The sequence below is a fragment of the Streptopelia decaocto genome, assembly GCF_964273445.1.
Source record: "Streptopelia decaocto genome assembly, chromosome: 9".
NCBI lineage: Eukaryota > Metazoa > Chordata > Aves > Columbiformes > Columbidae > Streptopelia > Streptopelia decaocto.
Window position 1 is genome coordinate 14,404,046 of NC_138664.1, and position 113,819 is coordinate 14,517,864.

A 113,819-nucleotide genomic window follows, 5' to 3' on the forward strand; every position below is an offset into this window, starting at 1 on the left:
GGTTCTCTTTTTTACAGTACAGAACAGAGAAATAAGAGGGCACGGTAACACGGTGCCTCTGCGTGTGCAAGGCGAGCTGCTTCATCCTGGCCTCTGTGGGGTGAAAGAGAAAGAGTGTTCTTCATAGCAGGGCACCAATGAATGTATGAATGCTGGTCAAGTAGTATCAATATCCATTGCTCTGTCTGAAGGCCACAGAACTGAAAATCTTTTTGCTTTTTTTCACATCCTTTTCCCAGAGAAATGCACTATTATTTCCAAACTCTCCCTTTACTATATCTGTATCTACATTTATTGATACATATATTTTCATTGGCTGGGGCTCCACAGAATGCTTATTTACTATGGACTGAACTTCACTGGTTTCATTAGATGATAACACTCCTTGTTTTCAAGTGGTTTCCAGAACAACCTTCCTTCATTTTGCTTTCAGAAAAGCATTCTGTTGCTTGTGTCTATGTGACTGCTTGGAGGGGTGAGACAGGCTGCAAGGAGTTCAGAGAGATGGAGAATAAGGAAAGTCCTAATTGTCCACTCACAGACTCATGACAGAGTGTTGTGCATGCCACTAATTAAATAGAAATGAAACTCTGCCTAACATATTCCTGATATCCCAGACTTTCAGGAACAGTACTCCTTTCTGAGAATGCAATTTCACTCCTATTATTAAGTTTTATTCTCTTTTATCCCATCTGTTTTAGTCAAGTTACTTTGTCTATTGTGGTTGCCTGTAGAGTGTTGATTAAACCAGCAGTATTATTCTGTGACACTGAGGTATAACAATTGCTTGCCATACAATGAAGTAACTTGGCCTTATTAACTGAGTAGTTACTCTGTCTAAATAGGCAGAGTTTCAAAAGAGGAATGCTGTTCCCAGCTATGAAAGTAACCCTGGAATAAAGGGATTGCTTGAGGGAGAGTTGTGTACTACCTGGCCATATGAATTTTCCTGGCCGTCAACATTTAGTCTGTCTTTTTCTCCTGTTTTTTTGAAATTAAAGGCAAGTAGAAAAATCACTCCATAAAAGATCTGAGTGTTAATTTAATCATCTCTGTGACTCATCTACTAGAGAAAAAATAGGCGTAATGATTTTGTAAAACATTATCCCAAACTCAAGCTGTGATGCAGCAGTTTGCAAGGGTGCCCCACTGGTTCTGATGATTTCAGACCTTCCCCAATAGCTAAACTTTATGACCGTGAGGGTGAGGATGAACTTTGGCTATGACCTAGATCTGCAATTCACAAGTGTTTTTCATACAGCTGCAATAATATTGCAGAAAATGTAATTGGCCTTTTACTTCATTCACTTTTGCAAATGAAAATAAAGCTACTGTGAGAGCAAATCTTTTGCTAACAAAATATTTTTTTAAATATTTTTATAGCTCTGTCAACAATAAAGGAGTCTCACAGTCTAAAGTCTTTCTCTAAACCTTTTTAATGGAAAAAAACTTCATAGAAAATATCCTTTTACTTTTTAATAACATATAACTATATACATGATTAAAAACTGTAACAAAAAGCTGCAGGGACTGGAAAAATGTTTTGTTGGATCCATGCAAATGGTACATTTAAAAAAGGATTTCACAAATCCATGTACATCAAATGGAGCTGCAGTGACAGGGTTGAAAAAAAATGGCAACTCTATATTATTTACCTGAACGTACTCGGAATAAAGCACAGACATACGAAATACACAAAAAGAATACAAAAGGGTACACGGTGTAAATGCTGTTAGCACAGAAAGTTTCTTTTTTAAGTAAATAGGAGAAAAGAAGTAAAATCTCCTTTTTCATATTTTATATTGCAGTTTAAAAGATAACTAATCTCTTATTTGCTGTATTTAATTTTTCTTCATTGACATACACTACAGTAGAAGTACCTGGCATTTGCATTTAACAACTCAGGAATATTTTGATTCATCTCTGTGTCTGTGAATGTACTGTCATTTCTGAATAACATGATGTATACATATTGCTTTAAAAACACATACACAGTTGGACATGAGTTAGATATACAAAATATTGAGGGCCACCACACTACGAAGTGCTGGATACTCTTGTCCTGATCCAGCAACTTCACACACAACTTCAAATCTAAGAGGAATTCCTCGGAGAGCAAAGGAAGTTAAGAATGTGTAGAAATGATTTGCTGATCAGGTCTGGAGTTTTCAATGGTTCACAGCATGGACTCTGCAGCTCGGAACGCTGTTACACCTGAGGCCATAACTCTGTCCTGACAGCCCAGATAATGTAGCTACATGGTGTAGATGATTTACTGTAGTTTTAAAATAAATTTTCTTAATTCTAAGTTAAAACATAAAGTGAAACCTCTTTAAAAAAAGTCTGGGGAATCGGTGAGCTCTGCAGCTGGAAAGAAGAAAGAAATGGTGTTTAGTTTGCTAGTTACACATTGGAAGAGATTCTGTAGGCAGCAGGTAATAATGTGACAGGTTTTAAACACCTCGCTTCTAAAAGAACTTGCTCATATTTTTGTCCTGGGCCAAAAAAAGAACAGACATAGTTGGAAAGTCAGTGCCAGCCACTAAGCTCACCTGGGGCTCACAAGCACGGTAAGGATGGCAAGCCAGCATTTAGTAAGAAAATTAACTCAAGCTTACTTCTTGTCAAGTGGGCTTTTGCGGGGTTCTTCCTGCTGTAATGAATACATAATAATTGCCAGTGTAATCACAGGCAGTTTAATAGCATACAAATAAGTGAGGTCTGCATGTGCATATACTGGTTTAAAAAAAGAAAGAAGGTGAAAACAACAACAGTAACAACAACGACAAAACTAGACAAGCAGTGAAAGCTGATATATTCTGTGAAGTCTTGGAATCTGTTCCTGTTCTCCTTAACACCCTCCCACCCTGTCTGACCATGCTCTTTTGGCAGGCAGGTAAAACCCTTCACGTTCCTGGAAGTGAGGGAGGATTTTTGCTTATAGCGAGACATAAACTAATTATGAAAAGAAGCTTTGAAAACCAAATTACCTTGCTCAAAAAAGCCAAATCTCACTGATAAGTATTTGGATTTCATTGCCAATATAGTGGTTTAATTCCCTCCCCAGTTTGACCTCTTTAGGCAAGCATGCTAATTGGAAAGTTGCCAGTATACCAGCTTTGGGCTTGTTACAGTTCAGAGTCTTTTATTTTTTAAGAACATCAATGATAGTTTTTTATGTTGTCCATTGCTAGCATTTTGGGTAAAATCTGGCTTGTAAAGCCCTAATTGAAACTAGAATGTAAGTACAAGCAGGTCTGTTTGAGAATGCAACCTGAAAGCATTAAGACTTTGTTTGTTTAAAGAAGAGAGAAATGTGTGTGTGCATGCATTTGCATTTAACAGTTTTATAGCTAGAACCGTTATTAAATTATGCCCAATACCAATTTTATCTCTTGTTATGATTTGTTTCATAAGATGTAACAATTCTCAGGAGAGTTTTATGAAAACATGCAGAGTTGGTTTGCATTACGCTCGAAGTTATGTGCCCCGTATATATGTTGCAACTGAATTTCTTAAATATATATTGTGTAACACTTTGATTCCTGAGTGCTGATCTCCATAAGGATTAGAGAGGGTGGCATCATGTGCTCTTCTGCACAACGTGGTCCTTCATCATTTTAGGAGTTCTTCTGAGGGATCTTTATTGTCACAGTTTTAACTTCAGAGTATTCTCTCAATCCACATTCACCCCTAAAAAAACAAATTGCAGCATCAGCTTACACCAAACATGAATCCTTTATTGAGCAAAAACCTGCAAAGTGATTCCTTGTTAAAATGAAGCTCTTACAGACATTTGCTAAATTATCTCCACGCCTGAAACACACACAATACTGCTCCCTTACTTATGTTAAAATCTAAAAAGCACTGACTTGCATATCATGTCAGCATGTTTACTATTTGACAGTGCCTTCCCTCTGGATCCCCTGTGCAGAATCTCATGCCAACTGCACCATGAAGAATATTTCAGGGGAATTCCTCAGAACCTCCTTCTAATAAGTGTTGTTTTCAGAATGGAGTGAGGGGCCACTGTTCAAAGCCATTAAACCCCTCTGCATGCCTCTGATGTTGCATAGTCTACTTTGTATTTACCACTAAACTGTAAATTTTACACAAAATATAACGCTGATGGAGGAACTCCTGTAACTTTCCATGGAAAGTCAATTCATTTGGGCAGAAATATCAGTATTTAGCAGGCCAGTTCACTCCACGTGCAGTTTTGAAAACTTGGTGAGCCTTACATGTGATATAGTGGTTGATATTTAACTCAGGCTGATCATTCAGTGGGCATTTTAAGATTTACTAGACTCTAAGTACATGCAAGGAAATACATTAATAAAGATTTTTTTGACATGTGAAAGGTTCCTGTTGGTTTGGACCACACCACCACCCGAGAGACCAAAAACTGTAGCTATTTATCAGCCTGAGCTGAGCCCCAGAACCATTCCCTTACAGCTCAGGGGAAGGTGCCACCGGGAGCTGAATGGAGCCCAGTAACTAACGCTGGTGAGTTGCTCTGGGTGGACGAAGTTCCTGCTTGATTCCACAGGGCTGCGCTGGGCTCCAGGCACCTCTTGGACACATTTTTGCAAATCAATAGATCACCTAGACAACAGAGTATCCAGTGCCTTTATGTATGTTCTAGATGCCAGTTGGTTTCTTATCTTGGTCTGGCAAACAAAATTAGATTTATTTATTGTCTGTTTCTTCAGCTGAAGGCTTCAGGGCCTTACGTGTTTTGTATTCTGGTCAAAAGTTTGGAAGTGGACAACTGTGATGAATTCTAAGGCAAATATTTTTCAAAAGTTGAAAAGTTGTTATTGTGGAATAGGAAGATGGATTCTTCCAGACATGTAGAGCAGAAGAGCCACTGAATGTTCAGTTAAAGGGCTCACTTGTCCCCACAGCTTAATACAGGGCCGTAAGGAACAATAACATCCTGTTCTATGGCCACTTTGGGTCCTCTTGGATTGCAGTCTGGTATCAGGGTGAAGGCAAGGGTTGTGTCTGTTAAAAGGAAAGGGCCCATGGGTCAAGTTTGCATGATGCTGTCTCTTGGGTTGTGTAGGTGTGAGGGAAGGGGAGCAAATTGTTCTTCAAAAAGAAATATTACGTACTCTCTTCCCTCAATCCAAGAGAAAAAATAAAAGAACTATAACTCTAAGCCATTCTCCTGCTTGCTTTTCTTTTGGGGAATGCAACTATGCACTGCTGTATCTCAGAGCTATCCAGACCATAACCATGCCTATGACATTAAAGGATAGCTCTGAAGTAGAATGGCACCTCCTTCTCTTGAAGACATTTGGACAGAGACCAGAATTTTTTGGGATTCTATCTAATATAAAACACCACATGTGGCTATCTGGGATGAGTCACCTGATTTTTAGTTACAGGAGTTATATTTTATACCACTCCGGTAGTGATAAAAAGCTTTAGAGAAGTGTAAATGTAACAAAAAAATTTCCCTCTTTTAGACTCTTTAAAGAATACAAGATTATTATAAGTAGCTTTAATGTAAACAGAAATCAGTTGTATTGTGCACATGAGTTCTGGTTCTCTACTGGTATGCACATACCCTGCTACATTTTGTGGGAGTCTAAAAAGAGTATAGCAGATCTCAACTTTCTATGCTCATTTTTTTCCCCATGTGTGATAAAAATCTGTGCATTTAAATGCAGGAACAAAACAAGTCCCAGATAATAGAGTGCTAGCACAAACGGTACAATTATGATCTAGCTGTAACATAGTATTAGCTTAGCAATGACACGCATATGTATGGACACTTTCCCTTCTTTATTTTTTGGTACTTTAATTGCCTGACTCAATATTATTTGTGCTATAAAATGCCCTAAAAACAGGGATCTAAGAAAGCACAACATTTTAATAAAAAGTATGCAGATATTAGTGGAAGCAGGGAGGAGGTGAATTAGGAAGTGATATCTGGTAAAAGAGGTTCTGAAAGGAGTAGAATAATGACTCAGAAGTAGGTTTTCAGGCATCTTTGTGAGACAGAGATGATTGCCATTCCAAACATGTATTGTTTGTGGTTAATATTTTCAAAGCCGTAGATGGGAATCAAGTGTACAACTACCATAGACTTTTCCATGGGAGCTGGGGTGCTGCCTGGTTTCCCCCCCTTTCCAAAACTCTATGATATCAATATGTGAATATTTTGCTTGCTCAGCTAACTTGCCTCAAGTCAGTGGGGTCACTCTTGGGTGTCAAGTTACTCATATGCTCTATCGAGCTTAGTAGTTTAAGAATATTTTCACAATGATAAGAGTTAGATGAGCTGACATATTTATGCCAGTGTGAGATCACCTCATAACTCATGAATGTGGAGAATAGTATGAATGTGTTATTCAAAGTACTCCCTAATGAGGGAAAATATTTCAGACTACACAGAGCTGATTTTATAGATCAAGTTGTATACTTCCACATATTTAAAGTTTTAAAGAGTTTGACCTTACTTTAGTTTTACTGCTGGGTTTGCCATTAGCCATAAGCTATTTTGAAAGCTTAGGTGACACATATCTGGAATACATGCCTCCTGCACAGAAATTAATTGAATCCTGTGTACGCGTAACCAATCTGGGGCTGATGCAATTGCTAAACTTCCCTGTGATTGTAATGAGAATTAAAAACTGGTACAACTTTAAATTAGGTACGTGGGACAGTATTTGAGTGTAGAGCTCCATTTCAAAATATTTGGCACTTGGTTCTAAATGGAATAAGAAAAGTCGGAAAGCTTTGTAATGGAAGGTGATTTTTGAAAGGGATGTAAGCACATTTGTCTGTCCTTCTCTAGGCCTGATTTCATTTAACATTGTTCATAAATCTGGAAAAGATAACATTTTAATAAAATTCAGATGCACCTATATTCATAAATGTAGGAAAAAGTCAAGAAAAGAAAAAAGAGCAAGAGAGGCAAAATATATGGCAAAACAACTCTGAAACAAGTACACCAAACCAGTCAACAAGCACACAGCAGTACCAAAAAGAGAATCTCTCTGTAAAAGTGCTGGTTAATATGGCAAAGAAAAACTGACAGAAAACATAGGTTTCAAGTTCAGAAAAAGACTCTGAAATTTTCAGTTCCTTTCATAATAAGTAGTTCCAGTAACTTGTATTTCTATGACAAAAAAAAAAAAAAAAATTAAAATGGTCTTACATGTAAATCAATTGCATTTAGAACCGGTTGTCAGTCATCTTATATTACACCCTGATCCTCAGATGGGAATATTTTCTAATCTTAATTTGCATGGAAGGATTCACTAATGTTTATTAAGTTCTAGAACTGAAAAGAGTTTAGAAGACAGCAGTGGAATACTTACATCTCTCTCCCATTGCCAGACATTTTGAATCCTCCAAAAGGACTTTGGGCATTTAAGGCGTTGTAGCAATTTATCCTGTAACAGGAAGAGGCATTAAATCCAACTGCACTGTCAGAGAGACCTTTGGAGAACTCAGGGAGAAGCTGACACTTGTGGAGCTAAGGACACTGTATAACTCTGAGTAATAACAAACTTGTCTCATGTTGAAAGGAAATGAGGGATTTATGCCACAAAAACAACATTCTGCTCCTTACTCATCAGGAGAATGGGATTTGGCCTGTGAGGGCTGGAGGAGGGCACCGAACACTTGTACACAGTTTCGGTAATGAACTGTTAATCTGCTGACAAACCTCAGTGCCAGTTCATAACACAAGAGCTATTAGATGTGAATTTGTCCTTTTTCTCCCTGATTTCTCTTGGATCTTTAGTTTACAGAGGCTTGATATACCAAATTGCAAGCTATTAAACTCTAAAAGTGGCATTACCCAAGGACTAAAGAGGTGTCCCCTCAGTTCCTTAATGTTGTAGGAAGTACATGATTCTTTGTGTGTTTAGCAGAAACCTCCCAGGATTCGCCTGTCCCACAGAAAGGATGGCTCGTACCCTGCTTGCTTTGTTGGCAGCGCTGCCCAAAGCGCTCGCCACTTTTCAACAGTTCACCCGCAGTGAGCAGTGACACCACTGCCCTGCAGCTGTTCCCTATCATGGTTAGCGATTCACCACTAGGATGGCCTAGATAAACACTTTTCAGACAAAGGGTGCAAAACTGAGATGCCATAATGATAGTGAGTCAAACTCTTTATCTCCAAGAGCCGGAGTGCGATAACTTCTGCCTTACCAGACTGTCCCAGCCTGCATTGCTGAAGAGACTGTCAGGGCCTTATTTATGTCATTTGTAAAGACAGCAGCTACCAGCCCAAAATCAGAATTGTTGGCTCTCTCTATAACTTCATCCATGGTTTTAAATCTCAGTATTTCTTGAACAGGCCCAAAAATCTGCAAGAAAGATCAATCATTAATTAATAAACCAACGCGCTCAGAGGCATTTTATTCCTGTTCTATTCTGCTTTTTTGTCTTCTCCTGTTGTACTCTTCACAAATTACTACAGCGAAGTTTAATAGCGATACTAGCTGTCTGGAAAACTGCATGAATCTCCCAAAGCATTTGACTCAGTGGAATTCATCCATTCTTCCCTTATCTCTTCTTTGAGGTCTGAGACTTTAAAGTCAATGGTAAAAATTGAACTTCTTTACCCAGCTGATGTTGCTGTGTGCATAACGAGTTCTGAAAAGATTTTCTTTCTTTTTTTTTTTTTTTTTTTTTTTTTTGAGATAGTGGTATTTTTAACTCTAAAGCTGTTGTCCCAGGAAGTAAACAAAAGAAAAATAATCATGTCTAGGACATTCTAAAATGATCTTGCCCGTGTGTGTGTGTGGATACCTCCTCCTTGGCAATCCGCATGTCATCTGTTACATTGGAAAACACGGTGGGTTCAATGAAGAAGCCCTTTCTTCCTAGCCCTTTACCCCCACATTCAAGTTTTGCTCCTTCAGTAATGCCGCTTTGAATCAGTTCCAAGATCTTGTTGTATTGTTTTTTATCAATCTGAAAGAGAGAAGCAGTCATTTGACTTGCAGATCACGCACTTGACAATCAAATCAAAATTGTTTTTTTAGGCAGGTTGTGTCCCCGTGAGCAGACCCATGCTGATGTTCATTGCTCTTTGGGCTGGAGATGCCAAAGATCTACAAACAGCTGCTGACTGTAACCTATGGCTCAGTCATGTGTCACCTTATGTATGTGGCTAGGCTATCTGGTTTATAAGTACAAAGTAAATAATTATTCTTTGTCCCAGGTTAAATTCCTGAAAATGGTATAAGCCCAGCTGGTTTTAGTGGCAGGAACATTTTCTGAACACCTATTTCTAATCCTGCCTCTTTTGCTTATAATTCCTATTTCTCTAGTGGTCTACAAGCACAGTTATCATTGTAGACAATTCTTGAAAGTGCCTACAGAGACTTTTGAGAGCTTCTCACAGTTTAGAGCTGTATCTTGGGGGCTGAAGATCAGAATCTTGCTGTTAAAGCTGGGAGGCAAACTTAGTTAAGATGAGAGTTCTTACTTAACAAGAAACACCTCTGAGCTGCACAGATTATCTCCTCCTTTAGAATTTTAATCTTGAAAGCATTTATCATGTCAGCTGCCCTGGACTGTGAGTGAGTACGCACTGACCCCTGTCCTAATAGAAGTCAAACACTTCCAGCCACTTTCTGGGCTGCAGAGCCAAAGCACTGTTCCTGTACCTGTGGACCTTGTTCCGTAGTTGGGTCAAAAGGACTCCCCACTACTCTCCTCTTTGCACGTTCTACGCTTCTTCTAACAAACTCTTCATAGATTGATTCTTCCACATAAATCCGTGAGCCTGCAGTGCAGCATTGACCTTGATTGAAGAAGACCCCTTGGTGAGCTTGTTCCACAGCATAGTCCACTAAAAAACCAAAACAGCAAATGTTGCTCTGAAACATCACAGACACATCTGCTATTGCACCAGTGTCATGTATTCCATAGTGCCATATTTCTAAAACTTAAAAGCAGAAGTAGGATTTGGTTTAACAAACAACAATAGAACAGCAACCAAATCAAAACATACTGTTGTTGTGTTAGGTCATAAAAGAAGATTATTTGTTTCATTTTGTGTCATAATTCCTGTGAAAATACAGAGTTTTAAAACATGTCTAAAGTTCATTTTTTTTTCCCCATTTATTCCGCCCTGAATGCAACTATACTGGAGAGATATTAGGAGTGTTAACAACTGTTTCAGAAACACTAGATTGCAAGGGACCACTTGGGACTTCAGGCATCGTCTCTGTAATGAAGGGTCCATACGTAATACATTCCACATGCCCTCTCATGACACAAGCCACAAAATATTTCTTAATATCCCACTGCAAATATTAAATCAAGACAGTGCTTTAGCAGTCTATAGGAGTAGGGGATGCAAGAACAACTTCACCAATGTCTTATATGCCAGCAACATGTAATTTATCAGCTAAAACTGTTAAGAGACCCTAGTAAATGGATTGTGCCCCACATTATAGAAATCTGTCTGACTGGGATCAGTAGAGGAGGAGAAAATTTGTCTGCGATACCAAGTTTGCACTTGATTTAATACTGCATATGTGAGAGCTCCAGCCAACCAAGGACTTGAAAAAATTTGACTTGGATAATGTCAAGACCCATCTTTCCCAAAAAGCCAGATTATTCTTCTGCAAGAGAGAAAATGTCTTTTTGGCCTATACAGATGACCAACCGGCTATGGCTTTAAAAATAAAGGCCAATTATAGAACAAGCAACCATTGATTTCTACTGTTAACTTCCTTGGAGGTATAACTAACACATCCTCTATCTAGGCAAGAGAGGGGGTCCTGTCATATTTAGACATTCAGAGCTAAATGCTCCCATTAGGCGTAATAGCTGACTAGACAAGAATATTGAATTAACCATTAAAAAGTAACGCTTTTTACCAGTTGTAGCAGTTTGGAACATTGCTTGAAGTATAATATTTTATAGAATAAACAAAGCAACAGTGCTTTATTTTAAGCACATCCTAGACAACTCCCATCTAACAGAAAGGTCTTATTCTGCCCTCAGTGTGGTCTTGAAAAAAAATTACATAGGGTGTTCCCTGGACCACATTCAAATTTTCCCAAGCAGCTCTGTGGAGACTGAACACACTAGTGGATAGAACTGATTAACTGATGTTTGTTCCTCTATTGTTAACAGAGTTTTTCACCATGTGGGCTCTAAACATTCTTCTCTGGTTTTCGGTGCACTGAACTTTCAACAGCTTTGTCATGCTTTCTACTAACTTTTGGCATATGGTGTTCCTCAAGCAGAACAAACAGCTCCTTTGGAATGGTGAGCGAATTGTCTGCTGTTCTTCAATAATCAGGACTTTGAAGTCAGAATCTTAGGTCAAGTGCTGGTAGTTGTAATTATGGGAAGACCAGAGAGCTTTAGTATGATGTACTGTGGAACAGACAGTCCTGAAGAAGACTCTGCTCGCCTCTATGCCCTATTATTCCCTCATTGCCTGCAGCTTCTCCTCAGTCCTCAACTGTATTTGGCACATACAGCAAGTCACAGATCACGTACAGCTCTGCATAGCATCTGGGAGCCTTTGTCCCCTGTCCCCTGTGCAAGGCCGTAACACAGACCTGCCCCAGCATGACTCTACTAGAAGTGTTCAGGTGATCCAGCTTGAATTAGTAGGTTAGGGACATTTGAGATGTGTTGATTTCAAGTGGGAGATGGAGATGAGTAACTGGGGTAGAAAGCTGTAACATCTGCATCTGACTCTAGCTGGGAGGAGCCTTTTTAGCTTACCAGGATGACTGTGGCTGTAATTTAGACCTCAACTTTGTAACATTTCTATGTAGAAAAGCTCCCAAAAGTTCCCAAGCTTTCCATGGTCTTTCAGATATTAGTAACTTTTGAAAATGAATACATGACTGTGAGCAACTCCTGCAATTCATGCTATTCAGAATCATTCTTCTATTCACTTTCCCCTTTTAAATTTAAAGACCAAATCCTTATCTGTCTATTTATTTGGGTTACGAAGTTCTCAGAAAATGCATTGGGTACAGTGTGCCTATGCTTCAGCCTGAAACAATAGCTCAAAGCAAGGTGTGAACTGTCCCATTCATCTTAATCAGGTGTGAACTTCAAAACCTCCTGCTGACAATTTAGATATCAACATTTTTAACTATTTCATTGCTGATAGTTCAGCAGAAACTTCCAGTTTGTGTTTTTATCCTATCCTAAACCGCTGTCCTGTACCTTCTCAGGTGCCAAAAATCTCAGCTGCACAACATCATCCAGCTGCCAAAATCTTCAGCTCTCTGCTGACAGTGGCAATGAGGATATTTCAATACACAGTTCTTAAGTTGTGGAAATTTAAAAAATGGATTTTATAGCTACTGTCAGAACACCTTAACAAAGGAATACTGCACTGACTAGATTAGCAACTCAAGTATAAATTAAAGCCCACCCTTCTTATAATTGCTGTGAAGCAAAAAAACTCACAGAATTTCCAAATTTAAAGCACTAAACTACCTTGCTGCAATTTAGGATGACAAATGTGTATGGGCCCATGACTGTAAATAACACTGTTTCCATATGCTTGGTTATAACTTTTTTCAGTTTTCCTGCTGTCTGTGAATCTCTGGGTTCAAACATTGTCTTTTTCTAAAAAAATATCACAGTTTAGCCTGCTTCTGTAAGATTAAAATGCGCAATTAGATACAGCTATACTGGCCCATTTCACTTTATATGAAAGATATGCCCTAAAATTAAAAAAAAAAAAAATACACCACACAAACATGTTTTTAAGAAAAATATGGAAGTGCTGACTTACAATCGGCATCTGCGAAAATAATGTTTGGGCTTTTCCCACCCAGCTCCAGTGTAACTCTCTTCAAATTACTCCTTCCAGCTGCTTCTTGGATCAGCTTCCCAACCTGAAAGGAAATGGAGACACATTTTACAGGGATTGTAGTCATACAGTTCACTTTAACAGCCAATGTTGGCTATCACTGGAACAGAGCTTTAAGTAATCCAGCAGGTTCTTCAATCCAGACAGATTCTTGTCAGCAGTGGACAGCTTTCCAGGGTTTTTTCTAGAAACTGACAGTGTTTTGTACCCTTCACCTGATGGTCTCTGTGAAAATGGCTTGGGGCTTGGGAGGGCTGAGTTCAATATCTGAAATCTGATGAAATCTTATCTGATGTAAGTGGAATTACTTCCAGCCAAACTAGTGGCATGTTCACAAGGTTTTAGATACTATTAAGAGGTTTAGTTATTTACTTTTTAGTGAAAAAAAAAAATAAAAAAATCCGATATCTGAGTATGTATTAAGCATGTATTAAACTTCCTACTGTTCATTAGTAATAACTGCTGTCATATAATCCAGGTGTTAGTAATCCTAGATGGTCAGTGCTTTTAGAATTTATTTAATTCTTACTACTTGTAGTTACTGAACTGCTAGGCAACCTGTTTGTAGGAGGGCATTTGCTCTCCTCAAAATACAGGTTTTAGTTCCCAAAGGATTAAGTAATTTGACCATGAAATCGTGATCCAGAATATGTCAAATTCTGATGAAATCATCAGCCTTTTCTGCAGGATTAACAGCACATAGCAGAATACCAAGTAGGGCACGAAGTTACAAAAGCACCATCCCAGACCTGACCCTCAGCTGCACCACTGATAATATGGGTTGAGGAGGTCAAAAGCACCTCCAAAATGTCTTTGTAGATAGTGGGGTCAGCCCTGTGGCTGGAGCAGCCGTAAATTGCAGATCCCACCAAGGAGCATGAGGGTAGATGAAATGGAGCAGCAATCTGACAGCTACGTATTGGACATGTTTCCACATTGGTACAGTTGGAGAGGCAGCTGTGCCTCCCTGGCTCGATGAATCCAAAATAGATCAGATTTTATACTGTTGCAGTGTAACTACACCCATTTAGCAGTTTAGGAAGTAATCACAAGTAGATATTGGCCCCTACATGGTAGAACACAGGATTAAAAGTATCTGTTGAAGATTGAGAAGCTTGAAAACCTTGATAAGTGCTTTCTTTTAACTGGGACATGTTTTAAGGTCACACAGAAAGTCAGATGTGAAGTGAGATGGCAGTGAGTCCAAAGCTGGACTCCTTTTGCCGTGTCATACTCTGCTCTCTCTGGCTGTTTTCTGTTTGCCGGGTCAGGTGAGTGAGATTCCCTGCAGTAAGGGGTTAATGGATGAGAAACTGAACCTCTTAGAGAACTGGAGGCAGTCTGCTGGAGAAAGTTAAGTCAGCACTGGAGTAATCAGAAAGCAAACGAAACAGAAACCAACCAGGGCCCCCACAGGAAAAAAAAAAGCCAAAAACCCCACAGGATAATGAAGGAATTGTCAACCACTTCATGTACCTTTGTGATTAACTGTTTATCTGGTGCTACCACAGTCGAGTGTGATAGAGGTTATTTACTTCAAAAAGAAAAGAAAAAAGAAAAAAAATAGCTTCTTTACCCCTTTATTGGTGAAATGGAGTGTTGACATTATCACAAAATTCCTTGCATATCCTCTTAATTGGAGCTGATTTTATTGCTATGTTTGACTGACAGCCAGAAGTGAACATGAAAAAAGAAGGACCCTTTCTGCCCTCCACCCCCACCACATACATCGCGCACGTCATCTGGAAATTCCAGCCTCTCCAACTGTGCTGAAAATGTACACGGGAAAGCAGTGAGAGTGCTGTGTTTATAGCCAGTGCCAGCCAATGCCATTCACACCCCCACTGCCTTGAACCTCCCTCTCGCAAGGAACAGCCACCACCTATTTCCCCTCAAAAATTTGCAGAGAGCAGAAAAGACCAAGGAAACGAGAGCAACGTGTCCAGCCCTCCATCTCTTCACCTTCCATTCTGCCACTTTAATGGCAAAACTCTGTTGTCCATGTAGGTAAAGGATTTGAAAGGATTCTATGCAGACAGTGATTGGCACATATGCAAGTCCAAATATTATGTACATGGCAAATATTAAAGTCCAAATGGGTTGGAGACAATGATGTTCTTTTGGAAAAATATGGTCGACAGTATTGTTAATACAGTGAGGTTGTTGTCAGGTTTCCAAGTTTACACTTGACAGCTTCCCTGTGAGCATAGACATCAGGATGGTGGGGCTCATGCTGCTCAGCATTTCTGTGCTCCTGTTGTGCCCTATGCACTTACAGGTTGAGAAAAATCTTAGGGAAGGCACAAGCACTGTGATTATTTAGTGACAAAGGCAGCCTTTTGTGACTGACCCTTTATGGAGAAAGACAGCATGAAAGGGATAAGTGATAGTGTTGCAATCTGTATGGTCTTTCAGGACATGCTTCCTGCGGTGTCTCTCAGCTCTCTGTGTGAGCTCCCACCAGGCAGCACAGCTTTGCAGGGAACACTGGCAGAGAGGACTCCCCCACAGATAATGGAGCTGTGCGATTATTCAGCAGGAATGTTGGCAGAGAAAGCCCTGACTCCCCATCATTGTTTTGAATAGGCTTCAAGATTGATATCAGGAGTATCCCTGGATAGCTTGTGAAGTACCTTAACCTTGTAAGCTGCATGGAGGGTGAGGCAGATGTAATTTGGCCCATCTCAAAGAAAACAATTTGTTATTCAGAACAACAACAACAAAGATTAAAGCAGCATTTTGTGGAACCCCTGTGCAAGAAAGCTATTTGAAGAATCCTTCTAGAAGGGTCTGTTTCTGGACTGTGAACTGCACAACATTAGGCATTGAGAGTGTAGCATGATATAAAACACTTGTTTGTTGCTTATTTATGCCTTCCGTATTTAGAAGTTTAATGTCTCTTTCAAGAGGAGGCTAATGCAGTCACATTTAAATACTTTGTACAGAAATTCAAAAAAGTCTCTTGCCTAGTTTTGTGTTTTCAGACAGAAATCTGCTTCTCAATGGTACAGGTGGGTTTGCCTGTTATTGTTAAAGCACTGGAAGTCTCAGGAGTCAAAAGCAAACCGCCAAGGTTTGCAATACTTCCTCTACAGCTCCATCAGAATGTCTGGCTTCCCTCTGCTTGAACCTTCCTTTGGGTGCAGATACACGTTAAGTCATTAGGGAACACGTAAATGGGAACAGCAGTCCAGCTGAACAGCAGGTGATTTTCTTGCCTGCTGCCACAGACAAGACTCTGAGGGCAGGACTGCACAGGGAGCTGTGCAGATTGAATGGTTCCATGAACAGGGCAAAAATTGACAGATACACATCTTCAGTGACATAGGCGTTTTAAGTAACTGGGCTACCCATCTTTGCTGTTATACCTCTCTTGGGATATTGAGAGAATATCTGAAGAACAGTAAGTGTTTTAAGTTACAAGAGATTAATTAAATTTGGGGGAATGATATGATCAGACAGAAAATGTCCGTATTTTCTGGAATTGCAGTTTTTCTTTCCCCAGCTGCTGTGGCACTGGATGTCAGTGTTGGGCTAAACCTGCAAACCCACAGTACTGCTTACTTAGTCTCTCTGATTTTTAGGGTTTATTTTTTTAAATTCCAGATTGTATGCAAAATCTTTCTGAGAAGCACTTTAGGACTGCATAGCATGTTCAGGGTGTGTCTCCAGCAAAGACAAGCGAATTTTTAAATATTGACATGAAGAACAGCATGTGTGTAGCATGGTAAGTTAACAGACTCCTCGGAACAGGTCAAGTCACCTTTAGGATTCTTGCTGCTAATGTCGAAAAATGCCAGGGTGTAATTCTTCACGATATCTAAAACCAGCAAGAGATTGTGTGATCCAGGAGAGCTGACACAACTCACTGCTCGTGCAGTAGGTAGACATCCTGTCTACATCATGCATTGTGACATTCATCTCACTTCGGAAATGAAAGGAGAATCCTGCTGAGTAAATTAGAATCAGTGGTAATACAGCTGTTAGCTACAAACATTTGTTTGGCATGAATCAATCTTGACTCTCCTGTAGTTTGCTTTGATGCTCTCTCTAGTATCTTGTTGACTAATGATGAGATCATGGTTTGTTAATCTAAGTGCATAAAGAAAACATTCTGCCAAGCAAAATGCAGACTCTTTTGCTGGGGTTTATTGCAGTTGTTTATAGACCTTTTGTTTACACAGGCATCCAGACCAATTTGTTGGATATTTATTTGGGTTACTCTGCAGAACTCTATGAACACAGACCTGAATCCTATCTCTAATCTGTCTGCATTTTAATGGGCAATAGTTTGAACAAAGTGGAAACCAGCCACTTAGGATACATTTCTTGTTGGCTAGGGCTTCAAATGTTTTGTGTGCTATCTATAATTCTCATCTTGAAAGTGTTTAACAACTGAAGAGAGTTGTAAGCCACTCTGATTTGGAGGTAACACATTTGGTTTTGAACAGAAGTTATCAGAACTCATTAAAATTTTGCAACAAGCAAAATACAATTTTTAATCCAGCCAGTGTGTTAAATGCACGTGTTTGTAAATGCTTAACTTCCTGCTTTCCATAATAATCTCTGACCTTAAGCTCAGAACATGCTGCACCCAACTATGCCACATGCATCGGGAACGTATGGGTACCCCAGTTCTGTTCAGGTGGAGCACTCATACACAGACATGGCTGGCCAGCTCACAGCTGTCCAAATGGCTGTATTTGCAAAGCCTGTAACTGAATTCGCAGATTTGAGTGGAAATAAAGGCAAATGAAGAAGAAAGCAGTTTCTGATGGCTGCTTTTCTCTGCTCTTTGAAGGCCTCTCACCTTCGTTACTTAGCAGACATTCTTTCAGGAAATAAGGTAATATGAAGAACCTCTCTGTATTTCTGATGTGTGTAAAAATTGTCCTCTCATCAGCACTTGTTCTGGAAATAAATAAGGTTTGCCGTTCATTTAACTGGGGAAGAGAACAGACTTCTATAACCCCTCCTGTACTTCTGAGCTCTGCAGCCCAACAGCAGACACATGGCTAAGCCAGGCATCCTGAGCTTGAATCTGTTCTTATGCTCTGAAAAGATAAATGACTGAGTTTTATTTTAATTACATTGCTGCCAGTAATTTTTTGAAGGAACTCAGACAGGAGTACTTTGAACAGTGAAGAAGCTGCAGCAGAGAGGGCAGAGTAAAAGGAAAAGGTGTGTATACTGAAGAGCTGGGCTAGTGTGGGAGGAAGCCGAGCTTTAGAGAACCACTCCCAGGGTCCTGATGAGTGAGAGTTTCACAGCTAGGGACCAGAAAGACCAAGGAGAAATATAGCAAGACATAATGTGATATTTAAATTGATTATGGGCTTTGAAGGGAAAGTAGGAAAGGGACAGGAGCAAGTGTTGATGTGATCAGATTGGCTGGAAGAAAGATTTGGTTTGGCAGTTTAAGTTTTATGTGAGGGAAGGGAAGGGAAAAAGAAAGGTCAGTGAAGCCAGAAACACTTTTGTTACAATGCCCGTGCCAGACTTTTGAGATCCATGCACCAGGGGACGGGGAGAGGGGTGAGCCATGGGCGGCTGTGCCATAAGAAGCAGGCGGGCTGAGGGCAGCTCTCTTCTGTAAGCACTTGGTACTGGTTGTGTTGCAAGACAAGGTGGTAGCCTGGTTGAAGCTTTGGTGTGGCTGTGTCAGGCTTTATTGAGTTATGGTCATGAACGTGGCCTTTTGGCTCATATTTCTATGGATTGGGTTCTATAAATTTTGGAAAACATTAACATCACATTTTTTGTAGGAAGAGCAGCCTGGTTTCTGCCTTTAAAAAGGCTCTGCAGGAAATAGATAATAGTAGATTGAGTTTTGTGATTTTTACAGGCAAATGAGGAGTTTTCATTAGCCATAAGTATATACTTCAAAGTTAAAGAATTCCTATTTTTTTCCAAAAGAACCTCATGGTGAAAACTTGGGAAAAACCTGTGCTTTGGACACCTAAACTTGAAGATCTTTGCTTTTGTACTGATAGGTTTTATCATTAACTTGCTCAGGTTGAAAGTATTAACTGCCTTAACTAGCACCTGGATGAAATGGGGGAATGCAAGTTAGTATTGTGGCATTTACATATCTGATGGCTATTGGACATGCTGCAGACAAGACCAAAGAGACAAAATATGTCCATTATTATTTCATTAGAAATTGAAATGTTTTGGAAAAGTCAAAGACTCTATAGCACAGCTCATATCAGCGTTGTGTTTAAAATGTTACAATGTTGACTTGCTGTTACAAAAAATCAGTGTTACAGGAAATCAGAAACAATATGGAATAGTTTACACTAATTCTGCATTAAAACGTTCCATCTGTTCTTGCTTTAGGTTCTTAGAGAATTGCTTTTTCATCTCTGTAATGCTTTTCACTTCCTATTAGTAAGGCTTTTAAAGGTAGGCACTGAGTTTGTACAAAACCCACAGCTTTGGAGTTTAAACGCCTATTAAAACTAAAGCTGTCTGGAACTACAATAAAAATTTATTTTGGCTACAAAAGACAACTTTGAAACCTAACCCATCTGTATTTTTCCTCCTCCAAACAGTGCAACATCCTGTATAATAGAATATTTATCTTAAACAGAGACCACATATCTTTATGAAAACAATTGTTTCAACTTAATTTATGGGGGGTAATCAGTTCATATTAGAGTTTTCAGTATTCCAGGATGCTAAAATAAATTGGTTACAGGAGATGTAATTACTAGAATAATTCCACAGAATAATCTGAAAACTGATGTTACCATTGACTTAGAATGTAACCTGTGTGTATTATAATCTAAAATTGCCATAAAAAATTCATGCACAAGCATAAAGTAATTGCAAAACAACCGTGTGTATACAAATCAATGTGACTGCAGCTACATTTTACTGGGAATTTGGGCTCATGTATGGTGACTTCCAAACTTGATTACAGGATAATTCCACAGAATAATTTATCTGAAATAATCAAGCTGGTCTCTGCAATCCCTCGGCCCACCAGGGAGACACCCACCCCACACCTATCTAGTAGGGCTGCTTGGTCAGTGGCTTGATCCACTCAGACAAACCCAAACTGACGCCCTGTGAACAGCTGTGTCCCTGGGATGCCCAGAGCCTCCCACTGCCACGAGTGGGAGTCACAGATATCAGAGACAGACTGGATCCCTGGGGTTTAGCTCCCTCCATACAATAGTTTGTCAGATTTTGAATTGAAAAGGGCCCGGTTTAGCACTCTCTAAATATAACCAGCCCTGAAACTCCCACTGAGATTCCTTTCTGTCTGCCTTCAGACAATGAGATAAGGCCCCTTCTCCTGTGACTTCAGTCTGGAGTACCTCTATCATCCCCACCCCAACCCTGATAACAGCCGGCTTTGCACATATTTGAGAGCAAGACAGGATCTGAGTTTTGATGGATTTGTTACTCTTTCTCTAGATTACAGCCTTCAGCTTCAGACTAAACCTCCTCTGTAACATCTGCATTGTAGACTCATAGCAAGACATTTTGGCATTCAGGAGACAACTGACTCCCTTCATCTTCTGGACAGCTTCTTTCCCTCATTTTGGGAACAGACACCTTTTGTCCCTGCACTCTTTCCTTTTTAGACCTCCTCCTCTTCCTCAATGTACTTGAATGCAGCACCAAAGTTGAAGTATATTTGCCCCCTTCATCTCCCCTTTTCCCCAAGTGCGCCAAGATACACAAATTACGGATGCTAAAGCAGCATTTATGTGTGCTGTGATATACATGGGATGTTCTGCCTACTTGCATGTGATTCACATCCCCATAAGCCCACAGGAAATCCCAGCAATATTTTTCCAGGCATATCTCCTGTGCTGAGGTGCCGAGCACAGCAGGGGCCAGAGGAAAGGAGCCCTTTCTGCTTTGGAAGTACTGTGCTACATAAGCTTAGCTGGCAAGGACAGACCACTGTTATTTAGATGTAGCTCTTTTACTTGGTGACAAATGTAGCACGAGGACTTAATATTGTCACCCTAAGTGAGGGGTGTCAAATGCATTTTCATCAGGGGCCACATCAGCCCCACAGCCCTGCCCTAAGTATTTAGTCACATTTTACAGCAACATATCTGTGAATCCTCTTACCTCAGTGGATCCAGTAAAAGCAATTTTATCAATGCCAACATGAGATGCTATGGCTGCACCAACAATTGGACCAAATCCTGGCAAAATATTGACAACGCCTGGTGGAAAGCCAGCCTGTCAAAATAGAAATGAATGAAAGGCAGCACGATTTATGAAAACTGACAGAGCATGTTAAAGCAGGCATGTGCTGGTAGATCCTTCTCCACAAGGAGAGACAGTCATTATTTCTGTCAATTATTCTTACCTCCTTGATGAGGGCTCCCATATAGAGAGCGCTGAGTGGTGTTTGTTCTGCTGGTTTAATAACTACTGTATTGCCACAGCACAAAGCTGGAGCAATCTTCCACGCAAACATCAGCAGGGGGAAGTTCCACTGTAGGAAAAAATAAAAGTTGATAGATGGAAAAACATTGCAGTGGTGGTTTGTTTTCAAGATACCAAGCTGCTACTTCAATTATTTGTCAGGCTGATCCTCAGCATAAGTCTTTGCTAGCACAAAGCAAGGGTTTTTCTTTAATTACTGCAATTAAGAAGGCAACAACAGTGACCTTTTCGTTTTCTCTCCTGTTCAAAGAAATACAGCCCCCACCTGCAGTCTTCCTAAAAGTATCTTCTGTTATCTGTTCATTTTCTTTAGTCACTGTTTTCTTATTTCGGTTACTGTTTTGCAATTGGCGCTTTTAATTTCCCCATGACAAATAGTTCTTCGAAAGCACTGTTTGTTTATGCTGAAGCATTTTTGGATGTAAATTTCCTAACTCGAATACATATTAACATACAAAATTTATACTCAAAATTATATAATCCTTAATTGACTGGATTACAATAAAAACCCCATAAATGTCAATGCTCAATCAAAGCATTTAATTTTCATGAAAACATCTTACTGGGCGATTTATCTGGAAGATGATAAAAAAAAGAGTAAAAAACAAGTTGAGAAACACTTTGCTGATATATACTTTTGTATCATCATTAATTTAAACTTCATTTGACTGGAGCTGATGATGTAGTGAATTATATTAATTTGGTGCACAAACAAGTTGTGGATAAGAGTAACCAGCCTTTCTGCATGAAGGCCTGATCCTAACAGGTTAAGTGGATAGTCCTGCTGATTTCAGTGGACATGACAGAGCAATAAAATCACTGCGTTTGCTCAGTCTCTCTTATACATGTATATAATAATCTTCTTTGGAAAGAAACTAGAAAATATCACTCACAATGAGTCAGCCACTGGCCAGAACATGTTATTGCCTGACGCATATCAGCTGCCACTCTCACCGACATCCCTCTAGCCCCTGGCTAGCTTGAAAAAATACACAACTGTCTTTCCTTCACCGAACACCCGATTTTTTACTTGCTCCGTTGTTTATAAACTCTGGAGACAAAGTGATGTTTTAATTCCATCTCCAGTATACCTGGGAGGGGAGCTATAGGGCCAACAGTGTGCTGACAGCCTGCACTTCTAATGGTATTGCAAGGAGAGCTCTGACAAGTTTTATAGGGTAGTATATAGCCCTGTTTATGCTACAAAGCTACCAAGGAGTGTATGTTTTGATGGAAGCTGGGATGTGAAAGAGGATGAGGAGTTTAGTGTAAGGCTTGCTGTTTAATTTTATTTTTGTAATAACATATTTGCTAGTGTAAGTGTATGCTAAGTGCATGCAGCAGCCCAGCGGCTGTACTCTGACTGGTAGCTGTGGAGGAAATACGTAACAGATGAGCAGTAGGGTTACAATAGATGAGTGTGACAACCATGTTGATGTTCTGGAGGAAAACTTGGGGAAAAAATGAACAGGTATGGTAGATGATGTGGTACCCTGAACAAAGATTTTTACAAATCTAAATGAAATAAATCCTGCTTTTGGCATGATCTTCAGCCCATGGCCAAGTTTCTCCAACATATCTGCCAGTTAAGCTCAATGAGACAAGCCTAGGGGGTGTCTAGCAGCTTTGGGGTTAGATGTTGGGGGTGTCATTTTGCAAATGCTTTTCCATGTGCTTGGCTGAAGAGTGGGGACAGAGCCATGAAATCATTCCTTCCTAAGCACCGCCTGCGGGTCAAGCTATGAGAGCACACAGGTGTTTGCAGGGCAGGTGTAGCCACACGCTCTCTGAGCCATTTGCACATTTCTCTGAGTTTCTATGGAGTGCCAAGCACAATAGTCACCCCTTAACAAAGATATGAAATAACAGCAAATATAAATAGGGAAAAAGGGCTTAACATGGTTAATCTTTTCTGGCTGCTCCTCTTTTAATGGAATTGCTGCATTTTACTGTTTGCTGGCTTTGTGGTTAATGTGAACAAAATAAAAAAACAACATCAACAAAAATTTCAGAGAATGTCCTGATTAGTTCCCCAGTGCTTTGTTGAGGAGAAAAGTTTCCAGACAACATTGTAATAGCTATATGTGAGCCTCCCATTGAAACTTCTGTCAAAGCCAGTTAACTGGTTCTTCTGAGAAAGTTAGCTTCTCAGTGTAATTCCCATGCAGTGTTCAGCAAGAGTATATTAAGGATGTGTATTGGGGTGTAAGGGGAGTATTATATTTGATGAAATGCTGTGTTTCTATCTTATAACAAATAAAATAAACATTTCATGTCTTTTATTAGCTACACAATGTTAATTGTAATGATAAGTCTCCTGGAGTTTCCTTTCTCCTCCAGCCTTGTAAAAGAAATAGCAGCAAAGAGTGGAATTAAAATGCATCACATTCTCCCAGGAACTGAGGAGCCTGTTAAATCACAGTAAAAACTAAATAAATAAAAAGACTACCACAGCAAAGCATCAATTTTCCATAAGTTGTGTGAACATCCATAACCACTGACAGCATATTAACACTGTGTTTTGCTTTGCTTGTTTTAATCATGAGAATTCTATGACTTGAGAACTTAACTCCTTATAACAGAGCCTAAACCCTATTAGCATGTTCAAATAAGCATTTGCAGGGAGGCTGTTAAAGATATGTCAACAATATGAGCTCAGCTTTTTTCATAATGGAAAACACACATAGCTGAGGACCATGTTTTATGTGCCTTTAAAGAGAGCTGGTTCAAATGAAAATAAATAGAAAGCGCTAGTAGAGATACTCACAGGGATGATCTGTCCACACACTCCGATGGGTTCGTGTCTTGTAAACGTAAAATAATCTCCATCTGAAACAGATGAGCATGGTTACTCTCAAGTGCAGTTTTACTTGGCAGAACAAAAAAAAAAAAAATAGAGGGAGCGAGGGAGAAAGCTCTAAGGATCAGCCTTTGATGGCAGTAAAAGAAATAAAGAAGTAAGTAATGGAAATGTTTTTTCATGAGCCAGCATGGGAAACCCAGGTTCAGGAGCAACCTCATTGTTCTTTCTGTAGAACAAAGGAAGCGGGCGTTCCATAAGAAAGCAACCTGCTTTGCTTCTTGGGAAAGAGAACAAGCTGTACCACACAAAAAAGGGCAGCAGCAAGGAAGCCACTTACTGGCCTCTGCTCAGGATGAGAGAAATGAAGGAAGAGTCTCCAAAGCAATTTCCTGAAAGGCATGACGGGAACACAGCAATGTAAAGGTATATACACAAGCAGATGAGGGATCATAGAGTAACGTACATCTCACTTATTCTCCATTCAAAGTAATGAAATGATACACCACAATCTGTAGATGTGGAATGGAGAGAGGAAGCCTGTGACTGATGTGTAATTGAGCATAATATCTGCAGGAGACAACACTGAGGAGAAAACAGTGGTCATTGTACAGCCATGCTCTGATAGCTGACTTGTAGGACAAGACCTGTGTCAGAAATGGTGCCAAGCTACACAGGTAGTCAATTTAAGGTGACAGAATAAGAAAAGTTGGATGCAGCTAGAAAACACAACAAGACAGAATAAGAAAAGTTTTCACAAATCTTTTGGGCAAGGTAGAGATGAAGAAATAAATGGAGGGACCAAGTTGTAAACTTTGAAATATTGTTCTTTTGTCTCACTGGACTTTTGAAAGAAATAAGAATATGGAATAAGAAAGATTGTAACAACAAAAATGCAGGAAAAGCAGACTGCATGTTTGCAAATGGCACGTGTGGATGGTATGAGGCTAAAAGGAATTACTTAATTAACTCTGATCCTCTGATCTGGCAATTATTTTTAAGGTTAAAAAAAAAGCTAAAAACTTGAGGAGTGAGAGGTATCATTAGTTAAAGTGAGTGTTGTGCTAGATGTGCAGTCCTTAACTAAAGCACTGTTGAGCTCAGGGCAGCCTGAGTCAGGTCACAAAATAAACACATCTGTGATTTGGGGTCAGGCCTGTGGTCTGGGGAACCTTTCAGGTGGCCTGGCCTGCTCAGAGCGGCAGGTCTGTGCTGCCACAGGCTGATGTTCGTGCTCTTTCACAAACCTGCATGGTTGTTGCTGCTTCAGCACTTGCCTGTGGTCTGGGAGTAAGTGCTGAGGTTACACATACTGTGATATGATGGAGGTTTCTTCACAACTGATAAAGAGCAGGAAAATTACCTGCTCTGTGTGGGGGCCAGTTAAGGTATTGTCTGACCATCAGCTTTGTTAGTGTGCTTGGCCTGCATCTGTGCAAAGTTTGTACCTACATTGTAGCTGTATAAACTAGCCCACGCTCAAACCACCTCTGAATTTAGATCAAATATTTTTTGGTGAGGCTACAGCTGAAAGAAGGGCTACACTAAAGGCATGAGCCGAACGTGCCCCTTGGTCATCTAGCAGTATCTGGTAGTGCTCGGCCATCTAGAAAAACTTGAGTCTCTTTACTTAGAAAAATCATTTCAAGTAAGTATGTGAGGATGATGAGAAGGTCACCCAGGCTCAATCACAGGAGATGATTTACCAGGACAGGAAGTGGTCAGACAGAGGCAGGGAGCAGGAGGAGTTAAAAATGCTTTTGCTCCCATGGTCGCTGTCTGATGCAGGGTAGGTGCTTTCCTGGGGCCTCACCCCATTCAGGCTGGAGCTGCAGCCAGCCCTGTTCAGTAGTGGGGAAAGACCGAAATTTGACAACAGAGTGTACATTTTGGAAACCTGCTGCAATGTCCTGTACTAGATATCTGTTAACAATAAAGTGGTTAATCCATAAAGCTCCTTGGGTTTAAATAAAGACCTCAACTTGTATTCGATTAGAAATAACTTATTTTCATGCCTGCTTATTTCTGTACATCTGCTTTACAGGATTTGCTCAGTAGAAACCTGAGCCAGAGTAGCTAATACAGAATAATTAGAAGAAAGGTAACAATAGTCTGCAACCAAGACAAGGAGCAGAACAGAGGAAATAAAAGAGGGAGGAGGAGAGAGAAAAGAGATTCATATGAGGAAAAGGAGGACGAAAATAGCTGATGAGTTGGTTTGCTTTGCATTGACAAAATGTCATTGCACCATTTTGATCTCTAGATGCTTCACAACTTCCCAGTGAAGATGGAGAATATTTGTTTCACAAATTGAGATGATCAGTTTGATTTTCCAGGTTGTCTTCTACAGATGCTAGAAGTGGTTCACAGGCCACAGAAAGAGTCATCAGACCAGACAGAAGTAGAGTACAAGTCAAAATAGGGAGAATTTATACAGGCAAAACTGTCTAAGTGCTCAAGAGGCACATAGAGGAGACAGCTAAAAATACCAGCGTGTACTTGGTGGTACTGTGAGAGGTGGATTCTCAGCCAGAAGGATGGTGACAATGTAACAGTTACACAGGTTAGCACTGTCTGACTTTAGATTGTCACTGCATAATCATTGCCACGTCTCTGCATGCTTCATAACAGAAAGTTATAGATAACCTGAACCTGCTTGCCAAGGCAGACAAATGGTGGTTAATTCTACCAAATGTAGGCAGAATGTTCTTTCTGCAGAGCGATAGCTCCCATGCAGAGTTACTTGCCCTGCTTTCTTCCATTAGGCTCTAGACAGCTGCCCTTTTTGACACCTACTTCCAAAGTTCATCATCCACAGACTTACTGTTCAGATGGGGTTCTTGAGGTTGCTTTGTAACAATATCTTTGTGAACTTATGTGACTTGAAGTTATTCAGAAGCTCTAGATGTCTCTGGACAGGCCAAAGATGTATCTAACAGCCAACTTGTCAATAATGTAAAATAAGCTATTACCACAGCAAAATGTAGTGAATCACTTTTTTTTTTCTGAACAGGGCACATAGAAAGCTTCCCTGTGCTCAGAAATTAAATATGAGACTTGTATAAACTAATCTTAAAACTCTAAAATGTTTTAAAAGTCATGCTAATGACACATATTCCAAGACACTATTGCTGATGATTGTTCCTCTTATCCTGCTACTAGCTGGCAGCCTGAGAGGGCTCGGACAGCCTGAGCCCTCATCCAATCTAAAAAATTTGTCTTAAAACCTTTTTTAAAAATATTCTCAGCTGATGTAAACTGTCATTCTTCAGTCATCACTGATATTAATAGAGCCAGATCAATTTGCAGCTGCCTAGCACCTGGCCCAAAGATTTTTATTTTTTAATTAGAAAGCAAGCCACATTTATCCAGGGATATCTCACTTTGGGACAGCAGTACCTTCCACGGATGTGTTTGCTCAGATTTCCATCAGGAGTCTCCATCACGGATATTTTATTTGCGTAACAATCATAGTACAGTCACATGTCTCAAATAGCAGGACACAACCAGCAAATGGGTGTTAAGTCTTCAAGCTGTATCATATCATATCAATCATATCATATCATATCATATCATATATTGATTTCAAGATGCATTTTTGCTTGCATCCACCTTATTAGTTTAACAGTTTCTAGTCTAACTTCATTGTGTTTTAATTTAAATCATCAAGGCTTTACACATGAGAGCAAGCAAAGGGCAGTCTGAAGGTTTTAGCAGCTCTGGGACAAAAAGGAGTGTGACTGTAAAACGCAATGTTCTTCTACTTGTCTATCACTTGCCTATTTTTATTTTAGAGGAAAAGAAAACCTCAACAGAAATATAGGAAAGGTTGGGAGGTTCCAGATTTATTAGCACACTGAACAGAAAGAGGAGATTTAATAGAGATTTAATAGGAGATTTTGGGGTTTTCATCTTGTTTGGTTTCCTTTAATGAGCTGACGGTAAGTGAATGTGGAGAGCGCCATTGTTTAACGCTGGCTTTGCTCTAAAATAGCTTTATGAGACTGACGAATTTATGGTGTGAAACTAGAGGAATACAGAGGAGTGTTAAACCAAGAGGAAGAACTAATTGATACTCCGACAATCTGTGAGAGGACTTACGCTTCTACACTACAGATAACTGTGTTAGCACTGAAGTTTGCATTTAGGAGGGCCTGCTGAATATGTGCCTTCTGCAGCAGCATAGCCCATCTCACTGGAAAAAAATTAGGGTTGTCATCTGACACACTACTTGAGGGCAAGAATAAGCAGAGAATATTTACTCTCCTTAACCTAGCAATGCTCATTGGTGATTGACCTAATTTCTGTGTACCTGCAGGGCTGATGAGTGAGAAGGAGGCATTCACTGACCAGGGAGAAAGGGATTAGGGAACAGGAAATTTGCTGAATATATGAATTTATGGTGTGCTTTGCACTTCTGCATGTTTAAATGTGAAGTGCAAGCAGCAAAACCAGGATTTATGAATCTCAGCCCAAATGACTGTGCAAATCTTAAGGAGTACTTGCAGGAGAGTCTACACCTGAAATATTAATATTTTCATTCCTTTGGTGAAAATATACTTGTGATGATAAACATCAGTCAGTATGCACTGCAGTTTTAATAAGGTGAAGCACTGTAATGAGTAACGCTGCAGTAAGAATTACATGATCTGTTTTCTCCTGGAAGACTTTGGGGCCACATTTTCAAGTTATGTGCTTGCCTAACCTTGCAAGTTTTGTGCTTTGCTGTACAGAGGCAAGCTAGTGTACTGCAGATATCATGCTACGTAATGTAATTTTACGGAAATAGATGGGCAACATTCTATTTACTTGTGAGTCTCCTTCAGTAAAGTGTAATAAACAGGCATGTGCAATGAGCAGTGTGCACCATGAAGCCAAAAATAACCCAGGGAATAAACGTTGGCTTTCCTTACTGTTTTTCCAAATATTTATTTTATGCAGGTAAAATATTAGTATATTTATCTCAATGACTGCACCTGCATAAAATCATTCTTGGCTATCATGTGCCATTTTGTATAATTATAGCAGTTGGTACATCTAGTCGAGACTACAAATGTATATGTTTGCAACAGAAAATGCAGCCTGTATTTGTTAAAAAGCTGGGTGGGAGTGACAGGAGGAAGAGACTCATTAAATATATTAAAAAAAAAAAAAAAAAGTAAGGATTTTTTTCTTATCTCTTTAGAAAAAATACGAGCAGAATAATTTCCTAGCACTCTCAAACATTTATCTTACACATACAATATAAAAATTATCCCACTGAACAACTGGAAGAAAAATACATCTGATATGTATGTACAGTTCTCTATAGTAACACTGCAAACTCTCTCAAGCATAAATTGATTTGGATCTAGTGTTAGTCCCAAGTAAAATGTTATGCATAGGCAGTAAGAAGACGTATATAAACCAGATATAGATGTAAGCATAAAGTTTCTTCAACAGGCAGCTAACACTATTTTCATGTATTCCAAGGTATTTGGCAGGTTTATACTCCACCCATTTTTTTAAGTGTAACAATATTTAAATGTAGGTATCGAGCTATCTCCTTCTCAGATGGACACATGCAAAAAAACCCAAAACACTGTTTGGCATGTGCCTGTAGGGCAGAACAGTAGCAGGTCATCTAGTCCAGCCCTTGCCAACTTTTAAGCATCTGCTTCAGCAACACGCCACACACACTGAGACCAAACCGAGGTCCTCCTCTACCTTTCACAAAGCTGTAATCTAGTAAGTCATTTGGGCAGGAGGAGGTGTAGGTGCATACATGTACTTTAATCCACCTTACCTACAGGAATGGTCATTCCATGGATTTTATCTGCCCAACCAGCATAATACCTCAGGGTTTTTATGACCCCCTGGAGATCTACATAGAAAGCTTGCAAGAAAGGTTTGCCGCTGTTCAGTGATTCCATAGTCTACAGAACAAGAAAAAATTAAGAAATATAAGCACAGTAGCATTTTATATTATTGCACTTAAGTATTCAGTGTCTTATCAGCTCTTCAGTTATGACACAGATTTTCATGAAGACCAACCAGTTACGCCTTGGTGTAGTCTTAACCCAAAAGACTCAGAACAACTATCTTATCCCTTTTGTTACTTCTTTTTTGCAAATGTGAACAAAAAGCATTTTCCTTAAAAAAAACCCCTATGATTTTAAGAATGTGTGCGTGTGTGTGTCTGTCTGTCTTGTGGGTTTGTCTGTGTATCCACATGTACGTACATGTGCCTGTGTGTATTTTGGACCTAATAGCCACTGTGTTTGGTCCAGCTATATAAATGCTAAATTGCTTTCATCGGGAGCCAAGATAAAAATGCCTGTCAAACCAGGTTCTGTTATGTTAATGATAACAGCTGAGAAGGGGCTCCTTGTAACCCCATATTAATGATCTGAATCCATAAAGAGAAGAATGGACATATCCCTCTTTATATAATTGATGTGAATATAAAAATTTCTCTATGTGGCTGCCAAGTCTCCTGCTGAGGTCTGAGATATCTATACTGTACAGCCAGTTTATTTATTGCCATCAAATAAACAAACTCTCCTCTAGGGAAGCTCATAAATTAACAAGCTAATGTCCTTATTTTTAAGTTAATATTCCTATTTTTTAAAGTATCTTATAAGCTATCCTCTTAGGGGTTCCTAAGATCATTTAGCAAAAAGAATCCAATAAAATATCCTAAGACGTTGAGTAGCTTAACTCATTCTCAATAGCTGTCTAATAGAAATCGTTAAGAATGGGCAAAGTACACCCATGTGTAACACACCAACCATCAAATGAGTTTCTACGGAGAAGAATGGAGGCCTAATTCTGCACTGACTTATATCCCCAAGAGCAATTAATGGCATTGCCTGCAGTGCAGTTCGGTAAAGAACTTGGCTCTAGAAATACAAATCAAATGACAGGCAGAGTAAACTTGATTTGCTGTGCACTTCCTTCTCCCTGTGGTGATTTTACAGTGTACACTGGTGGTAAGATGATTTAAGTGTTGACAAAGCTGGAATTAAGACGTTCACCAGCTTAGTTCAAAGCACTTGACATGCGGAAAACAACATTAACAATGCCACCATTTATATGGCTTCATACGTGAGCGAAACAGTGCGGTACCCAGAATTCGTGTTACCAGTTGAGTATCAGTAAGCATTTCACTAATATCTGCACAAATCACTTTATGCAGTCTCCCATTTTGTATTTTAGAAAAGTTACAAGTGTTCGTAACAGGCATACGCGTGTGTGCACACCCATTCGTTTGTCTGATGTCCAGTTTAAAGCTTGTTGGAGTCAATTGGAAGACTCTTGTTGACTCTTAGGAGCTTTGGATCAGGTCTTAAGTAGACAGCCATCTTAGCCATCAAGCTGAATATAGTTTTCAAATATAATTCATATTAGCACAGTTATGAACTAATTTGCTCTCAGAATGTAGAACTGACAGGTGATTTGACTGTGCCACTTACAGCAAGAATTGCTCTGTCTCTTTCGACCAGGTCTGCGAGCTTGTCCAGAAGATGGCCTCTTTCCGATGCATCCATCCTCCTCCAGACTGAACCCAGAGAAAAAGCGAGGCGAGCTGCCCTCACGGCTTTGTCCGTATCAGCCTGTCAAGAAGGAAGAAAAAAGAAGAAAGCTATTGAGGTAAATAACGTTACCAGGCTTATGAAATTTGCTGTTGTACATCCTTAGTCACATTATGGGTTTTAGAACTGTGATTAATAAAAGAACTGTCCAACAGTGCTATTCCGGGCTATCGCTTTGGTCTGTTTATACATTTCTACCCATTCACGAGATACATTACCTTGTCAGCTTCCTGGATCTCACAGATCTGCTCTCCTGTTGCTGGATTATATACTGGGAATATTCTCCCACTTTCAGAATTTTGCCACTCATTGTTGATAAAAATCTAGAAAAGGAAGAAAAGTCATCAGTGCTCCTGCATGAACAAACGGGACTGTATACAACACCAAACTCCTAGGAAAGGCTGCAGATTCTAATACAAGAAAGTTGAAACTTAAGCCTGTGAAAATGAAGTTTTTTTAAAAGTTCAGGCTAAGGGTCAGCCCCTGATGTCTGTCTGTGTTCTGTGGCAGTATCACTATAGCAGCAACATCAAACTCTAAATAATTTGGTTGACATTCGCATTTTGTTCAAAAACTGTAACAAGTAAACCAAAAAAAGAAATACCTGTATCAGACAAAAAGCCTTGAAACTGCTAGAGACAAGAGAAGGATTTGGAGTAATCATTCAATTCAGTAAGTAAACATTTGGTCACTGATACAACCCAGTCAAGGCTGAATAATCTCAAACATCACAGTTCTTCAATACACAGTCAGTTGATTATGGCTACAGTGATGGCTTGCAGCACAGAATTAACTTGCTTATCTGCTTGTAACAATGGAAATTGTTACATTCTCTCAGTATTGACATCATTTTAATTGTCATGGGCAAAACAAATCTGAATTTTAATGGTGCTGACAGCAGCTGTCTTGAGAGGTAATGACAGATGAGTTTATTTAAAGTAGATTTTTACTGGTAGCTGCACACGCCCCAGTTATTGTCTGCTGAATGACTTTCAAGAACAGGATGTAGTTATTTCTTAGCAAATATGAAATAAGTCACTCTAGTAGAAAGACTGAGTGAAAGGTTTTCCAGGTATTCAGACTCTTCCTGCCCTTGAAATCTTTCCAAGAATGAAAGTGTTCAAAAAGTCCAGGCACCATATGGTTTCCTTGGAGTTCAGGTATCAATGTTCTTTCATTGTATTTCATGAAGTACAACTTTAAATGTGTAAGGGGATGTTATGGCCTAAATGAGATTGATGGGGACTTTTACCACTGATTTCACTGGAGGCAGGAGTTTGCCCCTAGACAGAAGAAATGTTCACCACCCTTTTTTGCATGAGGGGTTAAGTTGCAATTATGGAGACAGGGCCGTTCCTCTGGTTAAAGCAAAGCACAGCCCCATACCCATACAGATCCTATGATGAGCAGAAAGTTGAGGGACCCTTTGAAAGATTCAGGACTCTCAGTTCCAATCAGAGATACTCAGGTGATAGAAACAGGCCTATCTTTTTAGATCATAGCTACAGAACAAGAATGAATGATATATTAAATATTCGTCTAGTTCCTTCACAGAACCAACCGTAGATGCTGGGTCAAAAATCTGTCCCACCAATGAGGCAGACTAAACCTCACAAACAACTTGTCCAGAGTAGTACTTTGCCACCTCTTTAATCTTGCACTTACTGCTGTCTTACTGCCATGCAATAAAGAAGCTGTTGCCTTTGTACTGGTAGATGGCTCGGGTCAGCCAGATGAGAACAGGGAGACAAAGGAATAGACAGTTCATATGTAAGGACTTTGCTTAAATTTGATGTGGCAAAACCAGGACAAAAAATTATGTGTTTTTCATGTGGAAATGAATGGAATGTAATACCTGTCTTTTCTAGTCAAAGAATAGTATGATGAGATTATAGACCAGCTGCTGCTGTTTTAGGCTTGAAGTAGTACAATGAGGCTAGCCATACAAGCCTGCCAACTACATAGTTTAAAACTAACTATAACTTAAGTGTTTACAACTTGTCTGATGGCAAAAAAAAAAAAGGCATCAGCATGAAAATGCTCAGTGTTTAAGGAAAGAGGATCACCAGAGATTTAACATAGCTGTAAGGAAGGAAGGAAGCAAGTAGAGAGCTAGTCATAAATCGATGAGAAGAAACTGAGCTAGGAAAAAACCCCACAACACTATTCTATTATAGCAAAAAAAAAGCAGCAGCCAAGAGAAAATACAGTCAGGAAGCTCAAGATGAACAGTTGCAACACCAAAGGGTATAAAGCATCTGTAAAAGAAGAGAACACGGTGAGGACACCGGTGTGCCTGTGCTTTTCAAAGAAAGTGAAGTAATTGCACGCTCACATTTGCACAGGAAGGCAAAGATGCGTCTGTAGACAAACCAGACCTGAGATCGCTCAACCTATTCTCCAAGCCAATGGAAGCCACGTAGCTGTGTTCTAATCAGGAGGGCTTATTAGCTCAGGCTCAGTGCCACACTGACGGCAGTGACATAGCTCCAGGTTCAGAGCTGACTCATGTCTCGCTGACTCAGGACATGGGCAGAAGGAACCTGTGAAAGACCCTGGTGATACAACAACTGTGCATAGAAATGAACAATTACATTTGGTTTTGCTTTTATGGATGTGTTTCTGTTATTTTCCTCATCTTCCCCATCTGTCTAGCACAAGCCACTTTGCTGTGCATGCTTCCATCCATTCCAGAGTCTGTCCTATCTTTGCTTTCTCCCCCTTTTTGTTCTGGTTTTCAGAAGTAGCTGACCTGGGGCCTACCACGCCATCCATCACTTTCTCTGCACACTGTACTTATTTTGAACCTGTTCGTGTCCTTGGACTGTAAGCTCCTCAGACTGTGGGTGGTGTCTTCCTGCTCCGTGATTACGCTGCTTCACAAACTAAAGTAGTGGCCCCCTTTAGGACATTTTGGAGCTAACCCAGCCAAACTAAGATAATGAAAGAATCACCAGTATGGTCTCTAGTGGTTAACACCATAAGCCAAAACCCTCCGGTGTATCGTTGTCACTTTCTAGGCTGTAAGCGAAACAAGGAAACTCCGAGATCTGTGACGTGTGGAAGTAGGATTTTACTTTCCACTGCGTTCGGTGGAGTTAACTCCATGCCCAGAGTATGTGGGGATGTGCTGAGGAGGGAGGGGAGGGAGGAAAGCTTGCAGCTTCAGGCACAGGCGGCCAAAGGAAATGTAATGATGTTTGTTTAGGGTTACAGTATGTACATAAACACATTGGTTCCTTGTGTGATCTGTCTTGACAGAATAAAACAGGTTGAGTACAACAACCTGAGAAGTGGTAACAACTGCAGTTCAGTAGTCTTCCCTTAGAGAAGTGGTGTGTTCTTTTAAAAACCATTTAAAAATGCTACCTACATTCTGCTGGGATGAACACCAATTGTCAGGTTTGCTAGTACACAGGACACATATTTGTTCTTAAAACACATTTCACTGTAGGAATAAGAAATAGTGCCTTGGAAATACAGAAGAGTGTTGCACTTTAAGTTGACTGGAACTATAAGATATTATTTTGTTGAATGCTTCATTTATCCAATAAATTTAGAAAAAGAACAGTAATAGCAAATATTTCATATAGGACATGGGAAGGATCTATTTGGCATAAAGTTAGAGTTGAAGGCAAGAGAAATTGCTACTGTTAATGGTTAATGTTAGTTTCTTCCTGTTCCACTTTCTATAAACAAGGTATTGCCTATACAAGCTCATTACTGTAAACTGAGCACATTTAAATTGGCAGTAAAATCAGAGTATTTACTCTAGTGCACAAATAAAGTACCTAGTCCCATGTTTTGGAACAGTTTCAAGTCTTGAAATCCAGCAGCTGGCAGCTTTACAAGCAAAACCTTACACTTAAATAATTCACTTTTGAAAGTTTTAGGTGTTCTGTGTCAGGTAGTACCATTCAGCAGATATTCCTACCACCAAGACACAGATTCTTTTGCAATAAATTTGCATTCACAGGGGCTTTTATAACTCTTCAGGCACTACAGACTCCAATGGCTGTTGATTAAATGTATATATCCTGTACATTTAATCTGACTTTCATTATGGCCACTTCGTAAAAATGCCATGAAATGGACAAGCGATGACACATTGCAAGAAAAAGGAATCCCTGCAAAGCCTCAAATTGGGTTTTTTCCTGCCTTATTTATAGTGACCATGGTAAAGGCTAACTCTAAATCAGGGAGAATATTTGACAGCAAATGTTCCTATCTATGGATTATATATAACCCATCCTAAACACCAGATGAAAAAGGGGTAACCCTAGAAAAAAAGAAGGGCTTGCTTCCATGTAAATCATGCTACAAATTGGACAACACCCAGTGAGTTCATTGTTCAACCTCAATTGTGAAGGCTATTCACATTTACTATTCCCCTGGAATCAATGTTAATTAAGGCTGACTGGGGCTATAAATCAGCCTTTGGTTTTTACAGCTTAATTCAGCATTAAGCATATATATGTAAATAAAAGGTAACTGATTAACCACTTGAGTTTTCCAGGAGTTACTGAGGTAATTTGTTTTTGTTTGAGTCCTAGTGTTACCTTTTGTGATTTGCAGTAAGGAAAAGCACATAGTGTGTCATGTATTTGCTATGTGGTATTGTGAGTAGTTAAATAATCTGGCCTGTTGGGTGCTATCAACAAAACCGTGCCAAAATGGAAAGGGAAGAAGGGAACACTTCAAAAATTTTGGAACAAACGACCATTTAGTTTGCCATCTACTCTCAATAGAGCCAATAACTGCAGTAATGTCAGAGCAGGAGACGAAAAGGCAAACCTTCCCGTTCACTGAGGTGTCCCGTCAGGACAGTGATCTGGCCAAGAACAAACCCCACTAGCAAAACAGACAATGAACACCTCTTGCAAGTGAGGAATCTGGCTGTGCTTGGGTACAGTGCTCTGAGGAGGACACTAAACACTTTGTTCACCAGCAATGCTGCCTAAGGCAACCTGCAGCACAGGCAGCGGGCAGCCGAGGGCTGTCTGTGCGTGCGCGGGGCAGGTTTCAAACAGACCTTGCAGTGTAATAGGTGCAGTTGGAAGCTCCCAGTTGCCCCAGTGAACATGCCCTTGGAGTGTCATCATTCTCATGAGATCTCATCATAAGGTCTTTAGGTAATTTCTGTTCCTTTCCAAATGAAAGGTAGAGAGGGCATGGCATTTTCCTGAAAGAACAGGCACATCCCTCCTGGTGCTGACAATAACCTCATCCTCACACACACATACGCTCTCAAAGAGCTTTTGATAGAACTTTGCAAGAATACGGTCCTACCACATATTTGCTAGGTTCAAATTTTGCCCGTGGTTAATTACATACTGCCACTGTGGAGAGAGTTCCACAGACTAATCAAGGAAGCAATCTGACCCATCCTACAGGGCACATGACTGTTCAGAGCCTTGAGCTACCATATCACACAAAAAAGCATGCAAAGAAAAAACAACATTATTACATAACAGTTCAAGTTACTTTGAGACTCTGCTGACGTAGTTGGAAGGAAATGATAGATTGCATTTTTGCATAAGACCTGCATTTCAAAAGCGTTATACACTGAGTACAATAGCATTTTTGGATGCTCATCAGTTTTGAAATCAAGCCAAGAGTAAATGTTTTAGCATAAAGCAAAGCAAATTAAGCTTTGCAAATAAACAACTCCAGTATCTTGTTTAAGTAACCATCTGTCCCAGTTGGCTTATTAATAATTCGCTACTTAACGTTCATTTCAAACCATGCAGGTAGTTGCAGTAGTAAGTATTCAAAGAGAAAGGGATGTGTCCAAAACCAGACTGAACAACCTAATCCGCAATATAGTAGCAGCAAAATTTAGAGCAGGGAGGAAACGGATAGGATCTTGTGTTTTTATCACTATTTACCAATGAGGAAGTACAAACCAACTATCTTTATGAGTGTGCGTATAAATACGATTAATTCAAATGCAGCACAGAACTAGTATTTCCTTTGCACCTCTTCAATGAATGAGATTTGGTTTCGTGGCACTACAATCCCTCTGGCATTCACCCAGGGGCTAGCGCTGGATTTGGGAAATAAACTGATTTTTAAACTCACTGGGGATTCCTGCATGCTCACTGCCCCTCTTGTTTTGTATTGTCTTCCATTAAAACATAAGGAAAAAAGTAATTTGGGCTCCTTTAATTCATGAGTAATCAACACAGGTGGCAACAATGTAACTTTTCATTTCCTTTCTTGAAAATGTTCTCAAATGATGTGGGAGTGAAATGATGACCTAAATTCTTAATTTGATATTGCTTAGTGATGATGTCATCAGACATTTTCTTCAGCCTCCCCAGCTGTATAAGTAAGAACTTCAGCCAGTGGACAGACAGTGGCCTAGCATTCTGCTTTTTGGAGGTGGAATTATTTTCCCATGGATTTAATAAACAATGTTTTTGTGCTGTTGCAGCTCCAGAAATATTTTTTAGTACAGGAAGAGGATTTTAACATCCAAATAATAATGGCTTCCCACAGGAGATACGGTTCTGGATGAATGGAGGAAGGAATGGGAATTTCCTAACTCAATTGATTTAGTAGCTGATTATAGTTCATTCCATCAAAGATCTTTTTTTCATATGTGACTTACTCCTTAGAGAGCCTTTGACGTTAAATCTGCAAGGCTGGGGGAAGGGGCATCAGATGCCAAAGTACTTTATGAAAGAATCACAGCTGTTCAGCCCTCAGCAACTTCTCATAGCTGGAGGCATTAAGAAATACTTAATGGTACTTCTTTTTTGGAGGAGGGGGCATACAATTTTAGAGGCATGCAAAAAATCCAGCAGCAGCATTTCCCTTGGTAAATACTGCATAACATCACAGATACTGGGCACCTGTGCCTCAGTCTGGTCAGGAAATTTCATATCCTTTCCCATCTCAGCAACTTCATTTCCTCTCCTTTGGAAACATTTCAAGAGTCCTAACGATTAGTACAATTGTAGGGGAATGAAGCAGAAGGGATTACCAATCAGAGGTGCAGCTTGTTTATTTTCTCAAGCTTTGTTTTCCTTCACTTTTATGGCTGTCTTGATACAACAAACCTCTCACGTTCTAGCCAGAGTCTGTTGTGGGGCACTCCTGGGAGTGACTGGAAACCAACAGCTGGCTACAGAATCAGCGAAAACCTGGTTTATGAGTAGGCACTAGGAAAGCAAAAGTCAACCCCAGCAGAGTGATCGCTGTCTGCCCAGCAACTCACCACTAGTGCCGTTCTCTTCTATTTTTAGAAGAGGATTGTTCAGGCAAGAGCAGCAATAGTCACTGCTCCTTGCTGGCAGGTCACAAAGTCTGAGTAGTCAGCCAGAGACTTTGAGGCCAACCACCCCATATGTTCTCCATGCAGAATCCTGCTTCTCAAGGCAGTCCGGGAATGAGCCTGTCTCCAGGCAGCACCAGTGACCGCATGGCTTCCAACGCTACACCTCCCTGCGGCAGGGCAGGCTGGCTGCCTTGAGCACACTGACAGAAATGGTCATTGTGTAGTTTATTTGAGTTACCACAGCACGTACTAGTCCTCAGAAGTTACCCAGATTTTGTTTCTTGTAATAAGATGCCTTTCAACTGTGCAGGAACTGTAATTGTTTTAAGAAGAGTAACTGAACTGTACGTAACACTGAACTAGGCACTAAATTTAATTCTGGCAAGCAGGCTCCTATGGACATAGTTGGTTTTCAGCCACTAGAGGTCCAATCCAACTCACAGTTAAACAAAAGGAAAAATTCAACTGGTTTCAGTGGGAGCTGAATCAGGCCCCAGTTGATGAAAAGGAAGCAATGGCAACAGCCTCCATAGGGATGTTTGTACTGGGAGACAAGGCTGCTTCACTGGAAGCCTGATGTCTGCTCTAGAGCCTGTGAGGTCTGCGAAGGCCAAACAAAATGACAAGAACGTGTTGATTTTTATTTTTTTCTTTGGCCGCTGGATTATTTCCTCTCCTTACCTCACACACACCTCCCACCGCCGGAAAACAAACAAACAAACAAACAAATAAACAACCTATGGATTTGAAAAGGAAGAAGAGCTCTTTTCTAAAACTGTGTTTTTTGGTTTGCTTAAAACTCATTTGGACCTCAGAGCCAATGGCTTTTAGACATGCTCTACCATAAATCGGAGTTTCCTTCAAAAACCCGAGCTTGAAATTTCATTCAAGAAACCTAGAGTCCAAACTTCAGAGTGTACTGAGAAGGCTGGAAAATTTTAAACATTTACAAACATACTACAGCAGGAGAATAAAAAAGTGAAATTGAAAAGAAAATGCACAGGAAGCTAACGAGGCTGCTCTGGTCTCGCTGTCAACACAGCAGTACGTCAAAATCTGGCTGAATTATGTTTACACAACCCGAGTCCTGGGCCAAGGGTACATGTCTGGATGAGAAGACCAGACCGATCAGCTTCTCTGGATCTAACTTCCAAGTAGCAAGGCCTGAGCCAAGCCTACTGAAATAAAAACCAGTCCTTGACATCAGTGGACATTGGATCAGACACCAAGTATTTAAAACAGGTGAATACGTCAAGGTCTCGGTCACATTTCAGCTTGCGTAAATGAAGCCATACTTCAGCTGGAGGAGGATTCATGTGATCTAGCACCTAATGGTGGCATCTGATGCAGAAGCTCAGTCTCTTTCCAGCCCTGGGGGGGTGGGAGGAGAGGAGCAGCAGTACCCCCCTCCTCAGGAGGGCTGTCACCCCATAAGGGTCTGTCCCTCCACGCCTGTTGTACAGGCCCAGTCATCGAGACATCTTGTTGAGGTGTTCAAAGGAAGATACGGTGAGTCCCCTGGTGAGCCAGCTCACAGTCCGTATAGGTTTGGAGAACAGCACCCTAGGAAATGGGTGCGACTGGGAGGAGAAACTGGGGGAATCCAGGGTCTCTGAGCAGCAAATGGAATCAGAGAAAGGGCTTGAAGTCCCTGTCAGTCTGCTGTGAAAGTGGAATGTAACATGATTTTTTTTCTCCCCTATGTCCCAAATCCCTCACACCAAATGTTTGACCTGCCTGTCTTCCTGTCTTAATTAGTCTTCTTTCTGGGAGCTGGGTCTGTTCTTTTGCAAATGGCAGCACATCAGACAGGGGAAACCTGTCATGTTTATTTTCTGAGCTGTAGGGGGCACCCATTTGAAAAAACTCCCAGCTTATCTAAACGTTTTTGTTTGTATGATTTTGATTTAGGAAGTTTGAGTAATTAGTTAAGAAGATTAAATAAGTCTTAACAACATGCAGTAGCATGCTTACTTTCCTCCTCCCGCCCAAGTATTTCCTGCAAAAAAACTCAGGCTGTCAAACTGCGATGATACCTTTTCTATTTTAGTTTCTCACTGTGCCACATGCTGATATAGCATCCATTATTTCAATTCAGTCTCATTAAAGGGATTATTTTTGCACTTAGTTTTTCAGGAAAATTAATCTAAAGACAAGAAACTTCAGATTGTATTGTCTGTTGAACTATACCCACCACCAACATTTTACTCCTTTTGGCTCTCTTATTACTTTTTTCAGCTAATGAAGAAATTATCTGCTGTTAGTAGCACAACACAGGAGCACAACAACACTTTCCCATAGCTCAGGTAATATTTCATGTATTCCTAAGAAACTAAGTTCCTAAGCTTTACTTTTCCATTCACTAAGGGGGCTCTGTTTAATTGCTGGAGAAGAACATTTACTGTCTTCATCAGAAAACACTGTTTCTGAAGCCAGGATGACTCAAAATTAAGTATGCTCTACATTTCCACTAGTAACAAAGAAAAGCCGTCACTGAATGATTTAGCTAAGGATGGCTGGTTTTTTTTTATGGAGTGTGATCCTTGCTGTCACTTACTGCAACTTACAAAATAATGAAAGATTTCTAAAAATCCATTAAATCAAGAGTGGAGAGAAGGGAGTATTTGTTTACAGAATCAGTTATCGGGCTGTCAATGGGCTTTAATGAAGTTGCGGCTATTAAGATCTTGATCCTGGAAACCCTTCCACAAGCACTCATTTGAAATGCTGGGAATGAGGAGGGATTTGTACAAACAAGACTCGTATTAGTGTGTATAGTTTTCCTGTGTTTTGCACCGTTTGTGCATTGCAGGTCTTGTGTGCTCATTATGTGTGACATAGAAGAGCGTGATCTATTTATTTGTACAGGGGAAATGTGTTCTGCCGTTTGAAAGAATCTAGCAGATCATCACGTGTAGGTAACTAACTGCCATTTTAAATGTTTATCACCAAAGAACAAGAAGGTCTTACCTAGAAATTAGCTGTGCTGCATAAATAAATACTAGGATTTCAGACACTAAAGGCAACGTAGAGAAATACAACAGGCAAATTTATTTTTCCTTAAAAGCTCTTTCTGAGAAAATTACCTTATGACTACACATGAGAAATTGCTGGAATGTCAGCTTCATTTGCAGTGGCCCCTTATGGCCTGATCACCCTCCCTGGCACGATAAATCACTGGCAAGATCCTTACCTTAACACGTTTGATCTCGGCTCAGCAAGACTTGGTTTTGATGTGAAGAACTCCAGATCTGTTAGGTCAGAGACAAATAGCAGAGCCACTGACCTGCAAAGTGCTAACTCTATATTAGACCCAAGTGAGCAACCGTAAGCTCCTGGAAAGTTTGCTTTCACTTCTACTTTGCATTGTGAACATTTTCAAATATTAACGTTAGTATATTTTGCTAAGTGGTACCAGTGACATTTCCTTTCATGTCATTCTGCATGTACAGAATCCACAAAAAAGTCAAACAAACAAATAAGCATGCAGCATGAGAAGCATTAACGTGGATAAACTATTAGAATGATCTGCACTTCAGGAAAACATAAAATAATACTCAGTATTTATCAGTTTCTTACGTAATTTACATAAATGGCTTGCATCGGACCTCTTCTACCTAGACCATGCTTACTAATATAAGAAATAATGATATTCACTAGTACTACTCGTTAAGGTGATTGAAAGTGCCTATATGTACATGTCTGTACATACAGAAATTCAAACTAGTCCTAGAAAAAACACAAACCAACAAAAATCCAGCTTGTGGCATTTGCATTCAAAATCTGAACTCTCACTAAGACCAGTTTTGTGGCCACTCAATTTCGCGGCCTTGGTTTGAAACTATTGCTTATTGTCCTGGTTAAACAGTCACTTATCTCTATGATAGTAAGCAGGAGTGTTAGTTTACCAGAAAATTGGATGTTCTTAATGGGCTTTGGGAGAGAATAGCTTTTGCATCATCTGCATTAAGTTAAATCACATTAAGTACCCACTTACAATATAGAGATTACCACTTATGACATCTTTGGTGAAAGCCTTTAAAACAAATTGTTGTGTTTGTTAGGAGAAGCTGTGTGATAACAATTCCCAGAAGTCTGATTTATAAACCCTTTTTGCTCTTCAAGAAGATGCAAAGGAACCCAACACCTCTCATTCAATGCTGCAGTGAAATCCCTCAGGTTGGAAATTCTTTTCAATAAAAATCTTGGGAAATACTGATTTATTTACTTTAGAATAGTCTTCTGAAGACGAGAACCCTTATCTAGGTTCCCTTTCTTCAGAGTTAAGTTCTGATTTCTCCTTCTTTTTTTTTTTTTTTTTCTGTTGATAAGCCATTGATTTTACATATACAAAACTGGAACAGATCATTCAACTTATTAGTATTCATAGGCTGATTGGGAGAACTGGGCTTAAGCTGTCGAAGTATCCTGCTGTGCTTGGATACCTGACAAATTTACACCCCGAAGTACACCGTGGTGCTAAGACTAAAATTGGATGTGAAACGTTCTTGCAAGAGCTGATTACAGTCCCAAGCAAATAAAACACTTCAGGGTATAGCAAAATAATGCCAAAATTTAATACAGTTTAACATTTTTATATATGATTGGCAAGCTATTCTGTAGAGAGATGTAGGCCTGCATGAAAAATGAGCTCTTCGATTTACCTTTAAATAGAAGCAGACTAATAACTTGAGTATGTAAATTGAAAACATGAGCCTCACCTTTTGTGAAACATGCAGTATTAATAACATGGACTAAGGCAAAACCAAAACCTAACTGTACAGATATTTCCTTAAATGAGCAAAGTAGGTTATAATCCTTATCAATAAAAAGCCTTCCCTGAAAACAAATGTTAATATCTGCAGTCCTAATTTCTTTTTTTCACCGTTTCCTTTAAAATTCTCTTTTCTCTTCCCCTCTCTAACCAAATTCCCATTTTCTCTGCTGGAACCCCTCATAATGATAGCAGAATGTGGGCAACTCTCATTAGTTTCCCTGCTGTTTACAATACAGGATTTATGCTCAGTGTGGTGAACATGACACACAATCACTAAATGGCTAAAACCACCATCAAGACTTTAAGCTGAGAATTTTTTCAGCCAGACATTGCAAATACTATTGGCATGTATAGGTATGAAAAAACATATTAACTACAGCAAACACGTCCCCCTGTGCCCAGCTTTCTGCAAGGAGTATACCAATAACCAGCTGTTTGCCAAGGTTAATTTCATGCAACCTTTGGCAGTTATCTGGTGTAAGGTATGTCGCCAATTCAATCCATTAAGTAATAACTAAATTCTCATGGGACCTAGATGAAGTAAAATGTTGTTATTCCAGGTTCACTGCTTTTAGTCTCCCTGAAGACCATTTAGGCAAACAGCTGGAAGAACTGACTACAAAGGTTCCCAGTCACAGGGAACCACACTAGGAAAGCAGGTAAATGCTTCTAACCAGGAAATAAGTTATCCGGGATAACTTTCTCTCCCTCAAGGAGAGAAATGAGCTGAGACAGAGAGCAAGAGCCTGAACACTTTTGTGTTTCAGCTAGAATCCAAACATTAAAAGCAATTGTCTTGGCTGATGGGAGGAAGAGCTGTGCTGCACCAGCTGCTGGGCATGTTCTGCACTGGGTTCCTAGTTGTCATCTAAATAGCAGGGCCTTCCTTCTCCCTCCATGTTGGAGTGCCTTACTAAAACAAAACCTTTGAAAGGTGAATAAAAATAATACCAGAGGCAACCACCTGGACTTGCAGTACTGTCACTGCACTGTGCCAGTGGAAATACTCCTCCTCCCAACAGAAAAGCACGGAGGGGAGCAACATTGCAAGCTCCAGCTTCATTTGAACTCATTATGCAGATCTGCCAGCAAGGAGGGCACTGCCGCCCACACAGCGCTCAAGGGAATCACAACAGAGACAACTCCTGATACAGTGGGTCTCTTCATCTAGGCTGTGTGCACATGTATAGGTGAGTATATAGAAAAGTGTACAATTAATACCATATAGAATTGTAGACACACATACGCAGGTAAACTCTGGCTCCAAAATTCGTCTGTATTTCCATCTACCCGAGCAGTGCATACAGAAGAACAGATTTTATCTTTAGTAGCCTGGCTTGTTTAGCAAGAGATCCTGCCTCTGACAGTGACCTACTGTCTGAGTTAGTCATGGTTACACTCCCACAAATTTAAACTCCCCCATCTGTGAAGGAGCCTTGTCACCAGTTTTACAGTGAGACTGAATCACTAAATGCTTTCTAAAAGCTTTGATGAAGGAGCAGAATAATAACACTTTCAGTTGAGTGATGCTAGCTAAAAATGTCTTCAGTAATGTAACAAATGGATTTTTAAATCACTGTCAAAGGACTGGTCTACCAAGACTATATCATCATCAGCACAGCTAACCCATTTAGTGTTAGTCTCATATCACAATTTCAGATGGAGAAGTGAAAAAGCAGAGCTTGATTCTCATCTCTCAGGAAAACAGCATCCCATAGACATCACAACAGACAGAAGAGGCCGTTAAGTAACAGTGGTGTAAAAAAAAATAAATAAAGTGTGATAAGGACAAAAAGAGGAAGACCAACAAAAAACCATCAAGCACCGATGGAAGAGGGAGTGAAGGCTTAGCCAGATGTCCTGAAAAACACATGTGCATGTTTCCCAGGGTCTGTGCAGGCTGTTCTAGTACAGGACTGTTGTAACCACGCGTCACAACTGGAGAGAATAAAATAAACTCCCTGATTTGGAAAGGCAGGTGGTAATTTCTTGGTAGTTTCTAACTACTCAAGAGTAAATTCAAACTATTTCTGTTACAGCTGAAAAATGTAAAATGCATATGTTATGGTATACTGGTAGATTTTGAAAATACCCAGTGGAATCAGGACAGTGCTTTTATGCCTGGATGCAAAGAACACATAAAATAAACTCCAAATATGTTTCAAAGAACAAAATTAAGTGGTTCCTTTTAAAAAAAAAATCTATGTATACAACTGGCAATTACATAAATGCCTTCTCAAATCAATTTGACAGTGCAAAGAAGTATTAAAGCGAGTTTAAATCTAATTTCTATTTTAAGGACCTTTTACACTAGCAGAGTGGTAAATGAGAGCAAGGTACAATGTTGTGAGAAGTGCTTTAATGGTTAAGCTGAAAAGACTTTACAGGATTTTTCAACTAGATCCTAATTTTCATCTAGGTCATCTTACAGTTAGGAAATAAAAGTGCAAGTGCCTATAAACCAGCAAAAGAAATCTGAGTGTGAAAATGGGTGCTCTGGACAGTATCACGGAAACGAAGGAGACTAGATTGTTTTGAGCATAAGGGGACAAGAATTATCAGAGGCATACCACAATTTCCAGGAATAAGCCACATAGGGAGGACAAGTCAGGATGCAGAGAGGGGGGGAGCAGCTCCATGTGCAAGGAATTGCGTGGATATTTCTTAAGAGAGAAATGTAACAAAGAATGTAGACCCACAGATAGAGAGGCAGCATAGATCATGAAGGATGATAGCAGGGGTGAAGTACTGACTTCTGGATAAGAGCAACTGAAGTGACATTGAAGTGGCACTGAACTGGAAAAAGGATATGAGGGGAATAAGACTGGTGCAAAAGTAACTGCGTATTAGTCCAGAGAGAGCTGCACTACTGAGATAGTGTCTAAAGAACATACAGTTCTCTGTATCCTAATCTAAACAACATTTGACATAGTCCTGTCAAGGACAAAAAATTGTGTCTGAACCCCTGAGAAATGGTTACCACATAAATAATTTCAGCTTCATTGCAGGAGAGAAACACATGAAGAAGCCCTACTCTCTGGGATACTAAACATCAAGAAGCAATTTTTTTAAGAGAGGAAGTAACTTAGAAACTCCCTGCTTGAAGCTAGGAAATTAAAATCCATAGAATCAGCATGGAGGCTGAAGAATGAGAGAGTCAAAGAAGATTTGCATTCCCAAGACTAAAAATTGGAAGCACAAGCAAGAGAATAAATGAGGTAAGCAGGAAGATACAAGAGCAAATGTATGCCAAACAAAAAACACAAACCAACCAACCAACAAAGTGCTAACTTTAAAAGGCTGGAAAACACAAAGTGAAAATTGGAAGTTGCTACTAAATATTCTGAAGAAAAATACCAAAAAGGTAACGCAGATAAAATAGCCAAGAGAAGCCTACGTTTGATAAATAACCAAATATTGGCTATGGGAGAGTCAGTGGATTCTGAAAACAACCTGGCCATGAAAGGTATAAAAGGGAGACTGGAAATATTTCCAGAAGTGGCTGCTCACTGGGGGGATTCTTAATTTGGCAATACCGAAATAGATGACATTTCTGACAAAAAATTAACGAGTGTTGTAGGGCCAAGGGCAGAAAAGCAAAGCCACTAGTTTGAACACTAGAATATGACAAGTAAAATACTCGTCTTTACTAAAACTGTAATACGAGCAATAGGCCACATCCAGCACACAATTCAGTCCCAACTGTGCTGCAAAGAGTTGAAATGAAGTTGCTCAAAGAAATCCCAGATGCTAACACATCTAAATTCTTCCAGTTTTCAAAAGCTGAGGCATCAGGAATTCCACAAAAGCCACTAAGAATATACCAGGGTGGTGGTAGGGGTCATGATGATGAGGTATTAAGTGGTGTTTTTCACACTGAAGCATGAGAACACAATGTCACAGCACAAACCAGGAAGGACCTTCTGACTGGAGAAGTCATATTTCAGATGAAACATAGACCTGAGGTTCTGACCAGCTTTAGTCACTTGAGGCCAGACTTAAGGCATGCTGACCTATTCACAGGAGGATAAGATTAGCTTTTATATGATGGTCAAATAATACCTGTATTTAACTGAAATAGTAAATAGATCTGCTTTGGAAATAAATTAGTTTCACTGTAGAGTGAAGCCTTTACCTGTGTAAATACGTGTGCTTGGAATTTCTGTAGCAAAAGGCACTTTCTGATAGCGTCCGAGTCAAAACAGGGATTTTGTGTGATCATTGTGAGATGGTAAGAGAACAGTGTCTCCCTGGCATCCTCTTCCTATCCGAGTTCAGCAAAGAGCCTGCAGCCTGTTCTTCTGTGCAGCACTTCCTACACCTTTGTGACTTTCTAAATGGATTTTTATAACTAACTTATTTTAAATTGGGGCATACTGGAAATCCACGTGGAAATTAGCAAAGAGTATCCTCTCTGTAACCGCAGCACCTGCTGTCAGCCTCTCCACAGCTGTCCCACTGGCATCCCTTTAGATTCTTCATTACCTATGAATCCCTCACAGATTAAGGTCTATATACTCTAGTGGTCAGTGCAGTCCCTGTTTTAACCTCCAGCCGAGGTCAACTGAGGTTGAGCTGACCTTAAACTTTCTCATTTGGGTCACAGAATTTGATGTGGATGGTTCTCTGCTCTGAAGTATTTTCCCATTTCAGTCCAACAAAGCTCGACTGTATTATGTTTCAAGTCATAAGGTAAAAATCTAGTCCTTTTTTTTCTTTTGTCAGTTGGAGAATACTTCAGCAATGCTATTACAGCAACACTTCGATGTGGCTTCACGTACCATACTTTAAGTAATTAAGTGCTCCTATATTTAAAGCTTAGTTATACTGCATAAATTAAAATTATGTGTTACATTCATGTCACAAAGGTAGATTGCTATTAGAAGTGACAGAAAATGCTGGTCAGTAGAACTATGTTTTTAGACAATTCTAAAATAAAGGACTTAGGTTTTGGAAAAAATATAATTAGGCATGTGCAGTCTGAACAGGAATTCCTCTGCTCATTTGCGTAAGAATGAAAGCTATCAATGCTGGGGCCCTTAGATGGCAATCACTTTTTAGACTTCATAGTCTAGTAGTAAGTCTTCACATAGCTATTTATGCACTTATTTGTGCTTGAGTGGGGATGCCGTTGCATCTCTGAGGATTCCTCTCTAGAGGACTGCACAGAACTCCAACCTCCTGAAGGTTTTATTTAAACCTTTACACATCTCTGCTTATATTATATTTACCTAGCTTCCTTATGTCTCTGTATTAATACATTTTTGTCTCTCGTTTATTTCAGCCGAACTAAAGTTGATGTTTTGGTTACTGGTTTCAGAGAGCGAGTTCTGCTCTTTAAACAATCAGATAAAAGCTGTGGTTTTTCAGAAGTGGGGTTAAACAATTTGCAAAAAATAAATAGCAAAATGTTACAGCTCAGCCTTAGGAAAGATAGCTGCAAAACTGTAAAAGACAAAAATGTGACTTTATGCAGGATCTGAGTAAGAATTTATTATATAGATCACTGAACTCATCTTTTGCCGTTTATCCCTGTAAACCTGTGAGATTTCTTGGAAGATAGTTAGTCAAATGAGGAGCCGAGATGAATCAGTGGATATAATTTATTTAGACTTTAAAAAGGCTTTTGATGATAAAGTCCTTAGCAAGAGGCTATTAAGGAAAGTTAGTAACCATATGGTGAAAGATAAAGTCCTGCCATGGATTAAAAAGTGGTTAAGAGATAAGATAAAAAGACTAGAAATAAATGGATAATTCTCCCTGGAAAGAGGTTAATAGCAAGGTGCCCCTTCATTAATGTGACCAGCAATCAATATCTTGGTTCACCTGCTTTTGCAGATCATTAATAGCAAAGTACGTAGTTTGCAGATAAAAATAATCAGACTAATCAGAATACTGAAGAAAATATCACAAGAGCTGGAGTTAAAAGGCATCTGGGCAACTCAAGGGTGGGTGAAATTTGCCAAAGGTACTAAATGCAAAGCAAAGCCTGTTGGAAGGAAGGGTTCAAGTTACTTGTAGATGCTGACATGTTCCCAATGACTTGCAATGTCTATGGACAGCTTATTGAAGGCAGCTGTTAATGTGCATTGTAAAGAAGGGGAGACAAATGGATACGGTGGTTCCATTGTGTGGCGCTCTCAAGAACAAAGCAGTTTATGGCAGCGAATATCTTCAAACTGACAGAGCCCATTAAGGTCTGTGGGGAACAATTCTGCGTGGACGGGGAGATGGTGAAGCTGAGCAGAGATCATGAAGAATTTTTGGACTGATGGAGTTTTTTAATCAGAAAATGTGGATGCATCAAGACAGAAATTTAATATGGAAACGTACCAGGATTGGTGAACTTCTGAGGGAAATGTTTCTGAAGGACAGGATGGAATAGAAAATTTAAGAGTGGGGTTTTTTGTTTTGGTTTGGGGTTTTTTTGCTTTGTTAGAATGAAAGTGTGTGTTCCAGGTGCGTTATCCCAACTCTGTACTTCAATAGTCCAATAGTTAGGGTCAATGCCTAGACAGCTATACATCTTGGACCAAATCCTTGCTCTGTCCAACATCATGAGTATTCTTGGAGTAAAGAACTGAACCCTGCTTTTCCTCCATGAGTGTCCTTCCCACTGGGCTACAAAGTTGTATCTCTCAGGCCTCATAAATACAAGTGAATTATCCAACAGGAAGGAATGTGAGACTCTTTGCTAGGACAGCCAGAGGTGGACAGCATCCAAAACTGGCACCTATCCACCATTGGAAAGAAGGGATCTATATTCAAGTTTCTGCTGTGTTTGCAGGCAGGGGTATGAATTTGGCTGCTCTTCAGCTTGGGCAAGTGCTCTGATTATTACTGACCTTCTGCTTTTGGTGTGCCTCTTTTGTACTGGAATACTTGCAATCATAAACATTTTTGCAAAGATGAGAAAAACACAAATTGCATACCTTGTCTTTCAGTGTATCATCTGACCTTATGGACTGGACAAAAGAGAAGAAAATTTCCCCCTCACCAGCAATATCGTATTGTACAGGTTGATGTATTAAAGCAGTTTGCATTTTCCCTAAAGATTTTTCTTTCTCTAAAAGTTCAGCACAGTAAGAGTAACAGTAAGTAACTGCTACAGCAGTTACCTACTCAGTAATATAGCAATATAGCAGTTATCCGGAGTAGTTATCTAGTTGTTGCCAGTTTCAGCCTGGTAGTTTACATATTTGTAATGCTCTTGCATGGTTATAGCAGCTGTAATGGAGTAAACAATAGCAGAGGACTGGATATGCACAAGACTACAGTTGCTTCTTGATCCCTCATGCAAACCTGGGTAAACTGGGTTTGTGCAGAAGACCTTAAAGATTTGGGAGGAAATAAATAATCCTATATTCAGGCTGTTAGTTGGAAACAAGTGCATAAATAATTTGCAATTGCTATATGGGTTGTAATACTAACTACAAAGTATGAACACACTAGAAGAGAATTCAAACTGCAAATTTAAACAACAGTAAATCTAAATACAATATATACGGCGACAGAAAGGGACATACCTGACACTAGCATCAGATACTGAAGTGTTCCACAAAGGGGAAAAGTAGCTGTTCTATTAGTCTACTCTTTATGCAAACATCTCTAATTTAATGTGCCCCATTTTTGTAACTAAAGAGTAGTCACTGAACTGACCCAAAAAAGGGAGCTGATTTCTTCAGCTATCACTCAGTGAATCTGACTTCAAAAGGCATTAAAATAGTGAGCTCATTCAGGAAAGACAGGTGGGAAATAGCATGTGTTCTACACTTACCTGAGTTTTGCCAAAGCTTGTCTTCAATTAAAAAATTTTAAAAGTTTCTGCATATTATTCTAAATAAAATAGATCTCCTGCCTCCTGTCTTAATGTCAGTCTAGGATTTTATCTGGAAAACACACGCTGGAAATTTTGGTGAAAAGAATTTGTAATAGTGTTCTGCAAGCATTCATTTCTGGGCAAGGCCAATAAAGCACAATGGGAATGAAAACACAGAATCTTAATAACAAAACACTTCAAACCCAAATGCTTATCATACAAGAATTTGAAATGTATTTGATAGCGGTTTGCCTGCATGGAATCCAAACCGCTGTATACAGTTTTCTGTTGCAGTGCAGGGTAGTTCACCTGGGCTGTGTTTAGAAGCTGACCCAATTTTAGCCTAGGGTGTAATAGTAGAGGCAAACCCTTTCACATGGGACAAAAATACATTTGTCAGTCACTTCACAGGCTATTACTACAGAAACATTTCTGTACCTCTTCACTGCCACAGCACTGTAATTTCACCCCTTTAGAGTACCTCTTCATAAAAAGCTCTCAAAACCACCATTCTTCAACCTTTCCTTATGCTAAAGTCCTTCAGCTCTTTCTCAGACTTAAATCAGTTGGCAAGCAAGAAACAGAACTCAAACCATCCAGCTGGATTAGTGTCCCCAACATAATGCAAACACGGAACGTTTGTTCACTCAGTTATACGATGTAGTGACAGAGCTAAGACAGCACAGAACCCTAGGGTCCCTCATTTTATACCCAGCTGTCTTTTAAAGTCAATGTGACTTACTAAAACCACTGTGAAAATACTCTGTAAAGCAGATTTGATTATACCATAACAAAGGAAGGATTAACCACATCCTGCAGAAAACACCATTAGCTCCTCAAATGGAGACAGCAGGAAGAAAACACTGCAAAGGACTCAATCCCTTGGGCTGATTCCTCATCTACTGTCAGAATCCTGGGAGACACTCGAGTCTCATGAGGGAGAATGGAGCATGAAAGAGGGAGGCATCAGTATAACGCTGAGCTCAGAACCCTCTGATGACCCTCAGAAGCTATCAGGTTCTCAGGGCCATCAACCCAGAGGGCTGTGCTTCCTGTATAAAACATGCTAATAGCATGTCTCTACTGGATGTCATACTACAGCTTATCTCACACATCTGATATTTCTGGAGCAGCACATTCTAGGAAAATTTCTGGAATAAAGTTGACATTTGTAGAAATATGACTTGTTGCCAGGGAGAGGGCTGGATCCCCTTCCTACCTGTGTGCTCCCTTACACATGGCGCCCAGCGCTGCCAACACCTCCCGCTCCGTCTGAGCAGCGCTTGCTGTGCCACAGCACTCTAGAATAACATCATCCCATGCCATACTGGCAGATCCCCCATTCTGCAGATGCAATCCCTCCCCAAATGTTAATGTTAAGAAGTAGAGAATGAAAGAGCCATCACAATGAAAAGAGAGATAATCTTGCTTGTAGGAGTTTTAGTACTAGCCAGCCTCACAGAAAAACTTAACCGTGTGTGCTTGGACACTCATCGTCATGTCTGGTTCACATCCTGTTCACCAATTCTTATTACACGCATCTAGAGCACTTGTATTTTCACAGAGATCGTGCCAAGGTATTAAAAAGCTGGGAAAAATATTTCTAATGACTGTTTTTTACAAGAAGTATATTCTGACTCACAATATTGAAGTCACAATAGATACTGTTGCACATCTTACATAAAGCCATGGCATCGTGTAATTTTCATCACTAAATACATTTTTTCTGACCAATGAAAAACGACATTGCCTCTGTGTGCTGCATCAGGTGTACAGATCGGAACGACTGAACACACAGCTTTCTGCTCGCTTCAGTAAACTTACCAGAGGAATATTTCACAAGTTTCAATAATTTGGCTAAACAATCAAATACATGAAAATTACATGGGTAGTATTTGTTTTATCTATGTTCTTGGAAGGAGCTTTCATAGTAATTCCAAGGACAATGTAGTGTTTTAAAGATTATTGAATAAATTTGCTTTTTTTCTGGTACATACTATGGAATTTTAACATGTTCTATCTTTACAAAACTGTCTATTTCCCCATTTCAGAATTCCAGAAATGGAATTTAATTGGAGAAACATATTTTAAAATTACTTCACTTAGTTTAAACATTCACAGGTACCTCTATTTTTCATAAAGAATTAACTCCCAAATGGTTAAGATTTTACACTCAGAGACAGCTGCAATAAAGAGTTCAAGAATTCTGTGTCCTGGTAGTGTATTTAAAATTCTCAGCTAACAAGCAGGAGAGAGCTACTAGGAATGCTTACAGATGTCTGATTTTACAATGTTTGGTTTTGGTTTGTTTTTTTCCCCAAAGTGCTTTAGCCTAATGTTATTTATTGTTTATGGAAGTTGTTTGTCATTTAAGACATGAAGTGACCACTCCCCCAAAAGAAAGAATCAAGTTACATTCTATTATTTCATTTTTGATTGTTTTTCTTTGTAATAGGTGGGAAAGTGGATCCTAGTTAAAAGTCCTGCCCAAGACAGGACTCCAAGCTGAAGACTCCCATTATCTATAAATCACTTGTATTTCCTGCAGCGAAAAAAGGAGGGAAGAGCAAGACAGACAGAAAAACAGAGACAGAGGAGATGCCAAGTGAAATATTTGATACCTGTCCTAAAGCAAATTTCTCTCAAAAGCAACCAGGAGTTACCTGATACCTCAAAACCAAGCTTAGAAGAAACATGTTGTTGTCGATTTTGGCTTAATATTGAAATAAAACAACTTTATCTTACTTGTTCCATTAGCATAAAATCTGTAATGTCTTACATATTTCTGAGATGATGGCACTATATTTTCTGAATTATTAAAGGTTAGTTATCCAGCTTACATTCTCACTGGCAGGAAGATAAGATTGCTGATGACTATTATCTTTGTCAAAGATTTTTAGAACCAATTCTCTAGTCTTAGAACAGAGAAACACAAGTACACTTACTGTGCAGACTGATATTACTCTCAACTATTATCCACCAAACACTCCTGCGGCATATTTTACACTCAAACCAGCAATAAACAAAATTCATGCCAAATATTACTTGCACAATATGATTGCTCCCAAAGTGTAACACCACACAACATCAAGTAACTATATTCCTTATTTAAACTATTTTCAAATATAGTATATGCAAGAAATAATATGCATATTTTAATTTGCATATTAACAGTTTGCGTTGAAATGTAATGAAATCTAAAATAGTTGGCTTTCCTCTGAAACATTCTTCTAGGACATGGAATTGCTGTAACAAATTAGAGGACAAATTGGTTTTGGCACCCGCTTAAAAAAGAGAAAAGATGAAAAGCTTTGAAAGTGATGATATGGAGGAAAAAATTACACTACATCGGCCAAAATGAGTTTCCTATCAGCTTTAAAGCTCCTGAAGTTGCAGTTCCAGTAGATAAAAATGTTATCACTTTTTCCAGTGCTGATGTGTATATTTTGCTATTAAGTTACTCAGTAATTAGAAACAAAGTCAGACACATTGTAATCTGGTTATACAAAACACTTGAAACTTCTCCAACAGAAATGAAGACATTCTTTAACTAAAGATACTAAAGATACAAAGATTGAAAATATACAAACAACTTTAAAAATTCAGCTTGCACTTACAAAAAAATAACTGTTCTGAAAGCCCATTTTAAGTGAAAAAAACAATTTAGTCCTAGAATACACCATAGAAAACCAGCAGAATTTTCTACATTAACCCACTGGGTTTGTTCTTAACCCTCTATGAAAATTAGTCTTAAAAGTTAGTAGGAAAAAATATGCCCTCTTCCAGTATTGTTCACGGATGAATTCAAGTATCACGGAAGTTAGTAGAGACCTGTTCCAGTGCTCTAACAACCTGGTAGTATTAAGAGTCCTCCAGGAATTGTAAAAAGAGTACCTTTGGCACACAGGGTAATTCAAGAAAGAAATCACTTTCATTTTCTGATTGTGATATACAGGTATGTATAGAAACTACCTCTTAAGTACATAAAAAACAAATGTTTTAGAGAACTGCTGATTTTACACTGAAAATAAACCCCAGCAGCTCTGTAGAAAATACCATGTTTAAAGAGCGGTGACAAAGCCATCCCAGCAGATCTAATTTGCTTTTCTATTATCCTGGGTTTTTTCAGATGCTTACAGGGCTAAAAATCTATTTCCTTCAGATTCAACGCAGTCTTTCAGTATTTTTTTATCTCTGCACTTAAGTTGGGTAGGGACAAATAAAACTGATTTTAAGCAAAATGCCTCCTTTGGAGGGAAAGCCGTGAATTTTCCCACTAGAATAAACGAGCACAACTTACCTTGGTGTATTTGATTTCAAGGTTGAGAGTGGGAGAAGGCAGCAGATGCAGAGATGCCATCAGAGCTGCAGGATCTGCCTTCACCTCCCCTGGCATCTCAATTTTACTTGAAGTCATACTCTTGGGGGGGGTTTTATAGCAGCACCGAGTCCCCCGCTCTGACCTGATGTTGTGTTTTGGGTTGCCCCCCCCCCCCAGGACCGGCGCTGAAGATGTTGCTCTCGTCCCCTGTATATAGGCAGGTGTCAAGCCGGGTCTCTTCTCATTGGACATGGGGGCAGAGGCAGGGGGGCAGGTCCGTCCTACCTAGGGCGATAGCAGCACAGCCCCGCTCACTCCAGCGCAGCCGCGGGCCCGCAGGCCTCCGCCGGCCCCCCGACCCCCGCGTCCCGTCACGGGCGTCGGGGACTCCTCTGCCACCCCGCGGGAGGACGGAGTTCCCGGTGCGGGCCGCTGCCTCCCGCCCAAGAAACGGGACTGGGGAACCCGGTCAGCGCCGGCGGGGGAGTGTGGGGGGTGTCACCAAAACTGTCGTGTCCCCTCGTCTCCCCCATGCCGGGCGGGGGCCGGCGGGGAGGCGCCGCGTCCGTGAGAGACCAGCCCCGGCCCCGCGGCGCCCCGCCCGGGACATCCCGCGGGGAGCCCTGGCAGCCGCGGCCCGTCACCGCCTCGGGAGTCCCGGCCGCGGCGGGAGGCAGCCCGAGGGGAGGCTGGACCACACTCGGGAAGCCCTGGCGGGGCGGGGGCACCCGGGAGACGGCGACCTGCCAGGAGCATCGCTTCACGGCGCGGCGCCGGGCAGCCGGCTCCGCCTCGGGCGCGGAGCTGCCGCGCAGCCGGCGGGGCGGGGGCGGCAGAGCAGGCGGCCCCTCACGGGTCTCCGGCCGAGGCGCGGTCAGGGCGCGGGGCCGCCCCTCAGCGCTGCCGCTGGGGCGAAGCCTCCGGGACAGCGTAGCTGCCCCCCGGCCATGTACCGCCGCCCGTTACTGTCCCGCGCTGCTCGCTGTCCTGGCCGGGGGCTCCGCGCAGCACCTGGCGGCTGCGCTGCTGCCCTCCCGCGCTCCCGCCGCCGGACGCTCTGCAGGGGGCCCGTCCCCGCCAGCTTTGCCTGCAGCGCGCGCGCTGCTCCCGGACCGCCTCCCTTTTATTTTTGCGGCAACTGACACCGAAGTGGCTGCGCGTCGCCGGTACCAGCGGCGGATGCGCGGCGAACAGCCCGCGCCGGCCCTACCTGCGCCCCCGCGCCGCCATCCCCGGCCGCGTGCTGCCCCCTGCCGGCCGCCGCGCGCCGCTACGGCACGGCGCCCCAGCGCGCGCCCGCCGCTCGCGCCCGCGCCCCGCCAGCCGCAGGCACGGCCGCGCGCCACGCACCTCGCCCCGCGGTCCCGCCGGGCGCCCCGCGCCGCTCGCTCCTCCCGGCGGGGCCGGGCGCGCGCCCTGTCCAGCTGCCCGCAGGCCCGCGCTGCCATGGGGGCCGCGGGGCCATCTCCACAAAATGGGGTTCTCGCTTGTCCAGGGTTTCCTCCTCCCTTCACGGAAAACCGCTGTACTCCTTCACTCGCTGCCCCTTGCAAGGTCCCACATTTACTCCTGTCTCGCCTTAGCGACAGGATGCACGATCCTGTCTTTCCACCTTCCTGGACAAGACTCTCCCCATCTTCCAGGGCCGGAGGTGGGTGCGTGGCCGCGGGCGCTGCAGCAGCTGCAGGCAGGGACAGCCCCTGGGGAAGCCCAGAGGCTTGGGACTCTGCAGCGAGGGCACCCAGGTGCACCTCTGTTTCCAAATTGCTCTCAGGAAACAAAGCCACCAGGAGGAGCAGGTGCTCGCTGCCCGGGAAAGCCCTACAGCTCAGCTGTGGCTCTCTCTTTTCTTCAAAGTTCCTTGCAAAAAGAAGAGGCCTAAAGGACAGAATAATTTGTTCAAGCAACAACCACCTGTTCCCAGGTATTATTTTTTTTGAGTGGGCCTCTTAGCGGGAGGCCACATCATGCAAGAGGTTCGGCCTGCCATACAGCGGGTTACTGGGAAGCCAGCAGCCAAATAGAGCCAGATGCCTCCACTCACTGTCTCAAACTCATCCCATGTGCAGCAAGCAGCACGCGTGTGGTGGACGTCTGCCCTAGCTTGCTGGATGAAACAGCAGATGGCTTGAGCTTGCGTCCTGAGCGGGCTGATGGACATCGGAAATGTACAGTCACAGCCCTGTGCTCTCTCTGGTCAAAACTGCTGGGCAGGAAACAAATGAAGCTCTGACCAGTTTTGTTACTTTAGGTAAAATAAATGAAGTTCTGCTTACTGATGCAAACACAGCCGACATTTTGAAACCGATCAGATGTCATGTTTTGAAGTTATCACATTGCAGATAGATAAACAGAGAAAGGACACCAAAGCCTACAGCTGTCTAAAGCTGGCAAAACAAAGCAGCAAGAAATATATCACCTGACCATTTTATTGACCTAGTCAAGAATAAACAACAGAATCTGGTCATGTTTTGATTTTATTACAATATCCACTTGCTGATTCTGTGGATATTCCTTGCTCCATGTTTTACAGGTTTGTGGACACTGAAAAGACTGTCCCAGAGTTCTCGTAGTGTTCGTACAAGAGCATGGGACAAAAGTTGCTTCTGCATATACAGGCAGTAGAAGATAGAGAGTACCATTTAAGTCATTTCAGTGTTAACATGCATGTTTCTGTAAATTTCCAGCTCAATCATAAAGAAGGAGACTGCAGATTTTGCTATCTTTCATTTTTCTTTTTTCTTTTTCTTTTCTATATTTTTTTCCCCTGACACAGGAAATGGATCCATAATACTGTGCTGTAATGTGACACGCAGAGCTGTCAAACTGTGACACTTGGGATGAGTGAGACTTTTAAAAATCAGAAATTCAATTTTTAATGGCACACTGGCAACACAGACCTAACACTTCATCACAGAGATGACACCTTCTAAAAGCTGTTTTTAAATAAATCAGAGTGAGGATGTGCTCCTTCAATTTAAACGGGTTTCAGGAATGAGGAGACTGTATAACAGTTTCATTATTAAATCAAGTGAATAAAGTTCAGGAGATTTTGGTGAGAAGGGATTCCAGTGCATCCAGAGATGCAGTTGAAACCCACATAATCTGGAGCTACTTAAGCAACCTCCATCAACTCCTTGTTGTACGACTACATTCCTCTTTCAGCTAAAAGCAGCTCAGTTTGCAAAAGCACTCAGAGCTGAGCACCTTTAGACTAAGGGCTGCCTGTGCCTCGCTGGCGTTCCCCGCGCCGAGCACGGCGCTGCACTCACCACTTGGTGGGTCCCGCTCTGCGGGCAGCCTCAGGGCGCTCCCCCGAAGAACACGGTGGATATGTGCCGCTGCTCTTCCTGACAGCAAGGGACCAAGCGCAGTTCCTGTTCTACCACCTGCGAAGACAATGACATAGGCCTTAGTGCCGAGAGCACAGGTGGGTTCTCATCAAGTACAGGAGCAGCTTTGCCAAACAGAAACAGGAGCAAGGTCTGTGATGCTGTGCTGCACGCGCTGATGAACCCAGCTTGGGGAACGGCTGCAATGGTTCAGCACTACACAGGCTACTTTGTGATAGCAGATGGAGTCATGGCTTCAAATCATACAGGTGAATATTTAATACAATTTATTTGTGGAAGGCACTAATACCCTTATTGCATTGGACATTACAACAGTAGCTTAGTAACAACAATTAATACAACAGTAAAGTAATTAATTTTTGAAAGAAAAAAAGCCAGTCCAACAATTGCCAAGATGAGAAAGAACAGAAACAATACCCCAAGTTCAGCCCAAGTTCTGCGGTCACTAAACACCTACGTACAGCAGAGAAACCAATTATTCTTACTGAGGTCCTGTAGTTTCTGGTGTTTGGTTGTTTGTTTGTTTTTTTTTTTTTGTGAATTGGCAATACTAAATTCACTGGCAAATAAGCCAGATTGGCTTATTTTCTCTCACATGAGTGGGTTTTAATTAAACTCTTACTTAGCAAATCAGGAAACAAATATGTTCTGTTTCAGACTGTAATGACAAAGATATTACTGTCTTCACACCCTGTGAAAAAATGGCTGTCAAAAAAATGAAGAAAAATCAAGTGAGTCTGTTTCTTACTTCATTGTTACAATTTAGGCTAGTATATAGCCAAGACCAAAATCATTCTTGAGGAGTTTTATTTTTATATTTAGATCAATCTGAATGTATAATTTGAAGAAATAACCTTTGTTTCATTTACCAGTCTCAGTTTCTCCACTCACCCTCAGCAACTGGTAGTATTTATAGAGAAGGACATAGACATTGCTTACACAAACACCATCTGATGGAAACAGAACCTTTGGTAGCTAGAGAGGGTGTGAAAGGCAGAGCTGTGATGCTGAAGACAATTCAGATGTAATTAAGGCATTCCGGGGCTGCTCAATCAGAGCACTGGTATTTTTCTGTTCTATGCTACTGTGACCCCATCACCTAAATGAAGTCATAGAACTAGAGGACTGGGTGAAACTGTATCACAAATACCGCCTTTGAGCAGAGTAGCTGCACCAAGGGATATACGGACACACCACTGAAACAGACAGTGGCTACAGCACCTCCACCAACACAGAACTCTTCCTTCTCACCACTTCACACCTGTGAATATTTCTTATGCTCCACAGTGAGCTCCAGAATCTGAGCACTTTGTCACACGTGAAGGACTTTGTCACACATCATTCTGCCAGATGCTTCTAGTGATTCCTTTCAAGACCAACTTCAAAACCTGTCCCAAAATGATTTCAATCTGACCCATAAGTTCTTTTTTATATATTAATATATTTCTCGCAGCTGTCCCACTACCATCTAGCGAAGATATCCCTGGTTCCTCACACAAATTCAGTATTGACTGGGAGACCCTACTCCTCTGCACCCTTGGTCTCCTGCCTCAGTAAATGTCCTTCCTATTTCTGATCTGCTTTAGAAACCACTTTTGGAAGAAAAATAGGGACCGAAAAGAAACCTCCACTAAGTTATTTTTCAACTCAGCTTTCCACTTATTAAATCGGAACTTCATTTTCTGATATATAGAATAAAAGCTTCAGCCTCAGGTGTCCTGTTTTAATTACCTGCTATTTTAATTACTGACCATGATGGCAGCAAATGCTCTTCAGGAGATACTTGTATTTTAATTTATCTGCAAACATAAATCACACATTATAGCACTTTTTTCCTCTAGGTTAATTGAATCAATTCTCTAAATGTCTCTTATCCTCATCATTTGAAAGAGGCTCACTGTTTGAAATCTCTTAAGAGTTATGGTCCTTGAATTGTGTGCAGGATGGTATCAGTCCTTGCTCCAGACAAAGATATTTTATACAAATAAAGTAAAAATATTGTTACATACATAAGCAATATTATCTGCAAAGCATCACCCACAATACTATGATGATTCTCTGAAAATATTATTTCATAAATTTTTCAAATATCCCAGTGAATTAATTATCTTAATATTATCAATCTTACTAATAATTGTTTAAAAATTACTCTGGATATATTTTAAGCTCTAAAGGAACAAAATAAAATCTACTTTTATTTTCCTTATTTCTACATTACCTTTAATGTAAAAACTGATATAAATGCTGATATCAAGAACAACTGTTTTTATTACTGAAAATCCAGGAATGGCTGGTGAAGAAAACTTGATTTAACATAATTTTTACTAAAAATGAGTCAAATGGATCAGTTATCTCACCAGTGATATTGGCCATTTTATACCCAGCAGAACTGTAAAATGCTGCTATGGTAAATTCAGTCCTAAACTGAAACTCAAGTTTAAGGATTTAAGCAAGCCACAAATAATTCAGTGACAGTGATAAAGCAGAATATGCTTGGGAAGATCAGTGTTTGACTCACTTTATAATTGGGTCAACTTCAAAAACTAATATTATAGTTTAAGTCAGCGTTTGAGATGTGACATGTCCCTCAGCAGACTGTTGTGCAGAAGGCTGGTTTAGCCATGGAGAGAGCCTGGGGTAGCACTGCTTTTGTCTGCAGGCTTCCCAGGGCCATCCAGCATACGGCTGCCCCTTGGCTGGTCACCAGCCTGCGCATGGTGACACACAGCAGCTCACAGCCATGGGTGGTTCAGCCTGGTCCCCGAAAACCAGCACCTGTCTTCTCCTGCACAGCATACCTGGCAGCGGGTGGCAGCGCCTTGAGACAGCACTGGGAAGAACACGTGTTGGTAACCATGAAGTCATAGGCAACATGGTTGTAGGGATTCTATTCCAAATTAAAATATATAAAACACCTTTCTATTTTGAATTTCTCTTCAATTTACCTGTTTGAATTTATTATTTGTAAAACACATCAAGCCTCAAATGGATTGACCTTCTGCTAATGTATATCACCTAATGAATGGAAGCAATTAACTAATTCATATTGGAATATTGCACTTCCCAGATCACATTTATCATCACTAAATGTGTGATATAGTTTGCGAGTTTAAATTTTTTATTATTACCCTTTAAACTAAAGAAATAAGTCTTATATTTAATTACCTGAACTTACATATTCAATTAATAGCTTCATTACCTTAATGAATGTAGATACCATACCGAAGTGACGAAAGATTGCTGTCTGGGTCTGCTCTAAGTATACCCTATAAAGGGTCGGCTATGAACCTCAGAACAATTTATTTTTTTAATTAAAAATTCTTGACTGGGGAGCTCCAAAGGAACTGGGCCTGGCAATCCAATATTCTTATACAGGGGCCTGAGATAAATTTATCATCTATATTGTTAATATTTAACGTGTAAAAGGAATCCCAGAAGCAAAGCTTATGCTTCTGGAAAGACAGAGGATTTAGATGTTCAAATGTGAATCATTCTGAATGAAAGTGAATTTAAAGAATGAAAACCAGGCAGACCAGCACCTCACTAAAGGACAAGGGATGAGTGTTTGGAGCATGAAGGCAAAAAAAATCCACGCTCTTGTTGTGAGAGAGATGGGACAGCACTCTGACACTCTGTGTAAGAGAGGAACAGCAGCTCTCACAAAAAAATGCTTCTTCAGCAGAGTCAAAATGTGCCTAAATGGCATCCTTGGTGGCCCACATCGAGCGGGAGACAGCTGAAGGTAGATGCATTGGCAAGTCAGATGCAGGAAACACTCACCTTCCTGACAGTAATCAGGTTACAAAACCATAAACTGGCTGTCCTATTCAGCTACATCTATTTGTTTGCCAAATACGCTACTTGCCCTTTGTGTGTCAGTGGAGTCAAATCTGTCATTATCCTTGGCTTTCCTGTTAAATGTATTTTATTAGGCAGATAGGCTCATATCTCCTGCTCTTCACAACCTTACAGGTACACATAATAAGTCTCAGGGTGTCTATTGCTAAAGGAAATCTGTACCCTCTAGAAAGATAAAAGGTTTTGACAGCATATCCCACTCAGTTTATGAAAACATAGCGCTACGATCACTGCAGAGCCCATTGGATATACTTCAAGGTTTTCTTCATGGTGCATGGATATATTTACTAAGATATCTTTTGTTTTTAATAGCAAAGGTGAATTTATTTTTTTTTTCTCCTTTTTGACTGCTTTTTATAAATAATCTGGAAAAGGAAAGAGTTATTTTAAAAAGAATACAGTCAATAATCTTCCCTTACGTTTACTTCTTGTTTACATTAACTGCTTGAGAAAAATCTGCTATGAAGAAAAAAAGAGCAGGGAATTGGCTGCAACAAAGCATCTGTCTGTACTAAATTGATTTATTCCTTAAAAACAAAATTCTTAATGTATTGAAACAGCCTTTTTCAAGATGCATTCACAAATTCAGACCTGCCCATACTGCAAGCTACCAGATAGGTTTACACTAGGAGCGTATCCTGCACATTCAAAAGGAAGCAGAGCAGACAGCTCTGGTGCACACAACCCTCTGTACAGCATTGCCCTAACACTTCCACATTTTGCCAGCACTGACAGTCCTGCCACAGAGGCCTCTGCTGTGGAATGTTATCTGTGCCCCACTATGGCAGCACGGCTATTGCAGAGATTAAAATGGCTTGGAAACTCTAAGGGCCTATGTTCTACACAGACTTGTCTGTACAATATATTCTAAAATTTACTGTCATCAATTATATGACTATATGTAATATATATAGGTGTAGTAACATCAGTTAAGCACTAAGGCCTGACAGTGTGCCCAGCCAATCAAAAACAAAGAAAAGTTTTGGGTCCTGCTTTAGAAGAAGTCCAGTTTAATTCTCCGTGAAAATCAGTGTCAGCAACAATGAACATCAACAAGCTTTGAAACAGGCCTTACGGATTACTGGGGCAAAAAGCTTAAAACACATATATGTGGTGTGATTTTGATCTCATATTCATGATCTGGACTGCAATGTTTTATCTAGACACTGAGTTTACAGAAACAGAGAAGAAAGAACAAAGACGTTCTCAAGGGGTCACCTCGTGTGCCCTGCCCCTCCTCCAGGGTAGCCTCAGCCAGACCTGTTTGCCTTCGTGCACACTTTTTCACCAGGGACTACAGCAGAGACAGAGGGATGATCAGAAAACACAAGAACTAAAGAAATACATTTTTTTGTACTCAAAAAGCTTAGAATGCTGAATTACAGTGTGTTCAGATCTTCCTCACCTGATTTTCTTTCTTTGAGTTCCCCAGCAGCAGGATCAATCCATAAAACAGAGAATGTTGTTTAAGGGTAATGCAGCGGTTTCTGTATGAAAACATAAATATAGATTAGGAAAAGGCATTTGGCCAGGGACGTGAATTATAGTAGATGTACACATTCAGACTTCATCTAATTCAACTGAAATCAGCAAATTAAGACTTAAAAATAATTTGGCCCATATTATTACAATACCAAAAAAATATAGTATATTTATAGCCTTGGTCTCTCCAGCTGTGTTGGTTTAGGTTTTATTACATCAGTAAAACAATTTATGTGATACTCTGAATAATGTGCTATTAAAAATTCAGTGCAGTATATACTGTTACCCATGGGATTTTAAACTGTGGGAGCTACGAGTATTATTCTCCACTTTGCTATTTCTATAGGAGTGAAGATTACTATAAAAATAGTTAGGTTATATACACTGTGTGAATTCCTGCTCTGCTTGAATCCAGGTGAAGAGAAGAAATAGTTCAGTCCAAACTGCCTTGGGGTAAGGGTCCCAAGGGTCTGAGTCTTGCAGTCTAATGTTACATTGATCACACGTTCAAGCATGAACAATAATATCAATGTGCTTTTTGATGTCCTTAAAGAATGCCAATAAGTTTGTGAGGCATAACCTCCCTTAACATAATACATTTGATGCTTCTACAGAGTATCAGATTTATCTGTGTGTCTATCGATTTTATTCTTTACAACAGTTCATCTATTTTTCCTGGCATGGAAATCACATTGACAATTTTGTTGTTCCCACAATCAGTTTTGAAAGACCAGTGCATTGGGGCTGCATTTCCTGTGTTCTGTTTTGCTGGCATTAGGATTGGGTTCAGCAAGAAACAACCCACTGGCACTAGCGCTTCAGTAGCTGAACATTTTAATCTCTTGGTGGAAACACTGCACAGCTCCAGCAATTAGTTACTGTTTAACTCACCAATTTCTCTTGAAGTCTTTCCTACTGATAATTTTAGGACAATTCCTTCCACCTTGCCCACCAAACACTCAGTTCTCTAGCACAGCAAATAATTCTTCTAGCTTTTTAGCTGTGGAGTTAGCCACCTTGAATGCTCCTTCTACACTTTCATCCTCTAGAGCTTTACTTACTGTCTTGTGGCACTCCTCTGGTGAAGGAATTTGAAAAGGTTTATATAATTACTTCCACATTCTTGGCAAAACCTTAACATATTTTTGGTAGGCTCTGTTGTGGTTCTACATGTAACGTGAAAGAGTTTATGTTCTTTCTATGCTCCTTGCCTAGATATGACTTCCATTTTTGAAGGATGTCTGAATTTTCTTCCCTCAGATGCCAGAGCTGTTGATATTTATGGATAAGCACCGACAGTAACCTCACTGTTACGACTCTGGGAGCAAGGGTCAGGTGAGGAAGATCAGCAGAAAACAGTAATCGCAGTGCATTTTCTTTCCATTGCTCAAGCAGGTGTTCCATTGCACATGACTAAAATGTAGTAACACATGGATCGCATGGGGTAGCAGTTAAGGTCAAAGCTTTCATGTTGCTTAACTCTACATTTTATTTGTCTTTCTTGTAATGCTATGTACATATTTCTTAGATTTGGGAAATGTCTTTAGAACCTCTTTCTGAATACAATAAAAGGATAAACTTTTAATAAAGTTTCTGTGTTGCCTCCTTTTCTGTTTGAAAATTATTCTGAAGTGAATTTGATTTGAAATGGCCAATTGTCAAAAGCTGGAAGGATTTACCAAGGGAGCATTCACCCTCTGTGTACTCTGTTCTTCTGCACTTTCTTAGAGCATCTGCTTGAATCTGGTTATGGAGCCAAGGACCACCTTTGGTCTAACTTGGCATCACAGTTCTTATTAACATAGTTAAATCATGTGATTTCTATGAAGTATTGAAGAAAACATGAAGAAAGCAAATAAATATATATATATATATTTGTGCCAGTTCCTCACCCTTTAAAGACATAAAATTGTTATAAGGCAGGCAACATGATCTGGACAAATAAGTATGGATTTCTGTCTCTGACATGTTATTGCCCTATTGTTAGTTGAAAAATAGTATTAGTGCCTTCACACCTGTTGTGAGACTAAACTAAGAGGTATCTTCATTCTGGTTGGTGAGGGAGACCTGCATCCTCATAAGATAAACAACTGCCATGAACAAACAACTAAAAATTGCTTTCATAAACGTATTTATTTCTCATTTTCCTGGAAGAGAGGAAGTGGTTTATCTCATTCCTGCTGTAATGAATGGCCTTCTTAGCATCCTCCCTCAGTTCTGCTGTATACATAATTCTGAAAGACTTCTTTCACAAACATAATAAACATATACTTTAGCATGCTGTGATAATTACAGGCCTGAATAATATCTTTGTTTTGCAGTGGTGTAGGGTAGAGGTTTTCAAACTGCCGTACACAGGCTGTTCTCAGGGCTTCCCAGAGGCAGCTCCCGGCTGCCTGCCCAAGCGTGGACACACACTGCAGGCAGGCCCTGCAGCTCTGCTCCAGCTGCCCGTGCTGGCCACTGCGCTGCTGCCCGCACGGCTCCTGCCGCATCCGCCGCGGGCAGGCAGTGCATCATCCACCAGCCACGGGGCTTGCCATGGGCCAGCAGGGGTAGAGAAAGGTGAACACAGAAAAACAGTTATGGATTAAAATTGGGTGGTGGGGGTGAACTGGGTGGTTAAGGGATGAAACTGCTGGTGATAAGGTGACTCCAGCTACAAGGAACATGGATCAGGTCCTGGCTTGAGGCAAGGGAGAGCACTGATGGGATGCCAGAAGTAGCCCACTTGCCCACTCCTGTGAGGGTGAAAAAGGTTTAGGACAGATACAAATCAAGGCACTGAGCACCTACAACACGTGCCAAAATAATCTACCAGAACTGGGCTAATGTTTTGGTGTAAAGTCAAATGGCAGAAAATACTTGTAAATCAACCAGATGGTGTGTTAGTCAAGTCAGTATCACATCTGATAAAATCATTCAAGACCCTCAAGAGAGTAAGAGTGTAATATTTTTCTCTAGTAGGCCCCATTCTTTGAGACATTCAGCAACTTTGTGTCTTAAGACCACAAAAAATAAAATGATAATGCTTCCTATAGTAGCACCTCTGCACTTTTAAGCTAAAGTATTAGAAACACATAGTCACTCAGGGCCTCGCGTGCCCACACCACATTATAGGGAGCCACTGGACCCAAGCAGATTTCATTAAATGTTCCTAATTTATTCTGCCTCGCTGCTCTTCTGTAAAGAGGGCGGGTCACTACAGAGCAAAGCATTTAGTTCAAAAAGAGTATTGTGAATTAATATAAAAATTCAACATACTACCAATGCAAGATTTCTCATTAGCCACTGCAGTCCCTCAGAAGTGACATGATAGGAGCTTTTGTTTACAGGATATAGCACAACATTCTTGCAAGCATTCACTCTCTTTTACCGTCTCCCCTTGAAAAGTTTTTGGATAGCCAATAGCGGCACCGTTTAAATCCCAATCTAGGTCAGAGAGAAATTTTTAACCGTATTTTGGTTCCTTACTTTGTGCTTTCTCTTTTTACCTTTCTTTGTGACCAGGGTGACAGGAACAACATTTTATTCATTTTTACCATAGGAAGGAAAAAAAAAAAAAGTAACATAGCAGGAATGGTAATGATTAATCCATTCCGCAAGAAAAAAAAGAAGAGTTCTGATTGTGAACTTGCTCGTATTATCTAATCAGTATAAATAGAAGTGTAGTCAGAGAAGGCACAGGATGGAAAACTCATGATGAATTGTTAGGGCATGTTGTTGGTTCTGTCAATGCCTGCAGTCAGATGATTTCACTGGCTGTACAAGATGAAATCTCATATTTCAATGTATAAGTAAAAGTGGCAAAGTTCAGCTGAAGCAGGGACAAATACGAAACAAATTTTGTGTGTGTTTGTAACTAGGGCACCAGAGCAATAGAGGAAGCCAAAATGAGCCGGAAAAGCAAGAGGAGTTTAAAGGAGAAATTTGCCTTGAAGAACAGCTTGGCTAAAGAAGCCCTCTCAGAATTCCTGGGAACTTTTACACTGATAGTAAGTGTCAGCTGCTTTCCTTTCTTCCTACTAATCTCATGTTGGACAGTGCTTGTAAAGGGACGTGTCTGCTTTTTCTTGTACTGTACCAGCAGCGTGGTTACTGCCTGACAAACATTGTACAGCCTTGAATGAATTGCTCCTGTTTCTGGTAAGTTTGTAATTCCTTTCTTCACCTGATGTAATTATTGCTGTTTATAAAAAACCAGATAGCTTTATGTATTACAAACATCTGATAAGCATTTGATTTCATGTAGGAGTAGAATTTCAGTGAACTACCACATTCTGAAAAATGCCAATATGCACAGTGAATGTTAATAACAATCTCGCTTTTGTTTTTTTAAAAGCTTAGCCGTTTATTCTGCTTTCACTTCTATGCACAACTTCCATTTGCTTTAACAAACATACTGCTTTGCACATTAAGAGAATTTTAGCCGAGTTATTTTCCTGTGCAATATAGAAATTTAGCTGTGTGATTTGTAGTGAATTTATTGGGAGTTGCACTGCCGAACCTTCAGAGATTGTTAAGTTAACTATTTTTTGTTTTGTTTTTAACTGTACTACACAAATTATGCAGTTCTCAGTCCTGTAGTACTGCTACAATTTAGGTAAACACCAAAGCTCCTCATTTTCAGACCCCCAGATTTGTTTTACTTAATTTCTTGCTCAATTTTTCTGCACATTTTGCACTGGGACGCAGAGCTCTGCCCTGTGATTAACCAGGGTAGAGAGCAGGCTCAGTACAGAGTTGGAAGTCAAGCAGCTACAGTGTTTATGCCAAACCTTCTTCCTCCTTTTATTCTGAACAAGTCTTGCTTATTGCTAAATATTTCATCATAGTGAAAGGACAGAAAAAAATAAGAAGTGGGCATAGTAGTGACATAGTATATTTTATAACTGTAACTATATTAGCTAGATTTCAAGTAAGTAATCTAAAAAATTCCAGTAGCTCATAAAATAACATGAAAATAATGGTCTTTACTACACTTCAGCCAACTGAAATGCACAGGCACTAAAGTAACATTATTCTCAAATTTAGTACCATCCATAAGACATTTTACAGTAAGGAGAACATTTAGAAGCAAGGAGCACAAAGCACTTTACAAACAGTAATGAATTAAGTGTCACAACACCCTGGTAAGAAGGGGAAATGTCATTATCTTCATTTTATATATTAGCAAACCTGATTACAGCAGACTGCACAGGAAGTCTGTGGCAAGACTCTGAATATAACCCAGATCACCTGACTTCCAGTACTCTGTCCTCGCCACAAGATCATCCTCATCTTTCCATTAATACAATTAAGCAAATGAAGGAAACGTATTAAAGTGCAGATTAGACCGCAAATGCTATTATTTAATGTCCTGCTACACAGGGCTAGAAGGAAATGCAAACCCAGAGCCCATTTTCTAGTATATTCACCATATGAATATAGTAGAAAATGAAGCTACAAAATAATTGTTGATAACCTGAGTTTCCCAATTCTATTTTACCCTTTCTAGTCTCAGCCTTGGTTTAAAGCAAAGAGCCTCCCGTGGATTAAACCACAGCTTTCTCAGTGCTTGGATACCTCGATTTATGTCAAGACCGCATAGCAGCAGTACAAAGCGTTTATTGTGAAGAAACTGACTTTTCTGCTGTTATTGATTGCTATTGCTTTTAGGCTAGGTCAGCTAGTAAGCAGTTTCTCTTTAAGAAGAGATAAATATTAAACCCTTCACTTAAATCTGAACTAATGAAAGGGACACCCCGGTAAGTCAGAGGGCAGAAATCCTTGAAAAACAGACACCATGCATGCAAAAGCGATAGCTTTCTTCTACCACCCTATTGCTGTGTCTTAATTCTACTACAAAGTAAAAATGAGATGAGAGTTCAGGGCCTACAGCACAGTTGATTCAGCTCTTTGCTGAAAGCCTTTTCATGTCCCTGTGATGGGTTTTACAGTCCGTGGGGAGCACCTGTGGCAAGGAGCAAGGCAGGGATGAACCTTTCTGTTACCCACAGGCTTCATCTGGAATTCAGTGCTACCTGACCCTTCCTAAATCTGCAGCCAACCTGGCACCTCTGGGTGTCAGCTGGGTGAAATTCTGTTACCCCCAAATTACCTATTTCTATTTTTTCTGGAGAACAACATCACAGACCACGTACTATTAAGAACTTGAACTACAATCTTTGGTAACTGTCAAGCTGTGCAGCACAATTTTCCAAACCAGAAAATATACAAACTGTAAGATTAATTTCAGGACATCTGGAAAGTGATCTAGGTCATTAGGCAACAGCCTGAGGATCAGAAGGGCTCCACCTACAATGTTGAACAGATTTGAGACAACAAACCTTGAGAAAGTCACTGAGTATACAGGATAACATCTCTTGGTCATCCCTACTTAATATGCTGTGGTTTGCCTCGCAGCACAGTCTCAGAGCACATAAACTGAATTCTTTTCAGATGAAACTAAAGTGGAGGTGAGCTCCAGAATCACAGCAAATGTGCTGACCATTAATGGATGCTCAGTCCAGCAGATCAGGAGGAGATACTCCTAAGTAATCCCTCCCAAGATGTCCGTAGTCAGGTTCTCTGAACCAGCTGCTTGCACTGCAGGACTCAATAATACAGACATAGTCTCTCTCTGCTGACACAGTTTGTATTTAATTTTCACTCTCAAGAGCATCTTACTAAACAGTTTCCCAGAAAGGAGCTGCGCAGGAGCCAGTATCTCCTAAGTCCAGAGCAGTGTACGCTTCCTTGCTGAAACAGAACACAGGCTTCCATTTAGCATCTAAAGACAGCTGGGTGGTAGAAATATTCCTATCCCAAAGCTCAGTCTCCAGGTGGAGGTGGGAGCCTCTTGCAAAACTCCCACTGAAGCAAATGTCTGTGTGTGCATAGAGGATGCAGTGCATGGAAGTGAATGGACCGCATGACACCACATGCTGCAAACAGTCCAACTCAAGAGAAGGAAAGCTAATTATCTTTTGCTCATTAAAATATTTTCATCTTGTTTTCATATTCTGAACACTTCATTATCTAAGTTATCACTCCTGCTTTGTTGAGGAGTTTAGTCTTGCTTGAAAAGTCTTTTAAATATTACACTCCGTGGATTTGCTGAGTCCAGGAGACGAAACTTTAAACAACATCTCTCTGTCTTCCTTTTTGTGGCCCTACAGTCCAATGCATGTTAATTACAATACTGTACAGTAATATATATCTCTTATTCCAAACATGCATTAGAATCCTCATTACATGATGTTATTACATGAAAGCAAATGCAGCTTTTGATCATTTACTCCTTCAATAAGTGTTTAGCATTTAATACAAAATTACTATTTCTTTGTACAGGATGAAACTGCTTACAATGAGTTTTGTTAAAGGTACAAAATTAAATAGCAGTAGCCTGTAACAGCTACCCTGTTTGCCATCAGCAATGAACTTCCCGGAGTACATAATCTTGTATAATTAGCTCTTAGTGAACTTATATTTGTTAAAGCTAGATAAAAAAGGTTATGAAAACATATTTATAATTGGTATTTTCCTATGCCACTCAGTAGCTTTTCAAATGTTCTATAATGCTATGAATACCATGGGCCTTAGCAATGTGTGCACTCTGAAAGGTAGCTCATATGTCACAAAGATCCATACATTAGGATCTCTAGCAGCAATACTATAGTACAGCCAATAAATAATAGAAGTCATTCATGAACCAAATGTCATGGAATTTAACCCTGCGCTTCCAGGCCAAAACCATTCTTTTTATGGGAATAAGATGCTTCTTTTCCCCATGATCATCGACTCAGAGTTCTGTTTCTGCAAATGCACCAGTTGCATACATTTTGACGGCACGACATTTTGCTAATGGTTCTGCTGAAGATGTGCAAACTCTTCCTCTTTCTTGCTGCTGTATTAAATCAGCATTGCAAACAGAGAAGTGAAAGTGGTAACCAAGACCCTTAGTTGTGCTGAGGTTAAGGAGGTGTTCCTGCACACTGCTATTATTTCTACAATTTTACTATTATCAAAATCAACATTTTTATTTTCATAGACAACATTCTTTAATTCTGCTGAATAGCTAGCAGCATGAAAGAACTGAAAGGAAGATTACCTAATTGTTCTCTTACCCTGAAATGTTTATCACAGCAAATAATTCTGAAAAGTCACAGGAAGGCTTTTGTTTTCAATACAAACAACTTTTCCAAGTATATGACATTTTAAACTTTCAGGTGACTCAGATGTTCTGTGTTGCATGAAAGTTTTAAGAGAGAATTATCTCCAGCTCTGCAACATCAGCCCCAACAGGTAACTCAGCTCTCATTGTTCAACCAAGAGGTTCCAGTAACTTGAACTTAATTTTCTAAGACCTTATTCTGCAGATGCATTTTTTCCAGAGAGTTTGCACCTACAGGACCAAAGTGTAGGCATTCTCCCTGAGCCTCACAGAAGACTTGCATCCTTCCAACACTCAACTGCAAGTGCAAAACTTGAATTTAACATTTTACAGACATGAATTTACAGACTGTCTTTTCAAAAGTTTTGGAAAAAAATAGGTCATAAAAGTAATAACTTTTTTAAACTGTCATAAACAGTTGGAGAACAGAATAAAATACAATAAATGCAGTTCACGCCATACAGGAGTTTATATCTTTGTGATCACAATACTTGAATAAACCATTCTGGCTAAAAGCAAATTCTAGTGAGCTCTCCAGTTTGTGGTCAGGTTTCAAGGCAAACCTGACTCAGTTCCTCTAACCTGTTCCTCAAAGGCTTCTTTACTATTAAGACATTCAGCTTCTTTCTCCTGAACAAAACCCAGCTTTAAATGCTCAGAACCTTGTGCCTTCAAGCATGAGGGCACAGCAAAGATCCAGCCACCTCTTTGCCCCTTTGCAAGAGGCCACGTTTCACTCCTGAAAGTTTGTATTTGAATATGAAATGTTTAATTTCCTTTTTCTCCTGAGTTTCTAAAACTGAGTAAGAGAATAAAAATAATCTTCGTTGAAGAAACTGACTCAAGCCAGTTGCCCTATATAATTCAGGAAAGAAAAACATTTTAGCATTTTTAGATGAAGAGTGCAATATTAATCATAATAAAATATGAGAGAATGCAGACCTTTGCATTCTCTCTAGGTGATTTCAAGCTTTTATTTGTCTCCTATTGCATGTGCAAAAGCAATAATAAAAATTTAAAAGCATCATTTTATATATTGCAGCATAGTCTGTCCCTCAATATTTTCACTGTATTTTTTCCCACAGAGCAATTTGAACCAGATCTTTATGTTTTAAAAGCTTTGTATAAACAATTCATCCAAAGCCTTATTAAATTTACATTCATGTCTCCAAGTAGTAATGCTTTCTGTCATTAAAAAAATGGTTTCAAAATGGCAATAATTTTAAGGCTTATGTCTATACTATTTAATTAGCTAAATGATAAGTTGTTTGTTTCAGGTTTTTTTTTAAACCCTTATTTTATTAGATAGCAAGTCTGCAAAAAATAAAGGGAAATCCATTTGAACTCAAGAGGATATTGTTTGTGTCCCAGGAGATCATCAGGAGAACGGATATAGCAATTTTTTATTACTCCAAGTTTGATTAAATCATAATGTAAAGAAATCTCCCGTGCCCCCACTGAAATATTTAATTAATGATATATTAAGAACTGTGTGTTTTTAAAGTATTTAAAAATTACTTGACTGGTAAGCTGTATTTTTATCTTCACCTTAAAAATTTTAAGTACTATCTGATTTAACAAAAGACAGCAAATATTAAACATAAAACTAGATGAAAATTGCTCTTTCCTGGAAGGAGTTTCCTGCAACTTCAGTTCTTTCAGAACTGATGCCCTGAGTTTTCTAGTGTGTCTCTGGTTTTGTTGCTGTTAACAATACCATTCCTACTGAAAGAATCCTTATGAACCCAGTCTGAATTAAGGCCCTACATAATACATGAACTAGCAAAAATAAGGTTTTGCCTGGAAAGAGTTTCTAATTCATTATAAACCAACTTATGAAATTTAACAGAGAAATTCTTAAGCAGACTTGCTTTGCAAATAAAGATATTGTAAATGAAATTAATTTCTAAAACATACTTTAAATTAAAGACCTTTAGAAGGACACCATCAATTTTGTAATCAGCCTCTTATCTGAGAAGTTTATTTACCACTTTTATAAGCAATACCCAAACTAACCATCTATGGAAATGTTAATGGGGGATAAGGAGAAGCTGACAAGACTACAGAAAATGACAACCAACCCTCTATGTTTTCATGGGTAATTTGGGTCAACGAGATCCCTACCTGCAGTGAAGAGCAAATACAACCACCTCTCCCAAATCCAAAGGACTCTCTGGCTCTTCCTGCCTGTATAATTGCTTTTAAGGACCTAAATACACAGTGCTAAGTCTGGCTGCTTGGAAAACTCACGGAGGTTTCCCTAAGAAGTGAAATACCAGGGCTTGCTCTCATGTCCTGGAGTGTCCCAGCAGTATCTCTCTGCCTCTGAGGTCTCGAACAGGCAACTTCAGGCTAGCAGGACACTCAGCACGAGCACACAGCCAGTGTCAAACACGCTGCCCTGCCCAAGCGCCTGTCCCTGCACAGCATCGCGTAGCAACGGCTGCACGGGCGGCAAAACCAGGAGCAGTGCTGCAGGTCCGTTCAGCCTGCAGACAGGGAGCAGCCGAGGCGCAGGCCAGCAGGAAATGCCTGTCTGGAGATGAGCAGGAGAACATGGGTGGGAGTGTGGCGGGGGAAAGGGGCAGGGTTGCTGCCTTCCCCGAGCAAAAGCATCCTCACAGAAAGTGCTGAATTGGTGGAGGCATCCTTAGCGATTCTTCATAATTAGCTGTGGTTGTTTAAGCATGGTTCTGTCCTGAAGACTGGCTAAAATACAAATTCTGAACTATTTTCCTAGCATTTCCTGATTGAAAGTGCCGCTGGCTCCATATTCCTTGTAGCGTGCTGAATTCTTGTAATCTTGTAGAGCACCACCAGTTGTGCAGCCATTGAAGCCAAACTCTGCCAGCAGGGACACCCATGGTACCCATTGCAGGCATGTAACTCACCCCAGCTTGGCAGCTGCCTATGTACAAACTGCAACAAAACACACACCAGTCTCTGTACTGCTAAAAAGCAGGAGACTTGGCTGCTTCTCTGATGTACAGTAAGAGTGCATGGCTACAGATGCACACTACCACTAGATGTGTTTGATAAGGGGCCTTTTTTATATCAGCATTCTGCTTTAAGATGTCTAAAGCTTTACAGACCATATAGAAAAACAGATTCCATAAAGTTCTGAATTCAGATCTTGCAAGAAATCTTATTTACACTGAAAAAATACTATTACAAGCACTTGCAAAAATCCTGAAAATAGCACAGAAGGAGGCAAAATTATCATCAGTCTCTGTGATAAGTGGGATAAAGATCTGCAAGCTTCCAGGGAGTAACAGCACATTATGCTCATTGGAGGCCGGTTGTTTTCCTTTCCTAATATTACCTTTGTTACTCAAGACAAAGAGAAGGATCCAATGTCTATGAAGCAAGTTTTTTGGCAAAGAATGTGTAGACAGTTATTCCACACCCAAATGTGTTACGACAGTAATGTAATTTGTGAACAAAAAGTCAGAACTCCAGTAAATTTAGGCAGATCAGACTATAGACAACTGCTAAGTTGAAAATCTGGTAACATAAGATAAAGATATCTGGCTATATTCTACTGTAAATTAAACCCCAACAACTCCATGTGCTTCTATCAATAAGTTTGTGTGGGTGCAGCTGATTGCTGAGCTTGGCTTGGAAACTCAGAATATTTAGTTACAACTTGACGATCTAGTTAGTCTTAACTCAGCCAACCAAAGATTCACAGGGTATTAAATTGCTGCTCATGTAATTACATGATTAGGTGATAGTTTCCAGTTATGTCAACCTAGCTACAGTACGTATGAGAATTTTTTTTTGCTCTCCTTAAAACAACAGCAGAAGGTGAAAATATTACCATAACATGGTTTGGATTTGCAAGCTCAGTTCCCAGTTTCCCCATCCCAGAATGGGCACACACTGGCTGTGCCTGCAGTAGTGTTCATTCACCGGACATGAGCAGACAGACATTTACCAGCATCCACCAAGCAAGACGCCAGTGCAGCTGTTTGAAGATGGCTTGTATGCCTTCTTGTTTGTAGAGTCAGTTTGCTGAGACTGGTTACACAAAAACTGAGTGTCTGGAGTTGCATATTTCCCTGTGATGTGCAGGGCAGAAGCTACTATGCCAGAGGACTACACAGCTGTTTCTGTACTGTTCTCCTCATCTCTGGCAATCAGTGATGGGAGGGCAGAGCCTTCCTCTCTTATTTCCTTCCCTTTCCTTGTGAATTTGTAGTTGATATACACAAACATGGTTGCTGTACCTTATCCTTTTCTATACCCATCTCCTCAACTCCTGTTCTCTTTTTTCATCATCCTTACAGAAAGTAATATTTTCAAAAGAATCGCCATTTCTTGCAATCTGCAAAGTTTTGTCTGTGCAGTTTCAGAACACAACTGCATATGTGTAGATCTAAGCGTCTGCCTGAATGCGAACTGCACCTCAGTGTACTCAGGGCCCCAGAGCAGCCACTGAACTCACTCCAGCTCTCAGCCATGTCTTTCACTAAATCTTGCTTGGTGCAATTTCTGGAATACTCCCTTTGAGAAATCTGGAAAATGAGGGCTAGGGCATGCCAATTCCACCTCCTCTAGCCTTGTGCCCTAATCTTGAACTTTATAAATTCCAGCACACCCATTCTTTCTGTATTAATTAAACATATAAAGAGATTATGCATAGAATTGTCTTAAATGAAGCTTTAAAAAGCCTTGTAATGTCAGCGATGAACAATTAAAATGTATATCTGTATGTACATCTGTGCTGACAACTTGAATTGCTAGGTACATGATACTAACAGCAAGGAGAGAATGCCCAATGTAAGCGTGTGTCATCCCTTGCACAGCAGTTGGCTGCAGCATGGAATATGTTTTGTAGCTCTCAATTATACAGTCCAACAAACCACTGCTGTCTACCACCACCCTACCCTTATGCAACCTTACAGCTGTAACTGGCACCAGACAGTTTTGTTTGCTTGCATGATTATAACCTCAAGGCAAGAACCGCACCTGGGTACATGACACAGTCTCAGGGCACTCAGAGACTCCGTCTGCATTGCAAAGCTGCTTAAGAGCGTAATTTTATTGAGAGATTTTCTGTCACCTTTTGGTATTAGTTAAAACCCTTGGGGAAATAATGAAAACAAAACTATGATTTCACTTGTTTAAATTGCATCAGTTTTAGTAAGACTTGCTTGTTAAACCTCAATCACCAAATTTTTTGGTATTTCTAAGAGAGGAGACATTTTCCCACTACTTTTGCAGTTTCTGAATGTAACTGAAAATAGGCATTTCTAAAAGAACTAAATTTTATGTATTCAAATACGCATAGTTAGGAAGAATATTTGCAATACAGTCATTGGTGACACACAGTAATGGCAGAACACTAAAATGAAGCAAGGAGATTAACCAAAGCAACTGCATTGGCTAAGCTGGAATGATTTTACAGGAAGAAAAAAAATCAGATTCTCATGTACTATCAAAGGAGGAATATATATATAAAAAGATATATCCAATTTAACATCAAAGTAATTAAGGTTGCTCAAGGTAAACCTAGTCACATCCCAGAAACTGTATTATTAAGATCACTTACAGTTGCAGAAAAGCAAAAGTTTTCAGAGTACAGATATTATTTGGGTCCTTATTCAGCAAAGCATTTTGGCATATATTGTAAAAGGAGATTTTCAAGGACACAAAGTGATTTCTGCCAGAAATGAATCAGCTAGCCTATCTTAAACTAAAGCCTTTTGTACCTTTGAAAAATCTTTCCTACAACTTTAATAGGACCTAAACATATGCTTGAAGCTAAACAGAAATTTTAGAGCTGAATAAACATGATCTTAAGCGTATATTTAAATGTGTTGCTGACCTTCATGCTGAGAGGAACCAACACAAATTGGAAGCTAGTTTAAATCCATCGAGAATACTCCAACGTGAACTATTCAGTTATCCCAACTTCAGTTAATTGTTCAAACTGCAGAGTCAGTGAAATATTTTGATAGAGCAATATATGACACCAAGGCAGTAAAATAGGAACACACACACACTTATCTCCAAAAAGTTGTCTTATTCCAGAGTTTCAGCATTGAACATTAAAAGCTTTTTGAAATATCTTTCCTGACATTTATATTATTCCTTTTGTTGCTTATAACAACAATCTTGAACTGCAAACTTACCACACAGAATTAATTCCCTCTTCATTTTCAGATGCAGAGCTTAGTTGCAGAGGCTGACAGATCTTGTTTAGACTCCAAGTTCTGACCTGTATGCCATTGCTGTACCTGAAAACGGTTTTCTGGGGAGGGAGAGGTCCTTATTAGCAGACATTATCCCCGGTCACGAAGGAGGGGACAATAAAGAGTGAATGTCCACTGCGAAGGCAACAATGACACACGTGCCACTAATTTCAAATTCTAGCATTGTTTCAATATTTAACAGCATTTTCAGCTATTCCTGGACAGCAGGAGGAGTTGCAAATTAACCAATAACATTTGACAGACACACTCTCAGTTTTACATTTCTCTTTTAAAATACAGGCACTTGGATGTGGGTGTGTGGGACAGGCTGTCCTTAGCCGAGGAGCCCATGGTGGGCCCATGACAGTATCGCTTGGATTTGCAATGGCGGTCACCATAGCAGTGTATGTGTCTGGAGGGGTTTCTGGTAAGTGACTCTTTTTTTCTTATATAGCATTTATTGCCATGGTTCTAAGGCTACCCTATTAAGTTACCTACATTTCATGGTATAAACAATTATGTATCTAGCAAAAGCAAACACAATTACAGCAGAATCTGCATCAAAGTTTCTCTAGTAAATCTTTTGTGTTCTTGTTTCCTTCTGTTCTTTGAATTTTACAAAATCTTCCACCAAATTCTGGTCTGAACTACAGTGTGCAAACCTTGGCAGACCTCTGGCCTTTATCAAAACTGGCCTGCGCAAACCAGAAGCTGCCTGGTCTTGTTCTGAAAGCTCTGTCAATAGACATGATCCCAGACAGCACAGGCACTGCATTTAAGGAAATAACCATGAAAAGCTTACAGAATCCTGATACTCCAGTTCTCGTAGAGGCAATTCTTACCCTTCATAAAGTACATAAAGTCAATCTGGACAGATATCTCTAGGTATAACTAGGGCATTATAAATAGTTGCTGTAGTGGAAACCACTGTGGCCATTTCTCTTCTCTTACAAATTCTTTTAGAGACACCATGCATGAGGAGGTTTCTAAGTTCCCATTAGAAAGCACTCAAGATACTAGCAAAACAGGCAGTCTTGTTCCTGCCATTGAAAGAGAGCAGAATGTTTCCTTAATACTACACAAAGTTAATTCATTCCTATTGTCTGAACAAGTTTAAAATACTGCTTTTGGTTTACATGCAGACAGGTAAACTCTTCTAATGCAGTATCATGAAAAAAAAAACCTGTAAAGACACTTATCTGTCCTACATTTGCATCTTTAAGGGACATTCATCTCATATAGAAGATTAGAGTTCAGTCCCAGCAGGGCAGAGGAGTTGCAGATGTTGCAGTATTGTGCTTCCTGTGGTTTTCCCATGACAAAGGATTCTGCATGCAGTGCATTTTCTCTGTGGAAGAATAGGAACAGATATTCCAACAGGATGTGACTGTCCAACATATGATTACTAATGGGCACTTTAGAACATCAGTTCCAATACAGAATTCATTAGCAAATTCTGTGGTTCTTTGGCCATGAAGTCTCCTGTCTAAGTCTGCACACTTGGTGAATTTGAGCTTTCATCTAGGAAAATTCCCTTTTTTGCCTTTCCTCAATGTCTAGATAATTTCCCACCATTTTTTCCAACTTAAGATTTCAAACAAACTCATGACTGTGATCACTGCAACTACAAAAGAATGGGGAACACACTGTCCAAAGTGTACTTCATTTTAACCAGGAAACTACCAGTGGCACAGGAACTTCCATATGTCAGCATGAGAGCTTTCAACTAGACTCCTCCTTTCCAGATTTAATGTTAATCAGACATCTCTAATATTATTTTGACTTTTCCTGGCTGTCATAATCACCTTCTATTGTATACAGGTGGGGAACAATATCAGGTGTTGAAAGAAAGGAAAATTATTCATTCCAGACAGAGTAAAGAACAAAAGACAAGACAAAAAATTATCAAAATCCATATGAAGGGCTGTTAAATAAGGTGCCATCCATCTGTTTGCTCTGTGCTGAAGAATTTGAAACACAGTGAGGAGTTCAAAATTAATTCAAGACCAGTGCTACTAGGTCAGAGTTTTGGAAATGACAGAAAGAAGGTTTTATCCAGCTTGTTATCTGTGTTTGTCAGTTCATTATATATCAAAGGTACCTGAACTTCATAAGATAATGACTCACTGACCTGAAGTGCAAGCAAACACAGAAACTGTACTTAGAGGCCCTTTCTCCATCACTAGCCTTGGACAGACAAAGGTCATGCTCTTTTAGTTATTTTATTAGAGACAAAGGCTATATTTTTCTGATAACCATACAGGCTGAAGTGAGACTTCACCTGGATGGTAAGCAATGGATCTGCTATGTCCTTGCAAAACTTGGGGCTTATTGTAGTTTTACTGTGGAGTATTGTTTAATTTGTTTATTTATTTAGCAATTTGCATTTCTTCAGTGTAAACTACACATTCGTAAGAAACAAAGTTTTCCAAAACCATTCAACATTTTTCCATGTTGATAAAAGATGTTGAGGGAAGTGACTGGCATGTGACATAATAATAAATACATTTTAGAAACGAAAATTGTCATGAAGAGTTCAAATGTTGCTGAAATCTTTTCCATGTGTGAATTTAGGTGTAGCTACTCCTAAATACAAAGGAAGGAAACTCCACAGGAAATAAAACTCTGTTTCAGCACAGCTAGTTTATCAGTCTCCTTATTGTGGACCCTTCAGGGGGGTGTAAAAGCTTGATGAAAATGTGTGATGATGAACTGTACGTTGCTGTCCCCAGATCCCATTCAGACATAGGTCACCTACAGTCAGCGTGAAGCTGAACAGCCCCATACATTACTTTATATTCATGAAAACTGAGTTCCTAAGTAACCCCAGGTTGAAGACAGGGACATAAACATGACTAAAATCCAGGGCAGTCCAGTTCTGCCTCCAAATATATAAGCAAGCCAGTAACAGTCCTTAATGTTAATACATGCTTGCTAAACTGAATGAATGTTCTGTTGCCCCCGGACTCCCTTGAAAATAAAGGCACAAGCCCTTGAAGAACGAGAATATGTGCAGAATGATGGACCTTCTCAACACAACCGATAGGGAAGATTTAGCCTTTTTCTAGAAAAGCTGTCTATAGATCTATAGTTTATATACTGCAGGACAGCAATCTGATAGGTAACATGGTCTGTGAACATGAAGCAGGAAGCTGGATCTTGGTGGACACTTGCTTTTCCCCTGCCCTCCCCTGCCCCGAACTTTGTCCGACTTGTTTCAGTTTAATTGCAGTCAGCATTTAATTGCAAAATAACAACTAGAAAAGCATGTACTAGACTTGTGCTCAAAAGTGCTCACACTTTTACTAACCCTTCACTTATTCTCATGTATCTGAGTCACCCATATGACTTATTTTGTGATCTGTTTTTCAGGTGGTCACATAAACCCAGCCGTTTCATTAGCCATGTGTGTGACTGGAAGATTAAAATGGACCAAATTACCAATTTACATATTAGCACAATTCCTGGGAGCATTTGTTGGAGCAGCGGCTGTCTTTGGGATTTATTACGGTGAGTACACCTTAGACACACCCAGAGGACAAACCAGAGGTCAGGCAGTCTCTGAAGCCCCAATTTTTCAATAAATGCCAAGCAGGCAGAGGACTGTTCATACAGGGCTAATGGCAGGACTGAAGCTAAAGCCATAAAGAAGAAAGGAAGAAGCATAAAGAGTCTGATGGAAAAAAAAAATGACTCAAACATTCCAGGTATCCTACAACTTTTCTGAAACACTAATATGCCAGGAAGTGTTCTGAAATTTAGAAAAATTATTAATGGGAAATCAGATACTCTGAGATCATGTATTTCTCAGTAAGGACTTTAAATTACTTAATAGCCAGGGTATAGGGCTATTCATCTTCCAAGCAAATTAGAAACATTAAAGACTTGATCTAAGTGCCTGTAGGCAAGTATCACCAACGTTGCTCACTGAGGTTACAGGATATGAGATCAAGTCCCTCCTGACTAAACTTCAGACCACCCTAAAGAGGTAGTTTTCCAAGGTAGAGTGATAAAGGAGTCACATATTAGAAGGGGAGGGGGGTGGGGTGGAATCTTGCCCCTATCCTTGAGGCAAGTTTCCTTTCCACAGTGTGCCATAAAAGGAAAAAACTTGGCTCCCTGAATTGATTAATCCACTGAGTTGGATCACTTGTTTATCAGTTGGATCACCTATTCCAAAACTCTGCTTCTACTGTCCCAGCTCATCCCCTCCAAAGCCTCTCTTTTATGGACATTATGTCTCCACACAGTGCTGGGTCTAGGTGCAACAGAGAAAAAAAGAAAATGGAAATGCCTATTGTAGACTAGTTAGGTGCTCAGTATCAGTAGTAATCACAGACAGAAAAATCTTTGGGAACGGTGGTAACTGTTTTGGTTTTGGTGGGGTTGGTTGGTTCGTGTCTGAGGAGGAGGTGTTTGTCAGTGTTAGAATTTGGAAACACTGGGATTCCTGAACAGAATTTCCATCTGAATGCATCCTCCTCTAGCCAAGACAGCCAGGACTGGGGCTGTGGCTGGGATGCAGCAGTACATCAACATGCACATGGGGTTAGGGGCGGGTTCACTGTGTCCTGCCACAGCAGATAGGGAGCCACCACAGGGGACCCAGGGCTGGGGTTTGGGTTACAGACTTCTTCCTGTTATTCAAGAGTGCAGGATATTCTTATATCCCTATCCCTGCTCAAGTACTTTGCCCTCTTCTTGTTCTTATTAATTCCCAAACCTCTTCTGTGCTTTTTCCTTCCTGCAACTTGCTGGAGAGTTCTGTACTCATTGAGGTCCACTGAAAACTTGCTGGTAGAAAAACAGACATAGGAGCTCAATACCTCCACCTTCCCCATGCACATGTGCCTGAGCTACATGCTTTCCTTTTCAGCCATACCCCTGAAAGAGTGAGGGCATGTACATGCTAGGCTGCTGAACAGAAGGCCGTTGTAAAGGTGCACAAATTAATTCACAGCTGAGAAATTATCTTTTCCTTATCTTTTTCTTTTTTTTTTTTCCCCTCTAATAGTTAAATGCATCAAAATAATCTGATACTGCAACAGAGGAAACCTGACCAAAGTAAACAACTAAATATTCTCTGCAGCCATGCTGTAGCCTTGAGCAAACCTAGAAAATACAGGGACAAGGTGTAATGGATTTGTCTGCTAGCTTCAGAGTAAGCTAACCCTCCTCAGCATGACTTCCACGGGAGACGGGGAGCTTCTTTCTTTACTCACAAGTATCACCTCATCACTGAATCCATTAATGAAATAAGTGCACACTGTTTGTTATTCAGGTCTGTTTATGTAGATTTTTGAGTGCTTCATCTTAGTGTCTAACATTTCAAGGCTTGTCAAGGCAGCAAATTATTCTGACATGGAAGTCATATTATACTACTTAAAATAGCATAACTATGCATATATTTATAATATACAGAAACCTCTACTATATATATAAAAATACACTAACTTAGATATACTAAGAACTAGCCTCTCCCCTCAGATGACTAGTATTGCAGTTGGGTGTAAAGCCCAAGCAGAGTGACAAATTCAAACTCCTTTAGAAGAGGAGGTCTCTGAGGAGAGTTCATTCCCAGAAGCCATTGCACAACTGTCAAATGGAACAGCACTAAGTCCCGGTGCTGGTTATACACAACAGTACAAGCAGGATGCTCTGCATTTTTCAGGGCATCGTGCCAAATATAGCACCTCTAACAGAATAATGCAACTGGGTTCAGAATCAGAAAATGCTCCCTGGCATTGAGCGTGCAGGAATGAGCAGGGGATAAAACAGCCCAATTTGAAAGCTGTGATACATTAAACAAGGTATAGGAGGAGAGATAAGACACGAGAGTATAATTAGTATATCACCTCAAATCCATTAACTAAGCTCCCAGATAAAATGGTCAGCTTCAGCTGAGAACGTGAAGTGCACAGGCCTATCACATACATTCTCGTCCTAGAAAACCTAGTGTTTATGCAGAAGTACAACCAGGTAATGGCTGTTTTCTATAGATGCCTTTATGGAGTACAGCAATGGAAAACTCGAAGTCACAGGACCTAACGCAACAGCACATATCTTCGCAACATACCCAGCTCCGTATCTGTCCCTCATTAATGGATTTGCAGATCAGGTAAGGGCACTTGCTGTCTTGAGTATACAAACTAAACACACTGAAACCTGTAAAACCATGTAGTAAAAAAAAAAACTAGATCTCTAATGGGTATGACAAATCTCACCATTTTGGTCATTCATCACTGTGTACAATAGCAATGAGAATGCAATGCTGTTTGTGGGGGGTTACACTTTAGTCATATCTTACAATCAAGGTAATTTCAAGTAGTTCTTTCCACATACATCATATTAATTGTTGCACTCTACTCTTCTTTACTGCAATATATATAAGAGATTTTCCTCAGCATAAACCAGCATAAATCCTCCATAAACTTCAGCAGAGCTATGTCCACTTACATCAAAGTCCAGCCCATTTTGTAGACCTATTATTCCTTAAGCAATATGTAACAGCCAGATTAACACACCTTGAACAACTGAGTTTTCTGCTACTATAAGCCTCCTCTCTAACCAACTATTTGCAAATAGATTTGTAATATATTATTTTTTACATAACTGAGTCTGAAAAAAAATCTTCATTTCTAATCTGTATCCTCTAATCCCACTTATCCAACTGTGAAAAATGAAGTTTCATATGTTCTATCTACTTCTAACCAATTTACCTGTCTTTTTCAGGCATACATAAAACAAATATACTGCATAAGTAAACTATGAAAAACTAGAGATTGCTGGAGCACAGGTCTTAAAGATTGTGAAATTTGGCTTCAAAAAAATTGAAACATTGTTTTGAACTTTTGTAAGAAAGACGAATCTGATTTCTGCTTTGCATCAGTCAGACTTTTCCATAAGATCTTTTTGCCCATGGATATTTTAAAATTAAACCCAGATGAAATAAAAATAATTTCTAAAACACCCAGACATCAAGTCAGTATAGAAGTTGAATATTTTGACATTGCTGAAACTTTTGTCTGTTTTCCCCCAAGTTAATTATTAGCAAAACTGATATTTACAAAGCACTAGATTTAAGCAGAGCAGCATTTCCATCAAAGTAATTCCAAGAAAATTTCCTTCATCAGCTCTATTAGCTTATGCAATACAAAGTTCACATTACAGTTACACATGCAACCCTAATTTAGGTAATTCCTAATTTTTAGCTGTTCAGTTTTGACTGTGTAGACTTCATTTTTTTTTTCCTTACATTATGCAATGCCTGGATAAAGAAGTGCATATTTAGTCTAATTTATCGGTGTAAGCTACATTCGCATAAAACACTTTCATACCAATGTAACTGGTTGTTTGGTGTAGCAGAACTACCAAAACTCAAGTAAATTGAACTATTAAATTGATAGGAACAAATGTGGAAACAAAGCATTAGACCTCACACAGGAGATGCCTTTTAAATCCTCTATTCTTTCCACAACAGGCTGCTGCAGATTTTTTTTTCCAAGTGTCCTCAGCACATTGCTTGCCATGTTCTTTCAGCATAGGTATCAAAACTTCTCATTACTGTGAAGAAGAGAGGCACTAGGTTCCAAATTTTGCTATTCTGTATAGTGGGATAAATCTAAATACCAGCCCTAAGCCACCACAATCCACAGAGCTGCCATGCCCCCTCTTTTCATTATTGGAAGGAATCTACACATAATAATTCAATATTCTTTTCTGTCTATTGGCCAGGTGATGTCAACTGCTGTTCTTCTTCTGGCTATATTTGCTATCTTTGACACCAGAAATAACAGTGTACCAAAGGGCCTGGAGCCAATTGTAGTAGGACTTCTTATAATTGTTCTTACTTGCTCCTTGGGAATGAACAGTGGCTGTGCCATGAACCCGGCCAGGGATTTGGGCCCAAGGCTCTTCACAGCCATCGCAGGATGGGGGATGGAAGTATTCACGTAAGTATCCCTGGATATGAAGTAAAACGCTCTTGGCTAAAATTGCTTCCTAGGAAAGCAAGATCCTGATTCAACATGGTACCAAGTCATACTTTATATACATATAGGTAATTCTTTGCATACCACAAGCAGCTATTCATGCACTTTAAGCCAGACATCCTCTAGGAACTGGGCTTTAAAAGGATTTCCTGCTCCTAGGGCAAATCACATGAGCATTATCTCTAAAATCAATCATCGTTTCAAGCAGAACCTTCCCAAAATATTAGGGATTCTTAGAGGTCACTGAAAATATAAGAGTGCTTTCCTCTCTTGTCCTGCAACCTTCAGGAAAAAAATGAAATCGTGAGAGAGTTAGGTGGGAATATTTATTGGGTGCTGTAAAAACACAGACATATCAGATTGATTTAGCCTATTATTACTACTGAGTTATTGCAGAAATATACAACAATCTGAAAGCCTGACTTCCTGCCTGGGAGCAAAGGAGCGAATACAGGAACGCTCCCTGCGTTTTCCCACACTTGAGAGCATACTCTCCAGTCCCTGTGCATGTGTGTGCGCACGCACACACACTCTTGGCTGGCCAAATGCACAGCTAATTAGTTGCACATCAAATCCACAGCTTACACCCATGCAGTGTAAGAGGCACTCTGGGACTTCTAAGTAAGAGTAATCTGTCATCAGGAGGTAGATATTTTGGCTTATTTTTGTGTAGTTTGTTTTTCCAGTTATTTATAAGTAGGAATCCCCAGAAGTACTGTAGACCACCAGAGAGTTCTAGTTAATAGATTTCATTTTAGCTACTTCACAAAGTACAAATAATCTGTAGTTATTTACTATGACTTCCATCTACACAAATCATGTGTCTCAGTAGAGGAGAGCAGTAGCAAGGCTCTTCTCGTACAAAAAAGCTAGGCAGGGCATAGAAAGAACAGGCACACAGTCACGCCACACGCCAGGTTCAAAGCTCGGCTGTAACTCAGCTCTGTTTGGCCACTGGTGGGAGCTCAGGTCTCTAGCCCTGTTACCTCCAAAATCTTCTTCCCCAGCAGCTATTATCACTGTAAGATTAGACTGTAATTTTTAAAAAAACAGCAGCCCACAGAATTACATCTCACCTAGGACTCTCCTCTCACATGCCTATTTAATTATAAGTAGTCATTGACTGCAATGTTGATTATAATGTCACGTGCTATAATATGCAATATATTATGAAGTTGGCTATTACATTGCTGAAAAAGTTTGGAATCCTGATTGTACTGTCATCTATTCACAGAATACCTGTAAACTCCCGTTCTCTCCACAAGTAAGGTCTTACTCATTTACATTTAAGATATTACAAGAAAACTCTACATCTGTACCAATATGGGTTCTTCCCTGATTTAGTTTTAGGATTTGTATGCAGAGAGGAAATGCATTGCCACAGTAAAGACTGTAATAAGAAATTTTAAAATGGGAACATAAGAAAATGAGATAAGAGATCTCTGGCCATTGCCAGAATAAACTTATAGCAGTCTCAGGGATGTATAAACTGAGGAAGAAGCCTTCTTCCCTGCCTTCAGTTCTAAGGTTACAGCTATATCAAGTTCAAGGGAATGATACAAGAGGAGTATGTTCTTATCTATTTACAGCACAGATCCAGGTGGGACTTAGGAAGAACTTTTTTGTTAGGTAGCTGGAAGCTTTGGATCAGTTACAGGTCATGGGAGGAGTCTGAATGATTGTGACTGGGATCCCAAATGCTCTGCTGGCATTACATGTGCACGAGAGACTTGAGTGAGGCAGCAACAGCTGACAGCTAAACCTTGGATGTCTCAGCCTAACTGGAATTTGCAACCTGAGGCAGGTGGTTAAGCCCTGTACTGAAAGGTATGTCCAGGAACTGGGACCTAAGCATGAAACATCCTCAGTGACGTGGAGTGCTGCACAAACCCAGCAATAGGAAATACTGAAAAGACAAGGAACATTCATTGAGGTGAGGATGGAAGCATCTCACAAGGTGACTGAGTCATACTCCATCTGGGTCAGAAGGTGTTTGAGTGCTGCCTACAAATCAACCAGGGATCATCAGGAAGCCTCACTTTAGAATATATCAGATACAGAAGGATGAGACACTACATCCTGATCCCAAGCAAATGCTCTAAACATCGAGATAAGCAGTTCACAGTGGGAAAATCTCCTCTACCCTTCTCTGTGCTTGCAGGTCCAGTAAGTTCCGGTTTTATCACATTCTCAGCGTGGTGTGGTTTCCCTAGTCAGTGCAATGGGATTTGTTTTGGTTAGAGGCTCCCATTAGAAGCTGTTCTGACTCACTGCAGCTGGAAAGATGTCTGTCCAGTACCCTATGGAGAGCACCATTGTGCAGACAACAGATGCAGTCAGCACCGCAGCCTGCTCCTGCCAACTGCTCCTCAGCCTCCTGGGAGTAGGTGCCACATATCGCAATTGCCCTCATCATTAGAGAGCAACTGGTGTTGCTCTCTAGTTGCTAGGTGTTTCTAATGATTTGTCCTAAAACCACAGAGGTAACCAGCACTCTTTCTTAAGCACATGCTTAATATGCTAATAAGCTTAAGAAAAGTTTTGGGTAGTAAAGTTTTGTCTGTAGTGAGAAAACAACCAGAGCTTTGCATACAACCAACTCTGGATTTTGACAAGTGTAGCAGAGCATGAGATGGCAGTGAGAGAGAGAACCAACTCTACAAAACCGTATTCCGCAGCAGCCTGAGAAGCCAGCCGTAGGATCTTTCCCCGCGGTTGACGCGCAGCTGCCGGCTCTGCCTGCCCAGGGCAGCCCGGGGACGCGACGTTGGCCGCCTCGGGGCCGCGCTCCGGCCGCTGCCAGCGCGGTAACGCTGACACCTCGTGGCCGCCGGCCCCGCCGGGGACATGTCGCCCGAACTCAGCCGAACTGCATTTTGGAAAGGCTCGGGAGATGCACCTCTTGTCTGCACAGGGATTTGGATGGCAAAGTGGCCTCTGAAATATTTTGCGTGCTTCCCGGAGCACAGGACAGGAGCCAGACACCTTCCACTCTGCTGAATGCCTGAACTACCCTGGCATTGCTGCCAGCAAACAGTGTTATCTCACTGTCCTGCAGCAGCTGGGTAGGTGAGAAGTGTATTTGCAAGTCTAAAATGGGCCAAAGTTCCCAGTCCATGTAGCTTATACACTGTAGTTTCCCAGGAGTTTTTGCCGTTGACTGAAGTGCCACTTACCAGGTCTGTGCCCGTGCCTCCTCCCCTCCACAGCCAGCTCTGTCCTGCTCTGCCAACTGCAAAACCACCTGACGATGACAAAGGCATAGCTGGATGTCTTTCTGCTAACTTGGCAGCACAGCTGTAAGCTAGGGCATAAGGGAATGAAGGTGACTTCAGTGAAGCTATCTCTGTTTGTCACAAAGAGTTCTTGCTCCTGTGTTGATGAAAGAGGATCAAGTGTCATGGAAACACATAACTCAGCTGTGTCCTGATCTCATTTCAGCTTTGGCATTGCCCTCTGGAAAGACTTGACACCCATCATCTTAGCAGAAGGTGTCCAAAGCACAGCTGACAGCAGCTGCTGCAAATCCAGGCCATGATTTGGAGGAGGTCACGCCAGAGCCAACGAGGCACATGTCAGTTCACAGAACAGGACAAGAGAAACCTGCCAAGAAACACCTTTGTTATCTGCCCACATACCTGCAGAGACATACACAGAGAAATACATACAAGTATTAGATACAGATTTTGTTGTGCTGATTAATTCAATAAAACCTTAGGTCCATGCTTGTTCCAGAAATTCAGGGGCTCAACAGACATTCATGACTAAACAATAAACAGATCTATAAAAATCAGTAGAACAATATTGGGAGTTACATTTTATCCTAGGGGCAAAATCTAAATAATTCCAAAGGCAAAACATACACAACCAAAGCATTTCTGAAGGAGGAATAACATTATCATCAATAGAGCACTGTGAGATAGCCCTTGTTCTATTCTTGTGTTGTGACTTAACCCCAAGTTCACTTCTGCATAAATTTATACAACTGAGTGCTGAATAATTATCCTTGGAGTTTAAAAATTCTTCTGGAAGCTTCCTGTAAAGTTCTTCTCACGGTGAATTTGTCCCTTTTTATTTCTGAGAGAAAAAAATATTACCTCTCTGTCATCAAAACATACGGAAATTGAGGTGGCTGGGTTTTCAGTGCAGACTCACATATTCAATTAATACTGCATGTTATCAAATCAAAACATCTTCGTGCACCAGTGCTGTTAAGAAAGCCTCTGCTCTGAAACCAGTGCTTAGTAATTCACCGGGAATATGGACCTGCAGGACAGGGAGGGCATTTCTACAAGCCCAGGTCTCTTGAACAAAGAGTTTGCTATTTATTGTTTTATATTTTTAGTAGTGACTTGTTTCTTTAAAAATGTTCAGAAACTTACACATTTAAAATTAAATCCTAGTAATTATGCAAAGTGAATGTAAACATTTCAGTGGAGCCAATATGCCAGACTTATTGAACACAGCAATTCTAAGAAAGATGAAGTTTTAGGTGTATAAAACTTCTAAACACTTATTTACCTCTTACTGAAAGACCCCGTATTTTAAACACAAAGGCACTATATAATGAAATTTAAATCTTGACCGCTCTCGTCAAGTACAATCCACTTTACAGTCACCGTGTTTTATTACATTCCTTAAGGCAAACATGCTCAAAATTGAGTATAATCTATTTTACTTGTCAAGAGGAACACTGTTTATACTATTGCAGGCCCGAACTTGCAAGTCTCCATCAGATGAGATAACCCATTTTTGCAACATACATTTGCATTAATCACTTCCAAAAACCTATTCATGAGTGTCTGGCAACAGTATCAGTCAAGATTGCTGTGCAGTAAATATGTCCCAGTTCCTTTCATTGTGAGTCAATGAATCCCATTTTCCACGAGGGAGACATTATCCCCTGCCCCCAACCAGACATGCAGTAAAGAGGCCTTATTTTCTAAGGTGTGAGTACAGCACACAGACCAACATGTCTGGAGGTTGTTACTTGACATGTACAGAACAGACAGGGGTGTCATCCATGTACAGAAATGTGAGACAAAATAGCAAGGTCTGCAGTACAGCAAGTGTCACATCACCGTATTCATTCGGTGCCAAATATAAGGTAGGGCGTTCACTAGAAAAACAAATAACTTTTTCTTCTTTTTTTTTTTTTTTTTTTTTGGTGTTTTACAGAGCTGGAAATCATTGGTGGTGGGTCCCTGTAGTTGCACCTATGCTGGGAGGTGTACTTGGAGCAATGATCTATATTGTTCTAATTGAAATTCATCACTCAGATACACAGCCGGTAGAAGAAAATGATGTGCGTGGTAAATATGAACTGACCAATATGGAGTAAGAAGAAATTTTCTCTCTCATTTTGTTGCACTTTTTACACAAATGATTTGTTTGGACCATTTTATAAAGCCCGTATGCCTCAAGTAGAAATTTATATTTCAATGCAGAAAAACTTCTGTAGATTACAAGCTCAAAGGTAACCTCTTTCCATGAAACATGGGGCTGATCACATTCAAAACGGGGAATCTGGGGCAGGAAGGGTAAGTTCTTATTTTCATATGGCTTTCAAATCAAGTTATCTCCTATATTAAATTGTAGTGAGATGATGCACTGACCTCTTAATTTAACAAATTATCTTACTCATGCTGCCTAAGTAAATGAAAATAGATGAGATGTTGTTACAAAATGGCGTGCATAGGTAGTTAATTGGTTTGTGCTAAATTCACGTGTGCACCGCTCGCTTCTTACAGCCACTATTTTAGAACGGCTCATCTGAAAATTAAATACCCCAATTGCCTAAATGTCAATTGAAATAGGTTTAAATAACCTACTGAATTTTTATGGAGCCACTAATTGAACAGCAAGGAATCAACTCATCAGTGATGAGTTTTAGTAACTAAGAATATGATTGCAACAGGTAAAAACTCTGTGTTATGAGATCAACACCAAAAAGACAAAGCTGTATTTCTGCACAGGTTATTCACAGCAGTAATGTTCTGTTAATTTTAAACTATTTACTTGATTTTTATGCTACCAAAATTAAAATCCTAACCTAGAATATTAATCTGAACCTCTTCTGCCGTGCTTTCTGGAGAAAATTAATTCCTCTGGAGATGGGCCACCAACATAGGCTTATGCTGTGCAGAGGTCAGCACAAGGCCTACGTCTCTATAAGCTTTGATGAGGTCTTTTGTTGCTCATCTATATGGAGGGATTTCATGTGCATGGTGGGAGTGATTTTCATTTTGGTAGGAGTAATTAAAATTAGTAACCGTTTTTGTCCGAAATAACAGGGGCAGGTTATCACTTATGGTGCTAGAATTTTGCATACTCTGTAGGCTTCATATGCCTCACAGGACTGCTTCCTTTAATACACCATGGAAAACATTGGGAAAAACAGAATACAGGTCAAGAATGAGAAAGGGACAGTTTATTTATACAACCTACGGAGTGAGCAGCCCTCACTTGCTGTGCATCTGTGCATTGGCCAAGGTACATATAGTTGTAAGTTTCCTCAAAATCCTTCTGATCACAACAGGTTCAGCCTGTAAATCAACAGGAAATCTTGTTTCTCCTGCATATGCCATCCCTCTGACTTTCTGTATAGGTGATATTTACTTGTCTGAAGTTATCAACATGCAAATCCTAAGCAGTGACACATTAGCATGAGCATAGCAATATCTAAATTGTGCTCTCAACAAGTTGTTGTCAATTCTGTGTTCAAAGAACTGTTTTTTAAACTTTGTAAATTCTTTGAAGACACATAGTACTAATATCACAATTTGTACTGACTTCACAAACACCAGAATTTCATTCAGGAACAAGGTGTTATAGCCCTGTCTCAGATTTGACATAATTTTCATTTATAAGAATGAATTTCTGCTTTAGGGACAAAACTTAGTTGAGTCTTAACTACAGAGCCATGACCAATATTTATGGGAACAATAATAATAATTTCATGCCATAAGCTTCCACAGACATCATGATCTGTTTTGTGCAAAACAAAGAAGTATTTTTACTTTGCATAAACTATGCAATTTTCTAATATCAACTGATATCCAGTGGTCACACATGTTGAATTACTATAATATAGTTGGCAACATGAAACAGTTTTTCCAGCTGTAAAATGTTCTGGTTAATGAACTAACATTAATTAGACTTAATCTTTTTAATGTTGGAAAAAAATTCATTTTCAGACCATCGCTCAACTTTCAGTCTGGATTTGTTATTTTTCTTTTTTTGAGGCAATGTGTTTGTTCTTTAGAGCTAAACTTAGTACTAGAGTAATTCAGAGAGTGATCATGTAAGTAGTACTGGGTTAAAGGTTGGCAACTGCATGTTGTTTCATAGAAGCCAGTGGAATTGTTCACAACGGGAGGCAACATAGGCAAGGATAAGTGCTCAGAGAATCGAGCTCAGAGTTTAGGGGATATTGTACTTTCTTATAGTTCTGACCATGGATCTCAATGGATGTGTTGTGGTTCAAAATAAATACAAGTCAAACCCTAATAAATGCATTCCAGTACTATTTTTATTTAAAAAAAAAAAATCTCCCCTCTGGCACCTAACTAAGGACATATTAAGAAATAAATAGCTGCCTATTATAACCTACAATGTTTTATAACCTTGTGCTGGAAGAGCACATTGACTAACAAGCTGCATTCCCAGAGCGCAGCCCTGTGGCAGATTGAGCGGCCGGAAGCAGTGCCAGCGCAGAGCAATGCTCACGTGTGAGCAGCGGCCACGGCCGGGCCAGCAAGCACCCTGCAAGGAGCAGCCAGGGCCCTCGCCACCAGAGCCTGTCCCATTCCTGTCTGCAGCCTCCTGGGGACACCTTCTGCCACACACACATCTTGGGGGGCATGTTTTACTTAAGTCCTTCTGCAGAGATTGCTTTTAAGGCATGCATATATCACATCAGATTTGGCCTAGTGTCAGCAAAACATCCCAAGCTAATTTATCTGTCTTCTACTATTTGCAACAAGAACCTGCTTCACTTATTTCGTTTAAAAAGCATATGAAAACCTGCTCTGTGGGGGTGAGGGAAGAGGGAAAGCTGAGGAGCTTCAAATTCACTCAGGACGGCATAAAAGAAAAAAACAAACTCTAGACAAACAGGAAAAGAAAAAACAAAAACAAACAACACAAAACAAAAAAACCCACCAACATCTGAAGTGGCAGTAGGCACTTTATCCTCTGTCCATCCTAAGGACCCCTACCTTCCCATCAGTCTGATTATTTCTTCTCCCTTCTTTCTCCTGCCAACACTACGTGCTGTTTTCTGTCTCTACACAGCACATCTCCAGAGATTGAAATACAGCGTGCTTTTCCCAGTTACTTAGACTCTTAGACAGTTCTCATGAGAGCAAATTCAAATTTCACCTCACACACTTGTTTTTTGGCAGTTGCTCACACTTTTTCCCCAGTGTTCCCACCAAACAACCTTGTGCTGGAAAATACAACAATTAACTGTAACTTCCAGTAACAGCTGCTGCTCTTCTAGTAAGTACAATAGTTATTGCACAACAGACTCCCTCTTCCAAACATGTAAAAATTTTATAGTCTCCCTTTTTCAAACTAGTATTAAAAATAGTGCAAGATTGTCCAGAAAAAAAAAGTATCCTGTGCACATCTGTTAGTTTGGATTTTTATCTTCAATTTTGCACTTACAACTTGTTAAACACACACTTATAATTATTGTAATGTGACCATTAGTGTCTTTCTGGTGATATGCACACTCTCATGGCATAGTTTCAGAGGACAAAGTAGTAGGCAAACATTTTTAGCTATTAGTGTTTCTTTGTATGTTTGAATCAAATATTAAGAAACCCAGGCAGTATGAAGCTAGACATGATATACTTAAGCCATTTTTCTCTCTTTGCTGACCCACAATTTCCTTCAAGAGGTGTTACTAACATAAGAAATGTGAATATTTCAGCTCCTTACACCAGCAGTTATCAAGCTTTGTGGCCAGATGACCCAGTTAGCTCCTTTTCCATGACAGGGAAGAACAAACTAACATGGTCCTTCCCTGACCTGCCTAGGGACTGAGCACTCTGCTTTAAATTATTAGAAATCAAGCTCTCCTTTCACAATCCAAACATTACTCCAACAGCCCAGAAATTGAGAGTACGAATCATGCTACACTGACAAATAAAGCAACAAGAAATAAAAGAGAAAACTTCAGAAGCCGGTAAAACAAAGTAAGCCCTTTTGACCAGAGGTCAGCCAAAGGCTGATTGATAAATGCTTAGTTACTTCAGAAAAGTGTACACTTTACCGAGGAACACTGAAATAAAGAGACAACAATATGAAGTAACACGCACAGAAAATTGGTTTTTTGTTCACCTATCAGAAATCTCATGTCTGTCTTGGATGCAAATTCAAACATTCGCAGCATCATCAAGAAGACCTGTTCATGCACATAAATACTATTATTTCCTCAGCATTAGGCACATAATAGTCTAACAGGTGAAGAATGCTTTCCACACCCTCAGAAATAACAGTGCTTTGTTTCACTGAACAACTCTTCTCAGGAAATCTTTCCAGCCTTCCGTTTATTAACAGGGCTGTGAATGGAAAAGCAACAAAGCAAACAATACATTAAGACTTGAAAAGTCAACATCTGAATAGAAGGGAATGAACAATCTCAACCAGAATGGAACAGATGCAACACTTTTGGTAGCATGACCAAGGCATCAAATAACAAACATGAAGCCAAAGCAACAGCACATGCTTGGCAACAAACATTGCTAAATTAAAGCCAGGTGTTTTGTCAGTGCCTTTTAAATATACTTACAAATGAAATTATATTTGAGAATAAAAGGACTAAACTGCAGTGGAGTTGTTTTCCATAGTAATGGAACAAAATTTGACGATTTGAACATTTCTAGATTATTGTAACCAAGTTAAAAAAATAATTTCAAAAAAAGCAAATCTCAGTGAGAAAAAGGGAAAGTGCAGTAGTAACTTTATGGAATGAATTTCCAGCCCTATCAAACCTGCTGCAGCCACTCAAAAGGGGCAGTAAAGGACCTTTCCATTAAAACCGCACAATATCAAGACCAGAATTGTATTATTCTCATTTCCATCTCAGATGTTCAAGACATTGGCAACTGATGGCTAGGCACTGCAGAAAGTTTCCGCTGCGTAACCATTCTGCTATATAAGGAAGAAAGCCTGTTTGGCTTCAGTGCAGAGAGAATTTCATCTCATACACGTGTAATCCCCAGTGGGTTCATGTTTTCCAGGCTATAGAAACAACACATGTTTTTGAAGATGCTAGCACTGCAGAACAGCTATCAGAAACACAAATACAATGAGACATGAATCCAGCTGCCAGATTACCATGGAATCCCAGGGGACAAAGCAAGTGCAAAGGCTGCTCCAGCAAGTCTTTGGGGAGGAAAGCAACAACAGACAAACCCTGACTCAGAAACCCAGTCTTCAGACCTGTGAATAGTCTTCACGGAAGAATGCTTCAAAGACACAAGCCATCTGCAAATCTAATGTATATGCAGACACCACTAGCACTTCAGAGACTTCTGATCCATGAAAATATGATGGCTGAACAAAATCTGCATATGAACACATACCTTTCAACTTGCTCTGTCACAAAAAGGGAAAACACTAAAAGCTACATAATACTGGAAGCCATTAAAAGCCCCATTTGCTGTAACAGGTGGCTCTTTGAGACTAGAAAAACACAAGAAACTGAACAGTACTGCTTTAAAACAAAGGACAAAAATCTACCCAAAATATTTACCCTGCCTATAAGTGGATCTGTAGCCTTTTCTTCTTCTGAGTCTTTTACCTGGTTTTCTAGTAGAACTGGCACCAGGCCTCTGGTTCTGTCTTGGGGTTCTGTCTCAACAGTCACTGAATTAAACAGTAACACACAGCCAGAAAACATCTTGCAGAGACCAAACAGAAGAAAAATTATATAAACCAGGCAATAAAAAGAGATTGTTTGGGTTGTATGTTCTCTACCCTTGTCATATTAGAAGCACTATGAAAGCAAAACACTATCAAAAGATTTGATTACACAATATGAAAATATAGGCTAATTGTGTAGACTAATAGTGAAAGCTATAGATAACGTATAGTCTTAGTACATTGCCCAGTGCTGCTAACAAAAGGGCACTTGATCTTGCGGGACCACAAATTTCTTGTCACTCTATTTCTTTCTTATCAACTAATGATTTTTAATCAGAGCAATATTTCCACAGTACCATTTACCAATAGGCAATTATATATACTTAAGCATATTATTATGAGAAAGAGCATGGCAAGTTCATTGCTTAATTACTTAAAAGAAAATTATGTTTAGAACAAAGATATAATGAAAAATTAATGAGTTCCTAGGATAGCTGAAAATAATGTTACAATGCAAGCTCCATATTTGTGTTTCAGAAGTTTGGGGTGTTTTTTCATAATGTTCAGAGAAGGACTTCAAATTGAAATCCAATTATGTCCTCACAAATTTGCCTCAGCTTTAATAACAGTGATTAAAAGCAGACTTACTCATGGGTTGAAGTACATGTAAGAGTATGAAAACATACTCCAAAATCCTTTAAATTCTGTAAATGGTTAAAAATAAACTTATCCATGGTTGGAAGTTCACCTAAGAAAATTAAAACATACTTTAAAATGCTCTAAAACTTGAGCCATACCAAATGGACCAAGTATACTCCCAAATCCAAGACATGCAATAGAATTTTCAGGTTCTTGAAACATATGGAGCCCACTGGATGGTAATTATTTCAAACTGCAGTCATGATTAATTGATTAGGTCCATATTTGCTGAAGGAATTGATGCAGGGCATTAATTTAGGACTCTATTCCCACTGATTTTAGGGAGTTTTGAATCAAGTTCTCCATAGGAACACCTAAAAATATCTACTTTGTTTATCTCAATACTTCCAAGGCTAAAACTGTGTTTTCTGAGCAATTCACACATCTCATGGATAATTAATTATTTCTTTCATACTAGATTGTTTTGATCTACAAGATATACTTGCATATTTTAGTAGTTGCCCACTTATAAACATAGCAATTCAAATTATGTAGCAGTCAATATTTAACCTGGTTATCTCATGATAATAGCCAGCACTGTCAGCAGTAAATAATTCATTACAATAGTGTGTTTCAGTCAAATTCTTTGAAAATACATAATATTTAAAGGAACTGCCTGTACTTCTGTTAACAACCCAGATTTAGAAAACTATAAACAGAGAGATAAATAACTTTAATGGCTAGCCCTCAGCAGATAGCCCTCATTTGAAAATAATTTCTGCTTTCTAGAAACGTTAGCCCATGAAGACCTGATGACGTGTTGTATTTAGTCTCAGTGAAACACGGTACAAAAAAATCTTGATACAGTTTACTTAAGCCCTCACATACGTAAACCATATTTGACCTCCTCCAAGACACTTTCAAATATCATATTCATCTTCCCTATCTGGAAAACAAACAAACCAACCAATCAGTACTCTCAGGATTATAATTTAATTATAACTTTCAGGTCCTTACGAGTGCAAAACCTGAAGATGCACATATATTGAAAAATCTAGTCAATTCCGTTTTGAAATATAAGTGACATAAATTCTCATTTTCTTTCACAATTTGAATTTGATTTTTAAGAAATAGCCTGTGGTTTACTCTCAAATTCCTCCAAAGTCCATGCCATCAACCAACCACTGTCTGTTCTATGGGAAATGAAAAGTTTATCAAAAGCTGGCACTAAGTCTTCAAATAAGAATGATGTACTCTATGCACTGAGTACTTTTTAAGAGGCATACCTTTCATTGGAGACCATGTCTGAAAGAAAATGCAGGTATGTCTCCTCAATGTTGGAGCTGCCCATATTGAAGGAGACAATCCATAAAGAAAAGTGCATGATGAAGTCCATGAGATCTGCAGAAAAAGACAGTGATCACTACAATTGCGATTGCTTATGACAAAATAAAGCTCAAACAGTGTCAAGTATTTTGGAAGAGCTGTTAGAGCATACAAACCCAGGGAAATATAAGGCAGATACCCTCCTCAAGCTTGGTAGTTGCTTTGTGACTACAGGAGACCTCCTGTCCACATTTTTTAGGCTGACAGGGCACACCTGCCAAAAGGCAAACAAGATGCAGCTGTGACCAAAAGGGAGGCAGACAACTACATGACTCGAAGCAAAAATTCCCAAAAGTAGAAGTGCTAACAATTTGGACTGAATGCACGTACATGTGTCCTGGGGTAGCTGGGCAAGATTTGTTACCTAAAAAAGCTGCAGATCTCCAGTGACACTACCAACCTTTTTGCATGCCTGGCTGAAGATACCAGCTTGGATCCCAGGAGTTATACAGGCATATTAATGAAGCTTCAGCCACGGCTAATTAGCCTCACCTGTTGCTGGAGTTAATTGGCCAAGGAACACCCTGCTGATACCATAATTCTGCCCTTGTTTGGGAGCTGGGCTGTCCTGTGGTAACTTTTGTGTTCACAAGTAAAAACATGCTGTTACTTGTTGCTACTATTTAAAATTCTTGATTAAGCAAGCAGTGTCTGACTCCTAATTACTGACTCTATCTAACATGTGGCAGTGGTTTCAAAAGCAGCCTCATACAGTAAAAGCCCATCTCTGCAAATACATCTCATTTCCATGAAAGCTTGTGTTCCTGAAAACTAACATCTGCAAACTGCCATGGCAATGCCTGCAATCAAGGAATAAACTTCCTCCCTCACTGTCATCACCACGGCCTACTTATGGGAAACTTCATGATACAAACACCAACTTTAGATCGATCTCAGTTCTGGTTGTCTCAGAGAATCTTGTGATTCTCAAGAAGTTCTGCTATTAATAGATGAGTGGCACATTACATGTGGGAGAGGTCAATCCCAAAAAGCCATTTGCAGTGGTCTGTTCTGCCTGAATTTCACTTGATCAAAATACCATGCGAACTATCGCAGCCTCAGCACACAGATAGTTGGGTAACTTTGCGGTTAAGAGCACATACATGAGAACCTTTGCTGGCTTGACTACGCTGGCAGGTAACGTGTGATTTGTTACACTTAAAATCAATGTAAGTAGGCTGGCAAAAGCATTTCAATGTAGAACATGATATTTCACCCAAATAGTTTCATCATAGGAGGAAAATATGTAGCCAGGTGATAGTTCCTAATTCTCTGTATCCCTTACTTCCTAATTCTCTCTATCCCTAGCCATGGTTACTGCTGGTGCTGCTGTGCTGTTTTTTGGGCAAACATGTTCGGCTGCTTTCTGCTGAAAGTAAGTGTTCCAGCCAAGCAGAGAAATGTTTTGTCAAAACTATGCAAATCTGAAGTGGGGAAAATGGTCTCATGCAACAGAGAGCTGTTCTATTATAAAACCTGGGAGCAGTTTACCAAGCCTTACGTCAGTATAAAATGTGACTGAAATATCACAGAGAGGTAGCAGATCTGCATGGTGGGTTGTCATTCCGAGAATACATTCCACGGGTCAATAGCATGTGAATCAGCATAGCATCTGTGGCCTTAGACATGGATTCTGACCTCTGAGTCCACCCAAATCTTGCAAATGCAGGACAAAGCCCCAAGTCAACAAAGCGTAGATTTAGCTTTACATGTCAACCTTACAATGTTTACCTAAAATGATTCACTGAATAGGAATAGTCTTCAGAAAAAAAGACAAGTTTCAGTATAAAAGACTGTGCCTTCAACTGGCATCTGAAGATTTCACAGTGTGGAGATGTGGAGAATGTCTTAGAAGAATAATAAAGATGAACAGTTCAGCATCAGATGTAGAACACTGCTGGGACTGGGTTCATGCCTGTTGCTCTGTTTCCAATTAACTTGATTTTGGAGCAATGGATGCTGTCCAAAGATTTACATAAATAACGAATACAGTGAAAAGTACAGATTTCCTGAAGTGTTTTAATTTAACATTAGCCAGACGCATTTGCAATAAAGGCTGAATTAAAAGTTTGGTGCCTTAAAGCAGGGAAACCATTTACAATGGGTAACTTCCTATCTAGAAGGAATATGCCCCAAGAGATTCATATGTCAGCTTGTAACTTCAACATGGCCAATATTTTAAATGCCGTTAGCCATGCCAAGCCCTATGGTGCACTCATCAGTCACTGGCATGAAAATCTAGTTATTAGGTTCCCCAAGGAATATGTATTTATTAAATGTTCACATTAGCATAACCTGCAGGGCCTGCTCAGGCACAAGTCTATTGAAATGAATAGAATTCTTCCTGAAGAAGGTATCCTTCTGTTATATCTAGTTAGTCACCAAGTGCTCAGGTAGTGCTTTTTGCTCACAGACCTCACGGTGCTCCACAGTGGTTAGGGAGCCCTGCCTAAGTGGGAAAACAGACGCAGAAGTAAACGGAGCTGCCGAAATTCATGCTTGGACGAGCACAAGCAAGAGTGGGGCCTGGCAGAGACGCTGTCGGGGGCCCAATCTGCTGGGTCATGTTGTCACACAAGAACGAAGGGAAAACATTTCAGCCAACAAGACTTTGGAGGGCAAAGGTAGGGATGGATTTTCATACAAATAGGTACAAATAATGGGGTGTAGACAGGCACTGCTTTGAAGATTCGTCTTCCCTTCACATGTCTCTATATGTGATTTTTGTTTTGGCACCCTGCTAAATCAATTCAAATCAGACTGGTCATGTATGTTGTACAGAAAGTCAGGGTATTACACACAGAAAAAGGAACAGTATATTTGAATAAATTCATGTAATTCATTAAGAACCAGTGACTTTTCATGGAAAATAATCTCACTGAGTCTGCTGGGAGCCTATATTATTTTTTCCCACTTCCCTGTTCTTCATTTCCTAAGAAGACTTGCATGACAGCAAGCTTTTTCTCCTTGAAGTTCATTAGTTCAAATTTCTTCCACTTCATCTGAAATCACAAGTTGCTGATGGTGAAACTGCAATTCCTCATGATGAAACATAGAACATTTACAATAAAACAATTGAAGGAAAGAATGAAGCCTCAAATTTTCAAATAAAGCAAGATACTGTGCTTACAGATGTAAAAATTATGTTTTCTGAAGATTTATAAAGGTAACTGTGTCTTTAACCAATGTTGCTATTTTCTGGCACTTCAAAGGACTTTTTCTGAAGCTTGCTGGGAAATCCTTACTCTGGAAAATTTCAAGAGCTCTCTTAGATTCCCCTTAGAGATTTCTAGGAATTACACCAAAAACTTACTGCTCCCCTCAGCCAGGTTAGGTGAGACACATTATGCACTAAATCCATCTTAAAGGATACTTGTCATCTTCTTTAGATCTCAGACTCTGAACTCTCTAACCTACATCTGAGGTTCCCTGAACAATGTTAAGATGAGAAACATTAACATTGTAATGAAGGATTTTTTTTTCTTAAGTTTTGCACTGATTGTGGAGGAACTGCAAGTCATTTCTTTCAGCCTTCACTATAACATGAATTTGGAGTGTCTCTTCAGGGTATGTCATACATATAAAAACACAAAAATGAAAACGTAATACATGTAAAGAAGTGATACTTTAAAAATAGCCGTTCTAATAATTCTAATGTTATTTTCTTGGAGACAGTTTTTCACATAGTGTATGGGAAGGTGTTTAGAACAGTTTGTGTAGATATGACTTATGAGTCATTCACACTGATCTTTGCTACAGGTGCTCTAGGAGCGGAAAAAATCTGAGAGACAAAATCCCCTCAGTTCAGCGTACGCTTATGGCCATATAGAAAACTATGGCATGTCATTACTGTTACCAGGCGCTTGATGTATTTGCAAAAGCAGTTAAGAAAACTGCCTTTAGTAAGTGCAATTTCAAATTTCTAATAAAACCACATTTCTAGCTCTTTATGGATCATTTGTATTAGTCTACAGCAGATTGAAACTCAGAGCACAAATCAGCCAAGGTGCCAAATAAGTCATGAAAAATGTCTTTGAGAAATTGAGACAGTTTTGATAATGATAATTTGATTAGTGTTCGTCTGAGATTATGGCTCTCCAACTAAATCAGCAACCTACCAAAATCAGTGAAAGTCTGCAAAAGCATATAGAGCTGATTCTATTTTCATTTGCAAAGTGGTAAATCAGGAGTAAGCCCAATGAAAACATTAAGGTTTCACTAATGTTAAACTCATAGAAGTGAATGGAAAATCAAGGCAATATTTCTATTTCTATCAGGTATTTTTCTCTTCAGAATGCATACTGAAAAAACCTTAAGTTTCCAACATGTATGGGTGAAGTATCTGCAATACCTAATTTTTTAATCTTCTGATTTCATATTCACATGATGAATCTACATTCTCACAACAGAATAAATGCTCACAAAAACACGTGGGTATTTTCTGATGTCTACAGAATTCAGAAAAGCAGACAAACCAGCATTTTTGGTCTATAAACATGCTTGCCAGTATTCAGAACAAAACATTTCCTTGCCAAGCCCTCCTCCTTTCCCAAGTCAGAAACAAACATCATAAAATAGTCTTACATAACTGCCAACCAGATTTCTTTTTACACATAATTCAGCCTTTGTGTTATAGCCAAAACCATTCTCTTAAATGTTTATCTTCCCATTTTTTCTCCATGTTTGATTACACAACAAGCTCTTGATTTAAAGACCATTGAAATAAATTGAAACATTCATATTCATTACAAATGAAAAGTTTTCTATTTGAATCATAGAGATGGAGTAAGAAAATCTAACATAGTGTGACCTTCTGCAGATTGTCAGTGCAGCCAGAGGCAGATCTGCAGAGAACTGGGTGCTCCTTCCTTCTCCCCAGGTGACGTGGAGCTGGCCCTCTCCTACTGCAAACAATACAGCCTGTATTTGAAGAGTCAAAGGTACTTTTTGTTTGCTCTCCCTGTTTGTTCTGCAGTGCACACAGAGGAGGGAAGATGGAGGGGCTTCTGTAGGTACTGGGAAATAATATGAGCTACAGTGATCTAGGAGCTTGCTTCCTGCACAGGACTCCATTCTCTTCAATAAAACTGCACACACCTAACAGCACGCGAACTGAGACTTCAGCTGCACCTTTCTAAACAAAACTCTCCCAAACAGTATCAATCAGCTGAACAGAGATTCGAAGAGCTTTCCAGGAGAGGTTAGTTTAAAGGAATTACTATACCCTTTGCCTTGCCTTTTTTTTTTCTTTTACACAACTATTTCAAATTCTGTCCACTGAAATGCATTCTACTGTCCTTAAATTTTAAGACAACTGTGGAACCATTTTACTTCAATAAATTGATGACTTAACAGCCAGCTAGGAAATCTCACAGCCCACTATTAATTAGCAAAGCAGCAGCTTATGTAGAACCTAGATTATCTGTAGCACCAGGTAGGTCCCTTCCAATCCCTAATATTCTGTGATTCTGTGATACTGCTTTAAAAAATAAAAACACCATACTACTTATTTTTTCAAATTTTGCAAGGCAGAATTATAGCTTCAAAACTCAGAGGTAGTCTCAAAGAGACAACAGTGCTCATCACCATGGGAAATACATGCCCTGTATTTCAAAGAGAGTGTGTACCGTGTGTGCTGAAAAGATGAGATTAAAAAGTGGTCAAAGAGCACTTTGTGGAAAGGGTTGAGACAAGACCGTAGCTGGCAGCGTGGCTTTGGCCTATTCCGCTTTACAGAGCAGGTTCTGATTTGCACTTCACAGAATAAAAGCGCAAGTGAAAAAATTACCTTTCTGAAATGTACTCGAGCCTCTGCTGGTAATAAAGCCCTGAAAAGTCAAACAAGATGGACGCTTTTTATTTTTAAAAAAATTTAAAAATTAACATCTCCACAATAGCAATTACACCACTGTGATCATTAATGAGGCATTTTATGTTTGGATTTGCCTCATGGGAAATATCTAGCAATTTAGAAATTCTCATTTATTTCTTTTTTGAACTGGAAACAAAATGGCTTTTCACACATAAAGCTGCTCCAACTCTAGGGCAGGGCAAAGGAGGACGGCACACTTGAAAATTCTGGTTCATTTGCTGGACCTCCTGTCCCTGTCTCCCAGCAGTCACTGAAACGCAGGCTGTGATGCAGCACTGGTTCCTCCACAGTGCCAACAGTAGGTGTGGCTCTAGCAGATGCAATCTAGATTTTATATCAGCTGGTTTGGGTACCAACAGTAGCAGTGGCACAGACCACGTCAGCCGTTTGGGAAGTCAAATGCCACAAGCGGTTAACCGCTGCGAAAGCCTCTTGATTCCTGAGTCTGCTCTACAGAAAGCTTGTGTGTGCTGCAGTCAAAGCTCCTACCTGCAATGTAACTGATGGCTGAAAAACACTCTTCTTGAATGAGATGCAATTAAAAAAAAAAAAAAAAAAAAAGAATAGCGAAGAGATAGTGAAAGAATCGTCCTCCTCTGAGGAAGTTTTATAAACAGAGAGGTTTCTGGAAAAGCAAGTTTGGGAACATAAACAAGGAATCTGCCTACTCTGTTGAGGGGAACAGTGTTTTGTCTACATTCTTTTGGTAAATAAAAAGGATTTAACCCACTAACTATCTAACTTCAGCACTGATTTCTTTTTATAATGGAAACAGCTTGTACAACCCTGAACATATGGAGCATGCAGGCTGATGTCTACAAGTTTCAATAAAATACTCAGTACCGTTATATCTGAAAACTGAATATTTGTCTCATGACAGAATGCAATAAATTACTTCTCCCTCTTGTTTAAGAGGGATTGTGAAGACCGGATTGTGTGATGTCCTTGTTTGCCCTACCAGGCAATTAGCCAGTATGCTTCAAGTCCTTAGCACAGTAGTTACTGGCTTTCTGCTTCAGAGAAACATTTAAGAGACTGCAGTAAAATAGGAAGGAACTTCTCTGTGTTTTCCAGCATTAGGTTATTCTCTGGCCACCACTACAACATATTCTGTAGGTAGTCTTTACAAACTAATACCCCATCCCGTTTTCATAATGCTACTTAAAAGTGACTGACTTACCTAGCACCCCAACGTATCAAGCACTAGGCCAGAAACAGAAAGTATGATCCCGACCCAGACCTCTTGAAGAACTGGAATTAGGGCATTTGCTTCTAGCCAGCATGAAGCCTTTGTTTCCATTTATAATCTGATACTAGATGAAGGAAGAGAAGGAGGAGGAGCTGTATCTTTTGAACTCACACTTGAAGAAAAAACACCACGCAGTTTGAATTCTCATTTCTGTGAAGTGGGTGTTTCTAACCGTTCTAAATTTCCTCATTTCTACAGTCTTCCCTCTGAAGCCCCATGGATTCACAGTTGCCTAAAATACTTCAACATGAGTCAAAGTCTGAATTTAATTATATGGCTCAATATAGATTAATTCTGCACAAACGCCACCCCATTAGTCAGCTCTGAAGTGTCATCAGATATTTTTTGCTTATAAGGAAATCAGTCGTCTGTCCATATAAAGGTGAATTTTATCTTCTGTCATTAAAACTTACTTACTGTCAGACCTTACGGATTATAATTGAAACATACTATGGAAACAAGTATTTTTAAAAATAAGAGATACACCATGTAAACCAGCAGAAATCGTGATCCAGTCCTTAGTGTGCAAGGTTGTTTAACAATATTTTGCTTTCTGGGAAAGCAAAAGTTTTCTTACAGAAATTATCTCCAAGACAAACATAGTTCTGTTACATATGAACAGCAAATCTAGTAAGCTATAGTAATAATTTTTAAATTATATTTAAGAGCCCTGGAATATCCATTTTCCATAAAAAACTGCTTGGCAATGCACCAGCTTCAGTGGCAAATGTGACTTATTAAGCTGCCATTGTTGAAGAGACTCAAAGATGATGAATGCACATGGAATGAAATAAAACCAAATAAAGATACTATATATTCAACCTAAAGAGCAACACACATTTCAGATATTACTGAAATCTGCAGTATTTCAGCAATTGGTACCACCAAATGCTACTCTCCTTATATTCCCTTGAGCTGCAATAGTATCTGAAAAACTATTAACTTTCAAGAAAATAGAAAACACAAAATCGAAAGGGAAGGGGAAGGAAGGGGAACTTTGGTACACACAGAAAACACCCAGAGCAGCACAATTTCTGCCGGCAATTAGAAACAAAACCAAACAAACAAAACAACAAAAAACCCCACAAACAACAACAAAGTCCCCCACAACAACAAAAACCCCACAAAAACAAAACAAAACAAAAAAAAAAAATCCCCCACAACAACAACGATAACAAAAAAACAACCACAAACCCAACAACACACACAAAAACTCCAACAACCTAGAAGAAAAAGTTCTCATCAGAATACAAAGATAATACAAAGCCGAGAAGCATTCCCATTCCTGGCAGCATCATACTGCTCTGTGCATCGGTGAGAGAAGCAGCACCATCATTCCAGGTGTCTATCAGAACAGATGTGTCAGTTGATATGATCCTGATGGGTCAGATCTGCTGGCTGATGCCCTCCATGGACTTTGGCCATGGTCACTGTCTGAAACAGAGGACAGCTCTACCATACTGGTACACAGTGCATTAAATATTTTTATTCCTGCATGCTGTTGTTCTTAGTGAAGCTACAGAGAAAGATGTCTGGTTATGCTGCTTTAGAAAAAAGGCTACAGAGTATGACCATCTCAGCTTTTAAAAGGTGAATCACGCTGGCTAACAAATACTGCTTGTGTAGATGGGACAGCGCTGTAATCAGAATTGTTCTCTGCAAAGTTTTCCAAATGCACCTCTCCTGAGAGAGAAAGACTACATTTAACTGTTTTACCAATACTTGTCTATCTTCCCCTTTAGTCTGAGTAGCACACCAGGTTCTCCATCTCTTGTGCATGATCAATTAAATTACCTGTCATTAGAAGACTATTTTTAAAATGCCTGACAAGATCAAGCTCCTTAGTAGCATTTTCCATCTGAAAATGGCAAATATTTTGCAAGAACTGACCTAATAAAACACTGCTGGAAAGCCATACAGAAACCAAAATTTTCCCTGAATTGTCCATACTCTGCAGATAGAGAAACTCAAGGCAAGAGGAACTAAGGTCACAGAGTTGGTCGGGATTAAATCTAGAATTGAAATTTGGGGTTGGAAATCCTTACCCATAGAAGTGAATTTTAGTATTTCACAGACTGCAGTGGAACCCACTTCTGTTAGAATGACTTGCCCTGTGTTCCAGGGATGCACTGTCCTCTGAGAGACAAGTGCCAGCTAACGGCAGAGTTTTTAAAAAAGCCATGTCCAGGTATTTTTCCTTCAAAATTACATGGCATTTGCTTCTATCGCCACACCTGTAGTGCCTTGAACTTCACAGGCTGTGCAGTCTTGCTCTGGGACCAGCTTCTCTCAGGGTCTTGGTCCTGTCGCTGTGTGGCCACTAGATGTCACTTCATTAAGATTTTTCCCTGGTCTGTGAGTTTTATTAGCATTAGTAGGTAACTTCTTAATTTCCTTCTCACTTTAAAACGTTTTAAATGAGAACTGGTGATGTTGATTAGTATTTTACCTAATTTAATGATTATGATTACTCCATATTCCCAAATCTGAGCTCTTAAAACACTGGCAAAGGTTAAATCACCCTCTTATTCAGAAAGCGTAAATGTCATCTGAATTTGTAATTTGGGATCAGAATTTTAGCTCCAGAAAAGTAATAGTTTTGCTTTTTTTCTGCTTCTGTTGCAAGTGACGAATTACAGACCTGGGAAATGTGTGGTCCTGGGCATGCTGGGGCAGCGCAGCTTATGAGAGTGAGTGTGCGGTGACTTTGGAATAAAAGCACGAAGCCTCAGTTCCCCTTCTTCTGCTGCTCAGTTCATACGATGAGTCAGAAATGAAGCACCAGAGAATGAAAAGCAGAGAAATGAACACACTGAGAAAAAAAGCACTGCCACTTGCAGAGCAGACGGTGTCATTTTAGCCTGCTGGAACTAACAGAGATGCTGTCAAGCACAGTGTTTATGGTTTAAACGCTCCAGATATTTTATCCTCAGAACGATAACTCTCAGCTTTCTTATGCTTTTGACTTTGAACTTGGACTAAAAGTTGACCCTTGCAGAGGGTGATGCAGTTTGAAAAGCATTCTCCCCTACAGCCAACAGAAAGCTTTGCACAATTTTGGTACCGATATTAAAGAAAGCTGAAATCAAACTAGAAATGATCATTGGGGGAAAGGTGAGTCCATCTTACAAGAAGAGGCTTTAACAACTTCTTTGCTTATCCTGTGGTACAAAGAGTATGCTTGTTTTCTTTAAATATGCCAGGGCAAGGGGTAAAGACTTGAGCAGAGAAGCAGCTATAAAACATGTCCACAATTTAGAGTAGGGGACAGATGCGAAATCAGAAGGAGGTTTCTACCTGGAAAGTCAGTGAAGTTCCTCTCAGGAGACCACAAGATGCAAGAAACTTTACTCATAATTAAGCAGACCTTGATCGTTATAGCTAGGAGAGGGATAACATGACAGAAATGCCTGCAATCATCCAGGGGTATCATCTAGTCTGCACTGTCACCTGATGTCAGCTGAGCCACCACTAGGAAGGAGAGCTGGCACGGAATTTTTTGCTAAGCCCTGGGGCCAACAGAAACATAAAATATTGGGAGAAATTCTAAGGGCCATAAAATATTCAAAAGACATGCAGAATTAAGAGATCTTATGTTGCCTTTATGGTTTATTCCCAAACATCGTGCACTTCAAAGCAATGACTATGCTAACTCTCTTAGGATGTTAGTTCCACTCTAGCAGCTGTGAACTCCTTTCTAAAGAGTTAATTGTCTTGTCTGCCTCATTTCAGCTGATTATTCTAGTTTCTAGTAATTAAGATTGCATTTCATGATTCTCAGCCTTATTAAATTAATGTTTACAGTTTTCTATGCTACAAAAATAATATTTGTCATTATTATAATTAAATTATTCATAAATGGCATTGGTTCCACTTCAGATGTATGTATAATGAGAACAGGACAAAGTGGATGTATCATTCATCATAAATTCTGAAGTATTTTTTCTGTTAATTGGAGATACATGTAAGAGTTCACAGTAGATGCAAATCTTTCTAATTTATCTTCCTGCTCTTTGAAAAAAATACTGTCTTCTTCAAGCTAAAACAAGGAAATCATTCTTTATTCATCTTTACACCTTATTTCAGGCAATTTTTTCCAGCCCTGCCACAGTTCTGAGAGTCTCCTTGCGCAGATGCCTCGGTGTGCTGCAAAAGGCACTGAGAATAAAGAGGAGGAGGCTGCTTTTTTCTCCAGTGATGCCACACATATGTTGTCAGCACTGTAGTACGAAACAAGATGAAGTCTGATAGTCTATCCTGTTACAATGCCGCCCAGAGCACATCCCAACATACGTAATTTTTTATTATTATTATTCCTTGCAGCCAGAAGATTGACTGTTTTAATAACACAGTTGTAAAGCAAAAGGCCAAATTCTGCCATCCTACTGAGGCCAATAGAGCTTTTCCATTTTACACTGTTGTAACTGAACCATTTCTGACTTACGGCAGGGAAACCAAGCAAAATTTGTCCCATGGTCCAAAAGGTAAAATGCTTTGGGACATTTTCTGTCCTGCAAATTCATCATCTCACTGGTGGAGGATACATTAGTGAGATCCCGTGCTTGGGTGCACTAACCTCCTCCCCACACAGTGTGATGTGGGGGACAGGAACAGCAACTGCAGCTCAAAGTGAGTTTGTGCCCTGGCTTGTTAATTTGTTGTAGGACCAGGACAGAGTATCAGAAAAGCTTCCCCCCTGCGTAGTCAGAATGTGATGTGACAATCTACTTTCTTTTAAAAGTGGTGCATGGACTGCCATAGAAATACATTGAAGTATGATTCTAATTTAAAGTAACACACAAAGCTACATCTTGAAAGGCTCAATTTAAAATTGTTCCCTTTCTGAGCACACACTAAAATGCCTTCTGTTATAAATAAAAGTAGTGATCTTTCTTTGCTTTCTCTTAAATTCTTTCCACTCTGATCTCTAGTTTAGGCCCAAATAGTTGCAATAAAACTTCCAGGTACAATCTAGAGGAACAATGTAACTGGATAATGGAGATCAGATTGCTGAGTGTTAAACAGAGCTTTGTTGTGAATTTAGTCAAAAGCTTTGCTGTCAGATTTCTTAGAGCACAAAACAGTGTCCGACACGATAAAGATGGGCTTTAGCACAATGTTAATATGCACAGTGCGTCTACAGGAATCTAACTTGCCAGTGTATCTGAGGTCTCATCTAAAATTAATACATGGTAGTTGAATTGACCATTTTCACTGATGGTAGCTTGTGCGAAAGAGGAGAGGACCAATAATAAGGGCCATCTCTAAGGAACAAAGGTACATACACCTTTATATGCACCTAAGAAACTCAACATAGAGCAAAACAATCCACAAATACCTACAAATTCTAGGTAACACAGAAATGTATGGTAGACTCTTCATCTTCCTGCCACTAGATTATTTCCACAAGTGATAAATGAAATGTACCTTCCACAGTGAAGACTTATGCATTGCATAGTTTAGCTGCAAAGCCTCGTGCACCTCTCCACACACCTTTCCCTGAGCTGGGCAGTTCTCCTGCTGCCTGCTCTCTCTGTATGCTTCTGCGTCTGCTTAATTATTAACCTTTGCTAATCCACTTTCATATTTGTTGATAATCACTGTGACTGAGGATGCTAGAAGTACCTGTGGCAATTTGCATATAACTTAGCATCAAAGGACAAAGTAAGGCACATCTGAGAGCACTAGTGGGAAAGGAGTCAGACACCAACAATGGGGAGCACTGGTTTAAACACAGGAAATTTGCAGAAAATTAGGGAGAACAAACAGAGAGCTGTAAAAATCTCTATTTTCACAGCCATGGATTTCAGATCTCTTCTTTTCTGATACAATTGGAAAGTACAGGTCATTGTTATTTGAAAATCATATTCTCTCCAGGCTGGAATTCTCTCTGAAGGGAGCTGCCAAAATCCAACCTTCTTCCCACAGTCCAGTAGGTATCATCTTCAAATAATTGTATCTTCATTTTTATGACTGTTAAAATGCTTCCCAGTGATTAATTAGGCCCTATCTACTGACAGTCAGGGTATGTTAGGTAGTATTTTATTGTCTAATGGATGCACTGTTGAGAAATCCTGACTCATAACTGAAAAGGATTTTTTTTATACATTCTGATACTAATTTCTAAGGGTATTGACCTCATATATTCTACCAGTACCCTTCGCCTTTCCTTAAATGTGGAAGTCAGAGCACGGGGTATGTTGCCAAAAAATCACCGTGCCGCTTCCCTCTTGTAAAACTGTAAGAACTGTACCTGTTAGCAGAGGCATCACCCATTTTGTTCTCAGAGTTCCCACAGCCTGTTAAAGATCAGACTGTGGTTTCTCAGGGAAAAGTTCATTTTGCTTTTTCTGCTTTCTTTGCTGTCTCCCTTAGAACCAAAGTACATAGCTGTTATTTTTGTTTGCCTAAACAGAAAAGTGCCTGAACTGAAGGAAAGGGGTGCTCACTAACAAACAGAAAAGGATTCAAGGAGGTAGCCAAGGCCATGGGGACCAACAGGCCTCATCAAATTCAGTTCCACTACACTGATTTCTTTTATCCCCTGCTTTTTTTGAGCTTTTTCTTCAAATCAAACACAAAAGAACTTCCATCATTTCATCCCTCCTAGGAGGGGTTGGTGTAAAATGGTTGCTAAGACCTGCTGTTGTCTAGATCTGTTCACTCCCGTTCTGTTTTGATGGTGAGACAACAGCCTTCCATTAGATCTGTGACGTGAGCGGTTTTTGCAGTCCTCGCTCTGCAACAGCCTGCTGGTTAAATTATTTCTTTAGACAGGCTTATGGCAATTTGATGACATATGAGTGCATGGAAAGGTCAAAATTTGGCTTCCAAATTCTACAGTAATAACAGTTAATTCTTACATAGCGTGTTGTAGCTCTATAAGCACTTGACAAGGGAATTTCAGTATTACTATTCCCATGTGACAGACAGCAAAACAGA

The 113,819-nt window shown here is 39.9% G+C and overlaps 2 protein-coding genes across 5 annotated transcripts; one reads left to right on the forward strand and one right to left on the reverse strand.

Moving 5' to 3' along the window:
- Nucleotides 1–1,418: 1,418 nt before the first annotated feature.
- ALDH1A2 (aldehyde dehydrogenase 1 family member A2) lies at nt 1,419–59,155 on the reverse strand. 3 transcript variants are annotated; one of them, XM_082061082.1, is made up of 13 exons: nt 59,093–59,155; nt 31,840–31,944; nt 31,502–31,642; nt 29,833–29,962; nt 24,015–24,076; nt 21,168–21,296; nt 20,924–21,037; nt 12,752–12,854; nt 9,639–9,823; nt 8,776–8,940; nt 8,173–8,330; nt 7,335–7,409; nt 1,419–3,693 (listed from the first exon to the last, which is right to left on the reverse strand). In XM_082061082.1, the coding sequence occupies exons 3-13, from the start codon at nt 31,574–31,576 to the stop codon at nt 3,621–3,623; spliced, it is 1,269 nt and encodes a 422-aa protein (XP_081917208.1). In that variant the 5' UTR covers nt 31,577–31,642; nt 31,840–31,944; nt 59,093–59,155; the 3' UTR covers nt 1,419–3,620. The 3 variants fall into 3 exon arrangements, with proteins under 3 accessions (XP_081917208.1, XP_081917206.1, XP_081917207.1); XM_082061080.1 differs by lacking the exon at nt 59,093–59,155 and adding an exon at nt 55,800–55,934; XM_082061081.1 differs by lacking the exons at nt 8,776–8,940; nt 59,093–59,155 and adding an exon at nt 55,800–56,599.
- A 9,145-nt stretch (nt 59,156–68,300) lies between these two features.
- On the forward strand, nt 68,301–94,363 carry AQP9 (aquaporin 9). 2 transcript variants are annotated; one of them, XM_082061468.1, is made up of 6 exons: nt 68,301–68,508; nt 79,166–79,292; nt 82,238–82,375; nt 84,865–84,983; nt 86,600–86,817; nt 92,035–94,363. In XM_082061468.1, the coding sequence occupies exons 1-6, from the start codon at nt 68,407–68,409 to the stop codon at nt 92,195–92,197; spliced, it is 867 nt and encodes a 288-aa protein (XP_081917594.1). In that variant the 5' UTR covers nt 68,301–68,406; the 3' UTR covers nt 92,198–94,363. The 2 variants fall into 2 exon arrangements, with proteins under 2 accessions (XP_081917594.1, XP_081917595.1); XM_082061469.1 differs by lacking the exon at nt 68,301–68,508 and adding an exon at nt 68,519–68,659.
- The last annotated feature ends 19,456 nt before the right edge of the window (nt 94,364–113,819 follow it).

Coding starts and splice junctions, on each gene's coding strand:
- AQP9 (XM_082061468.1), top strand. CDS start 68,407: ATGAGCCGGAAAAGCAAGAGGAGTTTAAAGGAGAAATTTGCCTTGAAG. Junction 79,293..82,237: donor TGTGTCTGGAGGGGTTTCTG/GTAAGTGACTCT, acceptor TCTGTTTTTCAG/GTGGTCACATAAACCCAGCC. Junction 86,818..92,034: donor TGGGGGATGGAAGTATTCAC/GTAAGTATCCCT, acceptor GGTGTTTTACAG/AGCTGGAAATCATTGGTGGT.
- ALDH1A2 (XM_082061080.1), bottom strand. CDS start 55,916: ATGACTTCAAGTAAAATTGAGATGCCAGGGGAGGTGAAGGCAGATCCT. Junction 31,945..55,799: donor TTGAAATCAAATACACCAAG/GTAAGTTGTGCT, acceptor TTCCTTTTCTAG/ATTTTTATCAACAATGAGTG. Junction 24,077..29,832: donor TGGAATGACCATTCCTGTAG/GTAAGGTGGATT, acceptor CATCTGTTTCAG/ATGGAGATTATTTTACGTTT.